The sequence below is a fragment of the Monodon monoceros genome, unplaced genomic scaffold, assembly GCF_005190385.1.
Source record: "Monodon monoceros isolate NGI ecotype Baffin Bay Population unplaced genomic scaffold, NGI_Narwhal_1 Super_Scaffold_19, whole genome shotgun sequence".
NCBI lineage: Eukaryota > Metazoa > Chordata > Mammalia > Artiodactyla > Monodontidae > Monodon > Monodon monoceros.
The window spans coordinates 68,165,230-68,292,130 of record NW_021703775.1 but is presented as its reverse complement, the minus strand read 5'-3'; the positions used below and the strand labels follow the sequence as shown (position 1 = coordinate 68,292,130).

The following is a 126,901-nucleotide window of genomic DNA, read 5'->3' as shown; positions in this document are numbered from 1 at the left end:
AATTTTCACATAGACAGACACATTTATCAATTTTTTTCTTTGATTAGCACTTTATGCATTTTACTTAAAAACTCTTCCTCTACCCCAAGATCACAAAGACATTCTATATTATTTTCTAAAAGCTTTATTGTTTTGGATGGCTACTTAAGTTTATGATTTATTTCAGGTCACTCTCCGTATTGAACAGTTAGGATGTCTCTGATTTTTTTTTTTAACTATTATAAATGTCGTGGGAACAGCTCCCATCACTCTTCTCCGTCTCATTCAGCCCCTCGGGGACTCAGGGGAAGGAAGTGGAGGTTGTGGTGGGGTGGGAGGTATTGCCCACCTGGTGGGCTATCGTTCTAGCTTTGCTCTCCTTCTTGAATTTCAGATCGTATCTCCCACTGCCTGCCGCCTTCCCTCTGGAATGCTCGCCATCATCACCGACTTGAGGGGAGGATCCTACAACAGAAACACGGGACACCTGAGTTGGGGCCACCCGGGCATTTGACCTTGACAGGAAAAACACCCGAATCTCTTCGCCTCCTCTGGCTCTGGCGTAGGTCAAGGCGCAGAGTCCTGCATCTCGAGACTGCCCGTCTGGTGCCCTTTCCCCTGACTCACACACCACCAATCAGCAGTCAGACCGAGGGCCTGGCTTTCGCATCCTGGAATGTTGCAGAGGCACTTTCCTGCTGTGATTCACGAACAGCAAGAATGTTTCAGTCTGACTGGAGACCGACTTAGGGGAGGGGGACCGGGTGTCCCCGGTCAGGAAGCTGCCTCGGAGCCTCCCAGTCCCCAGAGGTCTCTGTCTTTCTGTGCTCACACTGTCTTTTATCCAGGAGGGTCATCGTGTCACCCCCTTGAGAGGGTGCTCACGTCGTCCTCTTTGCTGTTATTTCCCATGCGCTGCTGTTTCTCCAGCTGTGAGCAACTCCCAGTCAGGGAGCAGGCCTGTGTTTCTGTGCTCGCCCTACCCCAGAGGCTGGACAGGGCTGACACTCCCTGGTTGTGAGAATGATGTTTGTGTGGCACTAGGCATTAGCACACTTTGTGGTTAGAATCACACCTGGAGGAAGGATTCCAAAATGATCCAAAAGACCCACCTCTGTTCTGGTGGTTGGCTGACCACTGACACAGAGGAGTGACAAAGGAGCCTGGGCAAATTCCCAAGGGCCCAGGGCGAGTAGATCTTCAAAGACCAAGCCTGTCTCACTGGCAAAAGCTCAAGTGTCCCCTGATATAGCCCCACCCAAAGGCCGTGATGCCTGCCATGGGGAAGTTCATCCCCTAAGAAGACCCTGCCTGTACCCTCTGTAGGTTTAGAATCTAAAGAAACAACATCAGTACGTGCTGGGAGCAGAGCAGGCCCCACGCTGAGGTCAGGAAACCTGAGCTCAGGCCTGGCTCGGCCACATCATGCCTGCCCGGTGACACCAGACCTTCTGGTGACTTCACCCCTCTGAGCCTCTGCCCTTATATGCCCAGCAAGGGGCAGCCCTGCCCGGCCCCTGCACAGGGATGGTGTCAGAACAAACGACACAATATATATTAAACTACTTTGAAAAGTGTAAGGTGTTATAATGACATGAAGGATTATTAGAAAGAAAAGCGCTGAGAGATGAAAGGAGTGGGCCTCTGACACTTCTCAAGGTAGTTTCCTCAACAGTAGGAACAATCCCTTATTTGTTCAGTACTTGATAATTCACAAAGGTTTCTAGGCTCTTTATCTCACCTGAGCCTCCCAGTAACCCAGTGAGGCAGGCAGGGCAGGTTTTATCCTCCCTGACCACTGACCAGGTAAAGAAAAGGAGGCTTAGACCATGATTTTCCCTTGGTCCTATAGTCACAGACCTAGGACTAACACCCCTTTTTGAAAAAAAAAAAAAAATAATTAATTATTTGGCCACTCGGTTTGGAGGATATTAGCTCCCCGACCAGGGATTGAACCCATACCCTCGGCAGTGAAAGCACAGAGCCCTAACCACTGGACCGCCAGGGAATTCCCCTTAACCCCCCTCCTCGTAGCTCTCAATGCTCCTTATGATGGGCCCGTTGTTGTGCTCCCTCTGTTTCACTTGTTGCAACCCCATGGGGCAATTTCCCAAAAGAGCTGTGTGAACACATCCTCTCAGGCCTCCTATGACTGGAAGGGGTGAGGAGGGAGGGGGAGAAGAGGGAGGGGGGATGTGGTTATCCAATGAGCAATGTGAAGTTATTAAAACATTTCAAGCAGAGAAATACTATGATCAGGGCTGTGCTTTTTTTTTTTTTTTTTTCGGTACACGGGCCTCTCACTGCTGTGGCCTCTCCCATTGCGGAGCACAGGCTCCGGACGCGCAGGCTCAGCGGCCATGGCTCACGGGCCCAGCCTCTCCGCGGCACGTGGGATCTTCCCGGACCGGGGCACGAACCCGTGTCCCCTGCGTCGGCAGGCGGACTCTCAACCACTGAGCCACCAGGGAAGCCCAGGGCTGTGCTTTAAATAAAAAATGCTTTCCTTCTCCACCTCCTCCTTCCTTTCCTACTCCTTTTCTCCCTCCCCCATCTTCTTTCTCCTTCTCCTCTTTATTCTTCATTTACTTTATATAATTCCCTAGGAAGAGAAAGAAAGGAACATTCTGGGACCTTCCATCACCAGAACCCTTGGGGTTCCCTGACGGGCTGGCTCTTCGACTTTATAGGGTGCCAGCGTTCAGCCCAGAACTCAGGGTCCCGCCCAGAGACTCCCTTCTCATGCGGACAGTTCCAGGAGTTGCATGCTCCAGGAGCAAGGCCAGGACTCAGTGAAGAGTATGATGCAGCAGGCATGTGCCCAGACTGCTCGTCTCCCCAAAGGCTGCAACCAGCCCCTTGGGTGCCTCCCTGGCCCTCTGGGAAGGGTCTTGCTTCGAGAACTGCCTGAAGTGGCCAGAACCTGAGATCCTGGCCATGTGCCCTTCTCCACTGGGTGCCTGCCATTCAGAGTTACACACTCCCCAGGCCACTAGCAAATGGCCAGGTGATGATGTGTACATCCTGGGGTGCCCCTCCAGGCTGTCTGGCCCCTCTTCCTCCCCAGCTTCCTTAGGCTACTGGCCTAACTTCCTTCCCATTTGTCTGTGTCCCTCAAAGATCACATGCCTGGCAGCTGAGTCCCTAGTGGGAAGCTCTGGGGAGAATGTAAGCAGAAAAAGCAAGTGCGTGTGCCTGCGTGCACATGCGTGTGCATGTGTGCATATATGAGCACGTGGCATTTTGGGAGGAAGAAGTAGACACTGTCTCTGTAGAGAACTTCTGCCTAATGGATCTTGCTCAGTATCGTACCTCCAACACAGGGCTCTTAACAAATATTCTTTGAATCAATGAATGAATGAACAACAAATGAATGAAACAAGATTAGAGCTGGGGAGTATCTGTTGTCTGGATATGGCGACCAGAAAGTCCTTGGAGAACTTGCTAGCACACTTCTAAGGAGAGCCAACAGGGCAGGCATGGTGCTGAGGGTGGAGGAGTGCGGAGGGGGTGAGCCAGGGAGCATGAGCAGCTTTTAAGGAGTTTGAACCGAAGGAAGGGAGGTGTAGGGGAGCTGGAGGTGGGCTGGGGATGGGAGAGTCTGTTTGAGCTGAAAGGAAGAGTCCGGTAGAGAATGTTACTGGCCGCAAGGCCTTCTAGCATCCTTGGACACATCAGATCTTAACCTTGCTGCTTCCTTTTCCCAGGCTAAAACCAAGCTCTCTTTTCTGTGGCTCTCCTTGAACACAGACCTTACACCTTGTCCACATCAGGAACTGTTTGTCACCCAGTTGGTCACTTCTAGACATATTTGACAGAATTTCCATTGGTGCCTTCACTCAGCTTCTTTCACAGTGGCCTTGCCTCCCTGTGGGGTTCGCAGGGCACTCCAGCTTCTGCCAGGTGGGCCCTCCCTCCGAGGAAGCAGAAGGACCTGGTCGGCAGATGCAGAGAAGAGCAGAGGAAAGACCACATGTGCCCCAGAGATACAGAGGGAGGAGCCTCCATTTTTGACTTCCCAGTTCCCCACTCGAGCTAACTCAACGAAGCTTCTGTTCCTTCCAACCAAATGATATTACAAACCCACAGTTTGTCTCCTTTTTTCTGGCCTCACCTCATGGCATGCGGGATCTTAGTTCCTCAACCAGGAATCGAACCCGTGCCCCCTGCAGTGGAAGCACAGAGTCTTAACCACTGGACCGCCAGGGAAGTCCCCAGACCCACAGTTTGGATGTTCCCACCTGAACAAGTTCAAAATGTAACCACATACACGCCCCCTTAATATTCCCAACCAGGTCCTTCCCTCTCAACTACCCTGTCTCTGTCATCATTACCAGTATTTGGAGCTATATTTTTCTCATGCCCTCATTCATGCAGGAAGCATCTCTCACCTCTCCACCCCCCTCCATCCGTATTCCTACTGCTCTATGCCATCCTTCCTTACCCTAAGCCTCCATCTCACTACCAGCTTCCTTCCTGCATCTCTGATTTCACGGTCTCTTTTCTCCATTCCATTCTGTAATCATCACCTCCACATTATTTATTTTCTTTTTCATTTTTTCAAAGGTACACATTATATCATGTTTTTATTCAGAAGAGAGTAAAAAACATATATGCATAATTTAGAGTGAACGTATGTGGGCTATAACCATTCCCCATGTTAAGAAACAGAACACTGACTGTACCAGTATTTTCCTTAAATGTCTCTTTTAAATTGTTCAAGAATCTTTTTTTTTTTTTGTGGTACGCGGGCCTCTCACTGTTGTGGCCTCTCCCGTTGCGGAGCACAGGCTCCAGACGCGCAGGCTCAGCGGCCATGGCTCACGGGCCCAGCCGCTCCGCAGCATGTGGGATCTTCCCAGACCGGGGCACGAACCCGTGTCCCCTGCATCGGCAGGCAGACTCTCAACCACTGCGCCACAAGGGAAGGCCCAAGAATCTTTTTTTTTGTAGAATTAAAAAAAATATTATTGGAGAAGAGTTGATTTACAACGTTGTGTTAGTTTCATAGCAAAGTGAATCACTTATACATACACATATATCCACTCTTTTTTAGATTCTTTTCCCATATAGGCCATCATAGAGTATTGAGTAGAGTTCCCTGTGCTATACAGTAGGTCTTTATTAGTTATCTATTTTATATATAGTAGTGTGTGTATGTCAATCCCAGTCTCCCATTTTATCCCTCCGCAAACCCCTTCCCTGCTGGTAACCATAAGTTTGTTTTCTACATCTGTGACTCTATTTCTGTTTCATAAAATAAGTTCATTTGTATCGTTTTTTTAGATTCCACATATAAGCAATATCATATGATATTTCTCTCAAGAATCTCCTGAGGCTCCCTATTCCTTGTCTAACTTCCTAGCATGTCTTTTAGTCAGGCCCTACCAGGCTGACCCCACCATGCTTAATAATCCTTTCCCACACTACCATCACTCCAGTTATTATACTTAGTTTAAGAGCACAGGATCAGAATTTAAATATATGGTCTAAGCCTTCTGAATCAGCCAGGACTCTGTTAGTAGCAAGTAAAAGAAATAAGATTCAAACTGGCTTAGAACAAGAAGGGAATGTAATGGCTTACCTCTCAGAAAAATCCTAGGATAATGCTGGCTTCAGGCACAGCTGGATCTAAACACCCAAACACACCCAAACACCCAAACAATGTCAACAGAAAATGGTCTCTTGGCTCTGCTTTCCTCTGCATTGGCTTTATTCTCTTCCCCAGTTTTCCAGCAAAGGTTCTGGATGTGAGTCTCATTGGCCTACTTGGGTCACATGCCCATCCCTGAACTACTGTGGTGGTAGTTCAGTAGTAGACCAGGTCTGGTTAGGCCCACCCTGGATTCAGGGGTGGAGTCAGAACACTGGTTGGTCTGAGAGTGGAGAGAGATGTTTTTCCAAGGAAAACCAGGATGCTAGATGCAGAAAATGGGAGATAGGGAGGCTGAGCAAACAAAATCAACAGACTCCAGCTTTCACTTTCTTTGTGAGTGGGAATCTCTGTTCTGTCAAATGCTTGAGGCTGCTGAGATCAAAAAAAGAGCAGGGCTATTAAGTTTCTTTGAAAACTTTAAAGTTCAATGGAAATGGGAGTGATTTGGAAGGTGAATATTTCTTTGCCTTTTCCTCACACTGTTCACCTGTCCAGAATGCCCTTTGCTTGTTTATCCCAAGCCTACCCTTCCTTCAGGCTCTGTCCAGCAAGAATTGTACATTTCCTAGAAGCTGGAACCTCTTGGGTACATGTGGATCCCCTCAGCCCACATAGATTAGCATTTAATTAGATATGGTCTTTCATTATCTTGTTTATTCATTTTTTTAGGGATATTACAGTTTATTTGACAGTTCACACATGGATCATCAACACTTACGGATGAATTGGAAACAATTCTGAGTCCCAGGATCAGGACAGCTCCTCCCTGCCTCCTGGGATGCTTCACACTCTCACTGTTGCCCAGCTGGTGTCTGCTCAGGGAGTTCATGCTAATTTTCATTTTGGCTTAAAATAGAAACACAAAATCATATCAGTTGTACTATTCCTTAGGCGTTTCACATGCCTTATTCTTCTCTCTCTGATTACTTAGTAGCCTCTTTGAGGGGAGACCCTGTGTCTCTTGTTCTCTGCTCCTCATAAGCCTCAAGACCCAGGGAACACATTTTAAGTGTGTACACCTGTTGATTGATTTAAAAGTTGACCTTGGGCTTCCCTGGTGGCGCAGTGGTTGACAGTCCGCCTACCGATGCAGGGGACACGGGTTCGTGCCCCGGTCCGGGAAGATCCCACATGCCGCGGAGCGGCTGGGCCCGTGAGCCATGGCCGCTGAGCCTGTGCGTCCGGAGCTCCGCAACGGGAGAGACCACAACAGTGGTCTTCCCACTGCGCCACCAGGGAAGCCCCTCTTTTTTTTTTTTTATACTGCTTTACTGGGGATGTTCCATCTTTTTTGCCTGATTAATTTCTAATAACATTATCATTAGTTTTTGCTATTCTTCTAATTCAATTTATTTTTATTTTATTTTTTAAACTTCTTATTTTATGTTGGAGTAGAGTTGATTAACAATTTTATGATAATTTCAGTTGTACAGTAAAGTGATTCAGTTATACATATAAATGTATCTATTCTTTTTCAAATTCTTTTCCCATTTAGGTTACTACATAATATTGAGCAAAGTTCCCTGTGCTATACAGTAGGTCCTCGTTGGTTATCCATTTTAAATATAGCAGTGTGTACATGTCAATCCCAGACTCCCTAACCTTACCACTTACTTCTCTAGAGCTACTCCTTTTTTTGCCGGAGCCAGGAGAGAGTCTCTCTGTCATTCCCTGGAACCCTTCCATCAGTCCCAGTTTCTACTTTAAGGAATATATTGTCCAAGTACTTTTTGTCCGAGTAACTGGAAGAAAGGCAGAGCTTGAACATGAACCTCTCCTTCCAGAAGAGACCCTGCCCTCTCTGACAGACGGTGGATAGTTCCTTCTAACCCAACAGGTAGCCCTACTTTAACCATTTAATGCCCTTAACAAGCATACCACACACACACACACACACACACACAAAGTGTAATGAGGGCTTATAGACAGAGTGTCGACCCAAAAAGTATCATTCTTTCAGAGGGATACCCTTCACTCTGGCAGGTCATGGGGAGGTATGTGGGGGACCTGGGATGTTCCTTTCGCTTTCTTGTGCCTTCAGAAACCACTTCCAGTGCCTCAGTGACACAAACCTAGGTGTCAGGTAGGTGGGCACAGTGTCCCGTCCAGGGTTACCAATCTTCCCAGGTACAGGGGTGTGCTGAGGCTGCAGGCAAGAGAGGAAGCCCAACATAGAGGAAGGACAGGGCGTTGGTTCCTCAACTTGCTGAGACCGGAGCCATGTAGCAAGACAAGCTGGAGCACACTCAGCATTTCTCCTTCCTGGCTTGGGTTTCACCCCGGCCCCACTTCAGTGGCAGCCCTGTTGGCTCAGAGGCTGAGGGATCCAAGACGAGGAAGCTTGTACAATCCCTCATCTAGTAGGGGCGGGGGCAGGGTGGAGGTTTAAAGTAAGCCTCTGTCAAAATCTGAGTCAGTTATACTGTCTCAGTTCTGGATCTGGCTTCTCCTGATTCTCTACCCCACCCACCCTGCCCTCCAGTCACAGCAAATTTTGTATCATCCCTGACCATTAGAGGCATGGCTGCTGTGTACAGATTGATGAGTTGTGCACTGCATGATTCCTGGAGGTGCCATTCCCACAGACAAAGAAGTGAAAAGCGATTCTAAGAATCATGTACAATTGTACCAGGTAGCCCTGAGCCAGGTCCTTTTATGACTTCCTTTCCATTTATTGCTTTCTCTGCCAAGAATGCCCCTGTTTGCCTTCCCTCCCACCATATCTTCACCTGGTGAATCATCAAACAAATTTCACTCAAATAATGTTGATGAACACAAATGTAACAACCGAATGCTTTTAGGAATGCTCAAAGCCATTGAGAAGAAATCCTTATATACAGGAGTCTCAAACTGGTGCACTGTTAGCTCATTCCACCTGGTGGTTTTATTATGTCTGTAGCGTGTTCTGAAAGGCAGTGTAAGTAAAATCCATCAGAATGGCTAAAAAGAAAAAGACATAACAGCAAGTATTGGTGAGGATATGGAGCAACTGGAATTCTCATATAAACCTAGAAGGAATGTAAATTGGGATAACTACCTTGGAAAACTATTTGGTGGTATCCACTAAAGTAGAAAAGATGCCTAGCTTATGACGCAGCAGTTCTACTCCTGAAAATACATACATATGTACACAAAAAATGTGTGCAAACATGATCATAGCAGCACTATTCATATAACTCGAAATAACTCAAATGCCCATCAACAGTAGAATAAATAAGGTGGTATATTCATAAAATGGAATGTTACACAGCAACGGAAATGAATTAATTATTGCTTCACATAACAACATGAATGAATCTGACAAATATGTTGAGTGAGAGAAGCCAGACATAAAGTACATACTACAGGATTCCGTTTATATAAAGTTCAAAAACATGCACTGTGGTGCTACATATTAGATCAGTGGTTATTCTGGGAAGAGAGGTAATGACTGGAAAGGAACATGAAGTTTCTGGGGTGCTAGTGATGTTCTATTTATTAATATGGGAGTTGGTTACACAGGTGTGTTTATTTTGTGGAAGTTAATGGAGCCATTCACTTAGGATTTGTACATTTTTATGTATGTTTGCTATGTTTCAATAAAAAGGATCACTTAAAAGAATAAAAGCAATGTCTACTTTTGGCTATGATGAAGTAGCAGGACCTAGATTTATCCTCTGCCTTAGTCAATTATAAAATTGAACAAAAGATATAAAACAATGGTCTTAAGACTTTGGATAACAGACGGGACAGTGATCCCTGAGAGAATGAAAACAAATGAGATGAGTCCTACCAATGTCCCCGCTCACTGTCTGGAGAGAGTTTCCAGGCTACCACAGAGAGAGAGAGAACCCTTGAAGACTTGGTGTTCCCACCAGCCAGAATAGAAAGACCTCCCAACACACTGGGCATAGATACCAAGCCAAATTAGCTCCCATCTAAGAGGTGTTTTGGACCCACCTAACAAAGCTTAAAAGCACACAGTAAAAGGATTAAATTGTTTCCAAGTAACAACTGCATCCCATATTAACTACCGAAATATCTAAAAGAAAAAATCCTAAAACAAAAAAAATATACTAGTACCCAACAACATAAGATTCAAAATATCTGGCATCCAATTAAAAAATTACCTATCATTCAAACAAGCAGAAGAAAAATCAACCAATAGAAACAGATCCAGAAATTATACTGCTAATTTTAGATAAGGACATTAAAACAGCTACTATTAATACATTTCAGATGTTCAAGAAGGTAGAGGAGCGCATGAGCATCATGAGTGAGAGTCCAGGTCTAGCCCCTGGACTCCTGAGAGTCCAGGGGCTAGACCACCAGCAGTGAAGGAGGCAATGGATCTCATTGAAACATACCCTCTCAGGGTCCAGGTCAGACTAGAAAGGAAATTTGATGCTGAACCCTCTGAGATGGGGCTAAAGCCTCTTAAGTCTTCCAAGTGAGTAATGGGAGGGGGAGGTTTATAGAACTTGAGGTATAGTTGAGCCTGTGGGAAGGAATTCGGTAATCCTAGGTGAGGAGTGTCACAGTTTGAAATGATCTATTGATTTGTTTGCTTTTCAGTTACGTGGTACCCCTCATAAGTGTGTGCACTCCATGAGGATAGGGATCTTATCTGACTTGTATCACAAGGGCTTGGACCAACACCTGCTGCATGGATGGCACTCAATAAATATTTGTTGAATTAATATTGAATGAATAAACTCACTCTAAACCAAACTCATGAGGGAGAGACCAGATACAGCATTATTCATTCATCCTGTAAAATATAATTGACAATAGGCCTGAAGAAACCCCAGTCAGCACGTTCTTTACTCTGTGGGAAGGCGGAGTTTAGAAGCCAAAAGTAGATCTGAGAGTTGCTCGGTAAATACAGAGTCGGACAAAGTGACTTGGAAGATCTTAAGAGATTGTGTCACTGAGCTGTGGCACCCCGATGAGTCATGCTTTCCCACATGGGGACAGACGTCCCTTGCCAAACAGGATCCTGCCTTGCCCAACGCTGCCATCCCTTTCCTGTCACTGTAGGGGAAACACTGACAGTCTGTCCTCCCCCATTCTTCCTTCTCCGGGCTCCTTATCAGTAATAATGCCTCAGTCCTTTAGGCTTGATCTCATGTTACAGCGTTGAGGATTACACAGTGTCCCCTATTGGTTACATTTTCCATTGTGGCTTCCCAGGGAGATTTCAGCCACAATTTCACAAAACCTGCTCAAGATAAACAATCCTAGACCCCAGATCAAAACTTTCCACTAACTGAGCTGCATAGTCACTGGACCTCAGTTTCTCTATCTTTAAAAGATGAAATAATAGAAAATTTTCATGTATCTCACAGAGCTGTGAAGCCAAAGAAATTGAAGGCTGTGAATATGAGAGGCTTATAAGTTGTGCTTTGACCCTTACGATTAAAGTTCTATACCAGATTTGCCATTAATGAGCTACGTGACATTAAGTCATTTTCATGAGGTACTTAGCCCAGTGTCTTGTTCTTAATAAGCCTTCACGAGATATGATATGATAAATCAGATTATATGGCTCTATGACCATGGGATGAACTGAGACACCTCCCACTTTCCCAAGGAGAATGCTTGAGGAAAAGTAGTCGGTTGCTTTTCAGGTAGCTATTGTACTATTGCTTTGTTGAGTGTGTATAAACTTGAAACCAGGGACTTCCCTCGTGATCCAGTGGTTAAGACTCCTTGCTCCCAATGCAGGGGGCCCAGATTCGATCCCTGGTCAGGGAACTAGTTCCTGCATGCTGCAACTAAGGATCCCACAGGCCGCAACGAAGATCCCACACACGGCAACGAAGATCGCGCCTGCGACAACTAAGACCTGGCACAGTCAAATAAATAAATAAATAATTTAAAAACCAAAACCAAAAACAAAAAACCTTGAGACCATAGTTGAATGGTTTGGGAAAAAAGGAGGAATTTCAAATTAAGTTGCGTAGTGGGAGAGATGCAGAGAAGAGACCTGACACTAGGGTAGCAAGGGAGAAAACTTTGGGCGGAAGAACAGGTCTAGCTAGTCAAATGGAGGGATATAATTAAGTTTTTCATTGTGGTGTGTGAAGTAATCCTCTTCTCCATCTTCCCATGAAGGCTTCAATAAAATCTTATTAATCATAAGTATTGTTGGATTTGAATGTACTGGGGAGGATACAAAGTGCTCAGGCTGGCCCTGATGTTTAGAGGGAGTGAGAGCAAAGCCAATCATCAACTTAAAAATGAGGAGGTGAATTTATGACCCTATGGGCTCTTCCATTTCTAATGTTCTATGATTCTATATGTGTAAGAGACAGAATGTCCCCAGGAAATTCTGATGCAGTAGGTTGGGGTGGGGCTTGGGAATTCCCATTAAAAAAAATTTCCTCAGGTGATTATGATGAATACTAGCATTGGGCATCATTGTGGACATGCTCATCACCTTCTAGTCAAATGTTTAATCACCTACAGAAAAATCACCCTCACCCCCAATCTCCAGCACGTCACATTGCTGACAAAAGCAACTGGGGTGTGGTCAGAGAATATAAATTTACATTAATATTATTCTAAGTAAAACATGTTTACAAAAACAATGTTGTATCCATGGAGGAAAGCATGTAACAAATGGCGCTGGGACAATTGGATAGCCACACACAAAAGAATGCTGTTGGACCCCTACCTCACACCATATTAAAAAAAAATTAACTTAAAATGGATCATATAACACACCATCGTAAAGCAATTATACTCCAATAAAGATGTTAAAAAATAAATAAATAAAATGGATCATAGACTTAGATGTAGGAGCCAAAACTATAAAGCGCTTCAAAGACAAAATAGGAGTGAATCTTCTTGATCTTGTATTAGGCAATGCTTTGTTTAGACATGATAGTAAAAGCATAAGTGAGAGGGGGAAAAAAAAGGTAAATTAGACTCTATCAAAATTTAAAATGTTTGTGCTTCAGTGGATACCATCAAGAAAGTGAAAAGAAAACATAGAGAATAGGAGAAAATATTTGCAAATCATATATCTGATAAGAGACTGCATAAATAGCTCTTACTATTTAAAAAGACAACACAGGGCTTCCCTGGTGGCGCAGTGGTTGGGAGTCCACCTGCCGATGCAGGGGACACGGGTTCACGCCCCGGTCCGGGAAGATCCCACATGCCGTGGAGTGGCTGGGCCCATGAGCCATGGCCGCTGGGCCTGCGCGTCCGGAGCCTGTGCTCCACAGCGGGAGAGGCCGCAGCGGTGAGAGGCCCGCGTACCGCAAAAAATAAATAAATAAATAAATAAAAAGACAACACAAGTCAAAACTAGGCAAAAGTTTTGACTATATATTTCTCCAAAGAAGATACATAAATGGCAATAAGCACATGAAAAGATGCTCAACATCATTAATCACTAGGGAAACGCCAATCCAAACCACGGTAAGATATTACTTCACCCATTAGCATAGCTAAAATAAGAAAGACAAAATAACTTGTGTTGCTGAGGATGTGGAGAAACTAGAATGCTTATATGCTGCTAGTAGGAATTTAAATGGTGTGGCTACTTTGGAAAATAGTTTGGCAATTCCTCAGAAAGCTAAATAGGAAGTTACCATATGGCTCAGCCGTTCCATTCCCAGGTATGTACCCAAGATAACTGAAACACATGTCCCACAAACACTTGTACGTAAATGTTCACAGCAGCATAACTCATGATAACCAAAAGTAGAAACAACACAAATGTACATCAATGATGAATATATAAATAAAATGTGGTATTTCCACAGAATGAAATATTATTCATGTGCTACAACATGCAAAAACCTTAAAAATATTATGTTAAGTGAAAGAAGCCCATTGCAAAAGTCCACATATTGTATGATTCTATCTATATGAGATGTCCAGAATAGGCAAATTCATAGACACAGAAAGTAGATTAGTGGATGGTAGGGGTTAAAGGAAGGTTGTGGGGGGAATTGGGGCTGGGAAATGATGCTTAATGGATGCAGTTTCTTTGGGGGTGATGAAGTTGGTTTAAAATAAGATGGTGGCAATAGTTGCACAACTCTGACTATACTAAAGACCACTGAATTGTATATGTTAATAGATGAATTTTGTGGTGTATGAATGATATCTCAATAAAGGTGTTTTTTAAAAATGTTGCCTATACCATATGACCATACAAAAACTTCTTATACAAAATGGAGCATTTTAGATTATGCATTCCATTGCTCAACCGACAACACACACTCTATTAGTCAGGACTTCTTTTGCAAGTGGCAGAAATCCAGTTTAAACTGGTTTAAGAAAAGAATAGAATGTATTGGCTCATGTAGCTGAAAATTACAGGGGTTGCTGGCTTTAGGCATAGCCAAATCTAGAGACTCAAATGATGTAATCCATCTTTCCATCCCTCAGCTCTGCTTTCCTCTGTGTTGGCTTCATTCTCAGGCAGACTCTCCCCAAGTGATGGCAGGATGGCCACCAGTGAATATGGGATTACAACCTAATTTAGCAGGGAAAGAAAATGTGTTTCCCAACAAAAATCCAGGATTAGACTTTGACTGTTGTGGCCTGGGTCATGTGTGTGGAAAGGGGGGCATATTGGCCCAGCATTATGGTAGGGGACAAACTATAGTGAGTTACTGTTGATGCTTTCAATTTCAGAATTGGATTATCTAGAACAAGTCACATTTGGGTGTTTTGGAAAAGAAAGATGGATACTTGGAACTAACATTAATTCACTTAAACAAATGGATCAAAACTCTTAATTTAAAAAAATAGATTGCTAAAGTGGCAGATAAGGGTAATGCTTGGCATTTGGCATTTTGATTCTTGCAAGGCACTAGATAAGTTTTTCATGATACCTTTGTAAACAAAGACTGGATAATTGAGTTAGTTGGAGTCACGTTTCATTGATCAGCCATTTCCAAAAAGGACTGACGAATGAGTCAAGCTAGTAGATCTTGGTGGGTCACAGAGATCTGCTCTTGGTGCTGACCTGGTTGACCTGTTTATTGACTACTTAGATACAGATACAGAAATCATGCTTATTAGATGGAGAGAGGTTACAGGACTAAGCGCAGTTAATACATTCGATGACAGAGGCAAGATTCAAAATAATTTTCTTTTAATTTTTCTTTAGGATAATTTCAAACATTCACAGATTTAGACATTATAGTATAATAAACCCTATCTACCAATCATCCAGCTTCAACAATTTTCAACTCATGGTCCATCTTGTTTCTCCTATTCTCCCACCCCAACTTCCGTTCCCTCATTTTATTTTGAAGCAAATCCCAGACATCCTATTTGTTAAAAACAAAATTCTAACACTATTATCACACCTAAAAAGAAAACTCAATAATTCCTTGATCATAAAATATCCATTTTTCAAATTTCCAATTGTCTCACAAATATTAAAAAAAGTATTTTTTGCAGTTTATTTGTTCAAATCAGGATCTAAACAAAGTCTATATACTGTAATTGGTTGATATGTTAGGTCTCTTTTATTGTACCAGTTGCCCTCTCTACCACTTTTTACCTTGCAATTTATTTGTTAATGAACCAAAATAATCTTGATAACAAAATGACAGTTAGTAGAGATAAACAGATGTAATACTAAAATTAAATCTTATAAAGTCAACTGTAACAGTACAAAATGCTGGAGACACCTGCAGTTCGTGAATAAAGGTCTAGGATTTTCAGTTGGCCACAAACCTAAAATAATCAACACTATGATATAGTTGCCAAAGTCCCAATATATACTTAGGTTACATTAACCACAGTATATACGCACACCACAAGATGTGGTGGGTCTTTTCTACCATACCAAGTCAAATCCTGCCTGGAATATTGTCCTGATTGTGGCTCCCAATACAGTTTTTCAGAGAGACTGAAAACTGGCGCACTTAGACAAAGCCCTGATCCTGGTAAGAGAGCTGAAACACACTTCCTTTGGCCAGAGAGCAGCTAGGGGAGAAGGGAGTGGGAGAGCTAGCTGTTTATCTGGGTGTGTGACTCAAGGCAGAGAGTGTCCTTAGAAACTGGGTATCCACAAGGAGATGGTGCTGGGAGAAGGAACATTCTTCTGGAACACTCACATTCAGGAGTTTTGAAGCTAAAGAAAGGGAAGAAGAAGCTCATTAGTTAGTGGGTGACACAGAAATAATCAGGTGTGACTACATGGTGGTAGCCAAGGGAACAAATTAAAAGTGTGTAGAATCGTGGCGTCAGGACAGTGGTGTAGTGTGGTCTGGGCTGGCAGATGATCAGAAAATGACTGGCCCATGTGGGAATTATGGGAAAGCAGGTCTGAGTACCCAGAAATGAGACACAAGAGCTGGGGCAGTACTTGGTTTCAGGCCTGAAAACTTTGATGTCAGTCCAATTTGAGCAGAAGCCAATCCCCAGGCAGAGTGAGGGAAACTGATGGGTGTTGTGCACCTACTAAGTGCTATACACACAGAACATTGTCTGACCCTCACAATAAACCTGCAAGATAGGTATTTTATTCCTGCTTTACAGACATAAAAACCGAGGCTTGGGACTTCCTTGGTGGTCCAGTGGTTAAGAATCCACCTTCCAGGATTTCCCTGGTGGTGCAGTGGTTCAGAATCTGCCTGCCAATGCAGGGGACACGGGTTCGATCCCTGGTCCGGGAAGATCCACATGCCGTGGAGCAACTAAGCCAGTGAGCCACAACTACTGAAGCCAACGCGCCTAGAGCCCGTGCTCTGCAACAAGAGAAATCACTACAATGAAACGCCCATGCACCGCAACGAAGAGTAGCCCCCGCTCATCGCAACTAGAGAAAGAGTGCAGGCAGCAACGAAAACCCATCGCAGCCAAGAGTAAACAAACAAAATAAATAAATTTAAAAAAGAATCCACCTTCCAATGCAGGGGACGCAGGTTTGATCCCTGGTCGGAGAACTGAGATCCCACATGCCGCAGGGCAACTAAGCCTGTGACGTAACTACAGAGCCCATGCACCACAACTAGAGAGCCTGCATGTCGCAACTACTGAGCCCGTAGACTGTAACTACTGAGCCCACGGGCCCTGGAGCCTGGGCGCCACACCTAGAGAGAAGCCCACGCACAGCAACTAAGAGCCCATGCGCTGCAACTAAGACCCAACGCAGCCAAAAAATAAACAAATAAATAAATATTTTTTAAAAACCAAAAAACTGAGGCTCATAGAGGTCAGTTACTAGCCCAAGGTCATGAATGCCTAAGTGGCAGGGCCAGGATTCAGAACAGGCTGGCCTGGAGGCCAGAAGGATAGAGCTGACATGGGGGAAAAGCTAACCTTAGTGATTTAGCCATGGGGCCAATGCCAGGGCACCAACACCTGGGGAATATATCGTGTCAGCACTTGCTGTAGCTTCACATCTAGACCAAGAAATGGGTATAATAAGAGGACAATGGGGAGGGATGGGCTGGGATTTGGGGGCTAATAGAGGCAAACTGTCATATATAGAATGGATAAACAACAAGGTCCCGCTGTATAGCACACGGAACTATATTCAATATCCTGGGACAAACCATAATGGAAAAGAATATAAAAAAATGTAGATATGTGTATAATTGAGACACTTTACTGTACAGCAGAAATTAACACAACACTGTAAATCGAATATACATGAATTTAAAATATTAATTAAAAAAAAAAGAGGACATTGAGCATTCTCCACAAAAACACGGACCAAGAATTTGGTCTTCATGTCACCCCAGCCCTGGGCTCTTCTGGGTTTGAGCCTAGGCGTGGAATCCTCCTCTGTAGGAGAGGGGAGGTGTCTTTGTATTTTCCTCTGCTTTCCTCCTAAAGCAAATCCCAGAGTCACCAAGCAAAGGAAGACTATCTTTGGTAGATGGTGGGAGATGCTGGGGCCCAGCTCATCCTTTCTACCCAGGGATAGATTCCTGAGCCCTGTCCGTATCTCCAACAGCTCGGGGGTGGTCTTCAGCTCCCTTCAGAGCTGACAGGGGCAGTGCAAGGGTGGGAACCCCAGGTGAGAGTCAGGGAGCAAGAAGCCACCCACTGAAGAGGATGCTGGGATGGGGCAGGGCTGGGCTGGCCCAACCAGTTCAGCCCAGCCAGGAAAGGGCAAGTCAGATCTGGCTCAGGAAGGGCCACTGGGTGGGGGTGTGGTGCTGACTCAGGGCCTGGCAAGTCAGGTGACAGCCAAGGACAGCTGTTGCCTGGGTGTTTTTAGAAAACTGGTTGCCAAAGGCTCTCTCATGGGCTGCTTCTGCACCTACTCAGAAGCAGGCAGAGAAAATGGGGGCATCTTCTTTATAATAAGCTGTAGGCGTGGGGAATTAATAACCCGACCATACCCTGTTGATTCTTGCTTTAATGTACCTAGAGAACAGGAGCAGAAATTAGTCGAGTCTTCTGAATTCCCTTTGAATCCTTTGAAAATCACTAATCTGTTCCCCTTAGATCTTTTTAGGTACCTTGCCAGGAATCCAGTGCAGAGGTTAAGAGAGCAGGTGCTGAAGTCAGGAGGGCCTGGGATCAAAACCCAACTTTATCACTTATTATTTGTATGACTTTGATCAAGTTTCTTAACTTAAAACAAAACATACTTTTTTTTTTTTTTTTTTTTGCGGTACGCGGGCCTATCACTGTTGTGGCCTCTCCCGTTGGCGAAACACAGGCTCCGGACGCGTAGGCTCAGCGGCCATGGCTCACGGGCCCAGCCGCTCCACGGCATGTGGGATCTTCCCGGACCGGAGCACGAACCCGTGTCCCCTGCATCGGCAGGCAGACTCTCAACCACTGCGCCACCAGGGAAGCCCAAAACATACTTTTAATTATGGAAAAATTCAAATATATACAAGTTAGACATAACAGTATGAATTTCCATATACCTGTTACCCAGCTTGAACAATTATCGACCCATGGGCAACTTGTCTCATCCACGTCCTACTCATCTACCTCCCTCCAATTATTTTAAAGGAGATCCCAGGCATCATCTCATTCCATCCCTCTTTATTCCTTTAAACTCTTGTTTCCTCATTTGAAAATGGGGATTATAATAATCCCCACCTCAGAGTATTAATGTGAGGTCATGCATGTAAAGGGCCAGCACAATGTAGGAACTCAGTAAATGATAACTTATAGTATTAGATTAAAATATAAAAATAAGAAATGTCTCTGCTACCCTCCCATCTCTCTGCCTGTGCCCTTCTTTCCTCTTGGTGACCCTTCCTTCTATCTGAGGACTCTCTCCCCTGGTCAGTACTAGGTCCAGTGCTGACATCACAAAAGGGTTAGGATGACTGCCCAGCTGTCCAGGCCTCAGGATGGGCTGGGAGCACAGGGTGCTTGAGCCCGAGGGAGGGAGCTGGAGGAAGGCAGTGGAGACACAGGGAAGAGGGATCAAAAGTACAGCAGCCTGGGAATTCCCTGGAGGCCCAGTGGTTAGGACTCTGTGCTTTCACTGCTGAGGGCCGGGGCTCAATCCCTGGTTGGGGAACTAAGATCCCACAAGCTGTGCTGTGCAGCCAAAAAAAAAAAAGTACAGCAGCCTTGGGAGAGAGACCGGCAGACAGGGGCAAAGTTTGAGCAGGTCCAAGTGGCAAGGGAAGCAGAAGATAGGAAAGAGAAAGTGGACATGGTGAGAATATCAGGCAAAGTTGGAGTCACCCTAGGAGTTCTACCAGAAACAAGTGTGTCCGTCAGGAATCTTGGTTGCAGCACAGTCTGACTTTGGCAACTAGAAGCAGAAAATAAATTTACTCAAGGGCTATTTGGAAGCTCTCAGAATTACTGGGGAGGCTGGAGAACCAGGCTAAGGAATTGGGGCACAGAAACAGGCCACACATGCAGTCTGTTGAGGCCAGACAATGAGGTCATCACTGCCCTCTCTAGACACTAAAGAGATTCTGCAGCCGGCAGCAGGGCCAGCATGGGGCCAGCATGGGGCCTACGGGTGCCCTGGAAACCAGGTGCTCCTGCTGTACCCCACTGCCTTCTCAGTACACACCCCACTGCGCCTGCTTCTTTGTGTCCTAAGCCCCTGTGTCAAGGTTTTGGGCTGGCGCTTGAGACTGGTAGAGCCCCACTCATGTCCCCACAGCCTAGCTGTGTGTTTGGGGGTGCAGTGGGGGTGGGTGCTGGGGAGGAGAAGATAGTGGGAGGAGGGCTCTGCGTACTGAAAACTCACGGTGGAGAGTTTCTTAGTCAAAGAAGGTTTGGGCTTCCCTGGTGGCGCAGTGGTTGGGAGTCCGCCTGACAATGCAGGGGACATGGGTTCGTGCCCCGGTCCAGGAAGATCCCACATGCCGCGGAGCGGCTGGGCCCATGAGCCATGGCCGCTGAGCCTGCGCGTCCGGAGCCTGTGCTCCGCAACGGGAGAGGACACAGCAGTGGGAGGCCCGCGTACCGGAAAAAAAAAAAAAGAAAGAAAGAAGAAAAAAAGAAGGGGGTTCAAGGCTGGGCAGCTAAAGACCTGTCAAATGTCCATTACACAAGGAAGGGAGTGTGAATACGGGTGAGGGGTGGCGGACTGGCACTGGTAAGAACAAGGCACAGAAACAGGATCTCCATGTGGCTGTCAGGGACACCAGAGCCCTGAGGTAGGGCAAAGGGTAGTGGAATGCTGGATGCACAAGCTACATGGGAGAGAGCCTCGCTTCCTCCTGGGGGTATTTTGGACAAAAGAGATGGCTGAGCTCAGATATTATCTTGGCAGTGTCTAAATTCAATTGGTATGTAGCATGAGGGCTTTTGATACCCTGAGCTTCTACCCTCTCTCCGGCTCTGGGAAAGAGGTGGGGCAGCCTGCAAATAACTGGGTGCTTAGTCTGAAAAGCTGGGACCAGACAGGGCTGGGCAAGGGCTGACAAGGGACAGCTGAGAGCAGAGTACAAGCTTTGTGAACAGGCAATTCCATGAAGTCTGAGCTTCCATGATCAAATAAATGTGATCAAATCAATCTGCCACAAAATTTAAAATCTGCATGACTATTGTTACGCTATGTGTGAGTTAGGCATAAAAGCAAACAGCCAGAATCTGTGTTCTTTTTATCAAACCAAACCAAATATTTAGGGTTTTTTCCCCTCACTTTACTATTATTCTGAGATCTATAAGGAGTATCAATCAGTATCAGTTTCCTCTGTCTCCATGTACAATGTTAACCCCTTCCTCACTTTTTTAAAAGTCCTTATTTATTTATTATTATTTTTGCTGTGCAAACATCACCACCACTTATTTCCAGAACATTTTTATCACCGCAAAAAGAAATCCATACCCACAAAGCAGCCGCTCCCGTTTCCCCCAGCAACCATTAATCTGCTTCGTGTTTCTGTGAGACTGCATATTCTGGACATTTCATGTAAATGGAATCACACTTTATTCCTTTTCATACATGTGAAAATAGGATATTTTCATACTTATGAATCATATAATATGGCCTTTGGTGACTGGCTTCTTTCATGTAGTGTAATGTTACGGTTCATCTGTGTTGTAGCATGTATCAGTACTTTATTCAAATAATATTTTGTTTATCCATTTGTCAGTTAATGGACATTTGCGTTGTTTCCATCTTTTAGTTACTGTGAATAGTCCTGCTAAGAACATTTATGTACAAGTTTTTGTTGAGCACCTGTTTTCACTTCTTTTGGATGTATACCCAGGAATGAAATTATGAGGTCATATGGTAATTTTATGTTAATTTACTAAGGAACTGCTAAACTGTTTTCCACAGTGTCTGTACTATTTAACATTTCCACCAGCAATGAATAAGAGTTCCAATTTCTCCACATCCTTGTCAACACTTGTTATTTTCCCTTTATTATTATAGCTATCCAAGTGGATGTGGAGTAGTATCTCACTGTGGTTTAAATTTGCATTTCTTAATGACTAATGATGTTGAGCATCTTTTCACATACTTGTTGGCCATTTGTACGTCTTCTTTGAAAAAATGTCTGAAAAGACATTTTCTGACATGAGATGATCTGAAGAGACATTTTTAATTTATGTATTATTAATTTATTTTTTGGCTGTTCTGTGTGGCTTGTGGGATCTTAGTTCCCCAACCAGGTATTGAACCTGGGCCATGGCAGTGAAAGCGCTGAATCCTAACCACTGGACCGCCAGGGAATTTCCCCCTCTTGTTTTATCTCATTTTATATTTTTCCCTTCTTCCCTTCTCAATGTCCTCTCCCTCCACAGGTTCCCTCTCTAATGTTGGATGGGTGTTACTAAATACCTATGAAACTTCATAAAATATAGTTTTGCATGTTTTTAATTTACATGAATGGCATTGTACTATAAATCAGTTTGTTTCCTTTGTTTCAGTTTTCTATGTTGCTGAATGTGTAGTTAGTTAGTAGTTTAATATTGCTATAAGGTATTCAATAGCATGTGGGGTAAGCCATGGGCGGGCCTGCTATAGGCCCAATAGTACGCCAGGAATTTTCTTTTCTTTTCTTTTGAAGTATTATTAAAAAAAAATATTTGTGTATATATGTATTTATTTATTTGGCTGCGCCAGGTCTTAGTTGCAGCATGCTGGATCTTTGTTGCAGCATGCGGGCTCTTAGTTGTGGCATGTAGGGCCCTAGTTGCGGCATGCGGGATCCAGCTCCCCGACCAAGGGATCGAACCCAGGCCCCCTGCACTGGGAGCACGGAGTCTTAACCACTGGACCACCAGGGAAGTCCCCAACAGGAGTTTTCTTACGTGGTAGATGGTAGACCCTTGAATGCTGACCCAGCCCCTCCCCAAGCCTAATCTTACAAAAACTTAGTCCTGACTGAACTCATTAGACAAGTTTTCTCCCTCTGAAAAGCCTGCTCTGATCACCAGAATTGGGGCATATTTCTGTGGGGAACTAGGAAGGCATTGTTCTCTGCAAGTTTGCTAATTTATTAGTAAACTGAAGTGATAACAAACTTGACTTGGGTCTGAGTTGTCATATTAGCCAATTTTCAAACCCAAGCCAACTCTTTATCATCTGGACTAACCACCAGGGAATTCCCTGGGAAGGCAGTTTCCTCTCAGTCAGGTACCAAACCACCTCAGCCTCACAGAGTATCCCAACTGGCCCTTACTACTATAATAAGGTAATAGCCTGATCTGGGCATTTTCACAGGGTTACGTTATCAACACAAGCACAGTGTTCAATTATGGATGCCACGTTCGAAAACGGACATGTGCAAATCAGAATGGTGGCACTAACAGTTATCTGAGGGTCATCTTATTTGAAGAGGGTTAGTTTGGAGCAGTTTAGAGGAAAATACCAATGCTATCTTTAAATAGTTGAAGAGTTGTCAAGTGAATATAGGGGAAGGTTTATTCTGTGTTGCTCCAGAGGACAGAATTAAAACAAGTTGATGATATAACATGGAAGCACACTTAGACTCAGTGCACTCTTCCGTCAGAAATATCCAGCCCTGCAATCTCAGCCTTCTTGGCATCAGCAAGCTCACTGGCAGTGTTCACACAGAGGCTGGACAGGCCATAGGTTGGTTTCGGCATTTCTTCACAGAGCAGAAATCAGTTTAGATGACTTCCAAACTTTTTTCTAATGCAGACAGAATTCAACCTAATTAATATTTATTGAGCCCCTGTTACAGGCAAGATACTGGGCTGGGTATTATAGGAGATACAACAGTGCTTCCTTAGATGGTTTACATCTTATGGGGGAAGAGAATCAGTATTTAATGAACCAATTGTTCTCCTGCCAGGTTCTTTGCATAGATTAGTTTAATCTTTACAATAGCTTGAATTTGGTAGCTACTGATAACCTCAGTTTCCAGATGAGGAAACTGACCTTCGGAATGCTAAGAAATGGTCTAAGATGACCCGGCTAAAATGAGATGGAACAACGATTCAAGATCAGATCACCGTGGGGACTTCCGTGGTGGTGCAGTGGTTAAGAGTCCACTTGCCAATGCAGGGGACATGGGTTCAAGCCCTGGTCCGGGAAGATCCCACATGCTGCGGAGCAACTAAGCCTGTGTGCCACGACTACTGAGCCTGCGTGCCACAACTACTGAAGTCCACGTGCCTAGAGCTCGTGCTCCGCAACAAGAGAAGCCACCTCAATGAGAAGCCCGCGCACCGCAACGAAGAGTAGCCCCTGCTCGCCGCAACTAGAGAAAGCCCGTGTGCAGCAATGAAGACCCAACACAGCCAAAAATAAATTAAAAAAAAAAATCAGATCATTGTGACTCCATTATACCATGCCATGAGTCTACGAATTTATGTTAAGTGTAGCTTCATACTTCTTGTCTTGGCAAAGGGTTAAAGCATTCCCCTCTTGTCATTGTCTTTTTAAGTCTGATGAATCCTCTAGGTCTTGATGCTTGAGATACGGTTTTCTGGAGAGATATGTAAGTTTCTGTTCCATTGGGGTTCCAAGTCTTTCCTTGAGCAGACCTCTTTCCTCACTTTGCCAATGCTCCCCTGGGTTCTGCCTTTAGGAAGTGCCTTTTTTCTCCAACTCTATTCTGTCCTAACTTTCAGTGGCTTCTAGGGTTTTTTCCAATCGTCTCAGGCAGGTCAAGTTGCCATAACCTGTGCTCTCTGCCCTTTTCTCTCTCTCAGTTTACCTAAAGCCTTTTTTGCTCTTCAGAGCTCTGACCGCTGCTACAATAAATACCCCAGTTTTCCTTTGACAGCGGAAGTGTGCCTTATAGCCCTCTTTTGTATTGATCCATCTGGGGGTTTACTATGCACCTCTTCATGTTAAAAGAGAACCACTATGTTTGTTCATTTCTTGGTGCTCTCCATTTTCTAAGTAAAAAATGAATGAGCAGTTATTACTTTAATATATAGTTGAATAGCCAATTACTAGCAAATAACCATCCTTTGCCTTAGATGATTCTTTTGTTTTCCTTTAGACATTAAAAAAAGAGATTAACTTACATATTTACATTTTAATATGTAAATGTAAATATACAGTTCCTAGTGTGGTTAGGGCTCCTGCTTGACCGATAATCACTTTTAGAAGAGGCATAGAGTTGCAAAGATGGATTTAGGGGAAGTTTTTCCCTTCTAGGAGATCCCTATAGATTAGCAGAATGCATTACTTGTCTCATTTAACTTATGTCCCTCTAGATTTGCTTTTTTCAGCAAGCCAATGATCCCCAAACAGAAAAAGTTTTCTCAGTTCTTGTGGTGGTAATAACATTTCTGAACATTAACTAAAGGCCAAACATTATGTCTTATTTCATCCTCACTCAACCCTATAGTAGTTTTTATCTTGTTCCTACTTAACAGATGAGGAAACAGGTTTAGAGAGGTTAAGTAACTTACCCAAGGTCTCTAACAAAGTGACAGATATAGAATCTTAGGTCCAGCCAACTCGAGGCCCATGTTTATAACCACTGTGCTGGACCAATTGCTTCAACAGAAGTCAGTAGAGATTCATCCGCTGGAGTTGATGGTGGGAAGTTTTTTTTTTTAGGGGGCAGTTGTCTGCTGCCTTCAGCCATTGTATTTCTTTCTTTTGGTCTCCTTTTGATGATTCCATTAAATCTTCACAGCTTGTCAGTTCCAATTCTTGTTTCTTCCTGTTTTAATCTTTCATTCTCCTTCTGACCTATTCCTGTTCTTCGTTCAACTTCCTTTGGCACCATGTTTGGTCCAGGATGGCTTGTTGCTTTGATCATTTATAAGTATTCTAAATTTACTTGTAATTTTCTGCTTTTTCCTTATGGTGCAATTCATTGCTCTTATCTCTTAGTAATAATAGTAATCATTTATATTTGCATAGTGTTTTACACTATATAAAGTACATTTACTTACATTATCTTATTTAATTTTTAAAACAGTCTCATGAGGTACTATATTCTTTTGATGTATGAGGTTTAGTGAGGTTAAATGAATCACAGAGCTAGTCAGTAGCACAGTTGGTTTTTTTTTTTTAATTTTTATTTATTTTTGGCTGTGTTGCGTCTTCATTGCTGCACTCCGGCTTTCTCTAGTTGCGGCGAGCAGAGGCTACTCTTTGTTGTGGTGCACGGGCTTCCCATCGCGGTGGCTTCTCTTGCTGGGAGCACGGACTCTAGACGCGTGGGCTTCAGTAGTTGTGGTTCGCAGACTCAGTACTTGTGGTTTGCGGGCTCTAGAACGCAGGCTCAGTATTTGTGGCGCATGGGCCCAGTTGCTCTGCGGAATGTGGGATCCTCCTGGACCAGGGCTCGAACCCGTGTCCCCTGCATTGGTAGGTGGATTCTTAACCACTGTGCCACTAGGGAAGCCCACACAGTTGGTTCTTGAGTCTATGTTATCTGATTCCAAGTTAAGTGTTCATTCCACTATATCACAGTTGCTCCATTAGTCCTAACAGTATTTCTTGTTCATAGAAATAAACTCTAAAATGGAGTTAGGTGAGTTCTTCATGTATTTTCTAAAATTAATAAAATATTGTTCCAAAGGTATTATCTTCCCATTCACTTCTCTTGAATTTTCAATCCCTCCCCACCCCCAGCATTTTGAAAGTTTCTCCAAATTAGTACTGTTTTCCAGGAAAAAAAAAAAAAGTGAATCTATCTCTGAATTTCATTTGCTTTTTCCTTCACTAAACATGTTTTGATGTTCTGATATATTCAAGGCACTGTGCAAAGTGATGTATGCAACAGTCACAGCCCTCAAGGATATTCCAGTTTGAGAAAATACGATATGTACATAAATGTCTTTCAGAAAATGTAGAAAATGTGTCATAAGAAATGTCTAAATAAAGAGTTATGGGAAGAAGAGTATCCACGTAGCTATTCACCAAAATGCTAATAGTGGTTATCTCTGGGGTAGAATTTTTAAGAATTAAAATTTTTGTTTTGCTTATCTGCAGGTTTTAAGTTTCTAAAAGTAAATATGTATTATTTGTGGAAATGAAAAGGAGGAAACATACTTGATTTTTTAGTGCTAGGGAGTTCAAAGGAGGAACAAGTTCCTTCTTAGAGAGTGTGCTGGGGAAGACAGGCTATGGTGAGGACATTAAAGTTGAAGGGATGTGGGTGGGGTGAGCAGCGGTGTGCACTTTGCATGGAGAGAACCACAGTAAACTAAGCATGAAATCAAGAAGATATAGAGTAACTGTGAGAAAGATGAGTAGTTCAGCCTGTCTAGAGACTAGTATGTGGAAGATAGATAGGGTAGGAAATAAAGTTCGTTGGCTAGGGCCTGGCGCTCCTTAAGTGCCAGGTGAGGAGGCCAGCATTTCAGAACTGAGATATTCCTGGAGACTAGAACAAACACATCCAATGTGCTGGGGAAGGCTCATGGGGCAGTAATTCTCTAACAGGAGGTAGGACTAAATCAAGATATGAAGGCAGAGCAGAATATTGGCAGGCTATGGTGATAAGAACAGTGGTAGCCTCTGGGCAATCAGTACTTAGCATCAGGAAGGTCAAACAAAGACCTTCCTCTAAGAAGGCCCTGGGGAAGAATGAGAGCGTGAACACAGGAACTAGGCAGTAGTAAATAGGCAAAGTCCCAGGAACTGGAGGGGTAGGTTTTACAGCAAGGTGATGACTTAGCAGTGGGGCTACCATTCAAGGGAAGACTTCATTCTTTTTTTTTTTTAAATTAATTAATTAATTTTCGGCTACGTTGGGTCTTTGTTGCTGCACGCGGGCTTTCTCTAGTTGTGGCGAGCAGGGGCTACTCTTTGTTGCGGTGCGCAGGCTTCTCATTGCAGTGGCTTCTCTTGTTGCGTAGCACAGGCTGTAGGTGCGCGGGCTTCAGTAGTCATGGCACGCGGGCTCAGTAGTTGTGGCTCACGGGCTCTAGAGCACAGACTCAGTAGTTGTGGCACACGGGCTTAGTTGTTCCGCAGCATATGGGATCTTCCCGGACCAGGGATCAAACCCATGTCCCCTGCATTGGCAGGCAGATTCTTAACAACTGTGCCACCAGGGAAGTCCCTGGGAAGACTTCATTCTTAACAATAACAGAGAGAGCAAGGGGCAGAGAGATTAAAGAGGAAGAAATCAGGGAGAGAGACTGGGAAATATATGTGGGAAGAATGATAAAGACAATCCTGAGTCACTATCTTTTCATGCAGGGATTTCTTACATGTTGTAGAGGCAGGTCCTGAAAGTTGAAGCTGAAGCCTGGAACCATGAACTGGCCAGCTGTGCACTTTCTAGAAAAATACAGAGACAATACCTTAATTACTGGTATGAACATATAAATATACCTATTTTCTTTCTTGGCTTTGCATATATTTGGACTAGATTCTGTACAGAGAAATTCTTTTTTTTTGCGGTACGCGGGCCTCTCACTGTTGTGGCCTCTCCCATTGTGAGCACAGGCTCCGGACGCGCAGGCCCAGCAGCCATGGCTCACGGGCCTAGCTGCTCCGCGGCATGTGGGATCTTCCCGGACCGGGGCACAAACCCGTGTCCCCTGCATCCGCAGGCGGACTCTCAACCACTGTGCCACCAAGGAAGCCCTGTACAGAGCAATTTTAAAAACAGGTATAAGCCCCAAGCTACTACTACTAAATTGGCATTTTCTTTCACTGTTTCAATTATTATCAAATATTACTTCGCAACTCTAGGTATACCTTTAGGCCTACATAGACTCTCATTTTATTCTTATTTTCTAGAGTCAGAGATCATGCCTGATCACTCTAGTGGCCTTCAGTGGTAGACAGGGCTTGAGGTTTAGGCCTCACTGCAGCAAAACCTTTAATTAATTTTAGGGAAGCCAAACATTAAGTACTTGCTGAGCCTTCCAATTCTCGCCTTCTTGCAGTATGATGTCCCGTAGAGGTGCTCTTCCCTTTTCCCTTGCGCATATAGTGGCCGGCTCTGCCACTGCCAGTGTGACCTCTGGCAAGTCCCTAACCTCCCTGAGCCTTAGACTCATCTGTAAATTACGTGCAGGAGTTGAATTATGACTTAAAAGATATTACAGCTCTAAACTTCTAGGATCCTGATACAATACTAAATAAACTTCATTAATAGTATAATTAATTACTAAAGTTCCAGAATATTGAACGCATGGAGAAAAGTCTCTAACTGATAAAACGGTTGGAAACAACTGGGATAAACAAAGAAATTTAAAAAAAAATATTTTTCATTTTTAGCTGCCCACTGTCCCCAACATTTATGTAGTGGAACTAATTAGGCTTTCTATGTTTAAAAATCATAACTTTCTAAAATGCTTCACAACATTGGGGCTTGAGTTAATTGTAGTTCTTTTGAAAGGAAGAATCACATTAATACTGATGATTTTCCTAAATGTTATAACTGAATTGATGACAAACCTGTGAAGCACTGATCATAGCTCATTTTGTGATTTGCATGGCTAGGCTATTTTAGAATTGTGGCATTATTCCTAATAAGACATTCCCAATTGGAGAAAGAATGATTCATAGAGAATAAGGTTTAAATGACAAGAGCAATTCCAGAAACAAAGCGGAGGGTGAGATTAGAGAAGACAGGCATCTTCAGAAACGAAGCTTTAGGGGTAGTTGTAAAAGAAGAATGTAAGACAAGTCTTCAAAGAATGGGAGACTGAAATACGATTACCCTACTGCCTAAAGACTAATTTTAATTACATATTAAATACACAAACATTTTGGTGGTGGTGGGGCATAAAAATGCAGTTTTTACTTCTTTCGCAATCCCTGTTGCTTTTTTTTTTTTTTTTTTTTTTTGCGGTACGCTGGCCTCTCACTGCTGTGGCCTCTCCCGTTGTGGAGCATAGGTTCCGGACGCGTAGGCTCAGCGGCCATGGCTCACGGGCCCAGCCGCTCTGCGGCATGTGGGATCTTTCCGGACTGGGGCACGAACCCGCTTCCCCAGCATCAGCAGGCGGACTCTCAACCACTGCACCACCAGGGAAGCCCCAATCCCTGTTTCTTGCTTTCCAGATGTCTCAGGGTTTTCTCCTGTATCGGGCTGAACCAGCCCACCAGGTTCAACTACTCTGCCATCACATCCTAGGTGTGCTTCGGAGCCATGAGACACACTAAGAAAGGTAGGGCAGGAGTATGAACATTTAAACTACAGAAAGAAAGAAGAAAGGGAAGGTATACCTGAGACTGATGGAAAGAGAGGGAAGGAAGAGTGCTAGGCATATGAAAAGAAAGTGCAAGGAAAAGGCAGCGGGGTTGGGGCTGGCTTCACTATCTCTCAATTTGGTACATTGGTGGTTCGATTCTGGCGGCAGGGAGGGGCCCCGCTTCCTCAGCATGGTGCTATTGGTCTCTCCCTATTGCAAAAGGGCGGCCAAGGGCTTCCCCGGTGGCACAGTAGTTAAGACTCTGCCTGCCAATGCAGGGGACACGGGTTCGAGCCCAGGTCTGGGAAGATCCCACATGCCGCGGGGCAACTAAGCCTGTGTGCCACAACTACAGAGCCTGCGCTCTAGAGCCCGCGAGCCACAACTACTGAGGCCGCGTGCTACAACTACTGAGACCGAGTGCTACAACTACTGAAGCCCATGCCTGTGTTCTGCAACAAGAGAAGCCACCGCAAAGAGAAGCCCGCGCACCGCAACGAAGAGTAGCCCCAGCTCGCCGCAACTAGAGAAAGCCCGCGTGCAGCAACGAAGACCCAACGCAGCCAAAAATAAAAATAAATAACAAAAAAATTAATTAATTAAAAAAAAAAGTGTCCAAGTTCTGGAGCCGGTTCTCCACGTAGAGCACAGCACCGGCGTTTCCACTTGGTGGGGAGGTTGGCCCTGCACCCAAGTGTTCCTCGGCCCTCTACTCCTCGCCCTGGAGGGCAGATTACATCCCAACTTGAGCAGCGTGGCCAGTTTTTCCCATTTCAAACTCCTGCTCTCTCGAACGCCAACTCTGGTTACTTAAGTAAACAGGGACGGAGCTTAATGTTTCCCCCGCCCCGACTAGCCACGAGAGAGGGCACTCAGGATGCGCCTCATTTTAGCAAAGAGGCTATTAAATGACCCAGGGCGCTACTTTTTCTCACATTTACGACTACAGCTACACAGGAACACACGGCGACCCAAGCTCTTGGCTGCGCCAAGACTCTCAGCGAAACACACGCGCCAAACGCGGCCCGAAGCATCCTCAGCTGAGCCCGGTGAGCGACCTGAGGAGGAAAACGGTGGATGTCAAAGGGCTACTCCAGCATGCCGCGCCTGCGCAGTCACTAGGCAGCGCCCCCCCCCCCCCCCCGGGAAGGGGGGGTACCAAAGGGCCCCCCCCCCGCCGCCCGCCCGGGCGCTCCCCCGGCCCCCCCCCCCCCCCCCCCGCGGGGCGTGCTCGTAACGCCGCGCACCCTATCAGACGGCCGCAGGGAGCGCGCCCGCGGCCTCGCCCTCTCTCGCCCCTCCCCTCTCTAGTCTCCGTCGGGGCTTAGACTGAGGCTCGGAGACCTAGAGCTCCACTCTGCGCCCCCGCGGGCCCCCACGCCCTCTGGTGCGCGTGCGCAGAGGCGGCCCGCAGGGCGAGGGCGCGAGGGGAGGGCGGGCGTACGTCTTTGCGTGCGTCTCAGGCAGCGCGCACGCCGGCGTGAGAGGGCACGGGGAAAAGGTGGCTCTGGCCGGGGCGGCTCGGCTTCCTGTGGCTATGTAGCTGAGCTCGTCGGCTCCGGGTCTTCCTTCGCTGCCATCGCCGCGTCCTAGCGCGGAGCGGCTGCTCGCGAGGGATACTGTCTTCACGCCCGCCGCTCTCCTTCGACGGCTGAGCTTGCTTGCTCGCCCGTGGGAGCGTCCCGGCCGAGCAGCCCTGAGGGGGGAGGGGAGGCCATTTTGTCCCGACCGACTCCCCGGAACCGGGCGGAGCGGCTGGGAGAGGCTGCGGAGCCGCGGTCGCCGCCCTCGGAGGCACCGGACGCTTCCACCGTCGGGGCTTCCTCGACGAGGCTGTTCCTAGGTCGCCCGCGCCCTCTCGAGCCCTCCTTTTTCCCACGCTTTCCCGGTCCTCCGGCCTGAGAACGCCCGAGAGAGGAGGAGTTGGCCGTAGTGAGAGGGACCGATCCCTTGGGGCCGCCGGCGGCGAGAGCCTGTGCCGCTCCTCCCAATGGCGAAGAAGACGTACGACCTGCTTTTCAAGCTGCTCCTGATAGGGGACTCGGGAGTGGGGAAGACCTGCGTCCTTTTCCGTTTTTCGGATGATGCCTTCAATACCACCTTTATTTCCACCATAGGTAAGACCTGTGGGAGGGTGGTGTGCGGTCTCTGCATCTGCAAACCGTTTCTTTTATTCCAGACATCTTGCTTCCAGTAATATACGCCTTTGTTTCAGTGATTCTGATTCCAGGCGACAGACCCAAGTTACTGTTTGAATCGGCATCGAGCTTTCTGGGGCGGGGTCTTCCCAAGCTTTGCATCCGGTCTTTTGGTTTCAAGTCTCTCACTCTGCTCGGTGCCTGCTGTTACAAAATATGCAGCATTAACAGCGTTCCAGAATCCTATTTCTTTAAGCGTCTGGATTGGCTTTTTCCATGTTTGTGTGGCGTTACTAGCTGTACGATATTTGTAAGGGATTTATTTTGGTGGTTGGGACTGAAGCACTAGGAGTCATTTGGTAAAGGCCTGGATTCATACTTCAGGGCAAAGAAGATTCCATATGGTCTTAAAGTAAACTTGAGGATTTGTGTGAGGAATAATTAAGGCAAATTAGAAGGGAAAAGTGAGTTGCTCGGCGTTGACTAATCCATTGATGTGTCAAACAATCGGAGGCTCTTCGTGCTTGGGGTGGGACTCTCTGGCATGTTTGCTCACAGAGCTGTTCGAGACATCAACAGAAGCAGTAATCTAATGGAGACGATCAGCTTCTGTCCTCGAACCCGAAAGAATGAAGTTCTCCCTTCTGTTTACGCTAGAATTTACAGGGAAGTGTCTTGCCAGTCATAGCCTTGGGACTTCTAATGTACTTTTCACCTCATGTTTCAGAATTATTTAGTGTGAAAATAAGAGCTCAAGATTGACCTTTTAAATCGGTTTCCCGTTTAGGAAAAGAAAAGGGAACGCTCTAGGAAAGTCCCATTTGACTCTGCTGAGACAATTTAGTGCATTAACACGAATTGTGTTAAATGGGTTGTATGCGAAATCTGTTTTTTCCCCCCCACACAATAAATATCTTAAAGGACACATAGTTGTCTCTGTCACTTGGGGCCCAGAACACAGCGTTGGGGCAGTGCAATGAAACCCATTTATAAGTGTAACTAGTTTTATATTAAGATGAGTTTTTAAAAAAGCAACTGTAGTCTTTGAACTCTGGCAGTTGTCACAATTAAGCTGATTTCAAACAGTTTATAGCATTTGGAATCGTTGATTTGGATTTCTTGTGATAAATATTTGTCAGCTACTTAATTCAGTCTCATAAAACAAATTTTACTGAATTTAAATTGAGCAAGTGATCATTTAAACTATGTTTTGATTTTACTCCCTTTTTTGGGGGGAGGGGGTCATTGTGATCATTATTTCCTGAGTGTCATACTGCTCTCTAGACCTGTCATAAATTTCACGAAACTTAGAACTTGTTCTCTGCCTGTGGGTTAGCACTTCCTACCACTATGTTTACTTTTAATATTCCACTTTTAGCTGTATCTGGGTGGGTCAGGTAGTTAGATAGTTCAGTAAATATTTATTGAGCACCTAATGCTAGGCACTGTTTTAGGGACTGGGGATAGATAAGTGAACACAATAGACCTTTTAAGGAGCAGTGTAGTGAGGACAATCACAATAGAGTGTGGAAAGTGCTACAGTGGGGGTAAGCATGGGAAGGAGGGGTGACTAGCCCAAATTAGGCGCTTGCATGGAGATGGTGTCTAAAATGAAGTCTGAAGGACAAATAGGAATTGGACCACAGGGGTGGGTAGGGCCTTTCTGGAAAAGGGAGCATTGAATAAACCTGTAGTAAGATCAGGGATTTAATTCACGTGGTCAACTTTAACCTTTCATTGAGAAGGGTAGGGGGTGGAGGAGGGTAGGAAGCAAAACATTAACTCCTTCTACTCTTGTCTTTTTTAATGAGTGCATACCCTCAACTAAAGCCCAATCCTGTAAGATAATGACATAATCTTCTTGTGTAGTCTTTCTTTTTTACTTTTTTTTTTTTTTTGGCTGCCCCGCAAGACTTGTGGGACCTTAGTTCCCTGACCAGGGATTGAACCTGCGTCCTCTGCAGTGAAAGCTGGGAGTCCTAACCACTGAACTGCCAGGGAATTCCTTGTGTAGTCTTTTTACTAGGGAAAATGTGTAGTAATTTGGGATCAAACCTGCTGGGTTGGAATCCTAGTTCCACAGGTTACTAGTTACGGAACTTTGGCAAGTTAATTAATCTCTGTCTGCTTGTTTCTTCTTTAAATAGTGTTAATAATAGGACCTATCACATAAGGTAGTTGTGAGGATTTTATGGGTCATTGAGAGCAAAGCACCTAGCATGGTGCCAGGCACACTGTAGGAGCACAGTGCATGCATATTAGCTATATGTGGAACTTGTGACCCTTCTGCTGCTGAAGTGAGGCAGAACAAGTTACTTTATGGATTGAATGCCCTGCATGCAGTGTTCACACAAATATTTGTTAGTGCTCTGCTAAACAATTTCACTTTAGATTCTGAAACTTTAATATTTTGATATAAAAGTGTTTGATATGTATGATATTTTGATATATAAGATATATTGAACAGTGTAAGCTGAGAAATGGATAAATACATGGGTGTAAAATTCTGAGTACAGCTCCGACACATTGCATGTATTAGCTCTGTGTGCAGGTTTTAGAAGTCTGCTGGCATCTTATACCAGTGCATCCAAAAGAAATATAATGTGAGTCACATAGATAATATTTTTTAGTAGCCACATTTAAAAAGTAAAAGAAGTATTTAATACTATATTTTAACTCATGTTATCCAGTCTTATAATTTTATTATGTAATCAAGATTAAAAATAGTTGAGACATTTTACATTCTTTTTCTCCAGAGTGTATGTTATATTTACAGCTCACCTCAATTTAGATTAGGCACATTTCAGGTGCTGAGTGTGGCTAGTGCTGCCACATTGGACAGTGCATGTTTAAACAGTGTAAACTAGCCAGCTGGCTAGTGTGCAGATAATTGGAGGTACTTGGAATGTGTACTACTTTTAGGACATTTTAAATTTCATCAGTTGACTAGGATGTTTTTTGTTTTGCTTTGCTTTTTAAAAAATCTAGAGCACTCTCTAATTATGAATGATACTGAAATTTGAGTTGTCACTTGACTGTTAAAACCTCTTGAGGTTTGGACAGAAGTAGTTACCTTGCAGGTGTTCAGTAGGGCCAAACTGCCAGTATAACGCTGGCCCTCATTATTTTAGGCACAGTCATTTCAGTTACTTATTGGCTATTGATTCTTGGAAGAAGTAATTTGTACAGGCTTATGGTGCTTACATACAGTGCTTACACAGACTACCGTATTTAAATTTTTCTGTATATTTTCACTTCCCACACATCTGTGTCAGAAATTGTGTATGATGTTTATGGTCAGATTTATTGCAGACAGAGTTGTAAAAGCAGATTACTGGTATGTTCCACACTCACCAATCGCAAAGTGAATCCAAGGGCACTAGAATATAAGCTGCACAAGGACAGAGGGCTTTGTCTTTTAGCTGATAGATGCTAAGGACCTAGAAGAGTCCCTGCATTTAATGGGTGCATGGTAAATAGTGAATGAAGGCAGGCAGACAGACATGTAGTAAGTACAATCAGCATCCTCTAGAATTGGCTAGTTTTGTTTTAACATTTCTTGTCTACCTACTTTCTGAGCATTAAATATGTGAAGTAGATTGAGGTCAGATTTTATATAAGAAATCAGCTGTTTGGCTAATAGAGTAATTTTAGGGTAAAACTGGTCTTGGAAATTCAGATTGTTGAAGTATTTGCTAAAGAGAGTTACTGGTTTTGGATGAGCAGATTTCATTGGTTTATTTGGCTATAACCCTGTTGGCAGTATGAGCTCAGGAAAGCATTACCCTTTTCGTGATATGGTAGTTACTTGGACTCGTCCCAAAGCAGAAATTTTTAGTGGGCTGTTTTACTGAAAGTGCTGTCTTTTGGTGTTGTTAATCCTCCCTCCACCCCTCGACTTCATATTACTTTTTCTGTTAGGACTGTCTTTCACTGGGAAACGGAGTCTCTGGATTCCACGTAAAAAATTAAATTGGTGGGCTTCCCTGGTGGCGCAGTGGTTGAGAGTTCGCCTGCCGATGCAGGGGACACGGGTTCGTGCCCCGGTCTGGGAGGATCCCACATGCCGCGGAGCGGCTGGGCCCGTGAGCCATGGCCGCTGAGCCTGCGCGTCCGGAGCCTGTGCTCCGCAACGGGAGAGGTCACAACAGTGAGAGGCCCGCATACCGGGGAAAAAAAAAAAAATTTAAATTGGTAGAGGCTCTTGCCTCTGGGAGAGGTATAATGAACACACCCTTTTTGTTGTCTTTCTGAGTGTTTTTACTAAGCGTTGGAAGAGTAGGATGGTTCCACTAACATGCAGAATTGGTTTATTTAATTGAAATGAGCCCATTTTATATGAGAGGCTGCTTTTTAGAGAATTGAGCAAAACCTCTTTCATATTAAACGTGACAGGACTTTGCTGTGACACCCAGGCAGTGGCTCATGCTGCAGGAATGCCAGCGTGCCCAATGAATTTTTCTTTAAAAAAAAAAAATTATTTATTTATTTATTTATTTTTGACTGTGTTGGTCTTCGCTGCGGTGCACGGGCTTCTCATTGAGGTGGCTTATCTTATTGCAGAGCTCCCACTCTAGGCGCGTGAGCTCAGTAGTTGTGGCACGTGGGCTCGGTAGTTGTGGCTCATGTGCTCTAGAGCGCAGGCTCAGTAGTTGTGGCACATGGGATTACTTGCTCTGCGGCACGTGGGATCTTCCCGGGCCAGGGTTCGAACCTGTGTCCCCCGCATTCCCAACTATTGCGCCACCAGGGAAGCCCGCCTAAGGAATTTCTTTCATTTGAACGTGTATTTTTAGGATTGATTAAGAACTATCCCGAGATTTTCCCAAAGAAGATACAAAGGGCCAGTAAACACATGAAAAGATGTTCAACATCACTAATCATTAGGGAAATGCAAATCGAAACCACTATGTGACGTTACTTCACATCCATTAGGATGACTGACATCAAAAATTAACTTTGGGAAAAAAAAAAAGAACTTTGTCATAGACTTATCTGTTCGAGTCCCTGCTTTCAGTTCTTTTGGGTATATACCTGGAAGTGGCATTGCTAGATCACACCATAATTCTATTTTTAATTTTTTGGGAAACCACCATATTGTTTTCCACAGTGGCTGCACAGTTTTATGTTGCCATAGCACTGCACCAGGCTTTTATTTCTCCACATCCTCATCAACACTTGTTATTGTCTGTTTAGCAGCATTATTCACAGTAGCCGAAAGGTGGAAACAACCCAAATGTGCATAGACCAATGAATGGATACACAAGATGTAGCATATACATACAATGGAATATTATTGAACCTTAAAAAGGAGTGAAATTCTGATAGATTTTACAACATGGATAAACACTGAAAACACTGTGCTAAGTGAAACAAGCCAGACACAAATAGACAAATACTGCATAAAATCATTTATGTGAGGTACCTAGAATAGGTCAATTCATAGAGAAAGTAGAATAGTGGTTACCAGGGCCTGGGAACTGGGTAATGGGAAGTTATTGGCTAATGTGTACAGAATTTCAGTTAGTGGGGAATTATTGCTTAAAGGGTACAGAGTTTCAGTTTGGGAAGATAAAAAAGTTTTGGAGATGGATAGTGGTGATGGTTGCACAGCAGTGCGAATATATTTAATGCCACTGAGTTGTATACTTAGAAATGGTTAACATGCACAGAAGGACAAATACTGCATGATTCCATTTATATGAGGTATTTAAAGTTGTCAACTTCATAGAAACAGAAAGTAGAATAGTAGAAAGTAGAATGATAGTCTCCCAGGGACTGGGGGGAGGGGGAAATGGGGAGTTGTTTAATGGATATAGTATAGTTTTAGTTTTATGAGCTGAAGAAGTTTTGGAGATCTGTTGTGTATCAATGCAAATACACTTAACACTACTACACTATACACTTAAAACTGGTTAAGTTGGTATATTTTTATGTTATGTTTTTTTTTACTGCAATTAAAAAAATGGTTTAAATGGTCAGTTTTATGTTACGTATATTTTACTACCAAAAAGCCCCCAAAAAACTCTTTGCCACTTGACACAGCTCTCTAAAAGAGCATTTAATCACAGACAGCCCCTCACTGTTTCATGTGATAACTACTGTTAACCAGTGGTCATTGAGTCAAGAGGATCCTTTAAGGTACTTTCCCATGCTTTATTATTACCGGTCTGTACTTTCAGATACTGAAGGCAGGTTTGTCTTTTTGTTGTGTGTATCTACATAGATCTCCTTGGAATATTAATACAGGAAAGTACCCTAATATGAATTTTTTTTTCCTTTTTTTTTTTTTTTAGCACGTTGGGTCTTAGTTGCTGGGCGCAGGCTTTCTCTAGTTGCAGTGAGCAGAGTGGGGGGGCTGCTGTTCGTTGCGGTGCGTGGGCTTCTCATTGCAGTGGCTTCTCTTGTTGCAGAGCACAGGCTCTAGGCGGGCAGGCCTCAGTAGTTGTGGCTCGTGGGCTGTAGAGCTCAGGCTCAGTAGTTGTGGCGCACGGGCTTTGTTGCTCCGCGGCATGTAGGATCTTCTGGACCAAGGAACAAACCCATGTCCCCTGCATTGGCAGGCGGATTCTTATCCACTGCACCACCAGGGAAACTGAGTCAGGAAACTGAGACTGATGAGGGGAGGTAACTTGCAGAAGATTATATGGCTAATTAGTGAAAGAGTTTTGACTAAAATCCACATCCAATCTTGTTCATGGCTGTGTTTCTCATCCTGAGAATTTCATTGTTTTGTTTGAAAAAATTAATGATAGGGTCATTCTCCTACTCACCAGTTTTAATTTGAAAAGTGGAGTTACAGTGGTTTATTGTTGTTTTGTCTTTGTTTTGACAGAAGTGGGAAAGTAACAAGTCTCGGCACCAAATACCAAGGGGTTTGTTCAGGTTACTTGTCTTTTGCAAACAGAGCGTAACACAGCAGAGCTGAGCTGATAATGTTAGAAATGATTATTTTATTTTCAAGAATTATCGTGTATAATGGTATACGAGATGTGGCAAAGGAAATACTGATATTCCTGTTTGGTTTGTAAAGGAAAAGAATGATAGGAGAAATACTGTCAATCTGTTTCAACTTTTAACAGTACAGAGTTGCCCAGCCACTGCTGTGATAGCAATTGTGATTAACCGAGAAATAGGGGCTTGTTGAGTTGATTTACAAATAAGAGACCGTTATTTAGCACAAAATATAAATTTGTGAATAGCTAAGAGATCTGCATGGGAAGACTGCTTATGGAGATGGTTCAGTCATAAAGGTAGAGTGTAAAAGAGCTATAAAGTGTTGAGACCATTGTCTGAACCCAAAGACTGATAAAAGTCTTGAAAAGGTCATGGATTTGCTTCCTTCAAAGAGGTGAATATTGGGGGTTAATGGATTAAGTCCTTTAAATTTGGGTCATAAGAAAAGGAATTTGAAAAGATGACTAGAGTAAAATTTTGGTGAAGAAAACTCATCTGAAGGTAAATCTCAAATGAGAAAAAACATTATATTTGAAGATAGTAGTACCATATATTTTGAGTTACAAACAAAAGTGATTGCTTGATATTTATCCTTCTTTCCAGAGATGAAAAATCATATTTTTGGGGAAAATAGCAGCTGGTGATGGAACACTAAGTTTCCAGCATGACCCAGAAACAGAGCATCCAAGGTTGTAAAACATTAGAAAATGGAAAAAAACATTATTCTGGAGACCCAAAAAGTACAATGTAGCAAAATCAGAACAGAGGACAGTATTGATTTGTTTCTTTCATATCAGTAGCAATGCTTATGCAGGCTTTTTTTAATTGACATTTTTATTAAGGCAGTTGTAGATTCACATGCAGTTGTAAAAAACAGTACAGAAGGATCCCTTGTACACTTTGCCCAGTTTCTCCTAATGGTAACATTTTGTGAAACTGTGGTATAATATCACAACCAGGATATTGTCATCTGTTACAGCACACCAGTCTTACTCAAATTTCTCTAGTTTTACTTGTACTCATTTGTGTGTGTATGAAATTCACTACAGTTTTGTCACTTCTGTAGGTTCATGTAGCTGCCACCACAGTCAAGATACTGAACAGTTCCAAGGGACAAGGATCCCTTGTGTTCTTTTTTAACTATACCCCTTTCCTCCCTCCACCCCCGCTTCTCTCCTCCAAAAATTTGTCCTCCATTTATAAAATTTCGTCATTCACAAATGTAATATAAATGGAACCATATACGATGTAACCTTTTGGGATTTGCTTTTATTCAGTCGGCTTAATTCCCTGGAGATTCATCCAAGTTGTATGCATCAGTAGTACCTTTTTTATTATGGAGTAGTATTTCATGGTATGCATTCCCCACAGTTTGGTTAACGACTCACCCGTTGGGGAACACCTGGGCTGATTGCAGTTTTTGGCTGTTATAAATAAAGCTGCTATGAATTTTTGTGTAGAAGGTTTTGTATGATCATAAATTTTTGTTTCTCTGGGATAAATGCCTAATAGTGCAATTACTGGGTCATATGGTAATTGCATGTTTAGTTTTATAAGAAACTACCGAACTGTTTCTCAAGTGGCTGTACTATTTTATATTCCTTCAATAGCGTGTGAGTGATCTTGTTTCTCTGCATCTTCACCAGCATTTGGTGGTTTTACTATTTTGTGTTTTAGCTATTCTGATAAGTGTGTAGTAATAATCTCATTGTTGTTTTAAATCGCATTTCCTTGATAGCCAGAGGTGTTGAAAAATCTTTTCATGTTCTTTTTTGCCATCTGTGTGTTCTCTGGTGAAATATCTGTTCACATCAGTTGCCCATTTTCTAATTGCATTCTTTTTTCTTTTTTACTATTGAGTTTTATGAGCTCTTTATACATTTTATTTTATTTATTTGGCTGCGTTGGGTCTTCGTTGCTGCACGCGAGTTGCCGTGAGCGGAGGCTACTCTTCGTTGCAGTGCGCGGGCTTCTCATTGCGGTGGCTTCTCTTCTTGCGGCGCATGGGCTCTAGGCACGTGGGCTTCAGTAGTTGTGGCACGTGGGCTTCAGTAGTTGTGGCGCACGGGCTTAGTTGCTCCGCGGCATGTGGGATCTTCCCGGACCAGGGCTTGAACCTGTGTCCCCTGCACTGGCAGGTGAATTCTGAACCACTGCACCACCAGGGAAGTCCCTTGAAAGCTTTTTAAAGTTAATTTTTACCAGTGATGTGTACACATATTTGAAGTTAAGTAAACTGCTAAGAGATTTATAGTAACAAAAAAAGCAGTCTCCTGACTCATTTCCTCTCCATCTTCAGTCCTTTTCTTTAGAAGCATCTTCTACCTCTTCTGTTATATACTCCTATATTTTCAAAATATAAGGTATACAGCCATCTCTTGAGTATTAATATTAGATGAAAATTTTAACCTGTTATAATCTCATCCCACTTTTATCCCAGTTTTTTTTGTTAAATTGATATCCAGTGGTTACATTAATATGGCCATGTGAATATTCCCTATCAAGCCAAATAGTCTGTTACGACTCCGTTTCCTTTTCTCTGAAGTTGAAAGTTCTCTTTATTTGATTAATTTCCTTTACACATTATCAAGTCTTCCTACATCCTTCAACAACCTCTCAGAATGACTTTCTACACAGTCAAGCCATTAGAGATATATATATATATTTCTTCCTGGATGCCTCTCTTCTAGGTCTTTCTCCTTCTTGCTTCCGTTCCCTTAGCCTCTCTCATGTGAGATACTGTTGTTAATTTATTGCCTTGGATCATATCATTCTTTAGTAGCTTCTTGCAAAAAGGGAACATGGCAAAGGAAATTTTTTGAGACTTTCCATATTTGATAATGTCTAAATTCTTTCCTTTCACTCCATCGAAAGTTTGACAGGGCCTAGGGTTCTGGTTTGAAAATAATTTTCCCTTAGGATTTTGAAAGTATTACTTTTGTCTTTTAGCTTCTGATGTTGTTGGTAGGTACAATACCATTCTGATTCTTTTTTTTTTTTGCGGTACACTGGCCTCTCACCATTGTGGCCTCTCCCGTTGCGGGACTCCGGATGCGCAGGCTCAGCTCCGGACGCGCAGGCTCAGCGGCCATGGCTCACGGGCCCAGCCACTCCGCGGCATGTGGGATCTTCCCGGACTGGGGCACGAACCCGCGTCCCCTGCATCGGCAGGCGGACTCTCAACCACTGCGCCACCAGGGAAGCCCTCATTCTGATTATTTATCCATCGTTTATGGCCTAGTTTGTCTCTGGAAGTTTTTAGATTTTTTAATTTTTTTGAATTCCTGGTAACAGATCATGCACCTTAGTGGGTGGGTCTTTTTAAAAATAAATCTATCATTCTCGATACTTGGTGGGCCTTTCCAGGTCCTTAACTTCTTCACGTTTTCTTACATTTTTCCCTCCTGTGATTTTCTTCCCTTTATTTTCTGTTTTTAGTTGGATGTTGGACTTCCTGGATTGATGGTATAATTTTCTATTTTCTAGCTTTGCTAATTCGTTCTTTCTGGGAGATTTCTTTGACTTTATCTTTTCTATTGAAGATTTTATTTCAGCTGTAGTATGTTTAAATTTCTAGTGCTTTTTCTGCTTTATTCCTTAAAATTTGTTTTTTAAGCATTCTGTTCCTGTTTTATAAATACGGTATCTTTCTTGGAAGATAGGTTTTTTGACATTTTCTTCTTGACTCTCTTTTTCCTTCAAGTTTTCCATACCCATGTTTGTTTTACTCTGTATTTTATTTTAGAGGCCTTTCTCAAATGATTGGTGATTTCAGGACATACGTTCATAATTAAGAATGGGTCGTTGAATCAGCTGCACTTCAATAAGATTTTTTTTTAAAGTGCCAAAAAAAAAAAAAGAATGGGTCTTTGAAACGATGTTCCTGAGCTTTGTAAACATGGGTGGGGCTTTTTAATCTCCCTGGTTTTAGATTCATCTCCACACTCCACTGAACCTCTTGTTCCTGAATTCAGAGTGTGTCAGTTTCAGATTTTCTAGAGAATAAATCTTTAGACTCCTGCTAGGTCTTGAGGAGTGGTAATATCTGGTTATGTGAAATGGAGGCTACGTCTTGGGGTGTCCTTATATAAACCTTCAATCAGCCTTTACTTTCTGCCTGGTACCTAATACCTCCTATTGCTAAACCTCCTATTTAGACGTGAATTGGCTTGCTTCTCATTGGTATCTTCTTCAGTGGGTTCTGAGGTCATAAACTTCTTCATCTATTGTGGTTAGTTACAATGTCTATCCATTTGTAAACTCTTTATATTTCTTGTTTTCCTTGAAGTTTTGGTGTGATTTTGGAGAGAAGGGGTCAGAAAGATTTTTCTCTTCTAGTTTAACTGGAATTTGAAGTAATTTTTGACTCCAAATGATTTTTGACTCCACTTTTTAACTCATAAATAACATCCAGTAGGATTAGGGATGGATGATACTTTGCTACTGTTCTTGTAAATATCTAGTCCATCCTCAAAATACTGATATTTTTGTTATTTAGGATAGTCAAATGAATGTAGTAGGGAATCAGAGTATTCACAACAGCACCATTTAAAGGAAAGAGCTTTAATTTAGATGTATAATTCTTGGCTGATTTACTTGGGGGGAAGGGAGAGTATTTTTTGCTTTTTGAACAGAGTATGACTGTAGTCTTAAATTTCAGTCTTTTGCTCTCGATGTATACTGTTTTATAGAATACTGACCAACAAATGATTCAGCAAACTCATAATCTGTCAGAGGATTGCAGTGGGTCCTATATATTATAGCACTTGGCATTGAATGATAAGGTATCGCCCGCTTGATTTTTAGCTGGTTTGAAACCTACTAGTAAACATTTTTCCCTACAAAGTGTGAGTAGAGTTATTCTACCTCTTTGTATATTCTCAGTCTTACTAACTTTGCCTTCCTTAAATTAGACATTAATGGATACGTGTGAATTTTTAAAAATCCAGTAGTGTCTTTTTGCATATTTTTGTGTGTGGGAATATATATTCAGCATAATAAATGGACACGAGTGCTGTGGAAGGTAAATATAATATCAAAATAACTGTTCAAGTGTTAGCTCTTTGCTTAAGTGAGTAAGAATCCTGAAAACTTTTTTCTTCTTTCGGAAAGTTTCAGACCTACAGAAAAGATACTTATTATAATGAATCCTCTTATATCCTTCCTCTAGATTCACCAATTGCCAATATTTTGCTACATTTGCTTTTATGTCTCTTTAGATAGTTTATTTTGTGTATGAAGTGGTGTCTGATTCAAAATAGATTAAAGATTTGTGTGCCATAGTCATTTTTCAAAAATAAAGTAGGAAATTAAGCTATAAGCCTTTGCACTTGCCGTTGAGGTTTTACAATGTGTCAGGCACTCTGAGCGCCAGAGATGCAGTGGTGAGTAGTACAACTTGGTGCCTATCCTTGTGGTGTTTAAGTTCTAGTGGAGAATTTTGAAAAGTGCACCAAAATACCACTACTTTCTCAGCACCTAAGTTAGAATCTGATTCTCAATATCTTTGCTGCTCTTCTAAGACATTTCATATTTGTGGGAAATACAAGCTTTATGCCCTTTACTGTTTTCTTGTCTTACAAAGTTATGTTTGCTATACCTCATGAAAGAAAGTTTTGTTTTGTTTTTTTTAAGATACAGAATTTTAAACAGTCAGGTGGTAACACTTACATGTATCTAGAGATTAGTCTTCCATTAACCTCTGAACATAATCCAGATGAAAACAAATAGTATATTCACAAATCACCTAAATTAAAGCCACACATAGTACTTAGTGTTTTCTTAGTGCCTTACTGACTTTGTTTTTTAATTCCATTTTATTAGACCCTGAAGAAGCAGCAGACTTTTGTTTTTATGCAGGTGACATGTCCAGCCAGCAGAAATGAGACGAGATAGACATTTAGGTAGGAGAACTGAAAACTAAGACAAAGATTAAAGATTGTATTACCATACGATACAGTTACAGATTTGTGAATTGATGATTATGGCCAATGAGAAGTTCCTTTTTTTTTTTGGGTCGTGCCGCACAGCTTGCGAGGTCTTAGTTCCCCGACCAGGGGTTGAATCCCGGCTGTGGCAGTGAAAGCACTGAGTCCTAATCACTGGACCACCGGGGAATTCCCTAGAAGTTCTTTTATCTTCAGTAGTCTCTGTTGACGTAGAAAGTTTGATATATTTTGGAGACATAATAAAAAATGAGTTTTGTTGCCTTATGTATGTATAATCAGAGTTTAACTTTTGTGGAATAATTTTTCCACAAGACGCTAGATAAATGCTTTATTATAATAAAATGAAATTATTTCTTGTATTCAGAAAGAATTTTAAAAATTGGGATGCATTGATGGAAAAGTGAAGCCTGAGGGTGAATATAATCCAAACAAAATTATGAGCTTGGATGAGGTAAATTTAAGATTTACTCACTAGTTCTCAAGTATTAGGATTGTTGGAGGATTATCCTTTAAAATGTGAATGAACCAGTTTTGGGAGATAAATATAAGGATTTTTTTTTCATATTGAATGAAACATTTACAGAAGTAATTTCTCTATTTTAAATGGATTCAAAAAGGGCCTGCACAGATTTCTGAATGTCAGGACCATAAATAGCATCTTAATGAAACTGGCTTAGGACTTCCAGGAAGTCAGCCATGCTCTTAACTTAATATGCCTCCCTCAAGAATAGTGGGCTGGGCTTCCCTGGTGGCGTAGTGGTTGAGAGTCCGCCTGCCGATGCAGGGGACACGGGTTCGTGCCCTGGTCCGGGAAGATCCCACAGGCCACGGAGCGGCTAGGCCCGTGAGCCATGGCCGTTGAGCCTGCGTGTCTGGAGCCTGTGCTCCGCAACGGGAGAGGCCACAACAGTGAGAGGCCCGCGTACCGCAAAAAAAAAAAAAAAAAAAAAGAATAACGGGCTTTTTGGATAAGTCAGACAGGGTTTAGCAGTTTGTATTTCTCTGTACAATAAAATATTCTAATAAAAGTGTTTAATAGTAATATCTTATATAACACAGGTAACTATAAATTAAGCAACAGGTGGACGGTTTCCTTTGTGGGTTATTTGTGACTGATGATCAATGGGTGCTTAAGGGAATAAAAATAATTTCAGTGTTAACCTGATACACTCAAATAACTAATTTTTACACTATAATATCACGACTTCCCCCTCTAATTTTTTTTTCTTTTTCTTTTTTTAAAAATACGCACACAGTCCTCTTGGGTGTGTATTTAGGGGTGGGATTGCTGGGTCATGGTGTACGCATATATTTAGCTTTGGTAGGTACTAGCTTTCACAGATAGTACTGAACAATTTTACAAAGTGGTCCTATCAATTTTGGTTCATCTTTTTTTTAAAATTTATTTTTATGTATTTATTTTTGGCTGCCTTGGGTCTGCATTGCTGTGCGTGGGCTTTCTCTAGTTGCAGCGAGGGGGCTACTCTTCATTGCAGTGCTTGGGCATCTCATTGTGGAGCACAGGCTCTAGGCATGCGGGCTTCAGTAGTTGTGGCGAGTGGGCTCAGTAGTTGTGGCGAGTGGGCTCAGTAGTTGTGACTCACGGGCCCTAGAGCGCAGGCTCAGTAGTTGTGGTGCACGGGCTTTAGTCGCTCCATGGCACGTGGGATCTTCCTGTACCAGAGCTCGAACCCGTGTCCCCTGCATTGGCAGGTGGATTCTTAACCACTGTGCCACCAGGGAAGCCCCTTCCCCCTCTAATTTTTCTTCAATTTCTCTTCTGAAAAACTTTCTTTAGTAAGATGTCTATATGTAGGTGCCACAGATTACAGGACTTATTTTAAACTTTCTTCTTTAGCCCCCAACACATTTTCTTGAGCTGATTTTTACTTTTTTTCTACGTTATGCTTTTTAGCAGGCACTGTTTAAGTCATTAGTGATGAAGATATACATACATATATATGCCCTAGGTTGTGGTCTTTCTATTAAATGATGATTTCCAACTCCAGCAGTGATTTAATTAAGCACAGTTTGCCTTTCAAAACTTGCCTCAGTCTCAGGTAACATCCTCATCCTTGACATTCTGTCTCTCTTGGAATGCGTGAGCCCCCTGGAATACTTTAGCCCCTGCTGAATGGATTTGTTTCTTCAAACATTTGCCTTTTTTCCTGATCTTCTATTGAATTTTAGCAAACCTACTGAGTTTAAAATTGCTTCAGTTGAGTGAGAGTTTTTTAGAGAACTGTATTTTCAAATACAGTTTGTTTTATCATCTCTTGTTAGGTGAATTTGTTGGTTGATGGAAATGAGTGGCTAGAAGGGAAGAAATGGAGGTCTTAAAACATTAATTTTAAGGAAAGCATTATAGGCAACTTAATTTCAAGAGTAAATAATTAAAAATTTTTGTTAGTTTGCTCTTGACTCTTCTACTGTAAAACACATCTTCCTGAAAGCAATGGTGTCAGTGTGCCTGCTTGGTATTGTATGATATATGCAATGCAGTTGTACATATGTTGTTTTGTAGATTTTGAAATGTACCATGGAGTACTATTACAGCTTGGCTCATCCTCCTTGCTATTTGTCAGTTGAATTTTCTCACATAACTGCCATGATCTGCTTCAGTGGATGATTTTCTTTTAAGACCATATTTGGCTTTCCTCAGCCATTGAATTTGAACAATCTGTGGTGGGTTGATTTTCTTTAAAGATGATAAAGAATGATCCTTTTTTTTAAAATACCTTTATTGGAGTATAATTGCTTTACAGTCTTGCGTTAGTTTCTGCTGTACAACAAAGTGAATCAGCTATATCTATACGTATATCCCCATATCCCCTCCCTCTTGAGCCTCCCTCCCACCCTCCCTTTCCCACCCTTCTAGGTAGTCAACAAAGCACCAAGCTGATCTCCCTGTGCTATGCAGCAGCTTCCCACTAGCCAGCCATTTTACATTTGGTAGTGTATATATGTCAGTGTTACTCTCTCACCTTGTCCCCTTCCCTACCGTGTCCTCAAGTCCATTCACTATGTCTGCATCTTTATTCCTGTCCTGCCACTAGGTTCATCAGTACATTTTTTTTTAGATTCCATATATGTGTGTTAGCATCTGGTATTTGTTTTTCTCTTTCTGACTTACTTCACTCTGTATGACAGACTCTGGGTCCATCCACCTCAGTACAAATAACTCAATTTCGTTCCTTTTTATGGCTGAGTAATATTCCATTGCATATATGTGCCACATCTTTATCCATTCATCTGTTGATGGACATTTAGGTTTCTTCCATGTCCTGGCTATTGTAAATAGTGCTGCAATGAACAAAGAATGATCCATTTTTTAAAATATGCAGTGACTGTGAAGACACTGGTTCCAAAGTGTGGACCTCTTCACGGCAGCACCAGCATCACCGGGAAACTTGCTGGATATGCGAATTCTCACGTTCTACCTGTCAACTGTCGAATCAGAAATTCCTTGGGTAGGACTCATACATCTGTTTTTTTTTTTTTTTTAACACACGCATCGTCTGACATTTATAAATTTATTTATTTATTTATGGCTGTGTTGGGTCTTGGTTGCTGTGCACGGGCTTTCTCTAGTTGCAGCGAGCGGGGGCTACTCTTGGTTGCGGTGTGTGGGTTTCTCATTGCGGTGTGTTCTCTCGTTTTAAGGAGCATGGGCTCTAGGCGTGCGGGCTTCAGTAGTTGTGGCATGTGGGCTCAGTAGTTGTGGCTCATGGGCTGTAGAGCGCAGGCTCAATAGTTGTGGCACACGGGCTTAGTTGTTCCACGGCATGTGGGATCTTCCTGGACCAGGGCTTGAACCTGTGGCCCCTGCATTCACAGGCAGGTTCTTAACCACTGTGCTACCAGGGAAGTCCGCAGCCATCTGTATTTTGACGGAGCCGTCCAGATGATTTCCATACAAGCTGAAGTTTGAGAACCAAGGTTGTACTATTAAATACATGACAGAAATAGTTGTATTTTACTTTTTTTCCTCCCTCCACAGTGTATCTTGGAGATCATTCCTCATGATTAGTTTCTTCATTTTTTTAAAACTGCTGCATAGTGTTCCGTTAAGATGTATCACGATTTAGTTAACCAGTTCCCTGTTTATCAACATTTTGGGTCTGGAGCATAAAGTGTTTAGAAATTATGTGGTGCCGCCTGTGAAGGGCCTTATATGATCTGGCAGTAAGCTTGTACTTCATCCTGTAGATGGGGTAGTGAGTGGCAGGATTAGATCCATGTCACATAATCCTGATGCTACCACTGGCTGGGCGAACCGGTGCCACTAACTTACGGAATATGCTAGTTAGGAGCATGTCTCACAGGCATGATGATAAGTTTTTTTAACCAAAATGCGAAATTTGAGAAGTACATGGTAGATATTCCAAAGGTTTATTGGGGCAAAAACCGTGAGTATTTTAGGATTACAGTTATCATAACTAGTCAGATAATTTAAAAAATAGAACTACTATATGATTCAGCAGTCCCACCTTCGGGTATAGATCCTGAGGAATTGAAAGCAGCGTCTTGAAGAGATTTTGCACACCCGTGTTCATAGCAGCACTTGTTACAGTAGCCATGAGGTGGAAGGAACCCAAAGACCATTTGTGCTTATCAGGAGCTGGGGGGAAAGGGGCAAAGGAGCGTTGTTTAATGCACGTAGTTCTGCAAGATGAAAAAGTTCTGGAGATCTGTTGCACTACGGTGTGAATATACTTAACACTACTGAACAGCACACTTAAAAATGGTTAAGATGGTAAATTTTATGGTACTTGAAAAAAAATAAATTTATTTTATTATTTATTTATTTATTATTTATTTATTTTGCTGCGGGTTTCTCTAGTTGCGGTGAGCTGGGGGCTACTCTTCGTTGCAGTGTGCTGGCGTCTCACTGCGATGGCTTCTCTTGTTGTGGAGCATGGGCTCTAGGCATGCGGGCTTCAGTAGTTGTGGCACACAGGCTCAGTAGTTGTGGCTCATGGGTTGTAGAGCACAGGCTCAGTAGTTGTGGTGCGTGGGCTTAGTTGATCCGCGGCATGTGGGATCTTCCCAGAGCAGGGCTCGAACCCCTGTCCCCTGCATTGGCAGGTGGATTCTTAACCACTGCACCACCAGGGAAGCCCTGGTACTTGTTTTTACCACAAAAAAAACAAAACAAAAAAAACCCCACATCACAACTAGGTTGAGATTGTATAGCATACATAGTTCAGGCCATACCAGCATGGTCATGTCCAAAGCGCACTCAGTACAGGCGTACCTCATTTTACCGTGCTTTGCTTTATTGTTCTTCACAGATTCTTAACTTTTTACGAACTGAAGGTTTGTGGCAACCCTGCATTGAGCAAGTCTGCTTTTCCAACAGCATTTGCTCACTTCGTGTCTCTGTCATATTTTGGTAATTCTCATAATATTTCAAAACTTTTTCATTATTATTGTGTTTGTTATAGTGATCTGTGATCAGCTATCTTTGATGTTACTGTGACTTGCTGAAGGCTCACATGATGGTTAGTATTTCTTAGCAATACAGTATCTTTAAGGTATGTACATTTTTTTAGACCGAATGCTATTACTGAATGGACTACAGCGTTGTATAAACATAACTTTTACATGCACTGGGAAACCAGAAGATTCATGTGACTTGCTTTATTGTGGCATTTGCCTTATTGTGGTGGTCTGGAACAAACCTCCAGTACTTTGAAATATTTCGAGAATTATCAAAATGTGACACAGAGACAGGAGGAAGTGAGCAGTGCTGTTGGAAAAATGATGCCAACAGACATCCTCGACACAGGGTTGCCAGAAACCCTTCAATCTGTAATACGCAATGTCTTTGAAGCACAATAAAGTGAAATGCAATAAAATGAGATATGCCTGTACATTATTTCAGTTCATTCTCACACTGATCCTCTGAGGAAATTTGTATTATCCCCATTTTGTTAATGAGAAAATTGAGGATTAGGAACATTAAGTAATTGAGCCAAGAAGGTCACACAGCTAGTAAGTGGTGAAACGAGAGTTGTTAATCCCGGTCTCTCAGACTCTAAAGCCCATATTCTTTCCAGTACATTATACCAGAGAAGCTGGAAATAACAGACTTTTACAAAAGTGAAATCATTTTTAAAAACCTAGAACAAAACAATACTGGCCAGGCCTGAAATATTGGTACAAGGGCTACCATTTTTTGACTCATAAAACTTTATTGAAAAGTATCTTTTCGGACTTCCCTGGTGGCACCGTGGTTAAGAATCCACCTGCCAGTGCAGGGGACACAGGTTTGATCCCTGGTCTGGGAAGATCCCACATGCCACGGAGCAGCTAAGCCCATGTGCCACAACTGCTGAGCCTGCGCTCCAGAGCCTGCAAGCCACAACTGCTGAGCCTGTGCACCACAACTACTGAAGCCCATGCGCCTAGAGCCTGTGCTCTGCAACAAGAGAAGCCACCACAATGAGAAGCCCACGCACCGCAACGAAGAGTAGCCCCTGCTCGCCACAACTAGAGAAAGCCCACACGCAGCAACGAAGACCCAACGCAGGCAAAAAATAAATAAATAAAAAATAGAAGTAGTTATCAAAACACACACACACACACAAATGAGAAGAAAAATATCTTTTGTGAGAGTAATTTCTTTGGGTACATAATTTTGGGGATGGTTATAAACAGATTAGATGTAGTTTCTTTATAGACAAAGAATTTAACTTCATATTTTTAGGTTGAAAGAGCTGATACGTAGTTGAGATTTTTTTTTCCCATTTATCTCTTTTGTTGATAATTTTAAGCAGCCATTGCTCTTCCCAGCATCAAACATCATACCCCTTAAATGGGACTCACTGGAGTATCAAAATCTAACTACCACCAGCCTAAGGTTCTAGGAGCTTTCAGAAAAGGGATGGAGTTGGTTTCTATATAGGACATTTTCTTTGGTTTAGAATGTTTTTATCGTGTGGTAAATCACTGTAGTAAGTGCCTTTACTCCTGGGTCAGGAAAGTGATTTCCAGTGACAGGTGCATCTGTTTTTATTTGAATAATATTTTTAAAAAATTTTATATTTAAAGTAATGCCTATTAGCTTAAAAACATAGCATTAGAATGTATAGCATAGAAAGGATAAGTATTGTGATGTCCCTCTTCTTTGCTGCTAATTCTTTGTTCCACATCCTTAATGTAATTTTGATGGCAATACTTTTTTTCAGTACATTTATGTATTAGGAGGTAACAGCTCCTTGCTTTTCCCTGCCCCCTCCAACCCAGCTGGCTTAAGCAACAACAAAATGTTTGAAGATGTGTCACTTTTAGGGTTAGTTTGTTAAATGCTCAGCATCCTCACCAAGAACCCAAGTTATCTTTACATCCTGCCACTCAGTCAGTTTGTCCTCAGGCTAGTTCTCTTCATTGGTATAGAGATACATGCAGCAATTTTAGGCTCCAGACGTACTGAGTCATAACATCATCCAGAGGAAAAGGGACAATTTCTTCCTCGTGTCTCTTTTTTTTTTTTTTTTTTTTTTTTTGCAGTACGCGGGCCTCTCACTGCTGTGGCCTCTCCCGTTGCGGAGCACAGGCTCCGGACGTGCAGGCTCAGCGGCCATGGCTCATGGGCCCAGCCGCTCCGCGGCATGTGGGATCTTCCCAGACCGGGGCACAAACCTGTGTCCCCTGCATTGGCAGGAGGACTCTCAACCACTGCGCCACCAGGGAAGCCCCTTGTGTCTCTTTTTTTCCCTTCCAGCTTTTTATTTTAAAAACTTGCAAATGCACTGAAAATTTGAAAAAATAGTGTAACTATTCACATATATGTCCTTCATGTAGATTTTCTATATTATTAACATTTTGCTGCATTTGTGCACTCATACCATTTGTATTTCTTTTATTTGCTAAGCGATTTGAAAATTTGTAAATAAGCTGCAAATATCATGACACTTCATCCCCTAAATACTCCAGTACGTATCTCCTCAGAACAAGAATGTTCTCTTATATAACTACAACCTCGTAGTTACACCCAAGAAATTTAATATTAGTCAGTAATATATGCTTTATAGTTTTTATTCAAACTGCCTCAACATTTTTGCCTTTTTTGGGGAGTGGTTGGTGGTGTAGGTGTCCAGAGTCCAATTCAAGATTATGCATTGAATTTAGTTGTCTTGTCTCTTTACTTTTGTTAATCGAGAATAAATAAGAGAGTGACATTGACTTTTTTGAATGAGTCTAAATATTTTATTAAGAATGGCCCACATTTTGGATGTTTCCTCATGAATAGATTCAAATTAAACATTTTGGCAAAAATACTACCTAGGTGATGTGTCTTTCTCAGTGCATCACATCTCAGTGCATAATGTCATTTTGTCCTATTATTGGAGATACTAAGTTTGAGCCCTTGGGTAAGATAGAGCCTGCCAGATTTCTCCATTAAAGGTACTTTCCCCCTTTGTAATTAATAAATGATAGGTAGGGTGATGCTTTGAGATGGTGCAACTATCTTATTCTCTAGTAACATTTTACCTGTTGGTTTGATCTATGAATGAATCAGTTATTACATGTTTGGTTGCAAAAACTGCCTTTCTCTCATTTCTTTTTCTCTTTTTTTTTGGGTGGGGGGCATACCTCGCCGCTTGTGGGATACACCTCGCAGCTTGCGGGATCTTAGTTCCCTGAGCAGGGATTGAACCTGGGCCCCGGCAGTGAAATTGCCGAGTCCTAACCACTGGACCACCAGGGAATTCCCCCATTTTATCTTCTTTTAGGAGCATAAAAACTCTGACCAGAAGCCCTTTGGCCGGCTTACTTTCACATTTCATTAGCTAGAATTGTGTTAACATGGCCATGATTAAGCAAGCATTTTCCTGACTTTTTTTTTTAAGTCATATTTCTAAATCATATGATTATACTTCTGTATTTATTAATTTTAGACATTATGTGTTGATTTCCTATTGTGGAATATGATAGCTTGAGTCCAGACATTCTGGAGCCAGAATATATAGGAATATAGGAATGGAGGAGTCATTGGTACATGGTGTGTTTGGGGACTGCAGGTAGTACATAGAGGCTAGAATTCGAGGCATGACAGGACATAAATTGGGGCTAGATTGTAGAAGACCTCAAAAGTCTTGTTAAGGGGTTTGGATTTTCTAAGATATCATCAAGTAGGGGAATGACTTCAGATTTAAAGTATGACATTTTTCTCTCTTTAAGAAGTGTACTGTAGTTGGCCCTCTGTATCCGAGTTACAGAGGGCCAACCATAAGGGACTTGAGTGTCCACTGATACCGAGGGATGACTGTATATATACTTTGATGTGTGTGTTAAAAAGAACACAAAGAGATATATACCAAAATATTAACATGGGAATTAATGGAGGCAGAGAGACAGATTGGCAAAATGCTAGGTAGAATCCAAGAGAGAGAGATGATGAGGATCCGAGCTGGGAAGGTGAGAATTAAGATATTAAAGATCTGGTGTGATTCGTGTTGGGGACATGATTGGTGAGATCAAGGGACCTAACTTGGGTAACTAGTAACTGATATCTTTAACTGAAGTAGTTAATGGTAGGGCGGGGATGGGGATTTCCTCCCCTTATTTGTGAATTCATTTATGTGAGGTCTCTACTAATCCATATAAACTCTATTGGAAAGATCAAAGGGATGAGCTCTTCAGTAAGTTGGCAAACATGTATTCAGTACTCACTACGGGCACTGTGCTAGGTTGGTGGAGAGTGAACAAAATTGAGTATGCCTAGTGGCTGGAGTGACCATGTAATTTATCATCCAGACTGAAGTCTTGAGAGTGAAAGGGGTGCAGAAAATAGTTACATAATTTATTGAAATGTTTGACACTGATTTTATTTATTCCAAAACTATTTTTAAAAATAAGAATTTTTAATTCTTAAAAATGAATGTCTGAAAAAAAAAATGAATGTATTCATGAAAGTAACGCTTTTTTTTTTAGTATCAAATATTTGATTGTTAAAAAGATAATCAAGGCAGAATAGTCTTTGTGTCATAGTCATATACCTTTATTAACTATTAACTGTGTCTCTAATGCCATGTCCCTTGTACTTCTGTGAAGAATGTGTTTTTTCCAGTATGGTTGTGTTTTTCAAATAGAGTTTTCTGCAGTTCTCTGAGTTGTATTTTAGGGTTTATATATTGCAAATACATAATTGGAAATTTCATTTGGCACTTCCCTGTTTGCAACCTCATTTTCAAGAACTGCAATTTGCCAAAGGCTTCAAAGCCTTAAGATGGGGCTTCCCTGGTGGCGCAGTGGTGGAGAGTCCGCCTGCTGATGCAGGGCACACGGGTTCATGTCCTGGTCCGGGAAGATCCCACATGCTGCGGAGCAGCTGGGCCTGTGAGCCATGGCCGCTGAGGCTGCGCGTCCGGAGCCTGTGCTCTGCGGCGGGAGAGTCCACGGCAGAGAGGCCCGCGTACCGCCAAAAAAAAACAAAACAAAAAGCCTTAAGATGTTTTTGGCATTTCACTTCATTAAATACTTTGATTAAATACTTCCAGCTGATTTTTAAAAATGCAACCAAAATTTAGAAGGCTCATTTATTAAAAAAAAGTTCAGTACCATTGTAGGATACTTAGATTCATGAAGTAGTTCTTTAAAGGCTCAAACACTTCTAAAATATGATTGAGGACATGTAACAAATCACATGCTGCCCGTTCATTCATATGTATTATTAACAGCTTGATCACAGGTTTTATAGTTGAGTCACTGTGTGTATTTCTAAGGTTTAACATCTAAAGCTTGTCTTTCAGTTGGTAGAATATTGTAGCCTTTTTATATGCAGTTATTTATTTATTTTAATTTTCTTTAAAATCTATTTATTTATTTATTTTTGGCTGTGTTGGGTCTTTGTTGCTGCGCACAGGCTTTCTCTAGTTGCTTTGAGCAGGGGCTATTCTTTGTTGCGGTGCGCGTGCTTCTCATTGCGGTGGCTTCTGTTGTTGTGGAGCACAGGCTCTAGGCACAAGGGCTTCAGTAGTTGTAGCACGTGGGCTCAGTAGTTGTGGCTCGCCAGCTCTAGAGCGCAGGCTCAGTAGTTGTGGCGCATGGGCTTAGTTGCTCTGCGGCATGTGGGATCTTCCCGGAGCAGGGCTCAAACCCGTGTCCCCTGCATTGGCAGGAGGATTCTTAACCACTGCACCACCAGGGAAGTCCCTGCAGTTATGAATAATGTGTTCCACAATCATTCCAAGTATATTTTTTGTTGTATAGGTTTTTTTTTTTTTAAGCTTAGTAGAAATACTGTCTTACCATGACATCTGTACTCCACTGGAATTTGTATCCTCATTATTACTAAGAGAAAAAAATTGTCTTTAATGTTGCATATATTTTTAACTCAATTCACAGTAGCATTCACAGTAGTATCAGATGTTTCATCTTCAACAGACTGAGCCTACAGAAGCTTTACTCTTATTAGTATTTATTTACCCACAACACTTTATAGGGGAGAGGTGTGCCTAGCAAATGGGAGTATGGCAAAACCAATAGTTGCTCAAGTTCTAATTCTCTAGTGTTTTCATGATGAGTCCACTTGTGAAACAAAATCTCTTTAGAATAAAGTCTCCAGTTTTTTGCCATGTGCCTTAAAGTGATTTCTATTCCTGTTGCTCATGTAAAGGCTTATTTGGTGTTTTTAGAAAGCACTTGTAATGACCCTGGGACTGACTTTGAAAATACAGTATTTTCAAAATTTAAAAAAGTACAGATAACCATTTTGCCATAGCGTTCATGTATAACTAACTTCTTAACATGTAGTTTTCAAATTACATTATTCTGTTTTCAGTGCCAAAAGCTTAATTTTCATTCCATAAATTGGACTAAGTAAAACATGCCATTAATGGGATGATGGTTTTTCTGTTTGAAACATGACTATCTCTTGTCAAGTTATTCAGCTAATGAAGCCAACAGATTAATAATTATTGATTCATTAAAAAATTTTTTGAGTGACAAAAAACTTGGAATTGAAAAAATGAAAAATTAATTTAGAGGAACGGTCATTTGACCTAAATTAAGTCATGCTTCACAGAATGTTTGTAACGGCATCTTTTGTAGCTGCATGCGTTTTTGTCATCTTCAGACACGGTGTTGCAGTAACTACTACCTTCTGAATTAAATGCTGATGCTGCGTCAGATTTGTTTCTTCTTGTCAGTATTATCACCTTAAACATAAACTGTTTCTGAGTAAATTGCTGCCTAGAGGGCTTACTGCAAAATATATAGATTGATTATATATATACTTGTATAATATAAAATTATCGTAGCAAAAACATTTTTACTCTCTGTATACTTTATAAAAGAACATTTCACATACACATATAATTTTCCATGTTACCCATTTATCCCACTGACTGGTGACCTGATGACTTCTTGCATCTTGTTGAGGCAGCAGCTTCAAACATTCTCTTCCCAGCATCTGTTAAAACCAGAGGGAATTGAGGACTTCCTAGGTGGTCCAGTGGTTAGGACTTGGCACTTTCACTTCCATGGCCCTGGGTTCAGTCCCTGGTCTGGGAACTAAGATCCTGCAAGCAGAGTGGTGTGCCACCCCCCTCCCCCCCAAAAAAAACCAAAAACAAAACAGGGAACTGGCTGCCTTTTATTACATTTTGTCAGCTTGCTATGCTGGAAAGGGAAATGCCAGTTATTTTGCATTTGTAAAGGGTTGGGAAAGAGCAACAGGTTATCACTGGTTATCTTTTTAGATGCAACCATGTGTTAAAAAGTGATAACTGTTTACACTGGACATTTGTCTCACATAACTACTTGGTAAGACCTTGGCAGAAGTTAGTACCAATTCAAGGTCTGCCAAACCCTCTCCACATACTTTAACGCAGCTTTGTTAAAAATATGAAATCTGAGACATAGTAAATGTGGACAGGACATTGGGAAACATGACAAATGAAGACTGTTTTGGTCAAACAGACTTAATGATCACCATACTTGCAGCAATTTGGTGGGGGTGATGTGATGCATATTCATCAAACAAAAACACCAAACCAGAGTAATCTCTAATTAGATAATTACTGTGAATACAAAATATATTGTGAAATCAGAATAAACAGGTTCTTAATCTGTTTCAGGGAATGGGGAGACAGCTCATGGAATTTGGTCCTGAGGAATTGGAATTTATGCTGTTATCTGAGATATTATTAGAAGTTAGGTAGGAGAAAAGAGTGAGGAGAGAAGGAAGAACATTCCAGACAGAGGAAATAGTCAGGAAAAGGTCCTTGGTGAGTAAAGAAGCTTATCTAGTTCAAAGAACGAAAAGGTCTGTGTTGCAGGTATGAGTCAGGTAAGGTGAGCAGAGCAGTAGATGTTGAAGAGGTAGGCGTTGGCCAGATCATCCGGAGCCTGGTAGTCCATGCTAAAGATTTGAATTCCAGTGAAGGTCTAAGCAGGTATGTGATGTGGTTAGATTCAGCTTTAAAAGGATGAGTGGCCCAGACAATGTGCAAAATGTATTGGAGTTTTCTAGTGAAAGACTTAACAAAGGTGTGTTTAAACTCTTGTTTGTGTATTGAGTGATTTAATCTTTAAGGATCATGAGAGAGTATATGTGAATGTGCCTATTGGTGGCTGACAAAGAGCCTTTAATTTTTTGGAAATAATCTTTTGTGCCCAAGTGCCCAAGTATATGTGACAGAATATTGAGCCGGGGGACAGAATTCTAATCATGGTTAATTTGCTTTGTGAGCTTGAGCAAGTAATTTAACCTCTGAGCCTCTTTCTTTATCTGTAAATTGAGCATGTTAGAGAAATGTGTGTTTAACCTAATTGTGTTAATCGCTTAACTCATATGGGCTGAGTCTTGCTGAGTCATTTTCTCAGACTGACTATGTGGGAAAGGCTTAATAAAGGCCAGTTAAACTTAATGATATCTCATACCTCATGTGTAGAAGTCAGGGGAAAGAAAGAGTCGTGTGTATGTTTTATTTACTGTTTTTTAATAAAAGGGTTTTTTTGCAGAGCAGTTAGCATATCAACTCATGCAGATTCGTTGTTGAGGAGAGAGAATACAGTACACTATAGCTAGGGGACAGGACTACTGAGGCAGCTCCTTGTATTTTAAATTTAAGAATTTCTGATTTGCCTTATGCCTATTATGTCTATCATCTCATATATTTTAAAAAAAATTTGAGCTGCTAATACATTCTTAGTGTCTAATGCAGCCTCTTTTTCCCTCTAAACAGCATTGAGATGCTTTGTAATTTTTTTGCCCCCAAAATTGGCTTTAATAGAAGTGGTTTAAATTTTCTGCAGCAGGACCGTGGTTGAAGCTAGTGGTCCTGTCACCAGTAGCAAGAACCTACCTAGTAGCATCAGTAAAACTGCATCTTTGCCTCTGTAAATAAAAAACATAATCCTAACTGTCCTGGAACTATTGGATTACAGTGTTCCAGCATTTACAGATTTATGTTTTTCCATAATTTAAACTTTCTGAGGTATATCTTGAAGATATTAATGTATTAGATAGCAAAAAACTTTGAGTGCTCAGATAGCTTTGTTGGTAACAGTCTTGGTGTGGAGCATTGTACTTCATTGCGTGTTAGTCTTAGATTTCTCTTTACTTTTCATTGCCTGTTATATTGAGCCATAGTGGACGTGTAAGCTACAAGTATTCAATGAGAGCTCCTTGATTTTTAATGCTTGGGCCCTTGAACTTGAAGCTACACATCCTTGGCTTTATCACGGAAGTTGGTCTTCTTGGCTTTAAGTTTCTCTTTTTCTGTGTTTGACTTCCTGGCTTTTTCACAGAGTGTAAATGACTTGTTTTTGGCTCTTCTGGGAAGTTCAGAAATTCGAGCTTGCTTCAGAAGGATAGGCTAGAGAGCTCAATAAGATATGGTGGGGAAGACTAGATCAAATCATGAAGTTGTGATTTGAGCAAAACAGTATTAAATCTGGTTTTATCTGTGTGTTTTACCATTTTAAAAAACATTAAGTTTTCACAGTCACTTAATAGAGTGACTGTACATCTTTTTGAACCTCAAGGATTTATTTTTTCCTTTTTGGAATTAATTTTATATATATATAAATTTATTTATTTTATTTATTTATTTTTCGCTGCGTTGGGTCTTCATTGCTGCACGCGGGCTTTCTTTAGTTGCGGCGAGCAGGGGCTACTCTTTGTTGCAGTGCACAGGCTTCTCATTGCGGTGGCTTCTCTTGTTGCGGAGCATGGGCTCTAGGCTTGTGGGCTTCAGTAGTTGTGGCACACGGGCTCTACAGCGCAGGCTCAGTAGTTGTGGCGCACGGGCTTAGTTGCTCTGCAGCATGTGGGATCTTCCCAGACCAAGGCTCGAGCCCATGTTCCCTGCATTGGCAGGCGGATTCTTAATCACTGTGCACCAGGGAAGTCCTCCCTATCTGTTTTTTTTTTAAAAAAGGAACCAACGAAATACATAATGAAAGCGTCTAACATCGTATGGCATGTAAATTATCAACAGATGTTAGTGTACCTCCATGGTTCTCAAAATTTGGATCTCCACTGACCCCACCTGGGGATCTTTTTTTGACAGATAGTCAAAAGTATTTTCATATTAATTCTAAGATGTTATTTGCCATTTTCATCATGGTACAGAAACAACAGTATGTAAAATTGCTGGTCTTAGTGTGAACTAAGACAATGGCACCAAGCTGGCCTAGTTAGTTATTGTATTCTTCACCACCATGGACTCAAACAGGAGAAAACAAAGCTTAATTTCACTTAAAAATGTCCTTGATGAAGCGGAAAGAATTTTCAGTTTTATTAAATCTTGACGCATGAGCACACATCTTTTTTCTGTGACAAAATGGGAAGTAAATGTAAAATACTTCTGCCTCATTCTGTGACAGTGATGGTTGTCTCAAGGAAAAGCACTTGTGAAATTGTTTAAATTGGCGACCTTTTTTAGGAACTCGATTTATACTTGAAAGAAAACTGGCATCATATGGTTATTCAAACGAGTATTTGGCAGATACTTTCTCAAATGAATGAAATGATAGTATTTGTTGCCAATGATAAATTCATGCTTTTAAATGAAAATTAGAATTTTGGAAAACTTGGGTCTGCCTCCATGAGCTTGACAGCTTTCCAGTTCTTAGAGATTCTCCTGATGAAGTCCGTGGTGATATTAATGAATATGATTTTTTTCATATTCTGTAATGAGATGTGTCAACATTTGGAACTTATGCTCTTAAGCTTAGTGAACTGATGTTTTCCAAAAAATTAATGTTTTATATGTTATACAATCATGCGTGGATAAAAAGATCCACTCAAAGTATAAAGTAACTGATGGATTTAATGTAATAGAATATGAAAAATTCATTGACATGGTTTTAGGTTCCACATTGCAACAAATCTTTAAGAAAGTACCACTTGTTGAGTTTGGTAGTGTCAAAGAAGAAGAATATCTAGGGTGATCTGAGAAGGCTCTTAAAATATTCTTCCTTTTTCCAGCTACATATCTGCATGCGACTAGACTTTCTTCATATACTTCATATTCTTCATGCATTTCAATCAGAAGAGCATATTGCAACAGACTGAATGCCGAAGTAGATGTGAAAATTGAGGTCTGTTAAGCTGGACATTAAGTTACAAAGCTGTAAAATCATGCCACTCTTCTCACAGTTTATTTTTGTTTTGGAGGATATAGTTATCTTTCATAAATATGTTATTTATGGGTTTGTTGTTATTTTAAAATATATTAATAAATATTTTTAAATGTTTCTTAGTTTTAGTATCTAATGTGGTAAGTATAAATTGATGTAATCCACATAAACAAAAGCTTGTTGGGCTCCTTAGTAATTTTAGAAGTATAAAGGGTTCCTCAGCACAAGAAGTTTGAGTCCTGGTGGTCTACCTCTTTCATTGCTTCTATGTATGGTCCATCCTAACGCAGTTTATAATCTAGTAGGATAGACTGACACAAAATGAAAAGTCAGATGGTAGGGTAATGTATGAAATAATGGTACTGAGGAAAGTCACTTAAGGGAATCCATTCAAAACAGTAAAAGAAATTTCCTAACAAGTAATGGAAAGCAGACAAAAATGTTGGGAAGTTGTTGAGAAATAAAATTAAAACTTACGACACCTAGTTTGTTTTGTCTTGTATTTGACAAAAGTTAGATTATAATTTTGATTCCTCATTACTATTCAGCACTGAGAAAAAGAATCTAACGTTGGAAGTGTTGGCATACTTTTTCTGACAAAAGTATATAAATAAAATCCTTGAATCTTTTGACTTTTATAGTATGAACATAAAAAGCCATTAAAAACACGTTTAAACAATATGGAATAACAGGAGATTAAAATAGGGCAGAGAGATCCAACAAAGAAGCTATTCTAACTATGAAAAACACATTAAATCCATGGCAGTATCTCAAACTGTTTTATTTTGAAGTGATATTACCTCAATTCGCCCAAAAAAGTAACACAATAACATACTGTTATTATTACAATTTGTTTAAAAAATAAACATACATAACACCTTCAAAAAAAAAAGGTTAAGAGTCTTATTCATTTCTTCAAGGGACTCTCTTAATCCTTTGCTCATATAATTTTTTTAATATAAATTTATTTATTTAATTTATTTATTTTTGCCTGCGATGGGTCTTCGTTGCCACCCATGGGCTTTCTCTAGTTGCAGTGAGCGGGGGCTACTCTTCATTGCGGTGCATGGGCTTCTCATCACGGTGGCTTCTCTTGTTGCAGAGCACGGGCTCTAGGCACGCGGGCTTCAGTAGTTGTGGCACATGGGCTCAGTAGTTGTGGCGCACGGGCTTAGTTGCTCCGCAGCATGTGGGATCTTCCTGGACCAAGGCTTGAACCCATGTCCCCTGCATTGGCAGGTGGATTCATTACCACTGCACCACCAGGGAAGTCCCTGTTCATGTAATTTTAATTTTAGGCCCACTTGTGCTGCCATCCTTATCTATTGCTGTTTATATGTTAACTATCCACTCCTTTGTCAGTGACTTATTTCTTCCCTATCATTTTTCAGTGCATCTTTTACTGGATTTCCAGTCTCTCTTTATAATTAAGTTTACACTATATTATTAGAACATCTGGTAAGAGACATACCAACGATGTCTATGTGATGGCTGAGGGATAGATGCTAGTAAGTTGTGTATTTATTAGTATTTTCATGGTGTTATAACTTCAGCTTCTTTTTACAGCCTTGTGACTTGGAATCTATCAGTAGATAAGGAAGGCTTCCGTAGGCATGCATGGAATCATGGAATCACACGTTTCAGGAAATGTAAAGAGCAAATGAGGGTACTCCTTTCAGGAAGTTTGGAATTAATGCTTTCTATATTGTTATTACAATTGTTAATTTCTGTTTGATTTAGAAATAGTTAATTTTAACAGTGTATTAGTAGAATGTTTTTAGCAGTCTAGGAACCCTCAAATAGAAAAACAGTTCCTTATTCTGTGTTTGCAGTGAAAGAGAACCAAGGTAACCAATTAATGGGAGGTTGATATAAACCAATATGAGTTAGAAATGGGCTTGAACTTCTTAGATTTGTGCCTATCATCATCATTCTGTAGCACAAAGAGTAGAAGAAGAAAGAGCAGTTGATGAAAGTTATGGAATGGGGAGATTAAGAGTTGAGTGACTGAATGAATCCTTGGATTTTTAAACTAATTCCAGAGGCTATAAACTGGAATACTTTCTTTGTTCTGCTCTGTAGTAATCTTTTGGTAGCATAGTAGTAGACAGAACTTTGTACTGGAGACAGAAAACTAGCTTTGGTAACAATGAATTTTTTTAATAGGCAAATGACTTCATATCTTGGCCTTCGTTTCCTGTCTGTAATAAAAGTGATATGATCTAACACTTAGGCTAACTAATGTGCTGGGAACCGTACTAAGGGGTTTATATGGATTGTCTTTGTGGTTCCTGTATTAGCATGGTCTGAGAGATGGTTTGTGCAGTCCTACATATAGAGAAATAGCAGTGTACCAGCAGTAGTGCCTCTGTGAGAGAATAAAGCAACATTTCTTTAAGAGATTTGGAGGAAAGTGACTTAACTGATATGCAAAATAACTTATGCACTACTTTGGGGCTTCAAAAGGGAGCAGTAAAGTGAAAGGCTGTATAGCAGTGGTAGTGTTACATTGATTGGATCTTGAGGACTCTTAAATCTTTCCACCTTTTCATTGTCATCTGTCACCTCTGGAAACAACATAAGATTGGTCCTATAAAGGAGGGAGAACCATTGGTCTGATTTCTTGCACAGGCATTCTGTAAGTTACAGATTTTATTTTTCAAGGTAAAAAACGGAAGCGGTGGCATTCATAGTTAAGAGCGTGGACTTTGGAGTCAAACTGACGAGTTAAAAAGCCAGTCTTAGCCATGTGTAAATTAGCCTTGGGTAAATTACTTACCTTCCTTGTGCCTTAGTTTTTCTCATCCACAAAACCCTAAGAGCTACTATGAGGATTAAATGAGTCAATGGGTGTAAAGTGCTTGTGTCTGGCACATAGTAAGCAGTATATAAACGTTAGATAAAACAAAAGTAGTAACAAAAGCCAGGGACCTCTGGGAGGAATAAGAAGTTGGGGCCCATATTTGTTGTGAGTGGAAACTGAGATTAATTTGGAGGTCTTGAAGAGGCATGCCTGGTTCTAAATTTTGAAGCAGATACATGCAGCAGCGTGAGAGTACAGGCTTCCTAGACAGTAGAAGAAAAAAGATGCCAAGATGAGATAATTGAAAGTGGAATATTGCTAAGGAATTAGAGAACATTATGCTTAAATTTTATTAGTACATCCCCTTTCCCCACATCAAACATTCTTAACAAGCCATGCCTCCTAAATTCTTAAGTGCCAAAAGTAGAACTATCCTTTATTTTCCAGTAGGGAAAACAGTCCTCATCCCCTCCATTAAGTCATTTATTGCCTGATGCCATTTGAAGATCCTTCCCATCCACCTCCTCCTGGCTCTCTGTTGGAATTGAAATGGTTTTGTGCTTTGGCTGGCAGTGTCCTGAGTGGATCAGCACAGATTTAACTTGTTTAAGCAGATGTTTTTGTCTCTCTGATAAATAAGCTAGAGAAGAGGGTTGCCTGAAAGGTTTTTTTGTTTTTGTTTCTTAAGACAAAAAAAAAAGGAGGACTTCCCTGGTGACGCAGTGGTTAAGAATCCGCCTGCCAATGCAGGGGACATGGGTTCGAGCCCTGCTCTGGGAAGATCCCACATGCTGTGGAGCAGCTAAGCCCATGCGCCACAACTACTGAGCCTGTGTGCCTAGAGCCTGTGCTCCGCAACAAGAGAAGCTGCCGCAACAAGAGAAGCTATTGCAACAAGAGAAGCTACCGCAATAAGAAGCCTGAGCACCGCAAGGAAGAGTAGCCCCTGCTCGCCGCAACTAGAGAAAGCTCGCGCGCAACAGCAAAGACCCAATGCAGCCAAAAATAAATCCATTAAAAAAAAAAAAAAAGACTAAAAACGAAAAACATTAAATAAAACCGCATCTGAAATCTAAAGGGGAGGAGGACTTAAAGATTTGGGGAAGTCAAGTGAATTAGCAGGAATTTAAAGTGGCTATGTTTTATCTAATACAGAATAAACAAATGCCATTGCAAAGTATTATTCTGATGTAAAAATTTCATGGCTAAATAACAAGTTGTCATATTACTTAGAGAGTAATAAGCATTATGCATTAATAAGTTTGAAACTGTTGATCAACAAGTCCTAGATTCTGGAGATTTGGTGGCCTTTAAAGATAGTATATGAACTCATTTTAATGATTTAGAAAACCTTTTAATACTTGAAAAGTTGCAAATATCCATAAAAGGGGAAGGAAGATAGAAAGCAACAAAGGGTTAGAAGGTGAGTGAACAAGTTCTGGAAAAATTGAGAACAATGTTGCTGACTTGAGATGCTGCTTGGAATACAGTTTGGTCTGGATCAAGGAGGTATCAGGAGAATAAGATAAGGGCAGGCCAAAAAGAAGATAGACAGTTTGACTCACTAACGGCAAAGCGTTAAGACTGGGAGAAGGCTGAAATTGGGTAGCTAGAGTAATGTTCAGAACCAATGTAATAGCTTCATTGAGGGCTTTTTATGTGCCATCCTAGACTTTTTACACATTAATCCTCATGTAATCCTCACAGCATACTGGTGATAGAAATTTTAATTCCTGTTGTGGATGAGGGAAACAGGTCTAGAGAGGTTAAAGTTTCACCCAGTGCAACACAGCTAGTACATGACAGAGTCAGAGGGCATGTTTGTCTGTATCCTCTTAATCACTGTGGTCCATACTGCCTTTCTTAATTCCTAAAGTTAATTCACTGTCAGCCCTAACCTTATATTTGCTTATTGATGTGTAGTGTATAACCTAACAGATCATCAGTATGATTGGAGTAGTTTCGGAGGGATCATGATAGTTATTTGAGGCAGAGTTACTCTTGATGCTGTGGTACCAAATAAGAACATATGAAGATACCGCCATTTTCTAGAGAACACTAGCTTCTGGAAGGTGCCTCCAAAATTTTGAGTAGTGGAAGTAGCAACAAAAGCAGCTAATGGTGTTTTATCACAGAATCTACTTGCTCAGTTCTTTGACATGAAAAAAGTTTCTCTTTCCTTTTTAGAAAAGTGTCAAAGGAGCATTATAAAAGAAGCTCAGGAATAAAGGAATGGAAGTTCATTAGGGACTCAAGGTTAACTAGAAAGTAAGGAGTTAACTAGACATGCCAAATTTAAAACTACCTCTGGAAATGTATGACTCCAATGAAACAAATCTTATGACTTCTGTGAAACAGAGCAAAGCTTATTACTTTCTACTACACTAATTTTGAATTCAAAATAATTAAGACATAGTAAGTGCGTTGTGTTTTTTACTTTTTCAGAGCGTTTGAGTTTTCAGAAATTGTGTGAGATGTACGTGTGAATTGGTTATATTTTTTTCATTTTTACCAAATTTGGTAGGTGGTAAAATGCAAATTCTAAGTAAATATTTAAAATGCCACATGGGTATTACAAATATAGATATTAAAGGAAACTTTAAATTTTCAAATAGGAAAACTTACTCTGGCAGGTCGAGAAAAGGCATCACATCTTTTGTGCATAGAGAAACATGTTAATTTTCTGTTTTTGTGGTATTGCTTTTCTTGCTTTTATATTACTGTCTATTAACTGATGTGGAATTTGTCAGATTTCCCAGCTGTCTTTTCCAACTATATTACTTGTGAGAATCCTAATGACTTTATGAATTAGAGGAGTGTCTCTAAAATTAGTGCATAACAAATAAGACTTTCTTCATCCTGACTTACAGATACAGCAGTTCTTGGGCTTTATTATATATTACCATGTGATGTCAGCTCCTTTGGTTTACTTGGATGAAATTATTTTTTGTTAGAATGACTTTTGTTGGCATTTGTAATGTAATTTTAAGGTAATATAATGTACAGATACTTTAGCTACTTTGGTTTTTAAAAGTCTGTGAATGAGATATAAGAGCAATATGCAGAAATGAAATGTATTTATATACACTGGCAATGAAACATCCAAAAATGAATTTAAGACAATAATTCCATTTACAGTGACATCAAAAGAAACCAGTATTTAGGAATAAATTTGACAAAAGAATTGCAACACTTGCACACTGAAAAAACACTGTTGAAAGAGCTTAAAGAAGATCTAAGTAAATGGAAAGATTACCCCACTGCTCATGGACTGGAAGACAATATTAAGATGGCAGTACTACCCAAATTGACCTACACATTCAGTGCAATTCCTATCAAAATCCTAGCTAGCTTGTTTGCAGAAGTTGACAGGTGGCCCCTAAGAGTCATGTAGAAATAGAAAGGACCCAGAGTAGCCAAAATTACCTTGAAAAGAAGTACAAAGTTGGAAGACACACTACCTGATTTCAAAACTTAAAGCAAAGCTACAGTAATCAAGGCAGTGTGGTACTAGTGTAAAGACAGACATACAGATCAGTGGACTAGAGTGGAGAGTTCAGAAATAAACCCTTAACATTCTGGTCAATTGATTTTTGTTAATTAGATATTAAGTACCCCAAAATACTGTCCTTTCCACTTCACCTTTCTGTCTCTACCCTCTCAACTTTCTTCCATTACTTAAATCAACAGGTGTTTATTGTGAGCACATAGGACTAGGGTGACTTCTGAGGTGATTTATTCATATACATCTGGCCTGACAGAGCTGGCTTGTACTCTAAGGACTTGTATCTTAGAAGAATGCCAGCTTTTAACAGCGGTTAGAGAAGAATGGTGAATAAGTATGTATATGAGAGATATATATTTATAATTCAGTATCAGTGTTGCTCTTGCTGGTGGCTAGATTTGGGATAGTAAAAGAAAATAATTCGCCTTTTAATAATTATATAATGAAAAAAGCTAATTACGAAATCGGGTACAAAGTCCAGATAACTTTGGCTTTGTTTCTTCACTCCGTAGTGTCAGACTGCCAGTATATCTTCATGAAGATACGTGAGAAATATTATCTGTCACAGGTGGAGAAAGAATAATAGCTGGATTGTTTCTGAACTTCGTAATAAACTTTAAAAAAAAAAGCGTCTCATTTGATTTAAAAAAAAAAACTTCCTTGGCTCAAATACTTTAATTTCACACTTAGCAAGTTTTCAGTAAATAAAAATTGGCCCTAAAACCTGGAAAGAATGATAGTGTAGTGTACCAATACTATAAGTTACAGCCCTCTGGAACAATAGAAGTTGGAGGGACTGGGGCAGAGGCTATGAACTCCCTGAAATTTTACTTACAAATTTTGTATATATGCACATTGGTGTGAGGGCATGTGCAAAGGATCCATGATTTTCATTAGGTTCTCAAATGATTTGGAACATATCCTAGAAAAGATTAAGGATTGCTTAAACCTTTAAAAGTCAATAAAGCTGTTGAGAACTTTTACTTCTGGACATTACAGAGTAATTTACTGGTACCAGATTAGCCCTCTGGCCATAAATAAGGAGGAACTTGGACAAAACACATACAACAGGCAGGGCAGGACTGCATTCCCTGAGAGAAGGAAAATAAAATTCAGCCCTGCGAATCTCACAGGCTTTCTTTCTGAAACTAGATTCCAGTTAGAATCTAAGTTAATTAGAATCTAAGCAGGGTGAGGCAGTCTTGTTGGGCCAAGGAGGTACAAGTCAGAGGATAGACTTGAGAGGCTGGAATTTGCAGGGGTGATTACCATAGAAGATGGGGTTACACAGACAGTGAAATCCAGAAATCTGCAGAGGAGTTCCTTTGACTCTTTGGCTGGATACTAAGCTGGGTGGAGCTCCATAGGCTGGGCAAAGAACAACTAACTATTAGGGGAAGAACAACTACCAGAGACTTGGTAGAAGTATTGGGACTTAACATTGGGTTGTGAGGCATTTCTAGATTTGACCAGCCAGAATGGAGAGACCTTGTGGAATATCAGAACCATTTGGGAGAGTCCCCAGATACGGTACTCCTTAGGAGTAGGGCCAAAGTAACTTTAGAAAAGGGGCTACTCAAGTCCCACCTTAAAACTGTGCTGAAAAATAGGCCTCAAAAGGATTAAGCTGATTCTCAACTAATTTAGCTGCCCACCTGAACAAAACTCAACATGTAAGAAACCCATTGAAGCATTTAAAGGAAGCATGAACATGAGAGAAATGTAAGATGTAAAAAAGACCTATTAGAACTCCTAGAACTGAAAAACACAATATCTGAAATGAAAAATTCAGCTGATGGGCTTAACAGCAGATTAAAAGAAGAAAAGACACTGTAGAAGAAAAGATCAGTGTAAGGTAATAGAAACTGTGCAAAATGAAACACAGGGGGAAAAGTCTGGGGGAAAAAAGGAGAGAGCCTCAGTGATGTGTGGGACATTATCAAGCAGTCTCATGCATGTGCATTTGGACTCTAGGACGGCAGGTGGGGGTCCTGTGGTTGCAGAAGAAGTATTTGAAGAAATAATGGCTGAAAATTTTCCAAGTAATGACGAGAACTATAATCCCATAGACTTTATGAACCTAGGTAGGATGAACATAGAGAAAATCACACTGAGACACGTGCTAATCCTATGGCTAAAAACCAGTTACAAGGAGAAATCTTAGAGAAGCCAGAGGGAAAAAAGACCACATTACATATACAGAGGGACAAAGATAAGAACAGCTGTTGACTTTTTATGAAACAATATGAGCCAACAAATGAGCAAATAACCACACTGAGGAAGAAGAAAAGAATAATCAAAATACCTTTAGAAAACAGTATTTGATTAGCTATTGTAAGACTAAAGATAAGAAGGACTGTAAACATGCATTTTGGTGATTCTGATTTCTCACAAGGGTGGTATGGGTTAGCAAGTTGGAAACTATATACTAGGAATGAACATATAAGTAAATATATTTTAGATAATGAGAGCCAGGTTTCTACTATTAAAGAGGTTAAGGAAAGGAAGAAGGCTAGAAGGAACTCTCTGATGTTGAATTGGAATCAGAATTATCAGTATGAACTCATGGTTTTATATATTATACATGCAGGTGGTTGTGGAAATACAGGTGTGTGTATATGCATGGATTAGTGTACATAAATATATTTTCTCACTCTGTCCTCTGGGAATGCTTAGAAGAAGCAGTGAGCATGCCTAGTGCCCAGATCTTGGACTCTACATTCAGTTTTTCAACAAAAGGAACCAGGACTCTTAAAAAGAACTGACTGCTTCCAGAACCGGGATATATGGGAGCATCTTTGGTGCCAGAAAATGAAGAAGTGCTCAGAAAAGGATGGGATATGTCAAAAGTATGTAAGAACCGGGCTTCCCTGGTGGTTCAGTGGTTAAGAATCCGCCTGCCAATGCAGGGGACAGAGGTTCGAGCCCTGGTCTGGGACGATCCCACATGCAGCGGAGCAGCTAAGCCCGTGCGCCACAGCTACTGAGCCTGTGCTCTAGAGCCCATGCGCCACAGCTACTGAGCCTGCGCTCTAGAGCCCTTGAGCCAGAACTATTGAGCCCGTGGGCCACAACTACTGAAGTCCACGTGCCTAGAGCTGTGCTCCACAACAAGAGAAGCCACCGCAATGAGAAGCCCGCGCACCGCAAGAAAGAGTAGCCCCCACTCGCTGCAACTAGAGAAAGCCCGCGTGCAGCAACGAAGACCCAACACAGCCAAAAATAAATAAATTAATTAAAAAAAAAGTATGTAAGAACCAACCTGAAAGAGCTTCTAATGTCCAAAGCTGTAATGAAATAATTATAATATTGCATTACTACCAATAGAATAAAATAGCCATTAGTCCATATTGGTATGTATAAAACAAACAGATAGGTTGGTAGGTAGAAGGGACAAATCATAAATGAAGAATTCCAATTAATAAGGGTGAAACCGTGACTGAAACAAAATCACCGTTACGCAAATACTGCAGTAATAGTTGTCACAGGCAGTCCAGTGATGGAAGGTAAAATCACTGGGTGAAGGTACGATGAGAAACATTTGCATAGTCTCAAAGTATTTTCTCTTAGAAATTATTGATTACAAAGGGAAAAACAGCAAATTTACAGCGGAGAGAAGCTCTGTAGATACCACCTTAACTAAGTTATTAAGGTTAATATCATAGAAAGAAGACATCCACAATATATACTTGATATAATGAACCAAGAAAGGCAAAACATTACATCTGTGGTGTTTTGTGGTATTCTTATCAAAAAATGCAAAACCTTACTCTAATTATGAGAAGGCAGCAGACAAACCCAAATTGAGGGAGAATTCTACAAAATATCTGACCAGTATTCTTCGGAAGTATCAAGGTCATGAAAGACAAGAAAAGACTGAGTAACTGTCACAGATTGGAGGAGACTAGGGACGTATGACAGCTAAATACAAAGTGGGAATCTGGATTGGATTCTGGAATACAGTGACATTAGTAAAAAAAAAAAAAACAAAAAACAAAAACTGGTGGGTTAGTTCTGTAGTTTGCATTGTACCAGTGTTACTTTCTTATTTCTGATAAATGTACTATGGTTATGTAAGTGTTAACATTAGGAGAAGCTTAGATGAAAGGTATATGTGGACTCTGAGCTATTTTTTGCAACTTTTTTGTAAAATAATTTCAAAATAAAAAATTTCTTAAATCTACAGTTCTCCCCACATTGGGGAGTTGGAGAAAGAAACAATGCAAGCCAGGAGACAGTGAAATTACATATTGAAAGTTCTGAAAGGAAAAAACTATCAAGTTAGAATTTAATCCTAACAAAAATATCTTTCAAAAATGAAGTCAAAATAAAGACATTTTCCATACAAAAGCGGAGAGAATTTCTTGCCGGCAGTCTTGCACTATTACAAATGTTAAAGGAAGTTTTTCAGGCTGAAGAAAATCATGCCAGATGGAAACTCAGATCTGCACAAAGGAATGAAGAGATTAAGAAATGGTAAATATGTGGGGAAATATAAAACACTTTTTTCTCATTTTAGTTTATTTCAAAGACAGTTGACTATTTAAAGCAAAGATTTCTGTGTTTTATAGGATTCATAACATTTAGAAAACGTAGAAGTATAACATGTAGAAGAAAAAAGATTTTTTAAATAGCCCAGTAATAGGAGAAAATGGAAGTATACTGCTCTAAGTGTCTTATATTAATACCAGAAGTGGTATAATGCTGTTTGAAGGTAGACTGTCCTAAGTTAAAAATGTATATTATAAATGCTAGTGCAACCACTTAAAAAAAATTAGGGATATCTAATAAGCTATTAATCATAAAAAAGTTCAAATGACTATTAACATTTGACAAAATAGATTTCAGAGTGAGGGATAAATACAGACTTTACAGTAATACAGACTTTTCAGAACAATAAAGTTGTCAATTTATCATATTTATATACCTAATAGTTTCAAAATACCTGAAGCAAAACCTGACAGAATTGGAAGGAGAAATAGGCAATGTACAATTACATAGCTGGGTGTTTCAACATTCCTTTTTAGTAATTGATTAAGTAGACATATATTAAAGAAATTGAGGGACTTACCTGGTGGTCCAGTGGTTAAGTCTCAGCGCTTTCACTGCAGGGGACACAGGTTTGATCTCTGGTCCAGGAACTAAGAACCCACATACTGTGCAGTGCGGCCAAAAAATTAAAAAAAAATTAAAATAGTAAAAAAATAAAAAGAAACTGAATCTTAGTTTAAAATTGTCTGAAAGAAGCCTCAAGGCCCAGATGGCTTCACTGGTGCATTTTTTTTTTTTTTTTTTTGCGCGGTACGTGGGCCTCTCACTGTTGTGGCCTCTCCCGTTGCGGAGCACAGGTTCCGGACGCGCAGGCTCAGCGGCCATGGCTCACGGGCCCAGCCGCTCCACGGCATGTGGGATCTTCCCGGACCGGGGCACGAACCTGTGTCCCCTGCATCAGCAGGCAGACTCTCAACCACTGCGCCACCAGGGAAGCCCACTGATGCATTTTATCTAATGTTTAAGGGAGAAAATACCAATCTTAAACTACTTCAATAAATACAGGAGGAGGGCACACTTCCAAATCATTTATGGGACCAGCTTTATCTTGGATACTAAAACCATATAAAGATAAGACGTATTCCTAATGATCATTGACATGTCTTTCATGAACATGTATATAAGAACCCTTATCTAACTTGCAAATCAATTCCAGGAACTTATAAAATGAATAATATGTCACAACCAAGTGAGATTTATTTCAGGAATCCAATGTTGACTTCACATTCAAAATCAATTTTAATTATCCACCTTACTGGAATAAAGAAGAAAAATCATGAACATCTTTAATACGTATAGAAAACCCTTTGACAAAATGCAACCTCATTTTGCATCATGATACCTCACCAAACTAGGAATAGGATATTTCCTCAACCAACTAAATGATGTACAGTTAACACAATACTTTAATGGTGAAACTTTCAGTCTAAGCTTTCTCTTTTGAGGATCAAGTACAAAACAACAATGTAGTAGAGGTCCTAACTAGTACAATAAGGCAAGGGAAAGAAGCAAGTCATAGAGGTTGAAAAGGAAGATGATATGGAAGTGCCTTTATACAGACTACCTGATTATATACATTGAAATTCTAAGCCACCATCACCCCCCCCCGAAAAAAAAAGAGCAACTGTAATTAATAAGTGCATGTAGCAAGGTTGCAGGATACAAGGTCAATACAAAAATAAATTGTATTCTATATTTAGCAAAAAAAAAAACAATTGGAAAATAAAACTTAAAATTACCATTTACGGTATTATCCACAAAATGAAGCAGGGATAAATTTAACAAAATATGTGCAAGACCTAGGCACTGAAAACTACAAAATACTGTTGAGAGAACTTAAAGAAGACCCAAATAAACAGAGAGCTCTACCATGTTCATGGATCAGAAGACTCGTTATCACTGTACCCAAACTCCTACTTATCTTTCCTGAACATGCCAAGCATATTTCTGCCTCAGACCCTACGCACTTATTGTTTCTTCTGCCTGAAACACTCTCCTCACGTATTTTATTTTTTTTTGTCTCCTCTCCCTGGAATGTAAATCCCCTCAACAGAGGATTTTGTCTGCTTCATTTAGTGTCAAGTATATAGTAAGTGTGGTTTGTTCTTCTGTAACACACATTACTATAGTGTGAAATAGCTTGTAGATAATACATATATAGACATATATATTACATTGCACTAGAAATGCTTGTGTTATCCCTTTATTACATCTTAGGATGTAGTTGGAAGAGTTGAAGTTAGCTTTGGTTTTGTCAGTAATTTCTCAGTTCCCAGGAACTTATCCTGTCTCATACATTTCAAAAATTAAAATCAGTAGTTAATGGCATGCAGCAAAAGAAAAAAATAGATCATTTAATTGGACTTCATCAAAATTAAAAACTTTGATGCATCAAAGGTAATTAAGAAAGTGAAGACAGCCTATAGAATGGAGGAAATATTTGCAAACCATATTTCTGATATGACTCTGTTTTCCAGAAGATATAAAGAACTCTTACAGCTCAACAACAAAAAGATAACTTGATTTAAAAATGGGCAAAGGGGGCTTCCCTGGTGGCGCAGTGGTTGAGAGTCTGCCTGCCAATGCAGGGGACACGGGTTCGTGCCCCGGTCTGGGAAGATCCCACATGCCACGAAGCGGCTGGGCCCGTGGGCCATGGCTGCTGAGCCTGCGAGTCCGGAGCCTGTGCACCGCAACGGGAAAGGCCACAACAGTGAGAGGCCTGCACACCGCAAAAAAAAAAAAAAAAAAAAAAGGGCAAAGGACTTGAATAGACATTTCTCCAGAGAAGGTATACAAATGGCCAACAAGCACATGAACTGATGTTTAGTATCAGTAGTCATTAGGGAAATGCAAATCAAAACCACTGTGAGGCACCACTTCATATGCACCCCCTAGAATGACTTATAAAAAGGAAAACAATAAGCATTGGTTAGGATGTGTAGAAAAATTGAACTCTCATACATTGCTAGTGGAAATGTAAATGGTGCAGCTGCTGTGGAAAACAGTGGTTCCTCAAAAAGTTAAACAAAATTACCATATGACCCAGCAATTCCACTTCTTGTATATACCCCAAAGAATTAAAAACAGGTACTCATATAAACACATATACATGCATATTCATAGCAACACTTTACCAAGGCCAAAAGGCGAAAACAGCCGAAATGTCTGTCAACAGATGAGTGGATAAGCAGATAATGGTGTATATACATATGATGGAATATTATTCAGTCATAAAATGGAATGAGGTACTGACCGATACATCCTACAATGTGGATGGACCTTGAAAACATTATGCTAGGTGAAAGAAGCCAGACACAAAAGGTCACGTTACATGCTTTCATTTATATGAAATATCCAAAATAGGTAAATCTATAGAGACAGAATGCAGACTGGTGGTTTCCAGGGGAGTGGTGGGAGGGGAAATGGACAGCCACTGACTGATGGGTATGGAGTTTCCTTTTGAGATGATGAAAATGTTTTGGAACTGAATAGAGGTGCTGGTTGTACAATATTGCGAATATACGGAATTGTTCACTTTAAAATGGTAAATTTTATGTTATGTGAATTTTACCTCAGTAGAAAATAGCTTAAGAGCATGTATGGTCTGCAATCAAACAGACATGGAATTGAGTCCTGGTTTTTGCCGCCTATTAATTCTGTGACCTTAAGTAAATTACTGTATATTTTGTCTTCTATAAAATAGGCATATTAGGGGAATTCCCTGGCGATCCAGTGGTTAGGCCTTGGCACTCATTGCCGGGGCCTGGGTGTGATCCTTGATCTGACTAAGATCCTGCAAGCTGTGTGGCACAGCCAAAGTAAAATAAAATAGGCATATTAGTACTTTCTCAGAGGATTTTTGTTAATATTAAATGAGATAGTATATGTGAAATGCTTACAATATTTAATTATCCAGTGAATATTAGTGTTAATTGATTTTTCTTTTGCTGCTGCTATTGGTTTTTATTTCACTCTTCATTTGTAGAATGGAAATAATAGTATGGACTAGGATTGTTCTGATGACTTAATGAGTTATCTATGCAAAGGGCTTAAAACAGTACCTGGCACATTGTAAATTCTCAAAGTGTTTACTAAGCTATTACTATTAAATGAAAGGATCTTTAGAGGGAACTTTTTTGCATTCTCCATTTTCATATCCATATGGAGATGTCCATTATGGAAAATGGCCTTTTCAAAATTTGTGCTGTTAATGACAGAGCTACGACTAGGTCTTTTAAATTTCAGACTAAGCTACATTCAAAGGATTGTAGGTATGCGATTCCTATTTCCTCTCCTGGTGTGGTGAAAACACTTGATTTTCACCTGTTAAAAACCACAGATATAGATCATTTAGCTATAAGTTGTTGAACTTTGGTTATCTGGAGTTGATTATATAGGTTGTTTCTGCCTGCATTAATTACTACTGATGTGTCATCAGAAGCCAAGCTTTGGAAAACTGATATTTATAATGACTAGAAGTTGCAGTTACTTTTCTTGCCACTGGATGGTGCAACATCATTAAGGCAAATGTTTTGCCTGATATTGTTTCTCACTTTCCTGAGCAACTGAAAATTGATAAACGAATTAGACTGTGGTAAATTGAAATACTCCTTTGAACTGGGTCCCAGGAATCTGTAAAAAGTGGGGATTTCCTCTAGTATATTTTTACGTAAGCAAAATCTGGAAAAGAATCGCTGGTTGGATCAAACCCTTTGATTTTGCTCTAGTCTGTGGTAATTTAACAAATGATAGTGTTGCAGGAGAATCTGATTCTTCCTGGCAGAATCTTAAAGGGTGATAGGTTTTCCTAGCTTCTCTTGGCAGCTGAGTTATTGATTTTGCCCTAATCTTTAACTTGTATCAAAAAGTTTTCTAGGGCTTCCCTGATGGCGCAGTGGTTGAGAGTCCACCTGCCGATGCAGGGGACACGGGTTCATGCCCCGGTCTGGGAAGATCCCACATGCCGCGGAGCGGCTGGGCCCGTGAGCTGTGGCCGCTAAGCCTGCACATACGGAGCCTGTGCTCCGCATCGGGTATCAAAAAAAAAAAAACAAAAAAAAACAACTTTTCTACTCTATCTTAAATATAGGTTTTTCCAACCTATGTTTGAGGGTGTGGAAAGTACGTGCTGGAGTGACTAAGGTATTTACTTGGGAAAAGTGCACAGTTGTAAAAGTTGTTTTTGAGAGTGACTATAGAAAAAAGGCTGGAAGGAATGAGACTGTGTAGGGGTGGCTTGGGGCCATGCTAGAAGTTCGGTGATCAAGTCGGAGTGTTTGTGTAGTGGAGAGAACATTTGTAAACATACCTCCTCCTCTATTAACCTAATTTTTGTTTCTATTAATGTAATAGCTACAGAGTTTTAGAAGTTAGTACTTTAAGGCCTATGACAACAGCAGCAGCAACAATAAATCCTTGCCCCATGCTCACTTGAGTGTTACCTTTCCCAAACATTTTTTGGCCTTTACTTCTGATATTCAACCCCATATTCCCTAGTCATATGTTTTTAACTTTTAAAAAGACTAATTTGAGAAATTTCCTCTTGTTGTTATGGAAGATGAGAATTGGAATACTTTTAATACCATGAGGCATTCTTGGTTCCTCTCCCTTCATCTTCTCAAATAGTTATAACACGTTTTGTAACTGCTAAACCTAGTACTGTACTATAATTGCATTTCCTTTCTTGGACAGTTTTCTGTTTTTACTGAGTTTACAGTCCCTTCATTGTTACATATGCTTAGATTTCAAGGCACTATTCATACTTTATCCCAAACTCTACAACAGAATTGCCAGACCTTCTGAACTCGTCTTTTCATTTAAATTCCATTAATACCATTTCATCCCCTCCTTCTCTTAGGAGGCATACCTCTTGGCACTTTCTCTGCATTTTAGCATTTTATTCTGTCCTGTTGTTTTCTTTCCTCATTCTCTCCTGAACTGGTTGCTTCTCTAGGCCAGTTTGAACTGCCCTTTACATCACTCTTTTTTGGGGGGTGGAGGGGTGTGCTGCATGGCTTGCGGGATCTTAGTTTCCCGACCAGGGATTGAACCTAGGCTACGGCAGTGAAACCACCAAGTCCTAACCACTGGACCACCAGGGAATTCCCTATATCACTCTCTTTGCTGGATTCTTTTTCTTCCTATTCTTGGTAAAGCAGTCTCTCCTAGTAGCTGTCTTAGAAAAGATGCACGAGAGCTAAATATTTTGAGATCTTTCATCTTTAGAAATGCCTTTTTTTTTACTCTTATTTGATTTTGGCTGGATATAGGTTGAGAATACTTTTTTTTAAATTAATTTATTTTTGGTTGCGTTGGGTCTTCGTTGCTACGCGCAGGCTTTCTCTAGTTGCAGTGAGCAGGGACTACTCTTTGTTGCAGTTCACGGGCTTCTCATTGCAGTGGCTTCTCTCGTTGTGGAGCACTGGCTCTAGGCGTGTGGTCTCAGTAGTTGTGGCGCACGGGCTTAGTTGCTCCATGGCATGTGGGGTCTTCCCGGACCAGGGCTCGAACCCATGTCCCCTGTGTTGGCAGGCGGATTCTTAACCACTGCGCCACCAGGGAAGCCCGAGAATACTTTTTTTTTTTTTTTTTTGCAGTACGCGGGCCTCTCACTATTGTGGCCTCTCCCGTCGCGGAGCACAGGCTCCGGATGCGCAGGCTCCGTGGCCATGGCTCACGGTCCTAGCCGCTCCGCGGCATGTGGGATCTTCCCGGACCGGGGCACAAACCCGCGTCCCCTGCATCGGCAGACGGACTCTCAACCACTGCGCCACCAGGGAAGCCCCCAAGAATACCTTTTATTTACCTTTTTGTATTCTAGTGTTGCCGTTGAGTAGTTCAGAGTTGTTATTCTTGATTGTTTAATATGGCCTGGTTTGTTTCTCTGCAAGCTTTTATAATATTATCTTTATTCCTGAAATTTATCTTTAGCCCTGAAATTTCATGGTGATATAATTTGGTATAGATCTTATTTTATTCATTATGCGAGGCACTAGGTGAGTCTTTCAGTCTAAAATAGATTCCTTTGATTCTGTTAAGTTTTCTTGCATAATTTTTAGATTACTATTTTCTGTGTGTCATTTTCTCTGTTCTTTCTTGAACTTCTATGAGTTAGATGTCAGATCTCCTGGTATGATCTTTTGACTTGTCATATCTCACATACATTCCATTCTTTGTCATTTTGTTGTATTTTTCGAGAGATCTTAATTTTCCCTTACAGCCTTTCTGTTGAGTATATTATTTCTGCCTTTTTAATTTCCAGGAGTTTTCTGGTTCAGGTTACTGTTTCTTCCCCCCACCCCCCCATCTTGTTCTGAGAAGATAAAAAGAACTATATCTTTTCCTCTGTATTGCCCCTGTTTCCTCCAGGTTTCCTTTTTTGTTTGTTTTTGCTTTTTTATTTTGATATCTCATTGGAACTTTGTCCTTCATGCTTTTGCCTGAAGCTCTAAAAAGCTGACTGGAAGCTAAGTAGGCAAGTGTGGAGCTTGTCAAGTGGTGAGTTTCACCCTAAAGGTGAAGTATCTGTGTCTTTTCTCAGGGACCCTTTTATTTTCTCTAGAAAATGTCATTTATCTGTTTATTCAACAGTGATTTCTTGAATGCCTGCTTATATGTCAGGCATAGCTCTAGGTGCTGGGAATTTAATAGAATTGAACAGATAAAAATCCCTACCCTTGTTGGATCTTACATTTGGCAAAGGGAGGCAGAAAAAGAAAAAGTAAATATATACAGTATATTTAAGGAATGTTAAAGATTAAAAAGTAAGGAATAGGGTTAAGGGAGTATTAACAGATAATGGACATGGGGTAAGGGGCATGAGGAAGAGTTGCAGCTTAGGATATGTTAGCTAGGGAAAGGAGCTCTGATGGAGAAGAAAGTATTCCAGGATGGGAGAACAGTATATACAGAGGCCTTGAGGTGGGAATCTGCCTGACCTGTGTGTGGAACAACTTGTGGAAGCCAGTACCGTTAGCTAGATCAGAGTAAGATGATATAGAAGATGCTGGGACTCCCCTGGTTGTCCAGTGGGTAAGACTCCACGTTCCCAATGCAGAGAGCCCAGGTTTGATCCCTGGTCGGGTAACTAGATCTTGCATGCATGCCGCCTGCCACAACTGAGGAGCCCACATGCTGCAACTAAAGATCTCGCATGCAGCAGTGAAGGCCCAGTGCAGCCAAAATTTAAAAAATAAATAAGTAAATTTTTTTTTAAAAAGATGATATAGAAAATGCTGAGGTCAGAGTGAACAGGGGGGAGGTGGGCAGAATGTGTAAGACCTTATGGACTATTTTAGGGACTTTTGCTTTTAGTCTTTGTGAAAGATGAGATTTGGAGATAGCCAGTAAGCAGTTGGGTATCTTAAGTTTGGAGTTAAGGGGAGCAGTCTGGGCTATGATATAAAATTTGAGAGTTGCCAGTGTGTACATGGAATTTAAAGCCATAAAATCAGGGAAAAGACGTTCATTCCAATTTTTAGAAAAGTTAGATGAGGAGGAACCAATAATGAAGATTGATGAGTGGCCGGAGAGGTAGGAACACTAGCAGAGTTTTTGTGCAGAAAAGAATGAAGAACTGCTTCAACTGCTGCTAATTATTTTGAGGATAGACAACATGAGATGGAGAGGGAAACTCATGGACTCTAGGATGAGGTTTCTGTCTTGAACAGTTAGGTGGATGGCTTAAAACAGTCTAAATTCTTGGAAGTTTTCCAGTGTTACCTGGTTTCCATCACAAAGGGTTTAGAGCTTTCAGACTGTCCTAATTTCACTTCTATTCAGGAAAGTTTTCTGAAATAGTATTGGTTGTCAGGTTTGTCATTAAGATTAATTAACAAATTCTATGCCTAACTGGGATTGTTCATTCCTGTTCAGAGTTGTTCTTGACAACCAGGTCATTTTAGGACGATTTTCTCAGTAATTCCTAGAGAAACAAAAATATGGGCTGTAGACATAGGCTGAGGTTTGTAAGTGTCAGACAAATGGCCCTCTTTTTTTCTTTTAATTGGGTATGGGAAACAAACTGAAAGGGCCAAGTTGAAGATTTTAGTTAGTTAAAGAGCAGACAGATCCTGGGGAACCTATAATACTTTTGCTTCATGTACTGTGACACACTGCGTTACTAGATGCATATACATCTAGTACTTTTACACTTTCTAATTCATTGACCTGTTCATTATTATGAAACGACCCTCTTTATCCCTGGTAGTATTCTTTTGTGGAAGCTAGTGAAGGGTATGTTTTTTGCTAATAGGAAACATCTTTTTATTCTTTTGCATTAAAATATTAGATATTAAAAAATATTTTTTTAGTTTCCTAATTATAAAATCTCTGTATATAACTATTTCTTCTACTGTCTTGGATCTTATATCACACAGGTTTACAGTTGGACACTTTTGCTCAGGATTGCGTACATAGTAAATTTCCGGAACCAAACAAACAAATTTTGAAAGTGTGTTTTTACACCAATTAATTTTAGTATAGCCATGTTCAGAGCCATAGATACAATTTACCTTTTTTTTTTTTCTATGTTGTAGGAATAGACTTTAAGATCAAAACAGTTGAATTACAAGGAAAGAAGATCAAGCTACAGATATGGTAAGTAATGCTAATTTATTCACTTTATGTAGTAGAATGTTAAGTTCCTGAAGGTTAGGCAGTGAAATCCTTCCTTGTCAACTGTTTAAATTCTAGGAAACTTCCCATTCTAAGCCAGTAGTCAGGTGACCTTCCTTCAGTGATGTAAAAAAAAAATTGTTGCCATGGACTTCGGAGTCCGTGAGATCTGGCTTGAGTGTTTTACCTTTTCTACTTACAGTATGAACTTGGGTAAGTTACATACCACTGTGAGGCCCTTATATCTTCATATGTAAAATGGAGATAATATCACCTATCTCAAAAGATTGTTATAAGGATTACATGAAATAATCTAGGTAATGCCTTTAGCACAATACTTTGCTCAGAAACACTATATAAAAATTAATATAATCTTTTTGTTGTTTGGAGAGTCTTTAAGCTAAAAATGTACTTAATGTGTTTATAACTTTTTATAGGCATTATTATTTTCATTAGTTTGTATAGGATTTGCCCCATAGAAGCACAATAAAATTCTTTAAATTTGTATTCAGGTATGAATCATAGACTTTAAAATTATAATAGCAGCATTTTTCAGTGAATATTAAGTGATCACAATGACCCTGTGAGAGATGTATTATTCCTTTTTTTAAAAAATTTTCCTGAACAGCCTTATTGAGGTATAACTGGCATATGATAAACTACACATATTTAAAGTATACAGATTGGTAAGCTTTGACATATATATAAATCTGTGAAACCATCACCATAGTCAAGATAATGAACATATTCATCACCTCAGAAGTTTCCTTAAGCCTCTTTGTAATCTTGCCTTCCTATCCCCAGTCCCCAGGCAACCACTTTTCTGCTTTCTGTCACTATAGACCTGTTTCCATTTTCTAGTGCTGTATACAAATGCAGTCATGTAATGTGTTATTTTTCTTTGTCTTTTTTGAGGGGAGGGGTCTGGCTTCTTTACTCAGCATAGTTATTTTGAAAACTATCAATGATTTTATGTGTATCAATAAGTTCATTACTTTTTATTGCTAAGTAGTTTTCCATTGTTAAGATAAATCACAACTTGTTTATTCACCATAAAGCTGCTACAGATCTTTGTATAGGCAAATGCTTTCTTTTCTCTTGGGTTATTCCTATTTTATAGATAATGAAATGGAGGCATTTTGAAATAATTTAACCAAGGTCATACAGCATGTAAATAGCAGAGCTGGGATGCATTACATGCTCAGAATGTAGGGTTGAGAGTGACATTCTTAATTGCTATACTGCCTCCTATAAATAGTAGTTTGTCAATTGATTTTGCTGCTCTTTTCAGTAACTATCGTTTTTCTTTCTTCATTGCCAGTCAACAGTTGTGTTAAATATGAATTCATGTTAATCTTTGGTTTTACTGTAATAGGACATACCATAGAGTGGTTATGAGGATTAGTGATACATGTAAAGCACTTAGAGCAGTCTCCAGTGCATAATTAATGTTCAAGAAATCATAGGTATTATTATTTGGGGATCTCCCATGTTGAGGCTAGAACCCTAAGAATGGTAACATTTTTGAGCAGAGGAACAAGTTAGCAAAGGAAATTGCAAACCCATAGTTGGAGAGTTAGAAAGGAGAATTAGGAGAGAACAATGTCCCAGAATCCAAAAGACAGTTTCAAAAAGTTAGGTATAATTAGAAGTCGGGTATGTCTAACCAGAATGTCTTCATTACCTGACCATGTAATTAGAAGTACAATCTTTATAACATCTTTAAAATTTAATACAAATTTAAATAAAATCTGGACATTTTAAAGCATTTCCTAAATTTAATGATTCTCTTTGAAGCACAACCCACTTGATGATCATTGATTTTTTCTTTTCTTTAACTGGGAAATAACCCAGCAAATGAAAAATGCCTCATATTCTATTTCCTTATAATTAAAGTGATCTCAAGGGAAAGGATGTCAATTACTTATTCTGAATTTCAACCAGCCCCTCACGTCTTATTCCGACCTTGTCCCTATATAACATTTGTGTTTCAAGCGCCCTCCTAGGCCTTGCCAGACTGATTGGCTCTCTTCTTAACTGTATCCCCTCTGTATAGGGGATACAATTATTATTTAAGCCAATAATTCTCAAACTTTTTTGACAGTAGGTAAGATACATTTTACATTGTGACTCTGTGACTCAATATACATATACATGTATATGTGTGTGTATATAACAGAAACAGGAGTGTACAAAACAATATTTTTAAGACATATTTTTCTTTATACAATATATAAAACCTTTGCCCTACTGAATATGTCCTGTTCCTCCTCCTACACTCTGTCCTCCACAGACTCTCCCTTCTGTTTCTTGACCTGTGGCTTTAAACATTTTTCCCTCCTCTTACCATTTTAGTTTCTGTAGCTTTTAGAAGTAAAGAGTAACACGTAATGCTTGTTTTTAAAAAGAGAGCCTTCCTCAGAAGGTGCTCTTTTGAAATAATAAGTCCTCCAGTGTAGCCTTCAAGATTAATCTAGAAAAGATTTCTAGTGTACCTATAAAATCAAGTATAGCAGAGAAATGGCAACATTTATAATTTAGAGTTTATAACACTTTAGAAGGAAAATTTGATGTAGTTTAGGTTTTCATGTATACAATTGACTGCTTTTTTTTTAAATTAATTTTTATTTATTTATTTTTGGCTACATTGGGTCTTCATCGCTGCACGCAGGCTTTCTCTAGTTGTGGCGAGCGGGGGCTGCTCTTTTTTCTGGTGTGCGAGCTTCTCATTGCGGTGGCTTCTCTTGTTGCGGAGCATGGGCTCTAGGCATGCAGGCTCAGTAGCTGTGGCTCGCGGGCTCTAGAGCGCAGGTTCAGTATTTGTGGTGCACGGGCTTAGTTGCTCCGCGGTATGTGGGATCTTCCCGGACCAGGGCTCGAACCCGCGTTCCCTGCACTGGCAGGCAGATTCTTAGCCACTGCGCCACCAGGGAAGCCCTGCTTTTAATTTTAAATATCCATTTTCTTGTAAAGATTAGGAATGAGTGACTGGTTAAAATTTGTGATTAATAGTTTTCAAGAGGTTAGCATTAGGCCAGCTAATTTTGTTTTCTTTGCTTGAGTTGATATGCATGTTAATATTCCAGGGAGAAAAAAAGTTATGTAGCTCCAGGTTAAGACATCTGCTGGGATATGCTGCAGTGATTCAAGAAAGCTTTTAGGAGGAAAAACCCCATTACTATTAACTTGTGATGATACCAAAATTCAAAATGCTATTCTCAACTTCAGTACTTTGCTTCCAGTTGCTACTAAAAAGCACAGTGATTTTTATCTCTCTTTAGTTTGAATGAATATATTCAGGTTCTTGTTTCAGCATGAAAAATTGTTCTGTGATTGAATATTAATTTTGGAAACTTTCTTTAGTCTGTGCTAAAGCTTTGTCTTATTTTTCTTACTCGAATGGTCTTCACTCATTTCTTTCTAGGAATCTTTTAGTTTAACTGTTACATAAGGGTCTCACCTGTCCAAGGCACTTGTATGTGGGCCTGAAAGTAGCTTGTTTGGCTGAGAAGCAGCTAGCTATGGTTTTTAAAATCCCAGATCTCTAGAAAGTTTCTACCGAAGCGTCTTTTGCTATCTACATTTTCCGTAGAGTAGTGGGTCCTGCCAGGGAAACAGTCATAGTGAGTTACTTTAAGTCTGCCTTTTCTTTCGTTTTTTTTGTTGTTGTTGTTATTTTTGGGGGTTTTTTTGGCGGGGGGGTCAGAAATGTTTGCCACTGTCAACATTTGTATCTTGTACCAGCAGCAGATTTTAACATCAGCACAGTTACCAGAAACCAGTTAGTATCATATTGTAGAGAAATTAAACATTTACCTACATAAAGTGCCGGATACACGGGAGCCGTCTTTGAGTTTTCCCATTCCCTTAACCCCAACATCCAATTTAGCAAGTCTTGTTGATTCTATCTCTAAAATATGTCTAGAATCCAAATACAATCTGATGTCTCCGCTGTTACCCCCTAGTTCAAGCCACCATTACCTATTCTTTGGACCATTGCAGTAGGCTTTTAATATTCTAACAGGTCCTTACTTCCCCTTTGCCTTCTTCCAGTACTTTTCCCAGGTAACAGCCTTAGTAACCTTTTTCAAATATAAATATGATCATGGTTGTCATTCCTTCCCCTATTTATAACCATTTTGACTTCCCTTTGCATTTCGAATGAAAGCCGAAATTCCAAATCCAAACTCCTTTCCACAGTTTACAGAGTGGTCCCTTGCCTGCTGTTCTGACCTCCTTTTATGCTCCCTGTATATATAGTCTCTCCCCACAGCTGATCTCCTTTCAATTCCATGAACATGGCAAGCTCTTCTCCAGTTTAGGACCTTTGTACATACCCTGTAGATCCCCCTTAACCCACCCAAGTGTAGCTAGACTAAGCATTCTGAAGTACAACTCCATTCCAGAGGCTTCCCATTTCAACAGAAATGAATTTGAAAACTCCAGTTTCTGGCTACTGCCCCTTCTGACCTCATCTCTTACCAGCTTTGCTCCAGCCACTGTGGTCATTTTTTCCTCTCCTGAACATGCCAAGCATATTCCCATCTGTGGGCCCTTGTTATTCACCTGTTCCTTCTGCTTGGAATGCTTTTTATCAGATCTTTGTGTTGCTGCCTTCTCTCATTCAATCTCAGTTCATTGTTAGCCTCTGAGAGAGGCCCTGCATGATGAGAAACTAAAGCCACCCCAGTCCTTTAGGCACTATCATGTTTATCTTAGTTTATGTTTGTCATAGTATTTTTTTAGTATCTAAGTTTACCGTATTTAAAAAATGTGTTCATTGTTGTTCCCCTCACTAGAATGTCAGCTTTTTGAGGGTGGGGATGCCATCTGTCTGATTTGTGGTCATGTAACCACCCCCTGCAACAGACCCTGGCAGATACAGATGCTGAATAAATATTTGTTGACTGAATGACTTTGTTTGATTGGTTTCTGTTCATACTTCACTTCTCACTTACCTTAAACATCACCTCTATAGAGAAGACCTCCTTGATTATCAAGATTGCTTCCTCCCTCCCCTTTACGTCATTCTTCATCACTCTACCCTGTTTACCTTGTTAAGATTTATCACAATTTGGAATTACATATTTATTTACTTGTTTGTTCCTGTCCCCACTGTAATGTAAGCTCTGCAAGGGTAGGTATCAGGCTTTTGACTTTTGACCCGTTTTGGGCGATGAAGACGAGCATAAATTAAACTCACAGTATTTTGGGTGTAGAGAAGTTGCATATCTGTGAGGAAATCCAGGCCTTGTTAAAATAAAACTCAATGTGAGAAATTTAACATCCTAATTTATAAAGTAAATAACTTCATTATGTTACCAAAAGCACAAAGTTACGAAATTTGGGGTCTCTGCCTTGCCGAGCAGCTTGATGTTGTCTCTGGCCTGTTCTGGTACTGTCAGTGTCCAGACTAAAAATAACTGTCATAATAGTAGCCAGAGCACACGGCTTCTTTGACCCTGTGTGTGGGACTAACAATTAAGGAAATAAGCTCTTTTAGTTCCTAGGAATATATCACTCCCTTCATTATATGTCAGTGGGAAAAAATAGGATTTTACAACATTCTCTTAGCTGTGCATCTGTCATTTTATGTAAGGAAAATTCTATTGCCATTGATTCATAATTTCAGAAATCTGATTATACTACATAGGCTGAGAAGAAAAAGTTTTTAATAGGAGAGGAAGACCAAGTGGTTTTGAAAACAGGCTCAAAAACCTGTAATATGGGACATAAAAAGGTAATGTGAATATATACAGTGTTTAATTGCTCTTCAGATAATAAACACCTGCTTTTGCTGATTGGAGTCAACCTGCTGTCTTTAGACCTGGGTGTATGTGTTTTAGGTTTTATGCAAACCTAAAAATAATTTGACCATGAATTAGCAGCTGTGGCTATTTTTAGCCCTGGGCAGAGGGTCACCAATTAGCCTAGAGGTAGTGAGGCAGGGACTCCCTTTCTGCTTTGAAATAAATTGTTGATTGCATTAACAATTGGTAGGGATTGGTATTATAGGAGGATCCAGGAAAAGGATAATTTTAAAAGACTTAGCAAGGAGAGCATATAAAAAGAAGGAAGAGGGGTTGTAAGAAGTTTTGGGAGATGGAGGAGACAAAAATCAAAGAACAGATGGAGTAGTATGCCATCAGTGAAAACAAAAACTCTGATTTTGTTTTGAAATCATGATTACTTTTTCAGAAGGGCCATTAATATTTCAATATCTTTATCAGTATTTCATAACTAAGCAGCATAATAATATAAAAATAAAATTTCCTCTCCAGGTGCCATTGATTTAGATTTAGCTAAGTAGTTTCTTTGCAGTGTGTTTTTTTCTTGGTGGAGAATCTAGTCATAGATTTGACACTGAAGTGTGTATATAATTTGCTAGTTGTGTAGTGTGAATGAATGGGGACGTGAGCCATATGAATACCTGGGTGTAACAGTGTTCCAAGAATGTTAGACAGTGTTGGGGGTGACATTCATAGCAGAATGCTGTGGAAGATTTTTTCCCCTAAATTGTTATTACTTATGATAAAAATTGAAATGCAAGTTTTCTATCCCTCCTACATTATAGCTGTTAGACACTACTGGAAGCCCGGTCCTGTATGTTCTTTGTCTTGGATAAGTACTTTCTTTTTTTTGCGGTACACGGGCCTCTCACTGTTGTGGCCTCTCCCGTTGCGGAGCACAGGCTCCAGACGCGCAGGCTCAGAGGCCATGGCTCACGGGCCCAGCCGCTCCGCGGCATGTGGGATCTTCCCAGACCAGGGCACGAACCCATGTCCTCTGCATCGGCAGGCGGACTCTCAACCACCGCGCCACCAGGGAAGCCCTGGATAAGTACATTTTTAGCCTGGATTTTAGGTAGGAAACTTTAACCCCTCCCTAGTGGGATAGAATTATTAGTTAATTTATACTTCTTTTTGCGATTTACAAAAGAACTAAACTATTTCTACTGTGATAGGACAAATTTTTATTGTTTTTTCATGAAAACATTTATAATTACATCTGTTTTCAGGCAACTTGTAACTAAATAGATTAATAAAAGATAACATAAGAATTTGGAATTGAGAAAAATGTAAATATACTGTCTCTAAAGGACAACTCATTTGCTATGCTTAATTTGTAAAATTTACCTATAAACTTCTTGGTGTCCAACACAAAAAGGGCAGGGAGAGAGGGCTACCAACAAAAAAAGTAAGTTATTCTTTTCAGAAATAATGTAAAGAAAGCAGGAAAGAACAGGTCATAACTAATACACTATAAGTTTTCATAAAGCTATTTGTAATGATTCTAATTTGTTGACATAATATTGAGATAATGGAGATAAAATTGTGTCTAAGAAGGTATATAAATACATAAATACAAATGCGTACATGTGCGTGTCTGTGTGTGTGGCCTTTTAGTAGTCTAACCTAATTTAAGGATGCAACATAGAATTGATAGCAAGTCTATTAGATGGTTTTTCTTAAATGTCATTTTTTTGGATAGGTATTACATTACCTCCTAACTCTACTTTTGCACACACACCCATTTTTAACACAGTAGACAGAACAATTTTTTTTTTAAACCCAGATTAAGTTATTTCTTTTCGTAAAACCCTCCAATAGACTTCCCATCTCACTCAGAGGAAAAGCTGCGATGCTTGCCGAGGCCTGTAAGATCCTACATGATCTGCACTCCCGCCCCACCACCTCTCTGATCTCCTGCTAGTCTGGCTTCACCCCTTCCATTCCAGTCACATTGATCTCCTTTCTATTCCTCAACCATGCCTCAGGACCTTTGCACTTGTTCTTTCCCCTTCTTGGAATACCATTGCTCCCACATATTTGCATGGCTCACTTCCTTATTCCCTTCACTTCCTCTACTCTGTTTAAAATTTCACTTGTTTGCACCATCCCCAGCATCAGCCCCTAGTCTCTTTACTTTTTGTCTTCTTGACACTTTTCACCCTCTGAAGAAGTGTAATTCCAGAAGTTAGTATGACAGGGCTGAGATTCTCTTAAGAAAATTGAAAAGTCCAGCCAAATCTTTAACTTGGCTAAATAAAAAAACATATTATATTACTTTCATACAGAAATAGGCTTCAGGCAAAGCCAGGGTTTTGCTTGTGAAGGAATTTTGATTATAGCTTAAACACACACAACTATTAACTTGAGAGAGCTCTGAATACCATAGACATAGAGCATCTCTATAGAGATGGTTTTGACTTAGGACATTTTAAAAGCACAATTAAATTTTGGGTCACATATAATGATATTATTACATGTTTGCATATTTTTATACTATAGATTCTTTGGGGTTATCTATAATAAATACAAATTAATTATAAAATTTTACTTTAGTTATCCCTACTACTTTGTTTGTAAAAAAAAAAAACCCCAAAGATCCAGGGAGGTTAAATACCTTCAAGGTCACTCAGCTGGAAGGATTGGAACCTGACAATAAAGTTGGATCTGACTGCAGACCCACGTTCTGTGTGTGTTCTTGCATAATGCCTAGCACATGGTAGACCCTCAGTATATATTTGAATTGATGGATAAATGGATAGGTGTCAGATATATGAACATATAATGCACACTGTGATTAAATGTAAGGAATATTAACGTATTGGTAGTTCTTTTTTTTTGCGGTACGCGGGCCTCTCACGTTGCGGAGCACAGGCTCCGGATGCACAGGGTCAGTGGCCATGGCTCATGGGCCCAGCCGCTCTGCGGCATGTGGGATCTTCCCAGACTGGGGCACGAACCCGTGTCCTCTTCATCGGCAGGCGGACTCTCAACCACGCGCCACTAGGGAAGCCCTGGTAGTTCTTTTACATTCCTTGCTACTCATATTTTTAGACATATAAGCACTATTTTTAAAAATGTACATTTTTGAGGGTCACATAACTAAATTGGAATGCCTTGATTCTAAAATATAATAAAGGACTGCTAGGTAAGATTCTGAAATACTGACTCATTAACAAACATTTGAGTGTTTATTCACCATGTAGATACTCTGGATTTTGCAGTGAACAAGACAGACAAATCTCTGATGGAACCTACATTTTAGAGGACATGGAAGACAGTAAATAAATCTGTAATAAGTGCTTTGCAGAGAGGTAAAGCAAGGAGATGGAATAGAGAGAGACTGGATGACTATTTAAATTGGATGGGCAGAGAAGGCTTCTGATAAGGTGATGGTTAAAATACAAAGATGAGGTGCCAACCATGTACAGGACTGTGGGCACAGCTAGTACAGAAGCTCTCTGGTGAGACCAAGCTTGTGAATTTGGAGACATGAAAAAATGTGGTTCTAGCTGTCAGGGAAAAGAGTGCCTCAAAATTTGGGGGGGGGGCTGGTGAAAAGTACAAATCCTGTAATACTTTGTAAACTTCAGGGTAAGGATTTTGGGATTGGTCCTGGTTATAATGATTCGCCATTGGAATTTTTAGTTTGTTTTTTTAAGCCTAGTCATGTTTTCCGTTTGTTTACTTGTTTTGTAATGGCTTTATTGAGACATAATTCACATACCTTATAATTCACCCATTTAAAGTATACAATTAAATAGTTTTTTAGTATATTTGCAAGGTATATTCACCATGATCACAATTTTAGAACATTTTTATACTTCTGGAAAGAAACCCATGCCCTTTAGCAGCCTCTTTCCATCCTGCCCAAACCCTTCATCCAGGGTAACCACTAACCTACTTTCTGTCTCTGTAGATTTTCCTGTTCTGGATATTTCATATAAGTGGAATTATATTACAATATGTGATCTTTTGTGTCTGATTTCTTTCACTGAACATAATGTTATCAGGGTTCACCCATGTTGTAGCATATATCAGTACTTCGTTCCTTTTTATGGCTGAATAATATTCCATTGTATGGATATACTACATTTTATTTACCCATTCATTAGTTGATGAACATTTAGGTTGTTTCTACTTTTTTTTTGACCAGTTCTTTCAGATTTTCCACATAGATGATCATGTCATCTGTGAACAAAGACAGTTTTATGTCTTCCTTCCAAACCTGTATACCTTTTTTTTTTTTTTTTTTTGTGGTATGCGGGCCTCTCACTGTTGTGGCCTCTCCCGTTGCAGAGCACAGGCTCTGGACGCGCAGGCTCAGCGGCCATGGCTCACGGGCCCAGCCGCTCCACGGCATGTGGGATCTTCCTGCACCAGGGCACGAACCCGTGTCCCCTGCATCGGCAGGCGGACTCTTTGGGAAAATATTCCCAAACCACATAACCTGACAAAGGACTTACATGTAAAAAGAACTCTCAACACTCAATAGTTAAAAAAAAAAGGGGTGGGGGGAACCATCCAATTAGAAAATAGACAAAAGAGGGAATTCCCTGGCGGTCCACTGGTTAGGACTCTGTGCTTCCACTGCAGGGGACACGGGTTTGATCCCTGGTTGGGGAACTAAGATCCTGCATGCTGCACTGTGCAGCTAAAAAAAAAAAGAAAGAAAATAGGCAAAAGACATGAATAGACATTTCACCAGAGAGGATATATGCATTGCAGATAACTACATGAAAAAGGGTATAACATCATTAGCCGTAGAGAAATACAAATTAAAATGATGATGAGATATCACTGCATGCCCTATTAGTACAACTAAAATAAAATATAGTGAGAACACCAAATGCTGATGAGGATGCAAAGAAACTGGGTCTCTTACATTGCTAGTGGGAATGTATTAAAGTAGTATAGCTACTCTAGAAAGGTCTGGCAGCTTCTTATAAAGTTAAACATATACTTACCATCTGACTCAGCAGTAACATTCCTGGGTGTTCATCCCAGAGAAACGAAAACTTATGTACACACAGAAACTTGTACACGAATGTTCATAGCAACTTTATTTGTAGTAGCCAAAAACTAAAAACGACCCAAATATCCTTACACGGGTGAGTGATTAAACAAATTGTGATGAGTCCATTCAGTGGAATACTACCCAGCAATAAAATGAAACAGACTAGTATTACATGCAACAACTTGGGTAGATCTCAAGGGCATTATGCTGGAAAAAGTGAAAACAACCGTTTCAAAAGGTTGCTTTATGCATGATTCCATTTATATAACATTCTGGAAATGGCAAAAGTAGAGAAATGGAAAACAGATTATTAGCCAGGGTGTAGGGACTATATAGGAGGTAGAGAGAGGAGTGAGTGATACAGCAGTTTTCTGCCTTCTTTGTGGCAGTGACTACACAACTCTATACATGTGATAAAATTGCAGAGAGCAGTACTCTAATAATGTCTGTAGATTGTACCAGTGTCAATTTCTTTTTGTACTATGATGTAAGATGTTACCATCGGGAAAAACTGGGTAAAGGGTACACAGGATTTCTTTGTACTGTTTTCGAAATTTCCTGTGAGGCTGTAGTTATTTTAAAACAAAAGTTTTAAAAAGAAGTTTGCTGGGAAGGGGAACAGAGAAATGCAGTGTTAGTTGGAGGGATGTGGGGTTGAGAGTGGGGTTTTTTGTTTGTTTGAATTTTGCTTTTTTTAGAAAAGATAGGGGAGGGACTTCCCTGGTGGCGCAGTGGTTAAGAATCTGCCTGCCAATGCAGGGCACTTGGGTTCGAGCTCTGGTCCGGGAAGATCCCGCATGCTGCGGAGCACCTGGGCCCGCGCGCCACAATTACTGAGCCTGTGTTCTAGAGCCCGTGAGCCACAACTACTGAGCCCGCGTGCCACAACTACTGAAGCCCACACGCCTAGAGCCCGTGCTCTACAACGAGAAGCCACCACAATGAGAAGCCCGCACACCACAACAAAGAGTAGTCCCCGCTCGCCGCAACTAGAGAAAGCCCGCGCACAGCAACAAAGACCCAACGCAGCCAAAAATAAATAAATTTTTTAAGAAAGGGGGGGGAGACTTAAACATGTACATATGCTAATTATAATGATCCATAAAAAGAAATTGGTGATGCGAATGAGGGAAAAATTACAGGAGCAAAATATCTTAAATCTTTGGCTTGAAAGCATTGAAAAATACTACTATTTACATATTTCTGTCCTGTTATTTATAAATGAGGTTATCTTTACAACTTTTTGTAAATGATTCTAAAGATAAATGTGGCTGTACTATGGTGTAGTCCTTTAATGTTCTCAAAATTCCACAAGCTTTTGTATTACATTGTGGAACTAGATCACTAAATAAATGGAATTCCAAGAGTTTTTATCACACTTGCTGGTATTCGTCTTTAAATAACTTTAAAAAGAATTTTATGTCACTTTGTACTGTTCTCCCTTTCCGATTTTCATCCAGTATTGGTAGGTTGTTAATTTCCTTAGACTAAAAAGTATTTGCACATATATATGTTTACAAATAACTGTAATTGTATACTATTTGAGAATTAAATGAGTGGTGGTTCTCTTTTGTTTTGTGTTATATAGTGGATTTTAATCTCTATTTTACCAAACTATTCTACTGTTTTGCCCTTTATCTAGAACTTAGTAATATCAAATGCTCAGTGCAAATTATTGGTTGTTTATTTCAGGGATACGGCAGGCCAGGAGCGATTTCACACCATCACAACCTCCTACTACAGAGGAGCAATGGGCATCATGCTAGTATATGACATCACCAATGGTAAAAGTTTTGAAAACATCAGCAAATGGCTTAGAAACATAGATGAGGTAAGACCTAGAAATTGCGTAAACCCTACATAAACACACATTTGTGTCCTTGGTTAAGAAGAATAAATATTCCAGTTGATCTTATAGTGTTTGCTATCATTACTGTTGAATATTTCTACTTGTTTACAGGGTAATGTTATTTTTTTGCCTACCTTTTTCTTAAAATTTTGGGCAGATCTGTTTTGAACCCCATCCAAGGCAATTACCAGATCACCCAGAAACTCTATACAGTCATCTTGTAAGATAGCCCCAACTAGAAGCTACCAGTGGTTTTACACACCTGTCTAAATGAATTCTTTCTTGGGGAATTTTTATTGAATGAATGAATTACATTTTCAATAGTAATTTTAAAAACGTATTTTTGGGAATTCCCTGGCAGTCCATGGGTTAGGACTTGGCACTTTCACTGCTGTGGCCCGGGTTCAATCCCTGGTCAGGGAACTAAGATCCCACAAGCTATGTGGCATGCCAAAAATAAATAATAAATAAATAAAAACGTATTTTTAAGTTATGGAAATACCGTATCACTTCTAGACATTTTGAAAGATACAGAGTACTAATACAGTAAAATGCTAACCAAGAAAATAGTGCCATATCATTGCACGTGGAGATGTCAGTTTTTATAAGGTAGTGTGTCAAAGCATGCCTGTTTCTGTGCTGCAGCATAGGTAGCTTCTTGTTGGAATTATTTTTCATGTCTTATTTCTACCTTCTATGCTTTGAATTTCATTAAGACTAACTCTTGGGAATTCCCTGGCGGTCCAGTGGTTAGGACTCTGCACTTCTACTGCAAGGGGCCCGGGTTTGATCCCTGGTCGGGGAGCTAAGATCCCACAAGCTGTGTGGCACGGCCAAAAATAAAAAACCTCTTTAAAGCAACTTTTGGCTGGAAACACAAAGACCAAGTCTTAAGCCAGTATTAGACCCAAGGTAATAATATCTTCAATGGTAACAATCCTAAGGGCTTATTACTAACTTTTCTGTTGCTACAAGAAGTCTGTTAGTATTTAATAATCTGTTAATGAGACAGATTTTGAAACCAAAAACAAAGCCTCCATTTTAAAATTTCCTTAGCCTTTATTTTATTGTTTGGCCAAGTAGCATGTGTAATAAGAGCAATTTATATACAGAGACTATGCAGTGTTCCAGCAGCAACCGATTTTCCAATTCTGTGACATCAACTGGATGTCCTACAATTCAATCCTGTTCTGACACTGATTACTCAGTCTTAGTGTCAGACTCCACAGGTTTAAGGACTCAGTCCCACAAGACTGCTCTTCCTTCAAATGCAAGTCCTGGGTCCCCCAGGCTACCTGCACTTCTGTGTGACTTGGCTACAAATTTGGAGGTTCCCATGACCCATTTTGGGGTTCAGTAATTTGCTAAAATGACTCACGGAACTCAGGAAAGAGCTATACTTACAATTGTATTATAAAGGACACAACTCTGGAACTGCTAAATGGAAGAAATGCATAGACAGTGTATGGGGGTTGGAGAATGCAGAGCTTCTCGGCTGTCTCTGGACATGTAACCCTCTTGGCACCTTGATGTGTTCACCAACACAGAAGATACCCTAACTTCATTGTTTCCAAGTTTTAATGGGGGCCTCGTTACATAGTCATGATAATTAAATCACTGACCTCTGGGATTGACCCTAATCTCTAGCCCCCTTCACCTCGTGGCGGGTGGGGGTTAAAAGTCTGAACCCTCAGTGTTTGGTTCCTCTGGTGATCAGCCTCCATTGTGAAACTCTGTAGAGGCCCTGCCGAGAGTCCTCTATTAGCATAAATTTAGGTAAACAGAAAGAGGCTTGTTATGAATAACAAAAGACACTCAGCAAATTAGGAGCACTGTGCCAGGAATAGGAACAAAGACCAAAAATATGTTTTTTATTATACCACAGGCTCATACATTTAACTTGGTAGGCTGGATGGCTTAAGTTTCCCAGCATGAGAACTAACATACGTAAAACCCAGCCATTAAAAAAAAAATCTGTTTTTCTGATATATAAGAGATAGACTTTGTCTAATTTTTAATGTGTTGTAGAAATTTAAACTTTAACAGCTGAATTGATCCAGCAACATTTAAGAAAAGATTATATATATCATGGTCAAGAGAAATTTACCTAGGAATGCAACATATGAAATAATGTAATACACCATATTAATAAAAGACAAAAAACAGACACACTGTCTTGTCAACAGACACACGCAAAAAACCCCATTTGGCAAAATCTAAAAGACATCTGTGAAAATCCCACAGACAACATCATCCTTTCCCCTATGATCAAGGACATGATTAGGATGCCTGCTCTGACCACTACTGTTTAACATTCTACTAGAGGTTCTAGCCAGGGCATTTAGGCAAAGAGAAAAAAGAGCACCCAGATTGGAAAGTAAAACTATATTTGTAAATGGTATGATCTTGTATATAGAAAATCCTAAGGAATCCACACACTTCCACCAAAAAATAAAACTATTAGAACTAATAAACAAGTTCAGTACGGTTGTAGGAAGCAAGATTAGTATACAAAAATCAGTTGTATTTATATACATTAGCAGCAAATAATCAAAAAATGAAATTAAGAATATAATTTTATTTATAATAGCATCAAAAAGAAAAAAATAAGAAAAATTTAACCAAAGAAGCACAAAGCTTTGAAAACCATAAAATGTTGTTAAAAGAAACTAAAGAATATCTAAATAATTGGAAAGACATCCCATGTCCATGAATTGGAAGATTCCATATTGTTGAAATGGCAGTACTGCCCAAAGTGTTCTGAGGATTTAGTGAAATCCCTGTCAAAATCCCAGCTGCTTCTTTCGGATAGCGGAGGGGGTTGACAGGCTGATTCTAAAATTCATATGGAAATTCAAGGTACCCAGAATAGCCAAACAGTCTTGAAATAGGCAGTGATGTTTAAGCTGAGACCTGAAGAGATGAGTAGAAGGTATCCAGATGCGGATGGGGCTGGTGGAAATAATATGATGGATTCAAATTTAAGACAAACCAAGTCTCATAAATTACTTTTGGTGTCCAGAGAACATAATTGTGTTGCTGCAGGGATATTTCAGGGAAAGGTGTATTGGGCCAAAGACAGACAATTTGAGATATTTTCCCCATCCCATGGGTTGCTTTTTCATTCTGCTGATAGTGATCTTTGACACATAGAAGTTTTAAATTTTGATGATGTACAGTTTATCTGTTTTTTCTTTTTTGTTGCTTATGCTTTTGGTGTCATATCTGAGAAATCATTGCCAATTCCAAGGTGATAAAACTTTTTCCCTATGTTTTTTTTCTAAGCGTTTACTAGATTTAGGTCTTCTATTTAGGTCTTTGATCCAATTTTGAGTATGGTATTGTAAGTTAAAGGTCCAAATTCATTCTTTTGCATGTTGATATCTGGTATTCCCAACACCACTTGTTGAGAAGACTGTCCTTTCCCCCATTGGATGATCTTGGCACTCTTGTTGAAAATCATTTGATGGTGTACACAAGAGTTTATTTCGGGTAACTCTATTCTGTTCTTTTTGTCCATGTCTGTCCTCATGCCAGGAGCACACTGTTTTGATTACTGTAGCTTTGTAGTAAGTTTTGAAATCAGGAAGTAAGTGTGAATCTTCCAACTTTGTACTTCTTTTCAAGATTGTTTTGGCTATTCAGGGTCCCTTGATATTCCACATGAATTTTAGAGATGGATTTTCCTATTTGTGCAAAAGATTTCATTAGGATTTCAGTGGAGCAACATTTGTTTTTAACTGATTTTTGTGCATGGACTCCCCTAGCAATGTGACTTTTTGAGACTCTAAGGGCTCTATAGAATTTTAAACTAAGGTTTCTTATAGGGTAATACACATTATCTAAAATCGTGATCCAGCTTGGATTTAGACTATGTGTAAGAAATGACAGTTTCAGATCTTTTGCATATGTCCTTTCTTGTTGAGAATATTTCTAGAAACTAGACAGCCTCCTATAAAGTCATTTTTATTAAGGCATAATTCATGGTAGTGTGTAAATTAAATTTTTATTTCATTTTAGCATGCCAATGAAGATGTGGAAAGAATGTTACTAGGAAACAAGTGTGATATGGATGATAAAAGAGTTGTACCTAAAGGAAAAGGAGAACAGGTAAAAAGCTCTGAATGAGACTAATATGCTACCCTTTCTTTGTGAAGATGGTGTTGCATTTGATTGTTTTTACGTTAGTGGTAGTGGAGTGCACTTGAGCTATTTGCATCCTTTTAAAAATGCTATAGGAAATGATAGCTTATCATTTGAGTGAATTTTTGTTTGTTTGTTTTCTAAGGAGCTTGACCATTTGAGTCTTGACCCATTGAAATAATCTGTTCATTTTAGATAACCTAGTTGAGATTACTACCTTTAGAATAATATTACTGTCTCCTTTAGGATGCTGAAGTCATCAATTGGTAACCTATACTTGATAATTTTATGATGATATTTTGCTTCTATTTTAGATTGCAAGAGAGCATGGTATTAGATTTTTTGAGACTAGTGCAAAAGCAAATATAAACATCGAAAAGGCGTTCCTCACATTAGCTGAAGATATCCTTCGAAAGGTAAATTTCTTTTTTCTTTTTCTTTTCTTTTTCTTTTTTCTTTTTTTTTTTTTTTTTTACTGCTAAGGTGCCTGGTGTCACATTTGAGCATTTCATGTTTTCTAAAGTACTAGATTTACATACAGAAATTGGGTTTGGGTGGTATTGTTTCTAAATGTTTACCCATCACCAATATATAATCCTCCAAAGTAAAGAAAGGAACTGGAAGGAACAGGCAGCCATCTAGAAATCTCTAGGATCTAGTCAGTGGTAACAGTTGACACCCTGAGCTCCAGTACTCAGTCTGTAGCCTAATTTCATACTCCTTTTTCCAACTTTTTGTCTGGTCCATGGTGTTATGGCTCTTCTGTTTCATTTCTCTTATATATCCTTTGCATTCCCATAGATAAAAAAATTAAGATAAGAGGTGAATCTATGATGTAGTTATTGCTACAAAATCACTATTCTTCTATATAGTCATTTCTCAGATGTGCCAGTGAAGGGCATGTATATACTATATACTGAATAAATAGAGTAAGTCTGCCCCCAAATTTCATTTACCCAATCATTTCAACTTGTAAGGTACCAAAAAAAAAAAAAAAAAAAAAAACTGAAAATTGATCTCGGGGGATTTTACCTCGAGGTTACTTTCTGGGTTTAATTCGTGAATCCCAAAATTTGCCAGTACAAGTAACTTGTAGCAAAATTGGGAAATCTGATTTTCATATTTTCCCCTCAAATGAGTAGATAAAATACACAGTTATGAATTAAGGTTATGAGTCCTGAATTCTCTATTCAATCTTATGGTGTATTTAAAATGCAAGTAAAATAGAGAAAATCTGACACAGTCCTGAAGGAGGAGCAAGCATTGTATAGGAGAAAATTTAATTGCTTCTGGTAACCTTTATGTTTTTATACTTGAGATATCAGTATTTTCCCCCCCAAAAAAACCCCTCAAATTTCATACACACACACATATAAATCTAAGCTGTAATAGAGGTGGTATTATTGAGTGTAAATCTAATGAAATTTCTGAGGAACCAAGCAACTTAATTTTTTTGAGGGGAGAGCTATCTGTTTACTATAGTGTTCAAACTAGAAAAAACAGTTATCACTTATTGCTGTTGAGAGTAACTACAAAAGTTGTGCCTGTCCACATCTGCTGACATCCTGCATATCATGTCTGATATCTATAATGTATTGATATATTGAGTAATAAAAAGCAAGTTAGGATATAACATGTGTGGTAAATGATCTTTTAAAAATTATATATGGTACCAAAAAACACATGTACACATATATACACACACATTTGGTTATACTTAGCAAATAAGGATCTGGAAGGATATATACCAGACTCTAAGTAGTGAGTACTCTAGTGTGATGGTGGGAAGGGGATGGGGATACAGGACAGAATCACTTTTACTTCATGTACAGTTTTGTTTTGAAATTTTAACTTGCTTCTTTTTAAAGTTATAAAAACAATTAAAAAATATTTTTACACAACTGGATATAGGTAAAAACCCATTAGAATTCCTTGAGGAAATATATTTTTATTTAAAAATATTCCTGTAAGAAACAAAAATTAAAGTAGAACAGAAAAATACTAGGTAGACTACGAAAAAACATTTGTATTTTTAATTAAATGAAGGGAATAACAGAAAAATACTTTAATTGGTGGAAAGTATAATACTTTATATTTCTGAGATTGGTGGGTTACAGTGAAAAATTATTTCAGTACTTATAGGAATTATCACAAAACTTACTGAAATACCCGTGTTCTCTGTGTTTTTTCTCTTTCTGGAAATTTGGTCTTCTCCATTGTTTCTGACTTCTTTCTGTATTATATCCCTTGATCTTCTTCCAAATCTTTGCATTTCAAAAAAATAGTGCTATATAGGCATATAATTTGTGTGTCAGTGAGGTAGATCTTCCTTATCATATTAAAGGTTAAAAGGTATGGATGCACCAATAAATAAAGATCTCAGTCTAGAGTCTTCCCCAGGTAGGCAGGCCCAATTGTGAGGCAGCATTTTTTCCCCGTACACATACATGCACTTTTCGGTGTGATAAAGTTATGAGTTAAAACATCAAATGTAAACTTGCTTTAAAAGATGTAAAATACAGTAGTGATTCCTGACTAGCAACCTTCTGTGCAGTGCTTTTTCTCCTGAGTTGATAAAAGCAAAAAGAACTTTAGAATGAAAGCAATTTAAAACATTTAAAACTTAATTATTTGAATAGATAATTCATTTCCATGATTCAGACATTTAAAATAAAAAGTAAACATACAGAGAAGTTTCTCACTATATTCCCCCAACTCCTCATCCCTCCCGCATGGGTAACGAATAATTAATTTCTTAGTTACTAATATATGAGTAAATATGAATATATATATTTTATTCCCATCCTTCCCCCCCACCTTTTTTTTTTTTTTTTGCGGTACGCGGACCTCTCACTGTTGTGGCCTCTCCCATGGCGGAGCACAGGCTCCGGACGCGCAGGCTCAGCGGCCATGGCTCACGGGTCCAGCCGCTCCGCGGCATGTGGGATCCTCCCGGACCGGGGCACGCACCCGTGTCCCCTGCATCGGCAGGCGGACTCTCAACCACTGTGCCACCAGGGAAGCCCCCTTTTTTTTTTTAAAGAAAAAAAAACACGTAAGGCAACATGCTCTGCACTGTTTGGCACTTAATATAAGTAAAATAATTCCATTTTTAAAATAACTGAGTGCTGCTCCTTTGAGTAGTCTATTATAATTAAACAGGTTTCCCAGTGAGGGACATTTAGGTGATTTTCAGCCTTATGATCTCATAAATTGTGTTGTAGTGAATAATCTTTATATTATTTTACACATGTGCAAGTATATTTGAAGGACAGATTCCCAGAAGTGGCCAAAGAGCTTATAGTACATTTATAATTCTGATACATGCTTGCTACCTTCTGCCTGAGGGCTGTACCCTTTTATACTCCTGCCAGCAATATATGAGAATGTCTGTTTACTCAAACTCTTGACCAACATAGTGAATTATAAGACTTCCAGATGTTTTCCAACCTGACAGGTGAAAAACACAGATTTAATTTGCAGCTCTCTTATGAATAAGATGAGCATTTTTAAAGATATGTTTAAGAAGCACCTTTGTGTTCCTTTTCTGTAAACTTTTTTGTTTATTCTTTTGCCCACTTTTGCTATTTAGTTATTGGCCCTTTTTTTGAGAGTCTGTTTCAAGGGTCTAAGTTAAATTGTGCAAGGACAGACTGTGAGTGATATGCTAACTGAATAAATGTAGTGGCCTCCCTGGCTATAAGCACCCATATATCTTTAACTGACCCATACCCAGGAGTCCCAGAGAAAGAGTACTTCCTATGCAACTTTTTTTTCTGTGGCCAGATGCTGAGCTGCCTATTTCTCTTCTGTGCATTTTTCACAAAGACCTTTTTAATGCAAAACTTGCATCTTTAACATACAGTGAAAAGAAGAATTCCATAAGGCAGTGAGATTAGGTGGGTTAGCTCAAAGTGCAAGTAGAAATTTCACCTCAGTAAGAATTAAGCAGGCCTCTCTTGGGCTATGTGAGTTTTAGAAATTATTTTAGTTCTTTCCCCTTGAGCTACCTTAACTTTATATTGTTTCCATGAGAAAATAAGTTCCCACTTATATCCTAGCTTCTAAAATTCCATTCATGATGAACACTGTTACACAACAGCATGGATAAATCACACAGGATAAATTGCATAGGCTGACACTGAGTAAAAGGAAAAAGAAATCAGATACAAAAGAATACATAAAATATGGTTCCATGTATATGAAGGTCAAAAACAGAAAAAACTAATCTATGGTGGTAGAAATCAGAGTATTGGTTACCTTTAGGAGGGTAGTACTGACTGGAAAGGGACACAAGGGAGCCTTCTGGGGGCATATTATATATGTTCTATATTTCGATCTGGTGGTTTCACAGCATATATTAAAAATCCATCAAGCACAGTTAAGATTTGTATACTTTGCTGTAGGTATGCTCTCCCTAAAATGAATTCCGCTTTCACACATACAGTGTAGGCTGTCCACTTAAAACAGTATATTCTTCTGATTATACAAGTAATATTTAGGATGTTGGGGTAATGCAGGATTATACAAAGAGGAGAATAAAATAATTCATAAACCCACCACCTAAGGGTTACTACTATTAACATTTTGGTGTCTCTCATTTTGATTTTTTTCTGTATCCATTTTTAACATGAATTATACAACTTTGCATTCTGCCCCACCCTATTCCCTCCACTTAATGTTAATGTATCATGGTTAAAATTGCCTTTTTAAAGCAATGCTATGGAAATACAAGGTCCAATCTCAAAAGGCAAGTAAAACTAAACAGAAAAGGGCTGTTTCACTTCTCTGAAGTTAGACATGATCCAACATTGGTTTTATACATATGCTTGATGATGCTTTTTAAGTACTAAATACTCAGGGGTCAGGCCAGGAGATAATATACCTCTCTTCACAAGAGTTAGGGCAGAGAAGATTTCAGAAGTTCTACAAAGGAAAGCCAGGAGGCCTCAAGACATTTCACAACTTGGAAGAAAAAGGCAAAATGAAGATCAAAAACAAAACTTCCATTTCTTTACTTTGCATGGGAGAGAAAACCTATCTCATGTGACTGTAATTGCACTGTTACATAAATTAACATTTATGAGAATATTGCTGTTAAATCTTGATTTATCCATGGCAGTGTTTTTTCACGGGTTGCTTTCCTTGTGTGTTTGTTCCAGACCCCTGTAAAAGAGCCCAACAGTGAAAACGTAGATATCAGCAGTGGAGGAGGCGTGACAGGCTGGAAGAGCAAATGTTGCTGAACGCTCTCCTGTTCCATCAGTTGCCATCCACCACCCTGTTTTCTCTTCCTGCTGCAAAATAAACCACTCTGTCCATTTTTAACTCTTCAACAGATATTTTTGTTCCTCATCTTTTAACTCCTAGTCCACCTGTTTTATTTGTTCTTTCATCTGTGACTGCTTGCTGACTTTATAATTTTCTTCAAACAAAAAAATGTATAGAAAAATCATGTCTGTGAGTTCATTTTTAAATGTACTTGCTCAGCTCACCACTGCATTTCAGTTGTATTATAGTCCAGTTCTTATCAACATTAAAACCTATAGCAATCATTTCAACTCTATTCTGCAAATTGTATAAGAATAAAAGTTAGAATTAACAATTTTATTTTGTACAACAGTGGAATTTTCTGTCATGGATAATGTGCTTGAGTCCCTATAATCTATAGACATGTGATAGCAAAAGAAACAAAAGCCAGGAAAACACTCATTTTCGCCTTGTGTATGTAAATGGGGTTAATTTTGTCCTGTGCCTTATGTGGAAAGGAACTTCTTTGGTTTTTCCTTTTTTTGTTTTGGTGGAAGCATGTGCAGGAGACATATCATCGAAACATAAAGCATTATAATGTTTGTGGTCTGCTTGGCTGTAATTTTCAAAGTAGTTAATTGAGGACAAAGGATAATGCAGAAATGATAGCTTTGGTTTGTGGAGTCTCATTTTAAGTGGCCTTTATAATTAAAACTATTCCTGCCACCGGTTCTTTTCCTTGGCCACTTTTTCCTTGTGTCTCTTCCTGCATGCTGCTTTATTTGCTTCTCCCCCACCACCCTGTGGTATGATTTATTTAAAAATGAAAGGGGTAAACTAGCAGGTTTGTCGAGTTTAACATAAAGCACTGATTTAACTTGCTAAGTAAACTGAAAGATAAATTCTAACTGCCTGTTATCAAATGTCAGTTAACTGTGTCCTCCCCTCATTTCTCTCTCCCCTAAAGCTTCTGTCCCAGATTCCTTCATTTGCTGTTCGACTTCATGTTCCTCTTCTCTTTCCCTCTTTGTTCCCTTCCTGTCTCTCCACTGAGTTTATGAAATGGAAGAGTTAATTGCATGCACTAGTGTTTGGAGGGTGTTGTGGTTTGTCTTTCTAATTAGGTGTATAGCCTATTCACTTTCCTAGAATAAATCTCTTAACCTAAATTTGAATAGTCTCCATTTTGGCAACTCCTCTAGCAGTTTGGTAGCCCAGTCAAGGTTGTTTCAAAAAGGTGGGAAGGAGGAGTGAAATTTATTAACATGTTTGCCAAATATATTGAGATTTGGCCTTCGAAGAACATTCTTTCAGTGTTAAGTTGTCTTTACCTTAAGATTTAGAAGTACTTTAGAATATTATTAATTTTAAGTCCTATCTTCACATCCCTTTGGAAAACTTGTATTACCATGGATTTGGAAAAAGGACAACAAAGGCTTTTCATGTGAAGATAAGATACTGTAGCTCTCTCTCACCCTGTCATTTTTTCACTTCATTTTTCTAATTTTGCCTCATTGCTTATCATTAGGATCGGGTAAGTTAAGTTTGCTATGCTGCTAGCATCCTAAGATGATACCTTTGTTGAAATAATTGTGAATAGCATGATTCATCTCTAGCAGAGGCTGAGTTTAGGACAGCAGCTTCCATTGAAAAGTCTTTTTGTGTCGTGGATAGCATTTTAATGACCTCTTGGCTCACATAAACAACATAGGGACGTATCTGCTCTGAACATCCATGAATTTTCAGATAGTGCCCTAAAAGTGATTTTATATGCCTCACTGGTGGTTGTTGTTAGGTTTTTTGCCTCACTTTATCATTGTTTACTACTAGTAAAAGCAGCATTGCCAAATAATCCTTAATTTTCCATTAAAAATAATAATGACATGATGTTAAGCTTCTCAAAAAGTTTTAGGTTAAACCTACTGTTGTTAGATTAATTTTAATGTGTTTGTTGCTTTCCTTTATCTGGAATGTGGCAGTAGCTTTTTTTATTTTTAACCCTCTTTTAATCCTTACTCAGTTCAGTGACTTAAGGTTTGAGAGCTAAACACTGGGATTTTTGGGTAACAGACTGACAGTTTTGTTGTTTGCATACTTATAATTGGCATTGTACATAGAAAGGATATGGCTACCTTTTGTTAAATCTGCACTTTCTAAATATCAAAAAAAGGGAAATGGAGTATAAATCAATTTTTGTATAACCTGTTTGAAACATGAGTTTTATTTGCTTAATAATAGGGCTTTGCCCCCTTTTCTGTAAGTCTCTTGGGATCCTGTGTAGAAGCCGTTCTCATTCAACACCAAACAGTTAAGTCCATTCTCTGGTACTAGCTACAAATTCGGTTTCATATTCTACTTAACAATTTAAATAAACTGAAATATTTCTAGATGGTCTACTTCTGTTCATATAAAAACAAAACTTGATTTCCAATTGCGTGGCTTCGTTTTCATTTATTTATGGAGTTTAAGATGGAGGATTCCTTCTGAAAATAGTGCAGAATAGCAAACTGGATATTAGAGGAGCAGAAGTAGAAGGAGAATAACTTTTTCAACTAGGGAATGCTGGGAAGGCAATTTCAAGGGCTATCACTGGAAGAAACTGCATTTTAAAAGCAGAATCATCCTGGCATCAGGTGCACAACCGTAGTCACTCCCCAGCTAACACTTGCTAGAATGTGCCAGAGGCCAACTACAACTGAAGCCAGCTGATGACCCAGGGGCACCAAGGTAGGGCTGCCATACTCTAGGATGAATCCTTGTTTTAGCAGTGACTGTCCTCTTAATCTGAAAAATGTAAAGTGTTTCCTACCTTTTTTGTGAACCATAAAAAACAACTTTGGCTTTTTTTTATATGTAGTATTGATGAAAGAAATGTTTGATCCTGTATTAAGGCCTTATTAGTCAATAAATAAAGATAAATACTTGTTGACAAGATTATCTCTGCTGGAAGGATATATAGAGGTTTTCTCATAGTGCAGTTTTTATAAGGATCACCTAGAGTGATGGTAATGCTTCCCCGTTCACTCCCATCAACACGGAGTTTTGTGTCTCGGGTGGGGCCTATGATTTCTGCCTTTAAGATTGGTATAGGAAAACAGACCATGGCCTCTGCCCTTACATTTATGACCTAGTTTAGAAAGCAAAAGGAATTAGTGATCAGGTAAACATATACAAGAGCCAAATAGTTGTGATCCAGATTTAAGTGCTGTGTTAATAGAAGAGCAAGTTCAGTCGGTGAGAGTAGTTGGGGTGGTGTTTGAGAGAGGAGGGAGGGACATGAATTGGTCCTCAGGTATGTGGATTGAATGGCTAGGGCTAAGGGGAGGTTAAGAAGAGACCATGAGCACATTAGAAACAAGCTTTGCTTGTGTGGCAGACTGTAAGTCCAGCTGGACAATGTGATAGGCAATAGGAGTCCTGGTGAGCCCTGCAGAGTGGTGAGAGCAGTGTGTTTGAGGAAGGCGAGTCTAGGTGGGTTGGAAGAGGAGAAACAAGGGTTCTAGAGATCAGACAGAAGGTTGCTGAATTATTGCGATTTGAATAAGACCAGACTAACATGATGGCAGAGGGCAGGCTTAATATACAGGGGAGTATGTGAAAGAGAAAGACTGTCTCTTGCCTACTAGGAAGTGGATTAGGTACTTGTGGCACTGTTTTTTGGGTTATGTCGTCAACGGCCTGGTGAAGTAGTACCATTTGTACGAAGTAAACTGTCTCGAGGTGAAGTAATGTGCTTCAGGTTGCACTGCCAGTTGGTGCTGGAGTTGGATTTCGAAACCAAGCCAGTGCTCAGTCTATTTTCACCTTCTCCATATCACAGTTTCTCAGGATAAGGTCCTAAGGTTTGGTTATACTGATTATAATGGGGGCAATAAAACAAACGTGCCAGAGCCAACAGAAAGACAGAACGCTGGAGGGTAACCTTAGCTTATCGAGTTAACTAGCCGTTTAGCCTAACCTTGGTACCTCGAACAAAGAACAATGCCCTTGAAAAGTACTTAGCACAGTTTACTACTTTTTTTCTTGAAACCTATATTACCCCTTACCATCTTGTTAATTTTGTTTCCTCCTACTTCTCACCATCTCTTGGCTAGAAGTAAATGAAGTTGCTTTTCACGATTCTCTTAATTGGCTGTCTGAGGCTATGTACTTTGAGGGGGACTTTTGCTACTTAATAATGGCCACAGCAGTGAATAATAGTAGTGAAATAAGTCAAAATACAGGGGCGGGGAGCAAAGTTCATGCCAACTTCCTAGGTGGATTTGAGATCAGTGTGACTCCCTAAGATCAAGAGTCATGTAGGGGATGTGAGTGCTCCAAGTCAGAATGTTTTGCTGGGACATCGAATTTAGGTCTGAAACTTGCAGCACCAAGATAAAAAGAGGTGGTGTGTTCCTGTTGCATCTAGTCAAAGGGAGAATAACAGTTGCTTAGGAAAAAATCTGTAGCAAAAAATTCAGGAACTTCTAACATTAATTGTCATTGAAGTACAAAGTGGAAATGTCTCCAGTGCAAGTTCAGAGAAATCCAGACATTTTATGTATCTTCTGACAAAGAACACAATACTTTCTATGCTGAGGCCATGCCAAAAAAAAAGATCAAACCTCAGGTCAAACTTACCTAGATCCAACTACCAATTTTACAGGAAATCTAAGGACAGAGGAATATATTAAACTACATCAGTCAACAAAATCCAGACTGGTAAATTTTACAGGATAACTGATCCAGTCTCTTCAACAATTAAGTTCCAATGGAGAGAGAGATTGTAAATTAACAAAAGATGGAAAGGAAAAAAAAAAAAGGCAAAACTAAACCTTAATGTGTTTAGGGAAGTACAGAAATAATATAAAGAATTTTAAGGGGCTTCCCTGGTGGCGCAGTGGTTGAGAGTCCGCCTGCCGATGCGGGGGACGGCGGCTTCGTGCCCTGGTCCGGGAAGATCCCACATGCTGCAGAGCGGCTGGGCCCGTGAGCCATGGCCGCTGAGCCTGCGCGTCGGGAGCCTGTGCTCTGCAGCGGGAGAGGCCACAACAGTGAGAGGCCCGCGAACCGCAAAAAAAAAAAAAAAAAAATGATTAAAAGTCAGGGAGGGGTATTCTTGGGGAGGGAGGAGTTATACATTGTAGGGGGACATGAAGGGTTTTGGGGATAGCAAAATCCTATCTTATGACATGGATGTTGTTTACAAGGGTGTTTGCTTTATAGCAATACATTAATCTACACATTTGTCCTATGTGGGTTTTAAAGTTTGTATTATATTTAACCATAAAGGGTGCCGTGTGTGTGTGTGTGTTTAAATGATACCACAATTTTCAGGACTATAGAACCAGTCTGAGAGGCTTTGCAGCCAAGACCAATGCTCAAAATCAAGCTTAGCAGAATTGGTCTGCTAAGGTGCTACAGTCCCTGCTGCTGAGCATCAGGCCCCAAGAATTGTCACTGAAATAGGGACTTCCCTGGTGTTCCCGTGGTTAAGACTCCACGCTCCCAATGCAGGGGGCACGGGTTTGACCCCTGGTCAGGGAACTAGATCCCGCATGCCCCAACTAAAAGCCTGCATGCCGCAACTAAAAGATCCCTCGCAGCCAAATAAATATTAAAAAAAAAAAAAAAAAAATTGTCACTGAAACAATATAGCTGCCACCAATGCAAAATCTTTGCTAAGTCTATATAGTTCAGCCTCTGTTTCTTTGTTTTCAGTAGCTTTCGCTGCAAAGTCTGGGTTGGTTGGTGGAGCCCAAATTCCAGGCAAGTGAGGGAAAGGGAGTATCTCTTGTTTTCAGCTTCAAAAGTGGGGGTGGGCTCTGACTCTAAGGGTCGGGGACTCAGGTGCTGGGCGGACAAAATGAATGATAAATGCCCCTGGTGTCAGTGATGCTCAAACTTTACTGCACGTTAGAATATCTGGGAAGTGCTTTTAAAAATACCAATGTTAAGGTTGCACCTCAGGCCAATTAACACAGGATCTCTAGGGTGAGACTGTTAGTGGTTTTCTTGTTTGACTTTCTGTGTGATTGCCATGTGCAGCCAAGTTCATGAACCAGTGCCTACACTCTTGCTACTCAAAGTGTGGTCTTTAGGTCAGCCACATTGGAATCACCTGGGAGCTTGTTAGAAATGCAAAATCTGAATGCCAGGCGGGCACACACACACACACACACACACACACACACACACACACACGGCTGTACTGAATTAGAATCGTATCTTGAAACAAGAGTCGTAGGTGATGCTTGTTATGCACATTCCAATTTGAGAAGGGCTGATCTACACTGTTCTTCCAAGGCCAGCCCAAGTCCCACCAGCAAGGATATTCCCTACTCCTGAGCAGGGAAGTGACCTTGCCCTTCTCCATCCATTCTGTAGCACTTTTGAGCTACATTCCCACTGGGCATGTATTGCAGACTTCCTTGGTTGTGGTTAATTGTCTTCTGTTGGCTCATCTCCTTACCAGACTGTAAGCTCTGGTGGGCAGGGACCCTGTCTCATCTCCTTTGTGTCTTCACAGTACTTAGCGCACTGCCATCCAAGCGGCAGGAGCTCAGGATGTGTGATCAGTGAACCAGTGACAGCCTTCTCCATCTTTCTCTGGCCTCCTTGTTCCCACCCCGACTTTCATGCTTTCACATTTGTATTCCAATTTAAAGGCAACTTCAAATATAACCATAAAAGAACCTTAAAATTCAAGCCCAATCTATTTCTGCGACTACCTCCAGACACAGGATAAGCTGGATGACTCCGTGGATCTCCGTTGCCTTGGAGGAGGTGGGCTAGGAAGCCCTCGGAGACTCAGTCCAATGTAAATATTCTCTGATTCTGTGGTTCCCCTCTGCCGGATTAACCAAGACTCAAAGTACTCTTAACTCTTGCGAGTTGGCAGGGATGGCTACGGAGAAATTATAAATTAAATAGAGCCATTGAGCCACCTTGTGACCATTCCTGGGAACTGCATTTCTTCATTGTGCACCAGAAACTTCTCCAGAGCCCACCAGTCTGAGATCCGTCATCAAGAATTTACGGTAAACACAGCCACACAAAATTAAATTCTCTCTCCCAACCTCCAATAAGATGGGAGTAAAGGAATTTACAAAGTATAATCAATCCTACAAAAACCAAATAAAAAAAGGCAAGAAATATCTGTAAGAATAAAAAAATATATTTATGCAAATATTGACCTAGGTCTTTAAAAAGTGGGAAATGGAAAACAGAGCTAACTATTCTAGAGCAGAAGTTACAACCTAAGTGTTTTCAAAGGTGGATGCCAATAAAAAGCGAGCAGATTCACCCTGAATCCCACGAGTTCCAGAGTTTAGCGGTACCAGGGACCATGGAGAAGATAAACGTGGTGATGGGTTAAAAATGGGGATGGGTAGAAAGTCTGTGTAAGAAATAATGGGATCCCCAAGTGTCCCCGCCCACCTCTTGCTGAGGAGTGCTGCCACTCTTGCTGGAGGCTTATTATTTGCAGAAATGGAATGACAGAACCTCCAGACGAGGACACAGGGCATTGGGGAAAGGTGGAGGTGAGTCAGAGGGTCGAACACCAGGAGTTCAGTGAATATCTGCGTTGCGTTTTTTTTTTTTAGTTTATTTATTTATTTATTGGCTGCATTGGGTCTTTATTGCTGCATGTGTGCTTTCTCTAGTTGCGGCGAGCGGGAGCTGTTCTTCACTGAGGTGCTCGGGCTTCTCACTGCAGTGGTTTCTCTTGTTGCGGAGCACGGGCTTGAGGCACGCAGGGGCTTTAGTAGTCGTGGCTCACGGGCTCAGTAGTTGTGGCTCGCGGGCTCTAGAACGCAGGCTCAGTAGTTGTGGCGCACGGGCTTAGTTGCTCCGTGGTATGTGGGATCTTCCCAGACCAGGGCTCGAACCTGTGTCCCCTGCATTGGCAGGCAGATTCTTAACCACTGTGCCACCAGGGAAGTCCCAATATTTGCATCTTGAACGATGAGCTCTTCAGATTCCTTCCTTCCTTCTCCCCTCCCTTTCCCAGAATTTTGGCAGCCAGACACACATTGCCAGGCCAAAGATTTGGAATGTCCTCTCTGGAAAACCTGTCCCAAAAGAAAAGACTCACAAATACTGGAGATTCACCAACTACAAGTTAGTCTCATTGCAGATTATTCTATGTTGAAGGTCTCCAGTCATCAAGATAGATGAATATACATGAAGTTTCCAATCTACCTAGAATATATATATGAGATCATTTAAACACAGAAACGTATACACAAATTAATAAAAATCCACGTTCCTGACCCTCAGACTTAACAGATATTTGCATTCAATCAGATATTCAGTTCTTCACATTAACATAAATGAGAGAATAAAACAACAAACAAAAAACAGAAAAAGGAAACAAAGGGGAAAAAAATGCAGAAAATCAAAGAAAAATCCCAAACTCACTTTCATTAATATTCTTGGATATGAGATGATATTGTATCCAAAAAGCAAGATTAGGATGTCATAAAAAAAGAAACAAAGAATGAGATAGAATTCTCTAAAATAAAAACTGTCAACTGAAATAAAAGTTTCAAGAGAATTAGAAGATAAAAGTCAAGGAAATCTTCCTGAAAGTAAAACACAAAAAAGAATGAGAAATGGAAAACAGGAGGAAATGATAAGAAATTTAGAAGGCCAATCTAAAAGCCAAAATTTGATTAGTTGGAGGTCTAGAGAAAGAAAATAGAGAAGAAAGCTGAAGGAAGGTGGTTATCGAAGAGAGAATATAAGAAAACTTCCTAGAATTGAGGGATTTTAGTCTCCAGATTGAAAAGGCCTAGCATGAAAAACAAAAAATTACCTGCACCCAGGAATGTCATCATGACATTTCAGAATTCCAAAGATAAATAATTAAAAAAAAAAAACAGAAAAAGCAGGTCACATACAAAAGAATCAAGGACCTGAATGATTTAAATGTTCCTAAAGTAATACTGAGACCTCGAAAACAATTCTGAGTGAAAAGGATATTCTATGTAGAATTCTAGACTCATTCAAATTACCTGTTAAATGTGAAATTATGTATTCAAATATGCAAAGAGGTAAATGTTTCCTTCCCTTACTCGCCTCCTCAGGAATCTATTGGAGGATATATTCTAGCAAAATGAAAAAGTACACCAGGAAAGAGGGAGACCTGAGATCCTGCAGGGCGGTGCTGCTGGCCTAGGAAGCAACCGATCTCGAGTGGACCCGGAGGACGTGGTCTCCAGAAACGCAAGTGGGAGAAATAATATTGATAGGTGATGGATGTTACAGAGCTGATGGAGCATGTGAAAAGAGTGAGGAAAGGGACCAGGCTAGGGACCAGGCTGTCTGAGAGCAGGGATAAAATCTGCCTGGTTTGCCACTGGATCTCCAGTGCCTAAGTGTTCCTGGCACGTAGAAGGTGCCCAGTAAATCATGTTAAAGGAGTGAGTGAATGAACGCATAAACGAGAGTTGATGAAGCTTCACGTATGTGCTTTGAAACAGGCAATACAGCAGACACCTAGAAATACAGGATAAATGTAATTTTAAATGCATAGCAAAATTCTCAAGAAAGCAAGGACAACTGAGGGACAAACAGGTCACTTAGAAATCATATTGCAGGGCTTTAATTTACAGATGTCCAGAGATGCCCCTGCTCCTTCTCCTCTCTGCTCAATGAAGTCAGGGCTGCATTCCCATCACCCCATCAGGAAAGCTCTTGCCGAGGTCAGAGCGGTGCTGAATCTGAGATGTTGACTCATTAATCTCACTCCTTCCTGAAACACCTCCTTCACTTGGATCCCAGGACACTGCTCTCTCCCTCCCTCACTTGCTCTCCTCAGTCTCAGAGCCAGTGTCCTCTTCATCTTCCTTTTTTTTTTAACGGAGTATAGTTTATTTACAATGCTGTGTTAGTTTCAAGTGTACAGCAAAGTGAATCAGTTATACATATACATATATCCACTCTTTTTTAGATTCTTTTCCCATATAGGCCATTACAGAGTATTGAGTAGAGTTCCCTGTGCTAATCTGATTTCACCTAATCCTGAGTTAGGATACGTACTCCAAGAGGTATGTGTTGTTGTCCGCATTTGGCAAGTGGATAAATACAAGCTCAGCAAATTATGTAACTTGTCAGAATCACACCAGCAGAAAGAAAAACTCAGGCCCATTCCCATATTGGTCTGACTCCCATACCTGGGCACTTACCTTCCCTGGAAGTCCATGCCCTAGTGGAGGGCCACTTTCACTCCTTGATATCTGTTGTAAAAATAGAGCAGTACTTTAGAAAATAATATGAGACGTGTGTATACTATAATATCATCTGAGTATGGGACTTGACCCTGCACCACATAGAGGTATGTTATACACAACTGACTAGAGTTTACAAGTCCGTTTTTTAGAACTGATTAAATGTCTTTTATTAAAATTTAAATTCCCATAATATTGTAATAATAAGTGCTCACATAAAAAGCAAATAGAAGAGACTCTGGTCATTTATAAAATAGCATTATATGAAACGAGTCTCAATAAATTTTAAAAGATTGAAATATTTAAAAGTATCTTTTCTGACCACAATGAAACTAGAAATCAGTAATAGAAGAGAAACTGGAAATTTTACAAATATATGAAAATTAGACAACATACTGTTTTTTCAATGAAGGTATAATTGACATATAACATATTCATTTCAGGTGTACAAAATTATGATTCAATGTATGTATATATTGCAAAACAATCACTACGATAAGTCTAGTTAACACCCATCACCAGACATAGTTACAGATTTTCTTTTCCTTGTGATAAGAATTTTTAAGGGCTTCCCTGGTGGCGCAGTGGTTGAGAGTCCGCCTGCCGATGCAGGGTACGCGGCTTCGTGCCCCGGTCTGGGAAGATCCCACATGCCGCGGAGCGGCTGGGCCCGTGAGCCATGGCCGCTGAGTCTGCGCGTCCGGAGCCTGTGCTCCGCAACGGAAGAGGCCACAACAGTGAGAGGCCCGCGTACCGCGTGAAAAAAAAAAAGAATTTTTAAGATCTACTCTCTTAGCAACTTTCAAATATACAGTACAGTGTTATTAACCACAGTCACGATGCTGTACATTACACCCCCTGGACTTATTTTATAACTGGAAGTTTGTACCTTTTGACCATCTTCACTCATTTCACTCCACCCCCCAGCCCCCTGCCTCTGGTAACCACCAATGTGTTCTCTGTATCTATGAGCTCGTTTTTTCATTTGTTTTTTTGTTTGTTTTAGATTCCACATATAAGTGAGATCATATGGTATTTTTCAATTAGCATAATACCCTCCATGTTGTTGAAAATGGCAGGATTGCCTTCTTTTTTTATGGTTGAATAATATGCCATTGTGTATGTATGTGTGTATGTCTATCATATATATATATATACATAGTTCACATTTTCTTTGTCCATCGATGGACACTTCGGTTGTTTCCATGTCTTGACTATTGTAAATAATGTTGTAACGAACATGGGGGCATAGATATCTTTTCCAGTAAGTGTTTTTCTTTCTTTCAGATAAATACCCATATGTGGAATTGCCAAATCATATGGTAGTTCTATTTTAAATATTTTGAGGGACCTTCATACTGTTTTTCACAGTGACTGCACCAAGTTACATTCTCACCACCAGTGCCCGGGGGGTTCTCTTTTCTCCACATCCTTGCCAACACTTGTTATTTTTTATCTTTTTTACAACAGCAGTTCTAACAGGTGTGAGGGGATAGCTCACTGTGGTTTTGATTTGTATTTCCCTGATGATTAGTGATGTTGAACATGTTTTCATGTACCTGTTGGCCATTTGTAGTGTGTTCTTTGGAAAAATATATATTCAGATCCTCTGCCAATTTTTAAATTGGGTTGTTTGGGGTTTTCAGATACATGATTTGCAAATGTTTTTTCCCATTTGGTAGGTTGCATTTTCATTTTGTTGATGTGCAGCATAGTGACTACAGTTAAAAATACTGTATTGTATATTTGAAAGTTGCTAAGAGACTAGACTTTAAAAGTCTTCATCACAAGAAAAAAAATAGGTAACTATGTATGGTGATGGATGTTAACGATACTTATTGTGGCGATCATGTCATAGTGTATACAAATATTGAATCATTATGTTATACACCTGCAACTAATAATGTTATATGTCAGTTATACCTCAGTAAAAAACAAAAACAAAACCCCAAAGCAATATGGTCTTGGCATAAAGACAGACATATAGACCAATGTAACAGGATAGAGGGCCCAGAAATAAACCCTCACATACATGGTCAAGAATCCAACTTCCCCAGAAGGCATTCCTACCAACTGTTCAGTCACTATGTGAGTGACTGAGTGGGAGCTCTCCCACAAGTTCTGGAAGCTTCTTGGCTTGACAGTAAGCCCAGGGCTCTCAGTTGCCGTCTTCCATCCCTGATGGCTGGTTGGTGGCAAGAAGACTGGTGAAAACAGCAGCAAAGCAAGTGGTAAGGGTAAATTTGTGATTTGTAGTAAGTCAACTTGCCCGGTTATAAAAATATCAACCGTGTTGTGTTGCCATCTTCAAAACGTCAGATCTTAAGTCTGGAGAAGGAAGCTCACATCTTTCAGACCCATGAATATTATCCAGACTCTATTGCTCAGATAGGCAGAGCAGAGGTTTTAATTTTAATGAAATCCAACCTACCAGTTTTTTCTTTTCAAAAGCGTGGATCACGCTTTTGGTGTTGCATCTAAAAAGTTATCGCCCAACATAAGGTCACTTAGGTTTTCTCCTATGTTATCTTCTATGAGTTCTATAGTTTTGTATTTTACATTTAGGTCTATGGGCTATTTTGAATTAATTTTTGTGAAGGGTGTAAGGTCTGGGTCTATATTCTCTCTCTATCTCTCTCTTTTTTGCATGTGGATGTCCTGTTGTTCCAGCCCCATTTTTTGAAAAGTCTATTCTTTCTTTTACCATTTAATTGCCTTTGCTCATTTGTCAAAGATCAGCTGACTATATTTGCCTGTGTCTACTTCTGGGCTCTCTATTCTCTTCCATTGATCTATTTGTCTTATTGCTCAGATTGGAATATCAGTGGAATTGTTGGACAGTCTGTCTCAGCAACAAAAGCAAAGCTGTAGGAGCCTCAGCTAATTCGTTGACTTGATTCACAGAAAAGACATTGGACAATTTCTACAGTTTTCCTTGGTTATTTGCTGTCGCTTGGGCCCAGATGATACCAAGGCCATCTGAAATGTTTATTCAGGCAAGTGTGGTTCTGAATGGTATGAAAAACAAGTAGCACAAAATCTCTTTTTTAGAAAACAATTTGAATAAAGTCATTTTTAAAGGATTCTGAAGCTTAAGTTGTGAACATAAACACCACCATTTAACAGCAAGAGATGAAAAGGCTAATGAAGCTTCAGTTTAAAGACATCTTAGTGATGGTGAAGCTTAATTAGAAGAAATTTTACAAAATGAAAAATATGGAATAATGAAAATAATGAAACATGTTGATTATTTGTTACTTCTTTCCTAATATTATTTAAAATACTATTTAGAGTCAAAATGTTTTATTTGTTTTGGATAAACATGTATTATTTACTTGAAAAAAAAGTGTATCAACTAACAAAATACCCAACTTATAAGACGTATAGTTTGATTTACTGTGTTCACTATTGACCAAAACTTAAAATTCTAACTTCCCGAAATAAATATTTCATGAGTTATTTATTTTTTGGAAGGAGCATTTCAGGAACAACTTATAGATAAGGAATGGGTTCCAATTCTTCTTTATCCCTATAACATTCTCTCCTTTTATGATAAAATATAAACATGCAAAAAAACACACCCCTTGAATAGGCTCCTTTCTACATTTTTTTGCCTAATGAACTACATTAGGTAAATTACAAAGGTCAACCAAACTGTGGTTCTTTTCTACTTTGCAGGATTCTAAGACACTTTATAGTTCACACCACAGAAATAAGAAAGAACGTCTTCAATGAATTCTTAACTGTAGAGAACTTATGAGAAGGAAATTAACACAGTGTTATACGATGACAAAATGAGGGCTGAAAGTCAACAAATTGAGCTCATTTTAAAAATGTCGGGCTTCCCTTGTGGTGCAGTGGTTAAGAATCTGCCTGCCAATGCAGGGGACACGAGTTCGAGCCCTAGTCCAGGAAGATCCCACATGCCGCGGAGCAACTAAGCCCGTGCGCCACAAGTACTGAGCCTGCGCTCTAGAGCCCACGAGCCACAACTACTGAAGCCCGTGTGCCTAGAGCCCATGCTCCACAACAAGAGAAGCCACCACAATGAGAAGCCAGCGCACTGTAATGAAGAGTAGCCTCTGCCCGCCGCAACTGGAGAAAAGCCCGCGCAGCAACGAAGACCCAACACAGCCATAAATAAATAAATAAATAAGAAAAAAGTGAATGGCTTTAAAATAACTATTCCCAGCCCTTTATAAGAACACACGATGACATGGGAATTCCCTGGTGGTCCAGTGGTTAGGACTCCACGCTTTCACTGTCGAGGGTACAGATTCGATCCCTGGTCAGGGAACTAAGATCCCACAAGCTGCGTGGCTGGGCCAAAAAAAAAAGAACACACGGTGACAATATCCATATGGTGCTTCAAACATCAACAGGAATACTTCCAGGCTGTTCTTTGGTCTATCCAGCCTGCTAGCAGAGGGGGAAGTGATTATGGTGTTCCAGCCACAGAGCTATGTAGCAAGTGGACAGAATCGTGGACATATTTCCCTCAGAGGACAACACAGACTTCTTAGTTGTTTTCAACTCTGAAAAGCCTCTATCACCTGGACTCTACAGATGGTGCTGCTGGGAACACAGTCCCGAAATCACTAAAAGGAAGCAGTAGTCCTTGAAGAAATGGCTGATTCCAGAGCTGGGCAGGCAAAGGGCAGAATGACCCTGGAACATCCTATTGTTTCAGAAAGTAAGGAAAATTCCAAAGAATTATGGGTGCATGCCAATGGCACACAGGAACTAGCTGAAAGATGCTCCCTTTGGTCAAATATAGGACAGTTTGAGCATCAAAATAAAGAATTTAAAAGAATTCATGAATTGATAATAAATAAGGGGCTGAGGGCAAGCTCCTCTTTGTAGTGGAATGCCAACTAATACATGTTTAAGGAATGACAGAGTTAGAAAATCACCATTTAGTAAACATCACAGTAATAATTGACTCAGTCAAGAATCAGCAATGGATGCTATCATTGGGTGCAAGTGTGCTGGGGAACAGGATGTTGTGAACATCCACAAACGTCTTCCCACCAATTCTCTGTTAATCACAAAGGGAAAAAAGGTGCCTTTATAGTGCGGACACCTGGCAAACACAACCTGAACCAAGTGATCCAAGTTAGCATCACAAAAAGTGGGACAAACTGACATCACTTGCCCTCTGGTATGGTGCGCTGAGTATTCCTGACAGTGACGCATCAGGCAAAACTGGTCATTCTACAGAACAAATGGTCTATATTCTTCAAAATACCAATGTCTTAAAAGCAAAAAAAAATAAAAATAAATAAAAATAAAGGACAATATTGGGATAAAAAATTGAATGTTGACTGAATATTATGTATCAATATTAAATTTCCTGAATTTAATAATTGAACTGTGGCTGTGTAAGAGAATGTCCTACTTCTTAGGAAACACATACTGAAGTATTCATGGGCAAAGGAGCGTGATGTCTTGAACTTGCTTTCAAATGGCTCAGAAGAGAAAAGAATAATACGTATTATACTGTGAATCGAGGTGAAAGACACATGGGAGTTTGTTATAATATTTTTACAACCTTTCTATAGGTCTAGCTCTTTTCAAAATAAAAAGTTTAATAGAAAAATAAGGTTGGGGCACTTCCACTTCTGGTAATAGTTGAGTAAATCCTATGAAAGCAACCTCCACAGGGGGAAAAATTAAAAAAAGATAAACTCTGGACTTTATACAAAAAATCAGCTAAATAAAGCCCCTAGAGAGTGAACTATTTATTTACCAAATAAAAGTGAAACAATATCTCTAAAGGCTGAAAGAAAAAGAAAGTCAACCCAGAATTCTATATCCCATGAACACATCCTTCAGAAAAAAGGGAAAATAGACATTCTCATTTAAAAGAGGAAAAAAAAAAAAAAAGAGAATTCATCGCCAGCAGATTTGCAGTACAGTAAATGCTAAAGGAACTCCTACACGCTGAAGGTGTATGATACCAGATGGAAACTTGGGTCTTCAGAGAGGAATAAAGAGCATCAGTAAGTAAATATGTGGGTAAATATAAAAGTCTGTTTTTTCTTCTTCATTTCATTATAATATGTATGACTCTTTACACCTAAAAATGACAACATTGTCTTGTGGGGTTAATGAAATACATGTAAATGTGTGTACATACATACAATGTATACATACAGTGCTATGTATATTGGAGAAGGGATAAATGGATCTGTATGTTACAAGTTTTCTATATTTAGTATACTGCTAACTCTATATAGACTGTGAAAATTTAAGAATGAATAATGTAATCCCTGGAAAAACCACCAAAAAAAAAAAAGTGGAAAAAAAAAGTATAGCTAAAAAGCCAATAGAAAAAAATGAAACAGACTTCTTTAAGAGGCAAGGAAGGAAGAGCCAGAAGAACAAAAAATAGAGGAGGTGAACAGAAAACAATAAAATAGTGGGTAAGTTATCTCAACCTGATAAAGGTCATCTACAAAAAACCTACAATTAACACCGTCCTCAATAGTGAAAGGCCAAAGACTTTCCTTCTAAGATCGGAGACAAGGCAAAGATGTCCACTTCCACTTCTCCTACTCAACATAGGACTGGAGGTCCTCGCCAATGCAGTTAGACGCAAAATAAAAGGCCTACAGATTGGACAGGATCAAATAAAGCTGTCTTTATTTGTAGACAACATGATCTGGTACACAGAAAATCCCAAGGAATCTACGAAACAGCTATAAAAACTAATAGATGAATTTAAGAACAGAATATGCAGTTGATTTTTATATATTGACCTTCAACCTTATTAAATTCATCTGTTTCATTGCAAAATGGGTTTATTCAGGAATTGGCAAGAATTGCAATTTGGGGGACTTCCCTGGTGTTGCAGTGGTTAAGAATCTGCCTGCCATTGCAGGGGACATGGGTTAGATCCCTGGTCTGGGAAGATCCCACATGCTGTGGAGCAACTAAGCCCGTGCACCACAACAACTGAGCCTGTGCTCTAGAGCCGGGGAGCCACAACTACTGAAGCCCGCGCACCTAGAGCCCATGCTCTGCAACAACAGAAGCCACTGCAATGAGAAGCCTGCACACCGCAATGAAGAGTAGCCCCCGCTCACGGCAACGAAAGAAAGCCCGTGTGCAGCAACGAAGACCCAACGCAGCCAAAAATAAAATAAATAAATTTATAAAAGAAAAAAAAGAATTGCAATTTGGGACATGCAATCTACAAGGAACCACAGGCAAGTCTGGAGAACAAAGGAGAGAAAACTCTTTTATAGAGGAGAAGGGGGAGTTGGGAGGAGCTATTATAAATAGAGTCCATTGGAGGAAACTGGGAATTCAGAGTGTAGTGGCTTTTCATTAGCTGAGTTGTGACAGGCTCTCAATGGCTAGGCTGTTTCCTGGCAGGGAGAAATTCTTCCTTCTGCTAGGTAGTAAAGTGGTAACCTTCTTCCCATTAGAGATACAAAGGTACAGTCTCTTCCTGTTGGGTCTGCAGTTGACACTGGAACGGTAGGGCGTGAGAGCTTACCCCTCTGGCCTCCCGACTACATTTTAAATGAGGTTTCTGTTTATTAACTTTCATAGCACAATTTTTAATGAGTGTGTAGTACTCCATGGTATATTTGCCTTAGAAATGCCTAATGAAAGTACAGCTACCCTCAGCTCCCCAGTCCAGAGGTGAGATGAGATACCAGTAATAAAATTTATGACTACCGTTTATTAAAATGTGTATCTGAAACTGTGCCAAGTGCTTTATGTACATCTTACATGAAGTGGGTATTATTTTTATCCCCATTTAACAGTGAGAGACAATGGTGTACTGGTAAATGTTTTATAACCACTCTCTAGGAAAAAAAAAAAACCTGATTCATAGCATTTACCAATTTCCATGGTGTAAATAATCCCACTATGGCCAATTTCAAGCTATCAACATGACATCACCAAACATAGAGTTGGGAAGAGATGAACAGTAGCACGCCATTGTATAGTTTTGCCACCATACAGAAACAATAGACAAAAATGACCTTTAGAGCATAGAAAATAGTAAAATGTAATAAAATGAGGAAGTAATGAGCTTTAATTATTTATTATGGTTGTTTAATATAAGTTGTTTATTTGTAACTTTTTATAATTTAATTTTTGATAAGAGCTGTGTTTAATAACCCACTTGTGAAATTCCTGAAATGTTGACAGTTGGCTCTTGCCACCACTGAAAAGAGATTAAGTCACTTGTACAGCCGTTGGACTTCAAATGTCATCCTCTCAGCTCTAGGGCCATTTTGCCTTATCTGTTGATGCCTGCTGTAAGCCAGATACATATTAGTCCCTGTGGAGGATCACATGTGAATAGATAAAATGCGGGAGGTGTATTTAATAGTACAACGCAATACATTCTATGGAGTGGTGTGGTGTGCACACTGAGAAAAGATGAGTCGGTCCTATCTTGGGAAATTAGGTGTTTTAAAGGGAAGGTGACACTTAGGCAACTATCAACAATGGCTGCTGACATCACGAAACAGAGACAACCTGACACTGTGTGCCTCCTGACAGAAGGACCACCACCTCCTATAACACAGTAATGCCAAGAAAGCAAAACTCAAACCTTCTGAATTTGATTTACTACCTACAGTCTACCACCAATTTAGAGAAAATCAACAGACAAAGTAACAAATGAAATTACCCTACAGGGACTGAATCAACAAAATCTAGACTGTGAGAAACACTATAGGACAAAGAGTCCAATTTCTTCTACAAATAAATTGCAAGGAAAAAATGTATGGATCTTACTGGGAACTTGATTAAATAAATTGTAAATAAATTCTCCAACAAGACAGTTGGGAAAATATGAACATCGACTACATATTTTGTGATACTAAGAAAATATTGTTAGTTTGTTAGTTGTATAATATCACTGCAGTTAAATTTTGTAAAAAAAAAAAGGTTCCTCTCTTTAGATATACATATTGAAATATTTATAGAGGAAATGATATCTAAGATCTTTTCAAAGTTCTATGAGGACATATATGTTCAATTGATCTTTAACAAGGGTGCCAAGGCAATTAAACGGGAGAAAGAATAACCTTTTCAACAAATGGCGTTGGGACACCTGGATATCCATATGCCAAAGAATGAAGTTGGACTCCTACCTCGCACTGTACACAAGAATTAACTCAAAGTAGATCATAGACCTAAATGTAAGAGCTAAAACTATAAAATTCTTAGAAGAAAATACAGGAGTAAATCTCTGTGGCCTTGAGTTAGACAATGTTTTCTTAGATATGACACCAAAAGCACAAGCAACAAAAGAAAAAAATGGATAAATTGGACTTCATCAAATCAAAGACTTTTGTGATGCACACAATATCATCAAGTGAAAAGACAACCCATCAAATGGGAGAAAATATTCACAAATCATATCTCTGAAAAAGGACTTATATCCAGAATATAAAAAGCTTTGCAACTCAACAATAAAAAGACAAATAAAGGCAAAGGATTTGAATAGTCATTTCTCCAAAGAAAATACAAATATCCAATAAGCACATGAAAAGTTACCCAGAACCATTAGTCATTAAGGAAAATATAAATCAAAACCACAATGAAGGGCTTCACTGGTGGCGCAGTGGTTGAGAGTCTGCCTGCCGATGCAGGGGACACGGGTTCGTGACCCGGTCCGGGAAGATCCCACATGCCACAGAGCGGCTGGGCCCGTGAGCCATGGCCCCCTGAGCCTGCGCGTCCGGAGCCTGCGCTTCGCAATGGGAGAGGCCACAACGGTGAGAGGCCTGCGTATGGTGGGGGGGGGGGCGGGGAGAAACGACAATGAAATACCACTTCATATCCACTAGAATGGCTAGACTTAAAAAGACAGACAGTACACTTTGGCAAGGATGCAGAGAGATTGGAACTCTCATATTGGGTTGGCTAAAAAGTTCGTTCGGTTTTTTCCGTAAGATGTTAATGGAAAAATCCAAATGAACTTTTTGGCCAACCCAGTATATTTCTGGTGGTAATGTTAAATGGTGCAGTGACTTTGAAAAACGGTTTGGCAGCTCCTCAAAATGTTAAACATAGAGTTACCATCCGACTCAGCAATTCCACCACAAGGAAGGGAAGTGAAAACATATGTCCACACAAAAACTTGTACACAAACGTTCATAGCAGCATTATTCATGAGGCCAAAAAGGTGGAAATAACTCAAATGTCCATCAACTTATTAATGAATAAATAAAATGTGGTTATCCACACCCTGGAATATTATTCAGCCATAAAAATAATGAAGTACTGATACATGCTGCAACATGGGTGAATCTTGAAACTTCTGCTAAAGGAGAGAAGCCAGTCACAGACGACCACACATTTTATTATTTGTATGAAAATGTATGGAAGCAACAAATTTATAGAGACAGGAAGTAGACTGGCGATTGTCTACAGATAGGAGGAGGGCTGGGGAAAGGACTGACTGCTAATGGGTAGGGGTTTCTTTTAAAGGAAAGATGGACATGTTTGAAAATTAGATCATGGTGATGGTTGCAAAATATGGTGAGTATACCAAAAACACCGAAATTGTACATTTTAAATGGATGGATTTTATAGTATGTGAATTATAACTCAATAAAGCTGTTTAAAAAAAATTCTATAAGGAGGGGAAATAAACAGAAATAAGATCAGCTGTGGGCTGGTAAGTGTTAAAGCTGGGAGATGAGTACAGGGGGATTCATAATACTATTATCTCTAGTTTACATTTAGAATTTTCTGAAAGAAAAATTGGATACATTTCCTAGAATTTTCAGAGGTGCTTATCCGAATGTTTTCTGGCCTCCCCCAGTTCATGGGCTTGGAGAAGGCCATCTGTCCTAGGTGGGGTGGAGTGGGTTTGTTTTACACATAACCTGAGCTGCTGCTGGCCACTTCCACCATCTTTCTACTCCATTGACCACTCTGCCCACTCACGGGCAGCTTGGCCGACCTCTGCCACAGGCTGGCCTCTGGACCAACAGTGGGCCTCTGCCGGGGCCGTGCCCCCCTCCCTGCCTCCTCCTTCAGACCACTGACCTCTTGTATGTCTTCCCTTCTACTTGTCACCACCAGCCCTGTCAGAGGGGGAACCCACAGCAGAGCAGCTGGGATCCCAGTGACCCAGCTCTTGCCTCCACCCCTCAGCCCTCTCTGTCCCCCACACAGACTCTCCCAGAGGGTGAAGCTCAGGCACAGCCTCACACATCACCTAGGCCCCCAGCCCTCTCACTTCCAGACCCAGCTGCTCCCTCTGGCCTCTCTGTTAAGTATCCTCCTCCCTCGGGCTGCATCCTGTGCTCTCCGTGCTGCCAGCTGTCTTCCAGCAATCCCAGCCCAAGGAAAGATCTAAGCGGTTCTGACTCAAAGTGAAGCTGACTTCCTTCCTACATGGCTCTTGAGCCCTGAACAAATCAAGGGATTGTATGTATGTGCACATAGAGGTCCCTGGAGATTTGCCACCAGTTAAAAAGCCCTAGAAAGGCTCTGGAACATTCTACAACAATTAGGGGGTGGGTCCAACCACTTAGGTAGCTCTGCTTGATTTCTCACACCTGTGTGGTCCCTGATGCAGCCAAAATCCAGAGTTACACGGCTTTTGGTATGAAATATGAAGTGTGGCCTGGAGGAAAGATCAGAGGAGGAACTGAAGTCCGGCTGGGACAGCAAGGTTGGAGAGGAGGAAGGGCCACACGACAAATGGCGGAAGCAGAATTGCCAGGACTTGGTGACCAGTTAGTTGCATGTAAGGATTAAGAAGAGTTCCAGGTTGGGGGACCAGGTGAAAGGTGATGTCCTTAGCTGGGATAGAAAAGGAAAGAGGACTGGGTTCAAGTGTGATTGTTGAAATGGAATGCCTGTGAATGCCTCGGTGGGGATAGAGGGGCTTAGCTGGAAACTGAGGTCTAGAGCTGAGGTGAACCAGCAATGCTGAGGACTAGAAGCTGCAGATGTGGCGTCTACATCAGGGCTCAGAGGCCTCTCTCAGAGACAGGGTGACCGAATGGTCTGGTCCCGGTTTACACCCTCTGTCCTGGTTTATGCCTATAAACCTATCCCTGTTAGCACCTCCTGCACTCTCAAAAGTGTCCCAGTTTGGATGACAAACTGCCTTCCAGTCACAGCTCTGCTTCTTTCCCGCTGTGTGACCTTGGAGCAAAGCACTTCTGCTCTTGGAGTCTCCGTCTCTTTCCTCTGCAAAAGATGGAGATTGAACAGTGATCTGAAATGTCTCTTCCTCTGAGAAGTTGTGTTCATCTTATCTGGTGCCGTTTCTCTTGGGGTTCAGGTCACCTGATGTGGGATGTCAGTCACCTCCGAAGAGAGCGTTTGTGTGTGTGTGTTGAGGGGGGAATCTCTCTGGGGTACCGAGGCTGAGGACGAGAGTCCATGGAGCCCTTTCAGCACCAGCCTATGTCTATGCTGGAGCTATCTGGCTCACGGACTAGTGACAATCGGTAAGAAGGCGCCGGGAACTTGGAAAGTGGGGGCGGAGGGGCGGTATTAGGCTTCGGCGACAAGCTGGGAAGGCTGTGGGATTTGCAGTTAAACCTAGCTTCAAATCAAGCTGCTACTTGACCTCTCTGAGTATGTTTGCTCATCAGTAAAATGGGGTTAATTAGGCGGCCTCGCCAGGATGTGTGAAGCTGCAGGTGATATACGTCCTAGAGGCAGCAACAGCTGCTGGGATCGCGGCGGCAGAAGCTTTGGGAAGTGAAGCAGGACCCCGAGCGGGACCGGAGGCGATTCCCGGAGGCCGGGGCACCAGCGGGCGAGGAAAGGGGGATCCGAACACGCTCGGCGGGGAAGGGGAGGCCGACCCCCACCACCGACCCCGGGGATGGCGCTTCGCGTCCACGTTTTCCCTCCTGGCGCCCGCCGGGGGTCTCGGTCCCCGGCTGTCACCTGGACGCTCGGGGATGGGGCGGGCGAGCCGGGCGGGCGTAGAGG

General features: G+C 40.3%; 1 protein-coding gene across 1 annotated transcript; it reads left to right on the top strand.

Moving 5' to 3' along the window:
- Positions 1 to 31,037: 31,037 nt before the first annotated feature.
- On the top strand, positions 31,038 to 108,549 carry RAB10 (RAB10, member RAS oncogene family). Its single transcript, XM_029231680.1, has 6 exons — positions 31,038 to 31,698; positions 81,622 to 81,682; positions 94,199 to 94,337; positions 98,376 to 98,465; positions 98,813 to 98,914; positions 103,661 to 108,549. The coding sequence occupies exons 1-6, from the start codon at positions 31,572 to 31,574 to the stop codon at positions 103,742 to 103,744; spliced, it is 603 nt and encodes a 200-aa protein (XP_029087513.1). The 5' UTR covers positions 31,038 to 31,571; the 3' UTR covers positions 103,745 to 108,549.
- Positions 108,550 to 126,901: the final 18,352 nt, after the last annotated feature.

Bases quoted from the DNA above. Each gene is read 5' to 3' on its own strand.
- RAB10 (XM_029231680.1), top strand. From the start codon at position 31,572: ATGGCGAAGAAGACGTACGACCTGCTTTTCAAGCTGCTCCTGATAGGG. The intron at 81,683-94,198 runs GTAAGTAATGCT...TGTTTATTTCAG, and splicing joins AAGATCAAGCTACAGATATG to GGATACGGCAGGCCAGGAGC. The intron at 94,338-98,375 runs GTAAGACCTAGA...ATTTCATTTTAG, and splicing joins GGCTTAGAAACATAGATGAG to CATGCCAATGAAGATGTGGA.